General features: G+C 38.7%; 28 protein-coding genes and 2 non-coding genes across 37 annotated transcripts; 12 read left to right on the top strand and 18 right to left on the bottom strand.

Moving 5' to 3' along the window:
• The first annotated feature begins 39,647 nt into the window (after positions 1 to 39,647).
• LOC149392616 (Nucleotide-sugar transporter family protein) lies at positions 39,648 to 41,381 on the top strand. Its single transcript, XM_089618920.1, has 4 exons — positions 39,648 to 39,931; positions 40,052 to 40,236; positions 40,321 to 40,521; positions 40,602 to 41,381. The coding sequence occupies exons 1-4, from the start codon at positions 39,799 to 39,801 to the stop codon at positions 41,121 to 41,123; spliced, it is 1,041 nt and encodes a 346-aa protein (XP_089475046.1). The 5' UTR covers positions 39,648 to 39,798; the 3' UTR covers positions 41,124 to 41,381.
• A 100-nt stretch (positions 41,382 to 41,481) lies between these two features.
• On the top strand, positions 41,482 to 43,039 carry LOC149392615 (hydroxyproline-rich glycoprotein family protein). Its single transcript, XM_089618921.1, has 3 exons — positions 41,482 to 41,910; positions 41,991 to 42,687; positions 42,756 to 43,039. Exons 1-3 carry the CDS (start codon positions 41,875 to 41,877, stop codon positions 42,890 to 42,892), a joined length of 870 nt encoding a protein of 289 aa, XP_089475047.1. The 5' UTR covers positions 41,482 to 41,874; the 3' UTR covers positions 42,893 to 43,039.
• Positions 43,040 to 43,889: 850 nt separating this feature from the next.
• LOC149392614 (uncharacterized) lies at positions 43,890 to 44,975 on the bottom strand. Its single transcript, XM_089620900.1, has one exon. It carries the CDS (start codon positions 44,949 to 44,951, stop codon positions 44,415 to 44,417), a length of 537 nt encoding a protein of 178 aa, XP_089477026.1. The 5' UTR covers positions 44,952 to 44,975; the 3' UTR covers positions 43,890 to 44,414.
• A 206-nt stretch (positions 44,976 to 45,181) lies between these two features.
• On the bottom strand, positions 45,182 to 46,427 carry LOC149392613 (Chlorophyll A-B binding family protein). The gene is made up of 4 exons (XM_089620896.1): positions 46,219 to 46,427; positions 45,840 to 46,153; positions 45,551 to 45,776; positions 45,182 to 45,469 (listed from the first exon to the last, which is right to left on the bottom strand). Exons 1-4 carry the CDS (start codon positions 46,291 to 46,293, stop codon positions 45,182 to 45,184), a joined length of 903 nt encoding a protein of 300 aa, XP_089477022.1. The 5' UTR covers positions 46,294 to 46,427.
• Positions 46,428 to 47,005: 578 nt separating this feature from the next.
• LOC149392612 (3-hydroxy-3-methylglutaryl coenzyme A reductase 1-like) lies at positions 47,006 to 49,098 on the bottom strand. The gene is made up of 2 exons (XM_089620892.1): positions 47,946 to 49,098; positions 47,006 to 47,860 (listed from the first exon to the last, which is right to left on the bottom strand). Exons 1-2 carry the CDS (start codon positions 48,964 to 48,966, stop codon positions 47,262 to 47,264), a joined length of 1,620 nt encoding a protein of 539 aa, XP_089477018.1. The 5' UTR covers positions 48,967 to 49,098; the 3' UTR covers positions 47,006 to 47,261.
• Positions 49,099 to 51,174: 2,076 nt separating this feature from the next.
• LOC149392611 (protein CUP-SHAPED COTYLEDON 3-like) lies at positions 51,175 to 51,917 on the top strand. Its single transcript, XM_089620897.1, has 2 exons — positions 51,175 to 51,809; positions 51,840 to 51,917. Exons 1-2 carry the CDS (start codon positions 51,267 to 51,269, stop codon positions 51,891 to 51,893), a joined length of 597 nt encoding a protein of 198 aa, XP_089477023.1. The 5' UTR covers positions 51,175 to 51,266; the 3' UTR covers positions 51,894 to 51,917.
• Positions 51,918 to 51,976: 59 nt separating this feature from the next.
• Positions 51,977 to 52,735, bottom strand: BZIP60 (basic region/leucine zipper motif 60). 2 transcript variants are annotated; one of them, XM_089620898.1, is made up of 2 exons: positions 52,468 to 52,735; positions 51,977 to 52,412 (listed from the first exon to the last, which is right to left on the bottom strand). In XM_089620898.1, exons 1-2 carry the CDS (start codon positions 52,617 to 52,619, stop codon positions 51,995 to 51,997), a joined length of 570 nt encoding a protein of 189 aa, XP_089477024.1. In that variant the 5' UTR covers positions 52,620 to 52,735; the 3' UTR covers positions 51,977 to 51,994. The 2 variants fall into 2 exon arrangements, with proteins under 2 accessions (XP_089477024.1, XP_089477025.1); XM_089620899.1 differs by having other exon boundaries at positions 51,979 to 52,406; positions 52,468 to 52,725.
• Positions 52,736 to 54,439: 1,704 nt separating this feature from the next.
• LOC149392609 (protein PIN-LIKES 1-like) lies at positions 54,440 to 56,585 on the top strand. The gene is made up of 8 exons (XM_089620894.1): positions 54,440 to 54,811; positions 54,892 to 54,971; positions 55,056 to 55,180; positions 55,282 to 55,403; positions 55,480 to 55,614; positions 55,685 to 55,783; positions 55,851 to 55,951; positions 56,037 to 56,585. Exons 1-8 carry the CDS (start codon positions 54,677 to 54,679, stop codon positions 56,407 to 56,409), a joined length of 1,170 nt encoding a protein of 389 aa, XP_089477020.1. The 5' UTR covers positions 54,440 to 54,676; the 3' UTR covers positions 56,410 to 56,585.
• LOC149392608 (cyclin-dependent kinase B2-2-like) lies at positions 56,536 to 57,896 on the bottom strand. The gene is made up of 3 exons (XM_089620895.1): positions 57,533 to 57,896; positions 56,980 to 57,459; positions 56,536 to 56,909 (listed from the first exon to the last, which is right to left on the bottom strand). Exons 1-3 carry the CDS (start codon positions 57,739 to 57,741, stop codon positions 56,678 to 56,680), a joined length of 921 nt encoding a protein of 306 aa, XP_089477021.1. The 5' UTR covers positions 57,742 to 57,896; the 3' UTR covers positions 56,536 to 56,677.
• Positions 57,897 to 57,997: 101 nt separating this feature from the next.
• TRNAW-CCA (transfer RNA tryptophan (anticodon CCA)) lies at positions 57,998 to 58,069 on the top strand. The gene has a single exon. It is a non-coding gene; the product is annotated as a tRNA-Trp (tRNA).
• A 1,405-nt stretch (positions 58,070 to 59,474) lies between these two features.
• On the bottom strand, positions 59,475 to 60,721 carry LOC149392606 (RING-H2 finger protein ATL80-like). Its single transcript, XM_089620901.1, has one exon. The coding sequence runs from the start codon at positions 60,480 to 60,482 to the stop codon at positions 59,976 to 59,978; it is 507 nt and encodes a 168-aa protein (XP_089477027.1). The 5' UTR covers positions 60,483 to 60,721; the 3' UTR covers positions 59,475 to 59,975.
• Positions 60,722 to 62,625: 1,904 nt separating this feature from the next.
• On the bottom strand, positions 62,626 to 63,787 carry LOC149392605 (outer envelope pore protein 21B, chloroplastic-like). The gene is made up of 4 exons (XM_089619331.1): positions 63,638 to 63,787; positions 63,496 to 63,570; positions 63,148 to 63,426; positions 62,626 to 63,068 (listed from the first exon to the last, which is right to left on the bottom strand). The coding sequence occupies exons 1-4, from the start codon at positions 63,731 to 63,733 to the stop codon at positions 62,985 to 62,987; spliced, it is 534 nt and encodes a 177-aa protein (XP_089475457.1). The 5' UTR covers positions 63,734 to 63,787; the 3' UTR covers positions 62,626 to 62,984.
• Positions 63,788 to 63,828: 41 nt separating this feature from the next.
• Positions 63,829 to 66,644, top strand: LOC149392604 (Ribophorin I). Its single transcript, XM_089619325.1, has 9 exons — positions 63,829 to 64,059; positions 64,142 to 64,186; positions 64,259 to 64,978; positions 65,061 to 65,240; positions 65,313 to 65,381; positions 65,501 to 65,590; positions 65,678 to 65,836; positions 65,901 to 66,125; positions 66,217 to 66,644. Exons 1-9 carry the CDS (start codon positions 63,970 to 63,972, stop codon positions 66,406 to 66,408), a joined length of 1,770 nt encoding a protein of 589 aa, XP_089475451.1. The 5' UTR covers positions 63,829 to 63,969; the 3' UTR covers positions 66,409 to 66,644.
• Positions 66,538 to 67,732, bottom strand: LOC149392603 (FKBP-like peptidyl-prolyl cis-trans isomerase family protein). Its single transcript, XM_089619330.1, has 5 exons — positions 67,439 to 67,732; positions 67,189 to 67,346; positions 66,952 to 67,101; positions 66,791 to 66,850; positions 66,538 to 66,699 (listed from the first exon to the last, which is right to left on the bottom strand). Exons 1-5 carry the CDS (start codon positions 67,680 to 67,682, stop codon positions 66,637 to 66,639), a joined length of 675 nt encoding a protein of 224 aa, XP_089475456.1. The 5' UTR covers positions 67,683 to 67,732; the 3' UTR covers positions 66,538 to 66,636.
• Positions 67,733 to 67,807: 75 nt separating this feature from the next.
• LOC149392602 (MLO-like protein 9) lies at positions 67,808 to 70,551 on the bottom strand. Its single transcript, XM_089619328.1, has 14 exons — positions 70,373 to 70,551; positions 70,234 to 70,291; positions 69,923 to 70,161; positions 69,710 to 69,826; positions 69,570 to 69,627; positions 69,374 to 69,462; positions 69,217 to 69,291; positions 69,056 to 69,144; positions 68,930 to 68,979; positions 68,814 to 68,854; positions 68,529 to 68,738; positions 68,390 to 68,457; positions 68,261 to 68,321; positions 67,808 to 68,149 (listed from the first exon to the last, which is right to left on the bottom strand). The coding sequence occupies exons 1-14, from the start codon at positions 70,508 to 70,510 to the stop codon at positions 68,003 to 68,005; spliced, it is 1,440 nt and encodes a 479-aa protein (XP_089475454.1). The 5' UTR covers positions 70,511 to 70,551; the 3' UTR covers positions 67,808 to 68,002.
• A 205-nt stretch (positions 70,552 to 70,756) lies between these two features.
• On the bottom strand, positions 70,757 to 70,828 carry TRNAD-GUC (transfer RNA aspartic acid (anticodon GUC)). Its single transcript has one exon. It is a non-coding gene; the product is annotated as a tRNA-Asp (tRNA).
• A 172-nt stretch (positions 70,829 to 71,000) lies between these two features.
• On the bottom strand, positions 71,001 to 73,848 carry LOC149392600 (DHHC-type zinc finger family protein). The gene is made up of 10 exons (XM_089619327.1): positions 73,546 to 73,848; positions 73,369 to 73,482; positions 73,147 to 73,267; positions 72,909 to 73,075; positions 72,774 to 72,842; positions 72,595 to 72,666; positions 72,369 to 72,497; positions 72,162 to 72,242; positions 71,892 to 72,098; positions 71,001 to 71,818 (listed from the first exon to the last, which is right to left on the bottom strand). The coding sequence occupies exons 1-10, from the start codon at positions 73,588 to 73,590 to the stop codon at positions 71,207 to 71,209; spliced, it is 1,617 nt and encodes a 538-aa protein (XP_089475453.1). The 5' UTR covers positions 73,591 to 73,848; the 3' UTR covers positions 71,001 to 71,206.
• Positions 73,849 to 75,436: 1,588 nt separating this feature from the next.
• On the top strand, positions 75,437 to 76,406 carry LOC149392599 (inner membrane localized protein). Of its 2 annotated transcripts, none has more exons than XM_089619332.1 (4): positions 75,437 to 75,568; positions 75,634 to 75,818; positions 75,890 to 75,976; positions 76,062 to 76,406. In XM_089619332.1, the coding sequence occupies exons 1-4, from the start codon at positions 75,508 to 75,510 to the stop codon at positions 76,182 to 76,184; spliced, it is 456 nt and encodes a 151-aa protein (XP_089475458.1). In that variant the 5' UTR covers positions 75,437 to 75,507; the 3' UTR covers positions 76,185 to 76,406. The 2 variants fall into 2 exon arrangements, with proteins under 2 accessions (XP_089475458.1, XP_089475459.1); XM_089619333.1 differs by having other exon boundaries at positions 75,447 to 75,565; positions 75,631 to 75,818.
• Positions 76,407 to 76,766: 360 nt separating this feature from the next.
• GAPB (glyceraldehyde-3-phosphate dehydrogenase B subunit) lies at positions 76,767 to 78,963 on the top strand. Its single transcript, XM_089619329.1, has 6 exons — positions 76,767 to 77,069; positions 77,147 to 77,260; positions 77,409 to 77,570; positions 77,639 to 77,806; positions 77,878 to 78,557; positions 78,640 to 78,963. The coding sequence occupies exons 1-6, from the start codon at positions 76,971 to 76,973 to the stop codon at positions 78,773 to 78,775; spliced, it is 1,359 nt and encodes a 452-aa protein (XP_089475455.1). The 5' UTR covers positions 76,767 to 76,970; the 3' UTR covers positions 78,776 to 78,963.
• A 1,135-nt stretch (positions 78,964 to 80,098) lies between these two features.
• Positions 80,099 to 83,390, top strand: LOC149392597 (serine/threonine-protein kinase/endoribonuclease IRE1b-like). The gene is made up of 6 exons (XM_089619320.1): positions 80,099 to 80,429; positions 80,508 to 80,706; positions 80,789 to 82,035; positions 82,168 to 82,340; positions 82,440 to 82,686; positions 82,759 to 83,390. The coding sequence occupies exons 1-6, from the start codon at positions 80,284 to 80,286 to the stop codon at positions 83,207 to 83,209; spliced, it is 2,463 nt and encodes an 820-aa protein (XP_089475446.1). The 5' UTR covers positions 80,099 to 80,283; the 3' UTR covers positions 83,210 to 83,390.
• On the bottom strand, positions 83,229 to 87,089 carry GLR3.3 (glutamate receptor 3.3). 2 transcript variants are annotated; one of them, XM_089619318.1, is made up of 7 exons: positions 86,873 to 87,089; positions 86,257 to 86,608; positions 84,848 to 86,187; positions 84,484 to 84,761; positions 84,363 to 84,394; positions 83,874 to 84,280; positions 83,229 to 83,785 (listed from the first exon to the last, which is right to left on the bottom strand). In XM_089619318.1, exons 2-7 carry the CDS (start codon positions 86,543 to 86,545, stop codon positions 83,381 to 83,383), a joined length of 2,751 nt encoding a protein of 916 aa, XP_089475444.1. In that variant the 5' UTR covers positions 86,546 to 86,608; positions 86,873 to 87,089; the 3' UTR covers positions 83,229 to 83,380. The 2 variants fall into 2 exon arrangements, with proteins under 2 accessions (XP_089475444.1, XP_089475445.1); XM_089619319.1 differs by having other exon boundaries at positions 86,257 to 86,600.
• Positions 87,090 to 87,171: 82 nt separating this feature from the next.
• Positions 87,172 to 90,997, top strand: LOC149392595 (uncharacterized). Of its 4 annotated transcripts, XM_089619322.1 has the most exons (12): positions 87,172 to 87,509; positions 87,858 to 87,963; positions 88,277 to 88,574; positions 88,666 to 89,195; positions 89,263 to 89,592; positions 89,647 to 89,709; positions 89,788 to 89,880; positions 89,940 to 89,996; positions 90,064 to 90,120; positions 90,187 to 90,231; positions 90,292 to 90,546; positions 90,614 to 90,997. In XM_089619322.1, exons 2-12 carry the CDS (start codon positions 87,868 to 87,870, stop codon positions 90,851 to 90,853), a joined length of 2,064 nt encoding a protein of 687 aa, XP_089475448.1. In that variant the 5' UTR covers positions 87,172 to 87,509; positions 87,858 to 87,867; the 3' UTR covers positions 90,854 to 90,997. The 4 variants fall into 4 exon arrangements, with proteins under 4 accessions (XP_089475448.1, XP_089475449.1, XP_089475450.1 ...); XM_089619323.1 differs by having other exon boundaries at positions 88,750 to 89,195; positions 89,263 to 89,709; XM_089619324.1 differs by having other exon boundaries at positions 89,263 to 89,709; positions 90,379 to 90,546.
• Positions 90,998 to 91,592: 595 nt separating this feature from the next.
• LOC149392594 (uncharacterized) lies at positions 91,593 to 93,806 on the bottom strand. The gene is made up of 5 exons (XM_089620123.1): positions 93,770 to 93,806; positions 93,452 to 93,692; positions 93,075 to 93,367; positions 92,132 to 92,913; positions 91,593 to 92,009 (listed from the first exon to the last, which is right to left on the bottom strand). Exons 1-5 carry the CDS (start codon positions 93,804 to 93,806, stop codon positions 91,593 to 91,595), a joined length of 1,770 nt encoding a protein of 589 aa, XP_089476249.1.
• A 2,979-nt stretch (positions 93,807 to 96,785) lies between these two features.
• Positions 96,786 to 98,174, bottom strand: LOC149392593 (TLR4 regulator/MIR-interacting MSAP protein). Its single transcript, XM_089620245.1, has 9 exons — positions 97,993 to 98,174; positions 97,881 to 97,907; positions 97,740 to 97,819; positions 97,567 to 97,639; positions 97,417 to 97,471; positions 97,294 to 97,345; positions 97,192 to 97,216; positions 97,024 to 97,118; positions 96,786 to 96,941 (listed from the first exon to the last, which is right to left on the bottom strand). Exons 1-9 carry the CDS (start codon positions 98,083 to 98,085, stop codon positions 96,911 to 96,913), a joined length of 531 nt encoding a protein of 176 aa, XP_089476371.1. The 5' UTR covers positions 98,086 to 98,174; the 3' UTR covers positions 96,786 to 96,910.
• A 1,103-nt stretch (positions 98,175 to 99,277) lies between these two features.
• Positions 99,278 to 103,629, bottom strand: LOC149392592 (Calcium-binding EF hand family protein). The gene is made up of 13 exons (XM_089619290.1): positions 103,142 to 103,629; positions 102,265 to 102,892; positions 101,961 to 102,173; positions 101,767 to 101,888; positions 101,609 to 101,683; positions 101,368 to 101,439; positions 101,199 to 101,297; positions 100,807 to 100,878; positions 100,601 to 100,715; positions 100,455 to 100,523; positions 100,166 to 100,376; positions 100,004 to 100,088; positions 99,278 to 99,929 (listed from the first exon to the last, which is right to left on the bottom strand). The coding sequence occupies exons 1-13, from the start codon at positions 103,274 to 103,276 to the stop codon at positions 99,465 to 99,467; spliced, it is 2,361 nt and encodes a 786-aa protein (XP_089475416.1). The 5' UTR covers positions 103,277 to 103,629; the 3' UTR covers positions 99,278 to 99,464.
• A 4,137-nt stretch (positions 103,630 to 107,766) lies between these two features.
• Positions 107,767 to 115,417, top strand: LOC149392591 (uncharacterized). 2 transcript variants are annotated; one of them, XM_089621322.1, is made up of 27 exons: positions 107,767 to 108,187; positions 108,265 to 108,349; positions 108,442 to 108,517; positions 108,685 to 108,749; positions 108,833 to 108,877; positions 108,968 to 109,068; positions 109,151 to 109,292; positions 109,625 to 109,686; positions 109,769 to 109,839; positions 109,924 to 109,994; positions 110,322 to 110,409; positions 110,505 to 110,586; positions 110,676 to 110,771; positions 111,085 to 111,193; positions 111,407 to 111,500; positions 111,605 to 111,688; positions 111,773 to 111,929; positions 112,049 to 112,233; positions 112,403 to 112,447; positions 112,661 to 112,689; positions 112,771 to 112,940; positions 113,107 to 113,231; positions 113,327 to 113,556; positions 113,781 to 114,576; positions 114,647 to 114,718; positions 114,798 to 114,890; positions 114,998 to 115,417. In XM_089621322.1, exons 1-27 carry the CDS (start codon positions 107,830 to 107,832, stop codon positions 115,025 to 115,027), a joined length of 3,561 nt encoding a protein of 1,186 aa, XP_089477448.1. In that variant the 5' UTR covers positions 107,767 to 107,829; the 3' UTR covers positions 115,028 to 115,417. The 2 variants fall into 2 exon arrangements, with proteins under 2 accessions (XP_089477448.1, XP_089477447.1); XM_089621321.1 differs by having other exon boundaries at positions 114,798 to 115,417.
• An 84-nt stretch (positions 115,418 to 115,501) lies between these two features.
• LOC149392590 (WUSCHEL-related homeobox 8-like) lies at positions 115,502 to 116,485 on the bottom strand. The gene is made up of 2 exons (XM_089621323.1): positions 115,881 to 116,485; positions 115,502 to 115,813 (listed from the first exon to the last, which is right to left on the bottom strand). The coding sequence occupies exons 1-2, from the start codon at positions 116,331 to 116,333 to the stop codon at positions 115,730 to 115,732; spliced, it is 537 nt and encodes a 178-aa protein (XP_089477449.1). The 5' UTR covers positions 116,334 to 116,485; the 3' UTR covers positions 115,502 to 115,729.
• Positions 116,486 to 117,101: 616 nt separating this feature from the next.
• On the bottom strand, positions 117,102 to 118,929 carry LOC149392589 (HMG1/2-like protein). Its single transcript, XM_089621324.1, has 8 exons — positions 118,736 to 118,929; positions 118,614 to 118,662; positions 118,386 to 118,493; positions 118,109 to 118,166; positions 117,962 to 118,006; positions 117,782 to 117,862; positions 117,612 to 117,704; positions 117,102 to 117,524 (listed from the first exon to the last, which is right to left on the bottom strand). The coding sequence occupies exons 2-8, from the start codon at positions 118,652 to 118,654 to the stop codon at positions 117,507 to 117,509; spliced, it is 444 nt and encodes a 147-aa protein (XP_089477450.1). The 5' UTR covers positions 118,655 to 118,662; positions 118,736 to 118,929; the 3' UTR covers positions 117,102 to 117,506.
• Positions 118,930 to 123,653: 4,724 nt separating this feature from the next.
• On the top strand, positions 123,654 to 126,592 carry LOC149392588 (uncharacterized). Its single transcript, XM_089621423.1, has 9 exons — positions 123,654 to 124,098; positions 124,650 to 124,698; positions 124,798 to 124,882; positions 124,978 to 125,023; positions 125,098 to 125,196; positions 125,263 to 125,331; positions 125,408 to 125,723; positions 125,804 to 125,952; positions 126,036 to 126,592. Exons 1-9 carry the CDS (start codon positions 123,811 to 123,813, stop codon positions 126,444 to 126,446), a joined length of 1,512 nt encoding a protein of 503 aa, XP_089477549.1. The 5' UTR covers positions 123,654 to 123,810; the 3' UTR covers positions 126,447 to 126,592.
• A 682-nt stretch (positions 126,593 to 127,274) lies between these two features.
• On the bottom strand, positions 127,275 to 129,155 carry LOC149392587 (glycosyltransferase family protein (DUF23)). The gene has a single exon (XM_089620493.1). It carries the CDS (start codon positions 129,094 to 129,096, stop codon positions 127,486 to 127,488), a length of 1,611 nt encoding a protein of 536 aa, XP_089476619.1. The 5' UTR covers positions 129,097 to 129,155; the 3' UTR covers positions 127,275 to 127,485.
• Positions 129,156 to 130,537: the final 1,382 nt, after the last annotated feature.

Raw genomic sequence — 130,537 nt, 5'->3', positions numbered from 1 at the left:
TTGAAAAGATCGAAAACTATTGATACGTACACATATTTAGGAATATAAGGTAACCATCATCCTAACAAGCCATGAATCTTAAAAATCGGGCACCATTTGAAAGAGTTATGATTGTTTCAAATTTTGCACGTTTTTCGTGTACTAACCCCTTTGGCTTAGGAGAGGTTTTATGAAAATTTTGAAAAGATCGAAAACTAATGATACGCCCACATATATACGAATATAAGGTAACCATTATCCTAACAAGCCAAGAATCTTAAAAATTGAGCACCATTCGAAAGAGTTATGCTAGTTTCAAATTTCGCAAGTTTTTCGTGTACTAACCCCTTTGGCTTAGGAGAGGTTTTATGAAAATTTTGAAAATATCGAAAACTAATGATACGACCACATATTTAGGAATATAAGGTCTCCATCATCCTAACAAGCCAAGAATCTTAAAAATCGGGCACCATTTGAAAGAGTTATGCTAGTTTCGAATTTCGCAAGTTTTTCGTGTACTAACCCATTTGGCTTAGGAGAGGTTTTATGAAAATTTTGAAAAGATCGAAAACTAATGATACGCCCACATATATACGAATATAAGGTAACCATTATCCTAACAAGCCAAGAATCTTAAAAATTGGGCACCATTCGAAAGAATTATGCTAGTTTCAAATTTCCCAAGTTTTTCGTGTACTAACCCCTTTAAGTTTGAAGAGGTTTTATGAAATTTTTAAAAAGATCGAAAACTAATGATACGCCCACATATTTAGGAATATAAGGTAACCATCATCCTAACAAGCCAAGAATCTTAAAAATCGGGCACCATTTGAATGAGTTATGCTAGTTTCAAATTTCGCAAGTTTTTCGTGTACTATCTCATTTGGCTTAGGAGAGGTTTTATGAAAATTTTGAAAAGATCGAAAACTAATGATACGCCCACATATATACGAATATAAGGTAACCATTATCCTAACAAGCCAAGAATCTTAAAAATTGGGCACCATTCGAAAGAGTTATGCTAGTTTCAAATTTCCCAAGTTTTTCGTGTACTAACCCCTTTAAGTTTGAAGAGGTTTTATGAAATTTTTAAAAAGATCGAAAACTAATGATACGCCCACATATTTAGGAATATAAGGTAACCATCATCCTAACAAGCCAATAATCTTAAAAATCGGGCACCATTTGAATAAGTTATGCTAGTTTCAAATTTCGCAAGTTTTTCGTGTACTAACTCATTTGGCTTAGGAGAGGTTTTATGAAAATTTTGAAAAGATCGAAAACTAATGATACGCCCACATATATACGAATATAAGGTAACCATTATCCTAACAAGCCAAGAATCTTAAAAATTGAGCACCATTCGAAAGAGTTATGCTAGTTTCAAATTTCGCAAGTTTTTCGTGTACTAACCCCTTTGGGTTTGAAGAGGTTTTATGAAATTTTTAAAAAGATCGAAAACTAATGATACGCCCACATATTTAGGAATATAAGGTAACCATCATCCTAACAAGCCATGAATCTTAAAAATCGGGCACCATTTGAAAGAGTTATGATAGTTTCAAATTTCGCAAGTTTTTCGTGTACTTACCCCTTTGGCTTAGGAAAGGTTTTATGAAAATTTTGAAAATATCGAAAACTAATGATACGACCACATATTTAGGAATATAAGGTATCCATCATCCTAACAAGCCAAGAATCTTAAAAATTGGGCACCATTTGAAAGAGTTATGCTAGTTTCGAATTTCGCAAGTTTTTCGTGTACTAACCCCTTTGGCTTAGGAGAGGTTTTATGAAAATTTTGAAAAGATCGAAAACTAATGATACGCCCACATATATACGAATATAAGGTAACCATTATCCTAACAAGCCAAGAATCTTAAAAATTGAGCACCATTCGAAAGAGTTATGATATCTTCAAATTTCGCAAGTTTTTCGTGTACTAACCCCTTTGGGTTTGAAGAGGTTTTATGAAATTTTTAAAAAGATCGAAAACTAATGATACGCCCACATATTTCGGAATATATGGTAACCATAATCCTAACAAGCAATGAATATTAAAAATCGGGCACCATTTGAAAGAGTTTTTGTAGTTTCAAATTTCGCAAGTTTTTCGTGTACTAACCCATTTGGCTTAGGAGAGGTTTTATGAAAATTTTGAAAAGATCGAAAACTAATGATACGCCCACATATATACGAATATAAGGTAACCATTATCCTAACAAGCCAAGAATCTTAAAAATTGGGCACCATTCGAAAGAGTTATGCTAGTTTCAAATTTCTCATGTTTTTCGTGTACTAACCCCTTTAAGTTTGAAGAGGTTTTATGAAATTTTTAAAAAGATCGAAAACTAATGATACGCCCACATATTTCGGAATATAAGGTAACCATCATCCTAACAAGCCAAGAATCTTAAAAATCGGGCACGATTTGAATGAGTTATGCTAGTTTCAAATTTCGCAAGTTTTTCGTGTACGTTACCCTTTGGCTTAGGAGAGGTTTTATGAAAATTTTGAAAAGATCGAAAACTATTAATACGCCCACATATATACGAATATAAGTTAACCATTATCCTAACAAGCCAAGAATCTTAAAAATCGGGCACCATTCGAAAGAGTTATGCTAGTTTCAAATTTCGCAAGTTTTTCGTGTACTAACCCCTTTGGGTTTGAAGAGGTTTTATGAAATTTTTAAAAAGATCGAAAACTAATGATACGCCCACATATTTAGGAATATAAGGTAACCATCATCCTAACAAACCATGAATCTTAAAAATCAGGCACCATTTGAAAGAGTAATGATAGTTTCAAATTTCGCAAGTTTTTCGTGTACTAACCCCTTTGGCTTAAGAGAGGTTTTATGAAAATTTTGAAAAAATCGAAAACTAATGATACGCCCACATATTTAGGAATATAAGGTATCCATCATCCTAACAAGCCAAGAATCTTAAAAATCGCGCACCATTCGAAAGAGTTATGCTAGTTTCAAATTTCCCAAGTTTTTCGTGTATTAACCCCTTTAAGTTTGAAGAGGTTTTATGAAATTTTTAAAAAGATCGAAAACTAATGATACGCCCACATATTTAGGAATATAAGGTAACCATCATCCTAACAAGCCAAGAATCTTAAAAATCGGGCACCATTTGAATGAGTTATGCTAGTTTCAAATTTCGCAAGTTTTTCGTGTACTAACCCCTTTGGCTTAGGAGAGGTTTTATGAAAATTTTGAAAATATCGAAAACTAATGATACGCCCACATTTATACGAATATAAGGTAACCATTATCCTAACAAGCCAAGAATCTTAAAAATTGAGCACCATTCGAAAGAGTTATGCTAGTTTCAAATTTCGCAAGTTTTTCGTGTACTAACCCCTTTGGGTTTGAAGAGGTTTTATGAAATTTTTAAAAAGATCGAAAACTAATGATACGCCCACATATTTAGGAATATAAGGTAACCATCATCCTAACAAACCATGAATCTTAAAAATCAGGCACCATTTGAAAGAGTAATGATAGTTTCAAATTTCGCAAGTTTTTCGTGTACTAACCCCTTTGGCTTAAGAGAGGTTTTATGAAAATTTTGAAAAAATCGAAAACTAATGATACGCCCACATATTTAGGAATATAAGGTATCCATCATCCTAACAAGCCAAGAATCTTAAAAATCGCGCACCATTCGAAAGAGTTATGCTAGTTTCAAATTTCCCAAGTTTTTCGTGTACTAACCCCTTTAAGTTTGAAGAGGTTTTATGAAATTTTTAAAAAGATCGAAAACTAATGATACGCCCACATATTTAGGAATATAAGGTAACCATCATCCTAACAAGCCAAGAATCTTAAAAATCGGGCACCATTTGAATGAGTTATGCTAGTTTCAAATTTCGCAAGTTTTTCGTGTACTAACCCATTTGGCTTAGGAGAGGTTTTATGAAAATTTTGAAAAGATCGAAAACTAATGATACGCCCACATATATACGAATATAAGGTAACCATTATCCTAACAAGCCAAGAATCTTAAAAATTGGGCACCATTCGAAAGAGTTATGCTAGTTTCAAATTTCTCATGTTTTTCGTGTACTAACCCCTTTAAGTTTGAAGAGGTTTTATGAAATTTTTAAAAAGATCGAAAACTAATGATACGCCCACATATTTCGGAATATAAGGTAACCATCATCCTAACAAGCCAAGAATCTTAAAAATCGGGCACGATTTGAATGAGTTATGCTAGTTTCAAATTTCGCAAGTTTTTCGTGTACTAACCCCTTTGGCTTAGGAGAGGTTTTATGAAAATTTTGAAAACATCGAAAACTATTGATACGCCCACATATATACGAATATAAGTTAACCATTATCCTAACAAGCCAAGAATCTTAAAAATCGGGCACCATTCGAAAGAGTTATGCTAGTTTCAAATTTCGCAAGTTTTTCGTGTACTAACCCCTTTGGGTTTGAAGAGGTTTTATGAAATTTTTAAAAAGATCGAAAACTAATGATACGCCCACATATTTAGGAATATAAGGTAACCATCATCCTAACAAACCATGAATCTTAAAAATCAGGCACCATTTGAAAGAGTAATGATAGTTTCAAATTTCGCAAGTTTTTCGTGTACTAACCCCTTTGGCTTAAGAGAGGTTTTATGAAAATTTTGAAAAAATCGAAAACTAATGATACGCCCACATATTTAGGAATATAAGGTATCCATCATCCTAACAAGCCAAGAATCTTAAAAATCGCGCACCATTCGAAAGAGTTATGCTAGTTTCAAATTTCCCAAGTTTTTCGTGTACTAACCCCTTTAAGTTTGAAGAGGTTTTATGAAATTTTTAAAAAGATCGAAAACTAATGATACGCCCACATATTTAGGAATATAAGGTAACCATCATCCTAACAAGCCAAGAATCTTAAAAATCGGGCACCATTTGAATGAGTTATGCTAGTTTCAAATTTCGCAAGTTTTTCGTGTACTAACCCCTTTGGCTTAGGAGAGGTTTTATGAAAATTTTGAAAATATCGAAAACTAATGATACGCCCACATTTATACGAATATAAGGTAACCATTATCCTAACAAGCCAAGAATCTTAAAAATTGAGCACCATTCGAAAGAGTTATGCTAGTTTCAAATTTCGCAAGTTTTTCGTGTACTAGCCCCTTTGGGTTTGAAGAGGTTTTATGAAATTTTTAAAAAGATCGAAAACTAATGATACGCCCACATATTTAGGAATATAAGGTAACCATCATCCTAACAAACCATGAATCTTAAAAATCAGGCACCATTTGAAAGAGTAATGATAGTTTCAAATTTCGCAAGTTTTTCGTGTACTAACCCCTTTGGCTTAAGAGAGGTTTTATGAAAATTTTGAAAAAATCGAAAAACTAATGATACGCCCACATATTTAGGAATATAAGGTATCCATCATCCTAACAAGCCAAGAATCTTAAAAATCGGGCACCATTCGAAAGAGTTATGCTAGTTTCAAATTTCCCAAGTTTTTCGTGTACTAACCCCTTTAAGTTTGAAGAGGTTTTATGAAATTTTTAAAAAGATCGAAAACTAATGATACGCCCACATATTTAGGAATATAAGGTAACCATCATCCTAACAAGCCAAGAATCTTAAAAATCGGGCACCATTTGAATGAGTTATGCTAGTTTCAAATTTCGCAAGTTTTTCGTGTACTAACCCATTTGGCTTAGGAGAGGTTTTATGAAAATTTTGAAAAGATCGAAAACTAATGATACGCCCACATATATACGAATATAAGGTAACCATTATCCTAACAAGCCAAGAATCTTAAAAATTGAGCACCATTCGAAAGAGTTATGCTAGTTTCAAATTTCGCAAGTTTTTCGTGTACTAACCCCTTTGGGTTTGAAGAGGTTTTATGAAATTTTAAAAAAGATCGAAAACTAATGATACGCCCACATATTTAGGAATATAAGGTAACCATCATACTAACAAGCCATGAATCTTAAAAATCGGGCACCATTTGAAAGAGTTATGATAGTTTCAAATTTCGCAAGTTTTTCGTGTACTAACCCCTTTGGCTTAGGAGAGGTTTTATGAAAATTTTGAAAATATCGAAAACTAATGATACGACCACATATTTAGGAATATAAGGTATCCATCATCCTAACAAGCCAAGAATCTTAAAAATCGGGCACCATTTGAAAGAGTTATGCTAGTTTCGAATTTCGCAAGTTTTTCGTGTACTAACCCCTTTGGCTTAGGAGAGGTTTTATGAAAATTTTGAAAAGATCGAAAACTAATGATACGCCCACATATATACGAATATAAGGTAACCATTATCCTAACAAGCCAAGAATCTTAAAAATTGAGCACCATTCGAAAGAGTTATGATATCTCAAATTTCGCAAGTTTTTCGTGTACTAACCCCTTTGGGTTTGAAGAGGTTTTATGAAATTTTTAAAAAGATCGAAAACTAATGATACGCCCACATATTTCGGAATATATGGTAACCATAATCCTAACAAGCAATGAATATTAAAAATCGGGCACCATTTGAAAGAGTTTTTGTAGTTTCAAATTTCGCAAGTTTTTCGTGTACTAACCCATTTGGCTTAGGAGAGGTTTTATGAAAATTTTGAAAAGATCGAAAACTAATGATACGCCCACATATATACGAATATAAGGTAACCATTATCGTAACAAGCCAAGAATCTTAAAAATTGGGCACCATTCGAAAGAGTTATGCTAGTTTCAAATTTCCCATGTTTTTCGTGTACTAACCCCTTTAAGTTTGAAGAGGTTTTATGAAATTTTTAAAAAGATCGAAAACTAATGATCTGCCCACATATTTCGGAATATAAGGTAACCATCATCCTAACAAGCCAAGAATCTTAAAAATCGGGTACCATTTGAATGAGTTATGCTAGTTTCAAATTTCGCAAGTTTTTCGTGTACTAACCCCTTTGGCTTAGGAGAGGTTTTATGAAAATTTTGAAAAGATCGAAAACTATTGATACGCCCACATATATACGAATATAAGTTAACCATTATCCTAACAAGCCAAGAATCTTAAAAATCGGGCACCATTCGAAAGAGTTATGCTAGTTTCAAATTTCGCAAGTTTTTCGTGTATTAAACCCCTTTGGGTTTGAAGAGGTTTTATGAAATTTTTAAAAAGATCGAAAACTAATGATACGCCCACATATTTAGGAATATAAGGTAACCATCATCCTAACAAGACATGAATCTTAAAAATCGGGCACCATTTGAAAGAGTTATGATAGTTTCAAATTTCGCAAGTTTTTCGTGTACGGTTTTATGAAATATTGAAAAAATCGAAAACTAATGATACGCCCACATATTTAGGAATATAAGGTATCCATCATCCTAACAAGCCAAGAATCTTAAAAATCGGGCACCATTCGAAAGAGTTATGCTAGTTTCAAATTTCCCAAGTTTTTCGTGTACTAACACCTTTAAGTTTGAAGAGGTTTTATGAAATTTTTAAAAAGATCGAAAACTAATGATACGCACACATATTTAGGAATATAAGGTAACCATCATCCTAACAAGCCAAGAATCTTAAAAATCGGGCACCATTTGAATGAGTTATGCTAGTTTCAAATTTCGCAAGTTTTTCGTGTACTAACCCCTTTGGCTTAGGAGAGGTTTTATGAAAATTTTGAAAAGATGGAAAACTAATGATACGCCCACATATATACGAATATAAGGTAACCATTATCCTAACAAGCCAAGAATCTTAAAAATTGAGCACCATTCGAAAGAGTTATGCTAGTTTCAAATTTCGTAAGTTTTTCGTGTACTAACCCCTTTGGGTTTGAAGAGGTTTTATGAAATTTTTAAAAAGATCGAAAACTAATGATACGCCCACATATTTCGGAATATATGGTATCCATAATCCTAACAAGCAATGAATATTAAAAATCGGGCACCATTTGAAATAGTTTTTGTAGTTTCAAATTTCGCAAGTTTTTCGTGTACTAACCTCTTTGGCTTAGGAGAGGTTTTATGAAAATTTTGAAAAGATCGAAAACTAATGATACGCCCACATATATACGAATATAAGGTAACCATCATCCTAACAAGCCAAGAATCTTAAAAATCGGGTACCATTTGAATGAGTTATGCTAGTTTCAAATTTCGCAAGTTTTTCGTGTACTAACCCCTTTGGGTTTGAAGAGGTTTTATGAAATTTTTAAAAAGATCGAAAACTAATGATACGCCCACATATTTAGGAATATAAGGTAACCATCATACTAACAAGCCATGAATCTTAAAAATCGGGCACCATTTGAAAGAGTTATGATAGTTTCAAATTTCGCAAGTTTTTCGTGTACTAACCCCTTTGGCTTAGGAGAGGTTTTATGAAAATTTTGAAAATATCGAAAACTAATGATACGACCACATATTTAGGAATATAAGGTATCCATCATCCTAACAAGCCAAGAATCTTAAAAATCGGGCACCATTTGAAAGAGTTATGCTAGTTTCGAATTTCGCAAGTTTTTCGTGTACTAACCCCTTTGGCTTAGGAGAGGTTTTATGAAAATTTTGAAAAGATCGAAAACTAATGATACGCCCACATATATACGAATATAAGGTAACCATTATCCTAACAAGCCAAGAATCTTAAAAATTGAGCACCATTCGAAAGAGTTATGATATCTTCAAATTTCGCAAGTTTTTCGTGTACTAACCCCTTTGGGTTTGAAGAGGTTTTATGAAATTTTTAAAAATATCGAAAACTAATGATACGCCCACATATTTCGGAATATATGGTAACCATAATCCTAACAAGCAATGAATATTAAAAATCGGGCACCATTTGAAAGAGTTTTTGTAGTTTCAAATTTCGCAAATTTTCGTGTACTAACCCATTTGGCTTAGGAGAGGTTTTATGAAAATTTTGAAAAGATCGAAAACTAATGATACGCCCACATATATACGAATATAAGGTAACCATTATCCTAACAAGCCAAGAATCTTAAAAATTGGGCACCATTCGAAAGAGTTATGCTAGTTTCAAATTTCCCATGTTTTTCGTGTACTAACCCCTTTAAGTTTGAAGAGGTTTTATGAAATTTTTAAAAAGATCGAAAACTAATGATACGCCCACATATTTCGGAATATAAGGTAACCATCATCCTAACAAGCCAAGAATCTTAAAAATCGGGCACCATTTGAATGAGTTATGCTAGTTTCAAATTTCCCAAGTTTTTCGTGTACTAACCCCTTTAAGTTTGAAGAGGTTTTATGAAATTTTTAAAAAGATCGAAAACTAATGATACGCCCACATATTTCGGAATATAAGGTAACCATCATCCTAACAAGCCAAGAATCTTAAAAATCGGGCACCATTTGAATGAGTTATGCTAGTTTCAAATTTCGCAAGTTTTTCGTGTACTAACCCATTTGGCTTAGGAGAGGTTTTATGAAAATTTTGAAAAGATCGAAAACTAATGATACGCCCACATATATACGAATATTAGGTAATCATTATCCTAACAAGCCAAGAATCTTAAAAATTGGGCACCATTCGAAAGAGTTATGCTAGTTTCAAATTTCGCAAGTTTTTCGTGTACTAACCCCTTTGGCTTAGGAGAGGTTTTATGAAAATTTTTAAAAAGATCAAAAACTAATGGTACGCCCACATATTTCGGAATATATGGTAACCATAATCCTAACAAGCAATGAATATTAAAAATCGGGCACCATTTGAAATAGTTTTTGTAGTTTCAAATTTCGCAAGTTTTTCGTGTACTAACCCATTTGGCTTAGGAGAGGTTTTATGAAAATTTTGAAAAGATCGAAAACTAATGATACGCCCACATATATACGAATATAAGGTAACCATTATCCTAACAAGCCAAGAATCTTAAAAATTGAGCACCATTCGAAAGAGTTATGCTAGTTTCAAATTTCGTAAGTTTTTCGTGTACTAACCCCTTTGGGTTTGAAGAGGTTTTATGAAATTTTTAAAAAGATCAAAAACTAATGATACGCCCACATATTTCGGAATATATGGTAACCATAATCCTAACAAGCAATGAATATTAAAAATCGGGCACCATTTGAAATAGTTTTTGTAGTTTCAAATTTCGCAAGTTTTTCGTGTACTAACCCATTTGGCTTAGGAGAGGTTTTATGAAAATTTTGAAAAGATCGAAAACTAATGATACGCCCACATATATACGAATATAAGGTAACCATTATCCTAACAAGCCAAGAATCTTAAAAATTGAGCACCATTCGAAAGAGTTATGCTAGTTTCAAATTTCGCAAGTTTTTCGTGTACTAACCCCTTTGGGTTTGAAGAGGTTTTATGAAATTTTTAAAAAGATCGAAAACTAATGATACGCCCACATATTTAGGAATATAAGGTAACCATCATCCTAACAAGCCATGATTCTTAAAAATCGGGCACCATTTGAAAGAGTTATGATAGTTTCAAATTTCGCAAGTTTTTCGTGTACTAACCCCTTTGGCTTAGGAGAGGTTTTATTAAAATTTTGAAAATATCGAAAACTAATGATACGACCACATATTTAGGAATATAAGGTATCCATCATCCTAATAAGCCAAGAGTCTTAAAAATCGGGCACCATTTGAAAGAGTTATGCTAGTTTCGAATTTCGCAAGTTTTTCGTGTACTAACCCCTTTGGCTTAGGAGAGGTTTTATGAAAATTTTGAAAAGATCGAAAACTAATGATACGCCCACATATATACGAATATAAGGTAACCATTATCCTAACAAGCCAAGAATCTTAAAAATTGAGCACCATTCGAAAGAGTTATGATATCTTCAAATTTCGCAAGTTTTTCGTGTACTAACCCCTTTGGGTTTGAAGAGGTTTTATGAAATTTTTAAAAAGATCGAAAACTAATGATACGCCCACATATTTCGGAATATATGGTAACCATAATCCTAACAAGCAATGAATATTAAAAATCGGGCACCATTTGAAAGAGTTTTTGTAGTTTCAAATTTCGCAAGTTTTTCGTGTACTAACCCATTTGGCTTAGGAGAGGTTTTATGAAAATTTTGAAAAGATCGAAAACTAATGATACGCCCACATATATACGAATAAAAGGTAACCATTATCCTAACAAGCCAAGAATCTTAAAAATTGGGCACCATTAGAAAGAGTTATGCTAGTTTCAAATTTCCCATGTTTTTCGTGTACTAACCCCTTTAAGTTTGAAGAGGTTTTATGAAATTTTTAAAAAGATCGAAAACTAATGATACGCCCACATATTTCGGAATATAAGGTAACCATCATCCTAACAAGCCAAGAATCTTAAAAATCGGGCACCATTTGAATGAGTTATGCTAGTTTCAAATTTCGCAAGTTTTTCGTGTACTAACCCATTTGGCTTAGAAGAGGTTTTATGAAAATTTTGAAAAGATCGAAAACTATTGATACGCCCACATATATACGAATATAAGTTAACCATTATCCTAACAAGCCAAGAATCTTAAAAATCGGGCACCATTCGAAAGAGTTATGCTAGTTTCAAATTTCGCAAGTTTTTCGTGTACTAACCCCTTTGGGTTTGAAGAGGTTTTATGAAATTTTTAAAAAGATCGAAAACTAATGATACGCCCACATATTTAGGAATATAAGGTAACCATCATCCTAACAAACCATGAATCTTAAAAATCAGGCACCATTTGAAAGAGTAATGATAGTTTCAAATTTCGCAAGTTTTTCGTGTAGTAACCCCTTTGGCTTAAGAGAGGTTTTATGAAAATTTTGAAAAAATCGAAAACTAATGATACGCCCACATATTTAGGAATATAAGGTATCCATCATCCTAACAAGCCAAGAATCTTACAAATCGGGCACCATTCGAAAGAGTTATGCTAGTTTCAAATTTCCCAAGTTTTTCGTGTACTAACCCCTTTAAGTTTGAAGAGGTTTTATGAAATTTTTAAAAAGATCGAAAACTAATGATACGCCCACATATTTAGGAATATAAGGTAACCATCATCCTAATAAGCCAAGAATCTTAAAAATCGGGCACCATTTGAATGAGTTATGCTAGTTTCAAATTTCGCAAGTTTTTCGTGTACTAACCCATTTGGCTTAGGAGAGGTTTTATGAAAATTTTGAAAAGATTGAAAACTAATGATACGCCCACATATATACGAATATAAGGTAACCATTATCCTAACAAGCCAAGAATCTTAAAAATTGAGCACCATTCGAAAGAGTTATGCTAGTTTCAAATTTCGCAAGTTTTTCGTGTACTAACCCCTTTGTCTTTGAAGAGGTTTTATGAAATTTTTAAAAAGATCGAAAACTAATGATACGCCCACATATTTAGGAATATAAGGTAACCATCATACTAACAAGCCATGAATCTTAAAAATCGGGCACCATTTGAAAGAGTTATGCTAGTTTCGAATTTCGCAAGTTTTTCGTGTACTAACCCCTTTGGCTTAGGAGAGGTTTTATGAAAATTTTGAAAAGATCGAAAACTAATGATACGCCCACATATATACGAATATAAGGTAACCATTATCCCAACAAGCCAAGAATCTTAAAAATTGAGCACCATTCGAAAGAGTTATGATATCTTCAAATTTCGCAAGTTTTTCGTGTACTAACCCCTTTGGGTTTGAAGAGGTTTTATGAAATTTTTAAAAAGATCGAAAACTAATGATACGCCCACATATTTCGGAATATATGGTAACCATAATCCTAACAAGCAATGAATATTAAAAATCGGGCACCATTTGAAAGAGTTTTTGTAGTTTCAAATTTCGCAAGTTTTTCGTGTACTAACCCATTTGGCTTAGGAGAGGTTTTATGAAAATTTTGAAAAGATCGAAAACTAATGATACGCCCACATATATACGAATATAAGGTAACCATTATCCCAACAAGCCAAGAATCTTACAAATTGGGCACCATTCGAAAGAGTTATGCTAGTTTCAAATTTCCCATGTTTTTCGTGTACTAACCCCTTTAAGTTTGAAGAGGTTTTATGAAATTTTTAAAAAGATCGAAAACTAATGATACGTCCACATATTTCGGAATATAAGGTAACCATCATCCTAACAAGCCAAGAATCTTAAAAATCGGGCACCATTTGAATGAGTTATGCTAGTTTCAAATTTCGCAAGTTTTTCGTGTACTAACCCCTTTGGCTTAGGAGAGGTTTTATGAAAATTTTGAAAAGATCGAAAACTATTGATACGCCCACATATATACGAATATAAGTTAACCATTATCCTAACAAGCCAAGAATCTTAAAAATCGGGCACCATTCGAAAGAGTTATGCTAGTTTTAAATTACGCAAGTTTTTCGTGTACTAACCCCTTTGGGTTTGAAGAGGTTTTATGAAATTTTTAAAAAGATCGAAAACTAATGATACGCCCACATATTTAGGAATATAAGGTAACCATCATCCTAACAAACCATGAATCTTAAAAATCAGGCACCATTTGAAAGAGTAATGATAGTTTCAAATTTCGCAAGTTTTTCGTGTACTAACCCCTTTGGCTTAAGAGAGGTTTTATGAAAATTTTGAAAAAATCGAAAACTAATGATACGCCCACATATTTAGGAATATAAGGTATCCATCATCCTAATAACCCAAGAATCTTAAAAATCGGACACCATTCGAAAGAGTTATGCTAGTTTCAAATTTCGCAAGTTTTTCGTGTACTAACCCCTTTGGGTTTGAAGAGGTTTTATGAAATTTTTAAAAAGATCGAAAACTAATGATACGCCCAAATATTTAGGAATATATGGTAACCATAATCCTAACAAGCAATGAATATTAAAAATCGGGCACCATTTGAAAGAGTTTTTGTAGTTTCAAATTTCGCAAGTTTTTCGTGTACTAACCCATTTGGCTTAGGAGAGGTTTTATGAAAATTTTGAAAAGATCGAAAACTATTGATACGCCCACATATATACGAATATAAGCTAACCATTATCCTAACAAGCCAAGAATCTTAAAAATCGGGCACCATTCGAAAGAGTTATGCTAGTTTCAAATTTCGCAAGTTTTTCGTGTACTAACCACTTTGGGTTTGAAGAGGTTTTATGAAATTTTAAAAAAGATAGAAAACTAATGATACGTCCACATATTTAGGAATATAAGGGAACCATCATCCTAACAAGCCATGAATATTAAAAATCGGGCACCATTTGAAAGAGTTATGGTAGTTTCAAATTTCGCAAGATTTTCATGTACTAACCCCTTCGGCTTAGGAGAGGTTTTATGAAAATTTTGAAAAGATCGAAAACTAATAATACGTCCACATATTTAGGAATATAAGGTAATCATCATCCTAACAAGCCAAGAATCTTAAAAATCGGACACAATTTGAAAGGGTTATGGTAGTTTCAAATTTCGCAAGTTTTTCGTGTACTAACCCCTTTGGCATAAGAGGGGTTTTATGAAAATTTTGAAAAGATCGAAAACTAATGATACGCCCACATAAATACGAATATAAGGTAACCATAATCCTAACAAGCCATGAATCTTAAAAATTGGACACCATTCGAAAGAGTTATGCTAGTTTCAAATTTCGCAAGTTGTTCGTGTACTAACCCCTTTGGCTTAGGAGAGGTTTTATGAAAATTTTGAAAATATCGAAAACTAATGATACGCCCACATATTTAGGAATATAAGGTATCCATCATCCTAACAAGCCAAGAATCTTAAAAATCGGGCACCATTTGAAAGAGTTATGCTAGTTTCGAATTTCGCAAGTTTTTCGTGTACTAACCCCTTTGGCTTAGGAGAGGTTTTATGAAAATTTTGAAAATATCGAAAACTAATGATATGCCCACATATTTAGGAATATAATGTATCCATCATCCTAACAAGCCAAGAATCTTAAAAATCGGGCACCATTCGAAAGAGTTATTCTAGTTTCTAATTTCGCAAGTTTTTCAAACCCCTTTGGGTTTGAAGAGGTTTTATGAAATTTTTAAAAAGATCGAAAACTAATGATACGCCCACATATTTAGGAATATAAGGTAACCATAATCCTAACAAAACAAGAATCTTAAAAATTGGACACCATTCGAAAGAGTTATGCTAGTTTCAAATTTCGCAAGTTGTTCGTGTACTAACCCCTTTGGGTTTGAAGAGGTTTTATGAAAATTTTAAAAAGATCGAAAACTAATTATACGCCCACATATATAGGAATATAAGGTAACCATCATCCTAACAAGCCATGAATCTTAAAAATCGGACACCATTTGAAAGAGTTATGATAGTTTAAAATTTCGCAAGTTTTTCGTGTACTAACCCATTTGGCTTAGGAGAGGTTTTATGAAAATTTTGAAAATATCGAAAACTAATGATATGCCCACATATTTAGGAATATAATGTATCCATCATCCTAACAAGCCAAGAATCTTAAAAATCGGGCACCATTCGAAAGAGTTATTCTAGTTTCTAATTTCGCAAGTTTTTCAAACCCCTTTGGGTTTGAAGAGGTTTTATGAAATTTTTAAAATGATCGAAAACTAATGATACGCCCACATATTTAGGAATATAAGGTAACCATAATCCTACAAGCCATGAATATTAGAAATCGGGCCCATTTGAAAGAGTTTTTGTAGTTTCAAATTTCGTAAGTTTTTCGTGTACTAACCCCTTTGGGTTTGAAGAGGTTTTATGAAATTTTTAAAAAGATCGAAAACTAATGATACGCCCACATATTTCGGAATATATGGTAACCATAATCCTAACAAGCAATGAATATTAAAAATCGGGCACCATTTGAAAGAGTTTTTGTAGTTTCAAATTTTGCAAGTTTTTCGTGTACTAACCCATTTGGCTTAGGAGAGGTTTTATGAAAATTTTGAAAAGATCGAAAACTAATGATACGCCCACATATATACGAGTATAAGGTAACCATAATCCTAACAAAACAAGAATCTTAAAAATTGGACACCATTCGAAAGAGTTATGCTAGTTTCAAATTTCGCAAGTTGTTCGTGTACTAACCCCTTTGGGTTTGAAGAGGTTTTATGAAAATTTTAAAAAGATCGAAAACTAATTATACGCCCACATATATAGGAATATAAGGTAACCATCATCCTAACAAGCCATGAATCTTAAAAATCGGACACCATTTGAAAGAGTTATGATAGTTTAAAATTTCGCAAGTTTTTCGTGTACTAACCCATTTGGCTTAGGAGAGGTTTTATGAAAATTTTGAAAATATCGAAAACTAATGATATGCCCACATATTTAGGAATATAATGTATCCATCATCCTAACAAGCCAAGAATCTTAAAAATCGGGCACCATTCGAAAGAGTTATTCTAGTTTCTAATTTCGCAAGTTTTTCAAACCCCTTTGGGTTTGAAGAGGTTTTATGAAATTTTTAAAAAGATCGAAAACTAATGATACGCCCACATATTTAGTAATATAAGGTAACCATAATCCTACAAGCCATGAATATTAGAAATCGGGCCCATTTGAAAGAGTTTTTGTAGTTTCAAATTTCGTAAGTTTTTCGTGTACTAACCCCTTTGGGTTTGAAGAGGTTTTATGAAATTTTTAAAAAGATCGAAAACTAATGATACGCCCACATATTTCGGAATATATGGTAACCATAATCCTAACAAGCAATGAATATTAAAAATCGGGCACCATTTGAAAGAGTTTTTGTAGTTTCAAATTTTGCAAGTTTTTCGTGTACTAACCCATTTGGCTTAGGAGAGGTTTTATGAAAATTTTGAAAAGATCGAAAACTAATGATACGCCCACATATATACGAATATAAGGTAACCATTATCCTAACAAGCCAAGAATCTTAAAAATTGGGCACCATTCGAAAGAGTTATGCTAGTTTCAAATTTCCCATGTTTTTCGTGTACTAACCCCTTTAAGTTTGAAGAGGTTTTATGAAATTTTTAAAAAGATCGAAAACTAATGATACGCCCACATATTTCGGAATATAAGGTAACCATCATCCTAACAAGCCAAGAATCTTAAAAATCGGGCACCATTTGAATGAGTTATGCTAGTTTCAAATTTCGCAAGTTTTTCGTGTACTAATCCATTTGGCTTAGGAGAGGTTTTATGAAAATTTTGAAAAGATCGAAAACTATTGATACGCCCACATATATACGAATATAAGTTAACCATTATCCTAACAAGCCAAGAATCTTAAAAATCGGGCACCATTTGAAAGAGTAATGATAGTTTCAAATTTCGCAAGTTTTTCGTGTACTAACCCCTTTGGCTTAAGAGAGGTTTTATGAAAATTTTGAAAAAATCGAAAACTAATGGTACGCCAACATATTTAGGAATATAAGGTATCCATCATCCTATCAAGCCAAGAATCTTAAAAATCGGGCAAAATTCGAAATAGATATGCTAGTTTCAAATTTCCCAAGTTTTTCGTGTACTAACCCCTTTAAGTTTGAAGAGGTTTTATGAAATTTTTAAAAAGATCGAAAACTAATGATACGCCCACATATTTAGGAATATAAGGTAACCATCATCCTAACAAGCCAAGAATCTTAAAAATCGGGCACCATTTGAATAAGGTATGCTAGTTTCAAATTTCGCAAGTTTTTCGTGTACTAACCCATTTGGCTTAGGAGAGGTTTTATGAAAATTTTGAAAAGATCGAAAACTAATGATACGCCCACATATATACGAATATAAGGTAACCATTATCCTAACAAGCCAAGAATCTTAAAAATTGAGCACCATTCGAAAGAGTTATGCTAGTTTCAAATTTCGCAAGTTTTTCGTGTACGTCCCCTTTGGGTTTGAAGAGCTTTTATGAAATTTTTAAAAAGATTGAAAACTAATGATACGCCCACATATTTAGGAATATAAGGTAACCATCATCCTAACAAGCCATGAATCTTAAAAATCGGGCACCATTTGAAAGAGTTATGATAGTTTTAAATTTCGCAAGTTTTTCGTGTACTAACCCCTTTGGCTTAGGAGAGGTTTTATGAAAATTTTGAAAATATCGAAAACTAATGATACGACCACATATTTAGGAATATATGGTATCCATCATCCTAACAAGCCAAGAATCTTAAAAATCGGGCACCATTTGAAAGAGTTATGCTAGTTTCGAATTTCGCAAGTTTTTCGTATACTAACCCCTTTGGCTTAGGAGAGGTTTTATGAAAATTTTGAAAAGATCGAAAACTAATGATACGCCCACATATATACGAATATAAGGTAACCATTATCCTAACAAGCCAAGAATCTTAAAAATTGAGCACCATTCGAAAGAGTTATGATATCTTCAAATTTCGCAAGTTTTTCGTGTACTAACCCCTTTGGGTTTGAAGAGGTTTTATGAAATTTTTAAAAAGATCGAAAACTAATGATACGCCCACATATTTCGGAATATATGGTAACCATAATCCTAACAAGCAATGAATATTAAAAATCGGGCACCATTTGAAAGAGTTTTTGTAGTTTCAAATTTCGCAAGTTTTTCGTGTACTAACCCATTTGGCTTAGGAGAGGTTTTATGAAAATTTTGAAAAGATCGAAAACTAATGATACGCCCACATATATACGAATATAAGGTAACCATTATCCCAACAAGCCAAGAATCTTAAAAATTGGGCACCATTCGAAAGAGTTATGCTAGTTTCAAATTTCCCATGTTTTTCGTGTACTAACCCCTTTAAGTTTGAAGAGGTTTTATGAAATTTTTAAAAAGATCGAAAACTAATGATACGTCCACATATTTCGGAATATAAGGTAACCATCATCCTAACAAGCCAAGAATCTTAAAAATCGGGCACCATTTGAATGAGTTATGCTAGTTTCAAATTTCGCAAGTTTTTCGTGTACTAACCCCTTTGGCTTAGGAGAGGTTTTATGAAAATTTTGAAAAGATCGAAAACTATTGATACGCCCACATATATACGAATATAAGTTAACCATTCTCCTAACAAGCCAAGAATCTTAAAAATCGGGCACCATTCGAAAGAGTTATGCTAGTTTTAAATTACGCAAGTTTTTCGTGTACTAACCCATTTGGGTTTGAAGAGGTTTTATGAAATTTTTAAAAAGATCGAAAACTAATGATACGCCCACATATTTAGGAATATAAGGTAACCATCATCCTAACAAACCATGAATCTTAAAAATCAGGCACCATTTGAAAGAGTAATGATAGTTTCAAATTTCGCAAGTTTTTCGTGTACTAACCCCTTTGGCTTAAGAGAGGTTTTATGAAAATTTTGAAAAAATCGAAAACTAATGATACGCCCACATATTTAGGAATATAAGGTATCCATCATCCTAATAACCCAAGAATCTTAAAAATCGGACACCATTCGAAAGAGTTATGCTAGTTTCAAATTTCGAAAGTTTTTCGTGTACTAACCCCTTTGGGTTTGAAGAGGTTTTATGAAATTTTTAAAAAGATCGAAAACTAATGATACGCCCAAATATTTAGGAATATATGGTAACCATAATCCTAACAAGCAATGAATATTAAAAATCGGGCACCATTTGAAAGAGTTTTTGTAGTTTCAAATTTCGCAAGTTTTTCGTGTACTAACCCATTTGGCTTAGGAGAGGTTTTATGAAAATTTTGAAAAGATCGAAAACTATTGATACGCCCACATATATACGAATATAAGCTAACCATTATCCTAACAAGCCAAGAATCTTAAAAATCGGGCACCATTCGAAAGAGTTATGCTAGTTTCAAATTTCGCAAGTTTTTCGTGTACTAACCACTTTGGGTTTGAAGAGGTTTTATGAAATTTTAAAAAAGATAGAAAACTAATGATACGTCCACATATTTAGGAATATAAGGGAACCATCATCCTAACAAGCCATGAATATTAAAAATCGGGCACCATTTGAAAGAGTTATGGTAGTTTCAAATTTCGCAAGATTTTCATGTACTAACCCCTTCGGCTTAGGAGAGGTTTTATGAAAATTTTGAAAAGATCGAAAACTAATGATACGTCCACATATTTAGGAATATAAGGTAATCATCATCCTAACAAGCCAAGAATCTTAAAAATCGGACACAATTTGAAAGGGTTATGGTAGTTTCAAATTTCGCAAGTTTTTCGTGTACTAACCCCTTTGGCATAAGAGGGGTTTTATGAAAATTTTGAAAAGATCGAAAACTAATGATACGCCCACATAAATACGAATATAAGGTAACCATAATCCTAACAAGCCATGAATCTTAAAAATTGGACACCATTCGAAAGAGTTATGCTAGTTTCAAATTTCGCAAGTTGTTCGTGTACTAACCCCTTTGGCTTAGGAGAGGTTTTATGAAAATTTTGAAAATATCGAAAACTAATGATACGCCCACATATTTAGGAATATAAGGTATCCATCATCCTAACAAGCCAAGAATCTTAAAAATCGGGCACCATTTGAAAGAGTTATGCTAGTTTCGAATTTCGCAAGTTTTTCGTGTACTAACCCCTTTGGCTTAGGAGAGGTTTTATGAAAATTTTGAAAAGATCGAAAACTATTGATACGCCCACATATATACGAATATAAGTTAACCATTATCCTAACAAGCCAAGAATCTTAAAAATTGAGCACCATTCGAAAGAGTTATGATATCTTCAAATTTCGCAAGTTTTTCGTGTACTAACCCCTTTGGGTTTGAAGAGGTTTTATGAAATTTTTAAAAAGATCGAAAACTAATGATACGACCACATATTTAGGAATATAAGGTAACCATCATCCTAACAAGCAATGAATATTAAAAATCGGGCACCATTTGAAAGAGTTTTTGTAGTTTCAAATTTCGCAAGTTTTTCGTGTACTAACCCATTTGGCTTAGGAGAGGTTTTATGAAAATTTTGAAAAGATCGAAAACTAATGATACGCCCACATATATACGAATATAAGGTAACCATTATCCCAACAAGCCAAGAATCTTAAAAATTGGGCACCATTCGAAAGAGTTATGCTAGTTTCAAATTTCCCATGTTTTTCGTGTACTAACCCCTTTAAGTTTGAAGAGGTTTTATGAAATTTTTAAAAAGATCGAAAACTAATGATACGTCCACATATTTCGGAATATAAGGTAACCATCATCCTAACAAGCCAAGAATCTTAAAAATCGGGCACCATTTGAATGAGTTATGCTAGTTTCAAATTTCGCAAGTTTTTCGTGTACTAACCCCTTTGGCTTAGGAGAGGTTTTATGAAAATTTTGAAAAGATCGAAAACTATTGATACGCCCACATATATACGAATATAAGTTAACCATTATCCTAACAAGCCAAGAATCTTAAAAATCGGGCACCATTCGAAAGAGTTATGCTAGTTTTAAATTACGCAAGTTTTTCGTGTACTAACCCCTTTGGGTTTGAAGAGGTTTTATGAAATTTTTAAAAAGATCGAAAACTAATGATACGCCCACATATTTAGGAATATAAGGTAACCATCATCCTAACAAACCATGAATCTTAAAAATCAGGCACCATTTGAAAGAGTAATGATAGTTTCAAATTTCGCAAGTTTTTCGTGTACTAACCCCTTTGGCTTAAGAGAGGTTTTATGAAAATTTTGAAAAAATCGAAAACTAATGATACGCCCACATATTTAGGAATATAAGGTATCCATCATCCTAATAACCCAAGAATCTTAAAAATCGGACACCATTCGAAAGAGTTATGCTAGTTTCAAATTTCGCAAGTTTTTCGTGTACTAACCCCTTTGGGTTTGAAGAGGTTTTATGAAATTTTTAAAAAGATCGAAAACTAATGATACGCCCAAATATTTAGGAATATATGGTAACCATAATCCTAACAAGCAATGAATATTAAAAATCGGGCACCATTTGAAAGAGTTTTTGTAGTTTCAAATTTCGCAAGTTTTTCGTGTACTAACCCATTTGGCTTAGGAGAGGTTTTATGAAAATTTTGAAAAGATCGAAAACTATTGATACGCCCACATATATACGAATATAAGCTAACCATTATCCTAACAAGCCAAGAATCTTAAAAATCGGGCACCATTCGAAAGAGTTATGCTAGTTTCAAATTTCGCAAGTTTTTCGTGTACTAACCACTTTGGGTTTGAAGAGGTTTTATGAAATTTTAAAAAAGATAGAAAACTAATGATACGTCCACATATTTAGGAATATAAGGGAACCATCATCCTAACAAGCCATGAATATTAAAAATCGGGCACCATTTGAAAGAGTTATGGTAGTTTCAAATTTCGCAAGATTTTCATGTACTAACCCCTTCGGCTTAGGAGAGGTTTTATGAAAATTTTGAAAAGATCGAAAACTAATGATACGTCCACATATTTAGGAATATAAGGTAATCATCATCCTAACAAGCCAAGAATCTTAAAAATCGGACATAATTTGAAAGGGTTATGGTAGTTTCAAATTTCGCAAGTTTTTCGTGTACTAACCCCTTTGGCATAAGAGGGGTTTTATGAAAATTTTGAAAAGATCGAAAACTAATGATACGCCCACATAAATACGAATATAAGGTAACCATAATCCTAACAAGCCATGAATCTTAAAAATTGGACACCATTCGAAAGAGTTATGCTAGTTTCAAATTTCGCAAGTTGTTCGTGTACTAACCCCTTTGGCTTAGGAGAGGTTTTATGAAAATTTTGAAAATATCGAAAACTAATGATACGCCCACATATTTAGGAATATAAGGTATCCATCATCCTAACAAGCCAAGAATCTTAAAAATCGGGCACCATTTGAAAGAGTTATGCTAGTTTCGAATTTCGCAAGTTTTTCGTGTACTAACCCCTTTGGCTTAGGAGAGGTTTTATGAAAATTTTGAAAAGATCGAAAACTATTGATACGCCCACATATATACGAATATAAGTTAACCATTATCCTAACAAGCCAAGAATCTTAAAAATTGAGCACCATTCGAAAGAGTTATGATATCTTCAAATTTCGCAAGTTTTTCGTGTACTAACCCCTTTGGGTTTGAAGAGGTTTTATGAAATTTTTAAAAAGATCGAAAACTAATGATACGACCACATATTTAGGAATATAAGGTAACCATCATCCTAACAAGCAATGAATATTAAAAATCGGGCACCATTTGAAAGAGTTTTTGTAGTTTCAAATTTCGCAAGTTTTTCGTGTACTAACCCATTTGGCTTAGGAGAGGTTTTATGAAAATTTTGAAAAGATCGAAAACTAATGATACGCCCACATATATACGAATATAAGGTAACCATTATCCCAACAAGCCAAGAATCTTAAAAATTGGGCACCATTCGAAAGAGTTATGCTAGTTTCAAATTTCCCATGTTTTTCGTGTACTAACCCCTTTAAGTTTGAAGAGGTTTTATGAAATTTTTAAAAAGATCGAAAACTAATGATACGTCCACATATTTCGGAATATAAGGTAACCATCATCCTAACAAGCCAAGAATCTTAAAAATCGGGCACCATTTGAATGAGTTATGCTAGTTTCAAATTTCGCAAGTTTTTCGTGTACTAACCCCTTTGGCTTAGGAGAGGTTTTATGAAAATTTTGAAAAGATCGAAAACTATTGATACGCCCACATATATACGAATATAAGTTAACCATTATCCTAACAAGCCAAGAATCTTAAAAATCGGGCACCATTCGAAAGAGTTATGCTAGTTTTAAATTACGCAAGTTTTTCGTGTACTAACCCATTTGGGTTTGAAGAGGTTTTATGAAATTTTTAAAAAGATCGAAAACTAATGATACGCCCACATATTTAGGAATATAAGGTAACCATCATCCTAACAAACCATGAATCTTAAAAATCAGGCACCATTTGAAAGAGTAATGATAGTTTCAAATTTCGCAAGTTTTTCGTGTACTAACCCCTTTGGCTTAAGAGAGGTTTTATGAAAATTTTGAAAAAATCGAAAACTAATGATACGCCCACATATTTAGGAATATAAGGTATCCATCATCCTAATAACCCAAGAATCTTAAAAATCGGACACCATTCGAAAGAGTTATGCTAGTTTCAAATTTCGCAAGTTTTTCGTGTACTAACTCCTTTGGGTTTGAAGAGGTTTTATGAAATTTTTAAAAAGATCGAAAACTAATGATACGCCCACATATTTCGGAATATATGGTAACCATAATCCTAACAAGCAATGAATATTAAAAATCGGGCACCATTTGAAAGAGTTTTTGTAGTTTCAAATTTCGCAAGTTTTTCGTGTACTAACCCATTTGGCTTAGGAGAGGTTTTATGAAAATTTTGAAAAGATCGAAAACTATTGATACGCCCACATATATACGAATATAAGCTAACCATTATCCTAACAAGCCAAGAATCTTAAAAATCGGGCACCATTCGAAAGAGTTATGCTAGTTTCAAATTTCGCAAGTTTTTCGTGTACTAACCACTTTGGGTTTGAAGAGGTTTTATGAAATTTTAAAAAAGATAGTAAACTAATGATACGTCCACATATTTAGGAATATAAGGGAACCATCATCCTAACAAGCCATGAATATTAAAAATCGGGCACCATTTGAAAGAGTTATGGTAGTTTCAAATTTCGCAAGATTTTCATGTACTAACCCCTTCGGCTTAGGAGAGGTTTTATGAAAATTTTGAAAAGATCGAAAACTAATGATACGTCCACATATTTAGGAATATAAGGTAATCATCATCCTAACAAGCCAAGAATCTTAAAAATCGGACACAATTTGAAAGGGTTATGGTAGTTTCAAATTTCGCAAGTTTTTCGTGTACTAACCCCTTTGGCATAAGAGGGGTTTTATGAAAATTTTGAAAAGATCGAAAACTAATGATACGCCCACATAAATACGAATATAAGGTAACCATAATCCTAACAAAACAAGAATCTTAAAAATTGGACACCATTCGAAAGAGTTATGCTAGTTTCAAATTTCGCAAGTTGTTCGTGTACTAACCCCTTTGGGTTTGAAGAGGTTTTATGAAAATTTTAAAAAGATCGAAAACTAATTATACGCCCACATATATAGGAATATAAGGTAACCATCATCCTAACAAGCCATGAATCTTAAAAATCGGACACCATTTGAAAGAGTTATGATAGTTTCAAATTTCGCAAGTTTTTCGTGTACTAACCCATTTGGCTTAGGAGAGGTTTTATGAAAATTTTGAAAAGATCGAAAACTATTGATACGCCCACATATATACGAATATAAGTTAACCATTATCCTAACAAGCCAAGAATCTTAAAAATCGGGGACCATTCGAAAGAGTTATGCTAGTTTCAAATTTCGCAAGTTTTTCGTGTACTAACCCCTTTGGGTTTGAAGAGGTTTTATGAAATTTTTAAAAAGATCGAAAACTAATGATACGCCCACATATTTAGGAATATAAGGTAACCATCATCCTAACAAACCATGAATCTTAAAAATCAGGCACCATTTGAAAGAGTAATGATAGTTTCAAATTTCGCAAGTTTTTCGTGTACTAACCCCTTTGGCTTAAGAGAGGTTTTATGAAAATTTTGAAAAAATCGAAAACTAATGGTACGCCCACATATTTAGGAATATAAGGTATCCATCATCCTATCAAGCCAAGAATCTTAAAAATCGGGCACCATTCGAAAGAGATATGCTAGTTTCAAATTTCCCAAGTTTTTCGTGTACTAACCCCTTTAAGTTTGAAGAGGTTTTATGAAATTTTTAAAAAGATCGAAAACTAATGATACGCCCACATATTTAGGAATATAAGGTAACCATCATCCTAACAAGCCAAGAATCTTAAAAATCGGACACCATTTGAATAAGTTATGCTAGTTTCAAATTTCGCAAGTTTTTTGTGTACTAACCCATTTGGCTTAGGAGAGGTTTTATTAAAATTTTGAAAAGATCGAAAACTAATGATACGCCCACATATATACGAATATAAGGTAACCATTATCCTAACAAGCCAAGAATCTTAAAAATTGAGCACCATTCGAAAGAGTTATGCTAGTTTCAAATTTCGCAAGTTTTTCGTGTACGTCCCCTTTGGGTTTGAAGAGCTTTTATGAAATTTTTAAAAAGATCGAAAACTAATGATACGCCCACATATTTAGGAATATAAGGTAACCATCATCCTAACAAGCCATGAATCTTAAAAATCGGGCACCATTTGATAGAGTTATGATAGTTTTAAATTTCGCAAGTTTTTCGTGTACTAACCCCTTTGGCTTAGGAGAGGTTTTATGAAAATTTTGAAAATATCGAAAACTAATGATACGACCACATATTTGGGAATATATGGTATCCATCATCCTAACAAGCCAAGAATCTTAAAAATCGGGCACCATTTGAAAGAGTTATGCTAGTTTCGAATTTCGCAAGTTTTTCGTGTACTAACCCATTTGGCTTAGGAGAGGTTTTATGAAAATTTTGAAAAGATCGAAAACTAATGATACGCCCACATATATACGAATATAAGGTAACCATTATCCTAACAAGCCAAGAATCTTAAAAATTGAGCACCATTCGAAAGAGTTATGATATATTCAAATTTTGCAAGTTTTTCGTGTACTAACCCCTTTGGGTTTGAAGAGGTTTTATGAAATTTTTAAAAAGATCGAAAACTAATGATACGCCCACATATTTAGGAATATATGGTAACCATAATCCTAACAAGCAATGAATATTAAAAATCGGGCACCATTTGAAAGAGTTTTTGTAGTTTCAAATTTCGCAAGTTTTTCGTGTACTAACCCATTTGGCTTAGGAGAGGTTTTATGAAAATTTTGAAAAGATCGAAAACTAATGATACGCCCACATATATACGAATATAAGGTAACCATTATCCAAACAAGCCAAGAATCTTAAAAATTGGGCACCATTCGAAAGAGTTATGCTAGTTTCAAATTTCCCATGTTTTTCGTGTACTAACCCCTTTAAGTTTGAAGAGGTTTTATGAAATTTTTAAAAAGATCGAAAACTAATGATACGTCCACATATTTCGGAATATAAGGTAACCATCATCCTAACAAGCCAAGAATCTTAAAAATCGGGCACCATTTGAATGAGTTATGCTAGTTTCAAATTTCGCAAGTTTTTCGTGTACTAACCCCTTTGGCTTAGGAGAGGTTTTATGAAAATTTTGAAAAGATCGAAAACTATTGATACGCCCACATATATACGAATATAAGTTAACCATTATCCTAACAAGCCAAGAATCTTAAAATTCGGGCACCATTCGAAAGAGTTATGCTAGTTTTAAATTACGCAAGTTTTTCGTGTACTAACCCCTTTGGGTTTGAAGAGGTTTTATGAAATTTTTAAAAAGATCGAAAACTAATGATACGCCCACATATTTAGGAATATAAGGTAACCATCATCCTAACAAACCATGAATCTTAAAAATCAGGCACCATTTGAAAGAGTAATGATAGTTTCAAATTTCGCAAGTTTTTCGTGTACTAACCCCTTTGGCTTAAGAGAGGTTTTATGAAAATTTTTAAAAAATCGAAAACTAATGATACGCCCACATATTTAGGAATATAAGGTATCCATCATCCTAATAACCCAAGAATCTTAAAAATCGGACACCATTCGAAAGAGTTATGCTAGTTTCAAATTTCGCAAGTTTTTCGTGTACTAACCCCTTTGGGTTTGAAGAGGTTTTATGAAATTTTTAAAAAGATCGAAAACTAATGATACGCCCAAATATTTAGGAATATATGGTAACCATAATCCTAACAAGCAATGAATATTAAAAATCGGGCACCATTTGAAAGAGTTTTTGTAGTTTCAAATTTCGCAAGTTTTTCGTGTACTAACCCATTTGGCTTAGGAGAGGTTTTATGAAAATTTTGAAAAGATCGAAAACTATTGATACGCCCACATATATACGAATATAAGCTAACCATTATCCTAACAAGCCAAGAATCTTAAAAATCGGGCACCATTCGAAAGAGTTATGCTAGTTTCAAATTTCGCAAGTTTTTCGTGTACTAACCACTTTGGGTTTGAAGAGGTTTTATGAAATTTTAAAAAAGATAGAAAACTAATGATACGTCCACATATTTAGGAATATAAGGGAACCATCATCCTAACAAGCCATGAATATTAAAAATCGGGCACCATTTGAAAGAGTTATGGTAGTTTCAAATTTCGCAAGATTTTCATGTACTAACCCCTTCGGCTTAGGAGAGGTTTTATGAAAATTTTGAAAAGATCGAAAACTAATGATACGTCCACATATTTAGGAATATAAGGTAATCATCATCCTAACAAGCCAAGAATCTTAAAAATCGGACACAATTTGAAAGGGTTATGGTAGTTTCAAATTTCGCAAGTTTTTCGTGTACTAACCCCTTTGGCATAAGAGGGGTTTTATGAAAATTTTGAAAAGATCGAAAACTAATGATACGCCCACATATATACGAATATAAGGTAACCATAATCCTAACAAAACAAGAATCTTAAAAATTGGACACCATTCGAAAGAGTTATGCTAGTTTCAAATTTCGCAAGTTGTTCGTGTACTAACCCCTTTGGGTTTGAAGAGGTTTTATGAAAATTTTAAAAAGATCGAAAACTAATTATACGCCCACATATATAGGAATATAAGGTAACCATCATCCTAACAAGCCATGAATCTTAAAAATCGGACACCATTTGAAAGAGTTATGATAGTTTCAAATTTCGCAAGTTTTTCGTGTACTAACCCATTTGGCTTAGGAGAGGTTTTATGAAAATTTTGAAAAGATCGAAAACTATTGATACGCCCACATATATACGAATATAAGTTAACCATTATCCTAACAAGCCAAGAATCTTAAAAATCGGGGACCATTCGAAAGAGTTATGCTAGTTTCAAATTTCGCAAGTTTTTCGTGTACTAACCCCTTTGGGTTTGAAGAGGTTTTATGAAATTTTTAAAAAGATCGAAAACTAATGATACGCCCACATATTTAGGAATATAAGGTAACCATCATCCTAACAAACCATGAATCTTAAAAATCAGGCACCATTTGAAAGAGTAATGATAGTTTCAAATTTCGCAAGTTTTTCGTGTACTAACCCCTTTGGCTTAAGAGAGGTTTTATGAAAATTTTGAAAAAATCGAAAACTAATGGTACGCCCACATATTTAGGAATATAAGGTATCCATCATCCTATCAAGCCAAGAATCTTAAAAATCGGGCACCATTCGAAAGAGATATGCTAGTTTCAAATTTCCCAAGTTTTTCGTGTACTAACCCCTTTAAGTTTGAAGAGGTTTTATGAAATTTTTAAAAAGATCGAAAACTAATGATACGCCCACATATTTAGGAATATAAGGTAACCATCATCCTAACAAGCCAAGAATCTTAAAAATCGGGCACCATTTGAATAAGTTATGCTAGTTTCAAATTTCGCAAGTTTTTTGTGTACTAACCCATTTGGCTTAGGAGAGGTTTTATGAAAATTTTGAAAAGATCGAAAACTAATGATACGCCCACATATATACGAATATAAGGTAACCATTATCCTAACAAGCCAAGAATCTTAAAAATTGAGCACCATTCGAAAGAGTTATGCTAGTTTCAAATTTCGCAAGTTTTTCGTGTACGTCCCCTTTGGGTTTGAAGAGCTTTTATGAAATTTTTAAAAAGATCGAAAACTAATGATACGCCCACATATTTAGGAATATAAGGTAACCATCATCCTAACAAGCCATGAATCTTAAAAATCGGGCACCATTTGAAAGAGTTATGATAGTTTTAAATTTCGCAAGTTTTTCGTGTACTAACCCCTTTGGCTTAGGAGAGGTTTTATGAAAATTTTGAAAATATCGAAAACTAATGATACGACCACATATTTAAGAATATATGGTATCCATCATCCTAACAAGCCAAGAATCTTAAAAATCGGGCACCATTTGAAAGAGTTATGCTAGTTTCGAATTTCGCAAGTTTTTCGTGTACTAACCCCTTTGGCTTAGGAGAGGTTTTATGAAAATTTTGAAAAGATCGAAAACTAATGATACGCCCACATATATACGAATATAAGGTAACCATTATCCTAACAAGCCAAGAATCTTAAAAATTGAGCACCATTCGAAAGAGTTATGATATCTTCAAATTTCGCAAGTTTTTCGTGTACTAACCCCTTTGGGTTTGAAGAGGTTTTATGAAATTTTTAAAAAGATCGAAAACTAATGATACGCCCACATATTTCGGAATATATGGTAACCATAATCCTAACAAGCAATGAATATTAAAAATCGGGCACCATTTGAAAGAGTTTTTGTAGTTTCAAATTTCGCAAGTTTTTCGTGTACTAACCCATTTGGCTTAGGAGAGGTTTTATGAAAATTTTGAAAAGATCGAAAACTAATGATACGCCCACATATATACGAATATAAGGTAACCATTATCCCAACAAGCCAAGAATCTTAAAAATTGGGCACCATTCGAAAGAGTTATGCTAGTTTCAAATTTCCCATGTTTTTCGTGTACTAACCCCTTTAAGTTTGAAGAGGTTTTATGAAATTTTTAAAAAGATCGAAAACTAATGATAAGTCCACATATTTCGGAATATAAGGTAACCATCATCCTAACAAGCCAAGAATCTTAAAAATCGGGCACCATTTGAATGAGTTATGCTAGTTTCAAATTTCGCAAGTTTTTCGTGTACTAACCCCTTTGGCTTAGGAGAGGTTTTATGAAAATTTTGAAAAGATCGAAAACTATTGATACGCCCACATATATACGAATATAAGTTAACCATTATCCTAACAAGCCAAGAATCTTAAAAATCGGGCACCATTCGAAAGAGTTATGCTAGTTTTAAATTACGCAAGTTTTTCGTGTACTAACCCCTTTGGGTTTGAAGAGGTTTTATGAAATTTTTAAAAAGATCGAAAACTAATGATACGCCCACATATTTAGGAATATAAGGTAACCATCATCCTAACAAACCATGAATCTTAAAAATCAGGCACCATTTGAAAGAGTAATGATAGTTTCAAATTTCGCAAGTTTTTCGTGTACTAACCCCTTTGGCTTAAGAGAGGTTTTATGAAAATTTTGAAAAAATCGAAAACTAATGATACGCCCACATATTTAGGAATATAAGGTATCCATCATCCTAATAACCCAAGAATCTTAAAAATCGGACACCATTCGAAAGAGTTATGCTAGTTTCAAATTTCGCAAGTTTTTCGTGTACTAACAACCCCTTTGGGTTTGAAGAGGTTTTATGAAATTTTTAAAAAGATCGAAAACTAATGATACGCCCAAATATTTAGGAATATATGGTAACCATAATCCTAACAAGCAATGAATATTAAAAATCGGGCACCATTTGAAAGAGTTTTTGTAGTTTCAAATTTCGCAAGTTTTTCGTGTACTAACCCATTTGGCTTAGGAGAGGTTTTATGAAAATTTTGAAAAGATCGAAAACTATTGATACGCCCACATATATACGAATATAAGCTAACCATTATCCTAACAAGCCAAGAATCTTAAAAATCGGGCACCATTCGAAAGAGTTATGCTAGTTTCAAATTTCGCAAGTTTTTCGTGTACTAACCACTTTGGGTTTGAAGAGGTTTTATGAAATTTTAAAAAAGATAGAAAACTAATGATACGTCCACATATTTAGGAATATAAGGGAACCATCATCCTAACAAGCCATGAATATTAAAAATCGGGCACCATTTGAAAGAGTTATGGTAGTTTCAAATTTCGCAAGATTTTCATGTACTAACCCCTTCGGCTTAGGAGAGGTTTTATGAAAATTTTGAAAAGATCGAAAACTAATGATACGTCCACATATTTAGGAATATAAGGTAATCATCATCCTAACAAGCCAAGAATCTTAAAAATCGGACACAATTTGAAAGGGTTATGGTAGTTTCAAATTTCGCAAGTTTTTCGTGTACTAACCCCTTTGGCATAAGAGGGGTTTTATGAAAATTTTGAAAAGATCGAAAACTAATGATACGCCCACATATATACGAATATAAGGTAACCATAATCCTAACAAAACAAGAATCTTAAAAATTGGACACCATTCGAAAGAGTTATGCTAGTTTCAAATTTCGCAAGTTGTTCGTGTACTAACCCCTTTGGGTTTGAAGAGGTTTTATGAAAATTTTAAAAAGATCGAAAACTAATTATACGCCCACATATATAGGAATATAAGGTAACCATCATCCTAACAAGCCATGAATCTTAAAAATCGGACACCATTTGAAAGAGTTATGATAGTTTCAAATTTCGCAAGTTTTTCGTGTACTAACCCATTTGGCTTAGGAGAGGTTTTATGAAAATTTTGAAAATATCGAAAACTAATGATATGCCCACATATTTAGGAATATAATGTATCCATCATCCTAACAAGCCAAGAATCTTAAAAATCGGGCACCATTCGAAAGAGTTATTCTAGTTTCTAATTTCGCAAGTTTTTCAAACCCCTTTGGGTTTGAAGAGGTTTTATGAAATTTTTAAAAAGATCGAAAACTAATGATACGCCCACATATTTAGGAATATAAGGTAACCATAATCCTACAAGCCATGAATATTAGGAATCGGGCCCATTTGAAAGAGTTTTTGTAGTTTCAAATTTCGTAAGCTTTTCGTGTACTAACTCCTTTGGCTTAGGAGAGGTTTTATGAAAATTTTGAAAAGGTCGAAAACTAATGATACGCCCACATATATACGAATATAAGGTAACCATTATCCAAACAAGCCAAGAATCTTAAAAATCGGGCACCATTGGAAAGAGTTATGCTAGTTTCAAATTTCGCAAGTTTTTCGTGTACTAACTCCTTTGGGTTTGAAGAGGTTTTATGAAATTTTTAAAAAGATCGAAAACTAATGATACGCCCACATATTTAGGAATATAAGGTAACCATCATCCTAACAAGCCATGAATCTTAAAAATCGGGCACCATTTGAAAGAGTTATGATAGTTTCAAATTTCGCAAGTTTTGCGTGTACTAACCCCCTTTGGTTTGGTAGAGGTTTTATGAAAATTTTGAAAATATCGAAACCTAATGATACGCCCACATATTTAGGAATATAAGGTATCCATCATCCTAACAAGCCAAGAATCTTAAAAATCGGGCACCATTCGAAAGAGTTATGCTAGTTTCAAATTTCCCAAGTTTTTCGTGTACTAACCCCTTTGGGTTTGAAGAGGTTTTATGAAAATTTTGAAAAGATCGAAAACTAATGATACGCCCACATATATACGAATATAAGGTAACCATTATCCTAACAAGCCAAGAATCTAAAAAATCGGGCACCATTCGAAAGAGTTATGCTAGTTTCAAATTTCGCAAGTTTTTCGTGTACTAACCCCTTTGGGTTTGAAGAGGTTTTATGAAATTTTTAAAAAGATCAAAAACTAATGATACGCCCACATATTTAGGAATATAAGGTAACCATCATCCTAACAAGCCATGAATCTAAAAAATCGGGCACCATTCGAAAGAGTTATGCTAGTTTCAAATTTCGCAAGTTTTTCGTGTACTATCCCCTTTGGGTTTGAAGAGGTTTTATGAAATTTTTAAAAAGATCAAAAACTAATGATACGCCCACATATTTAGGAATATATGGTAACCATAATCCTAACAAGCAATGAATATTAAAAATCGGGCACCATTCGAAAGAGTTATGCTAGTTTCAAATTTCGCAAGTTTTTCGTGTACTAACCCCTTTGGGTTTGAAGAGGTTTTATGAAATTTTAAAAAAGTTAGAAAACTAATGATACGCCCACATATTTAGGAATATAAGGTAACAATCATCCTAACAAGCCATGAATCTTAAAAATCGTGCACCATTTGAAAGAGTTATGATAGTTTCAAATTTCGCAAGTTTTTCGTGTACTAACCCCTTTGGCTTAAGAGAGGTTTTATGAAAATTTTGAAAAAATCGAAAACTAATGATACGCCCACATATTTAGGAATATAAGGTATCCATCATCCTAATAACCCAAAAATCTTAAAAATCGGGCACCATTCGAAAGAGTTATGCTAGTTTCAAATTTCGCAAGTTTTTCGTGTACTAACCCCTTTGGGTTTGAAGAGGTTTTATGAAATTTTTAAAAAGATCGAAAACTAATGATACGCCCACATATTTAGGAATATATGGTAACCATAATCCGAACAAGCAATGAATATTAAAAATCGGGCACCATTTGAAAGAGTTTTTGTTGTTTCAAATTTTGCAAGTTTTTCGTGTACTAACCCCTTTGGCTTAGGAGAGGTTTTATGAAAATTTTGAAAAGATCGAAAACTATTGATACGCCCACATATATACGAATATAAGCTAACCATTATCCTAACAAGCCAAGAATCTTAACAATCGGGCACCATTCGAAAGAGTTATGCTAGTTTCAAATTTCGCAAGTTTTTCGTGTACTAACCCCTTTGGGTTTGAAGAGGTTTTATGAAATTTTTAAAAAGATCAAAAACTAATGATACGCCCACATATGTAGGAATATAAGATAACCATAATCCTAACAAGCCATGAATATTAAAAATCGGGCACCATTTGAAAGAGTTTTTGTAGTTTCAAATTTCGCAAGTTTCTCGTGTACTAACCCCTTTGGCTTAGGAGAGGTTTTATGAAAATTTTGAAAATATCGAAAACTAATTATACGACCACATATTTAGGAATATAAGGTATCCATCATCCTAACAAGCCGATAATCTTAAAAATCGGGCACAATTTGAAAGAGTTATGCTAGTTTCGAATTTCGCAAGTTTTTCGTGTACTAACCCCTTTGGCTTAGAAGAGGTTTTATGAAAATTTTGAAAAGATCGAAAACTAATGATACGCCCACATATATACGAATATAAGGTAACCATAATCCTAACAAGCCAAGAATCTTAAAAATCGGGCACCATTCGAAAGAGTTATGCTAGTTTCAAATTTCGCAAGTTTTTCGTATACTAACACCTTTGGCTTAGGAGAGGTTTTATGAAAATTTTGAAAAGATCGAAAACTAATGATACGCCTACATATATACGAATATAAGGTAACCATTATCCTAACAAGCCAAGAATCTTAAAAATCAGGCAACATTCGAAAGAGTTATGCTAGTTTCAAATTTCGCAAGTTTTTCGTGTACTAACCCCTTTGGGTTTGAAGAGGTTTTATGAAATTTTTAAAAAGATCGCAAACTAATGATACGCCCACATATTTAGGAATATAAGGTATCCATCATCCTAACAAGCCAAGAATCTTAAAAATCGAGCACCATTTGAAAGAGTTTTTGTATTTTCAAATTTCGCAAGTTTTTCGTGTACTAACCCCTTTGGCTTAGGAGAGGTTTTATTAAAATTTTGAAAAGATCGAAAACTAATGATACGCCTACATATATACGAATATAAGGTAACCATAATCCTAACAAGCCAAGAATCTTAAAAATCGGGCACCATTCGAAAGAGTTATGCTAGTTTCAAATTTCGCAAGTTTTTCGTGTACTAACCCCTTTGGCTTAGGAGAGGTTTTATGAAAATTTTGAAAATATCGAAAACTAATGATACGCCCACAAATTAAAGAATATAAGGTATCCATCATCCTAATAAGCCAAGAATCTTAAAAATCGGGCACCATTCGAAAGAGTTATGCTAGTTTCAAATTTCCCAAGTTTTTCGTGTACTAACCCCTTTGGGTTTGAAGAGGTTTTATGAAATTTTTAAAAAGATCGCAAACTAATGATACGCCCACATATTTAGGAATATAAGGTATCCATCATCCTAACAAGCCAAGAATCTTAAAAATCGAGCACCATTCGAAAGAGTTATGCTAGTTTCAAATTTCGCATGTTTTTCGTGTACTAACCCATTTGGCTTAGGAGAGGTTTTATGAAAATTTTGAAAAGATCGAAAACTAATGATACGCCCACATATATACGATTATAAGGTAACCATTATCCTAACAAGCCAAGAATCTTAAAAATCGGGCACCATTCGAAAGAGTTATGCTAGTTTTAAATTTCGCAAGTTTTTCGTGTACTAACCCCTTTGGGTTTGAAGAGGTTTTATGAAATTTTTAAAAAGATCGAAAACTAATGATACGCCCACATATTTAGGAATATAAGGTAACCATAATCCTAACAAGCCATGAATATTAGAAATCGTGCACCATTTGAAAGAGTTATGCTAGTTTCAAATTTCGCAAGTTTTTCGTGTACTAACCCCTTTGGCTTAGGAGAGGTTTTATGAAAATTTTGAAAATATAAAAAACTAATGATACGCCCACATATTTAGGAATATAAGGTATCCATCATCCTAACAAGCCAAGACTCTTAAAAATCGGGCACCATTCGAAAGAGTTATGCTAGTTTCAAATTTCGCAAGTTTTTTGTGTACTAACCCCTTTGGGTTTGAAGAGGTTTTATGAAAATTTTGAAAAGATCGAAAACTAATGATACGCCCACATATATACGATTATAAGGTAACCATTATCCTAACAAGCCAAGAATCTTAAAAGTCGGGCACCATTCTAAAGAGTTATGCTAGTTTCAAATTTCACAAGTTTTTCGTGTACTAACCCCTTTGGGTTTGAAGAGGTTTTATGAAATTTTTAAAAAGATCGAAAACTAATGATACGCCCACATATTTAGGAATATAAGGTAACCATCATCCTAACAAGCCATGAATCTTAAAAATCGGGCACCATTTGAAAGAGTTATGATAGTTTCAAATTTCGCAAGTTTTTCGTGTACTAACCCCTTTGGCTTAGGAGAGGTTTTATGAAAATTTTGAAAATATCGAAAACTAATGATACGAAAAACCCAAAGGGGTTAGTACACGAAAAACTTGCGAAATTTGAAACTACCATAACTCTTTCGAATGGTGCCCGATTTTTAAGATTCTTGGTTTGTTAGGATTATGGTTACCTTATACTCGTATATATGTGGACGTATCATTAGTTTTCGATCTTTTCAAAATTTTCATAAAACCTCTCCTAAGCCAAAGGGGTTATTACACGAAAAACTTGCGAAATTTGAAACTACAATAACTCTTTCAAATGGTGCCCGATTTTTAAGATTCTTGGCTTGGTAGGATGATGGTTACCTTATATTCCTAAATATGTGGGCGAATCATTAGTTTTCGATCTTTTCAAAATTTTCATAAAACCTCTCCTAAGACAAAGGGGTTAGTACACGAAAAACTTACGAAATTTGAAACTATTATAACTCTTTCAAATGGTCCCCGATTTTTAAGATTCATGGCTTGTTAGGATGATGGTTACCTTATTTTCCTAAATATTTGGGTGTATCATTAGTTTTCGATCTTTTTAAAAATTTTATTAAACCTCTTCAAACCCAAAGGGGTTAGTACACGAAAAACTTGCGAAATTTGAAACTACCATAACTATTTCGAATGGTGCCCGATTTTTAAGATTCTTGGCTTGTTAGGATTATGGTTACCTTATACTCGTATATATCTGGGCGTATCATTAGTTTTCGATCTTTTCAAAATTTTCATAAAACCTCTCCTAAGCCTAAGGGGTTAGTACACGAAAAACTTGCGAAATTTGAAACTACCATAACTCTTTCAAATTGTACCCGATTTTTAAGATTCTTGGCTTGTTAGGATGAAGGTTAATTTATATTCCTATATATGTTGGCGTATCATTAGTTTTCAATCTTTTCAAAATTTCATAAAACCACTTCAGACCCAAAGGGGTTAGTACACGAAAAACTTGCAAAATTTGAAACTAGTATAACTCTTTAATATAGGGCGATCTTTTAGATTCTTGTCTTTTTACATTGATGGTTATCATATTTTAGAGAATAAATATGCATATAATTAGTTTTCGATACCTGTAAAAATTTTATAAACTCTCTTCAAAGGCAAAGGGGTTAGTACACGAAAAACTTGCAAAATTTGAAACTACGATAACTGTTTTATATGCTGTGAGATTTTTAAGATTCTTGTGTTTTTTGGATGATGATCACCATATTTTACAAAATAAGTTGGCGTATCATTATTTTTCGATCGTCATAAAAATATAATAAATCATCTTCAAAGCTAGAGGGGTTAGTACACGAAAAACTTACGAACTTTGAAACTACCATAACTCTTTCATATGGTGTGAGATTTTGAAGATTCTTATCTTTTTGGATCATTGTTATCATATTTTTTAGAATAAGTAGGTGTATCATTATTTTCTTATTCCTATAAAAATTTCATAAATCCTCTTCAAATTCAAAGGGTTTAGTACACGAAAAACTTGCAAAATTTGAAACTACCATAACTCTTTCATATGGTGCGAGATTTTAGATTCTTGTCTTTTTTACATTGATGGTTATCATATTTTAGAGAATAAATATGCATATAATTAGCTTTCGATACCTATAAAAATTTCATAAACTCTCTTCATAGGCAAAGGGGTTAGTACACGAAAAACTTGCAAAATTTGAAACTACCATAACAATTTCATATTATGTTAGATAAGATTCTTGTTTTTTTTTTTTTGGATGATGATCACCATATTTTAGAGAATAAGTAGGCGTATCATTATTTTTCGATCGTTATAAAAATTTAATAAATCATCTTCAAAGCCAGAGGTGTTAGTACACGAAAAACTTGCGAACTTTGAAACTACCATAACTCTTTCATATGGTGTGAGATTTTGAAGATTATTATCTTTTTTGGATCATTGTTATCATATTTTCGAGAATAAGCAGGGGTATCATTAGTTTTCAATACCTATAAAAATTTCATAACATCTCTTCAAAGCCAAAAGGGTTAGTATACGAAAAACTTGCACTACCATAACTCTTTTATATGGTGTGCGATTTTGAAGATTCTTGTCTTTTATAGATGATGGTTACCATATTTCGAGAATAATAGACGTATCAATAGTTCTCGATCCCTATAAAAATTTCATGAATTCTCTTCAAAGCCAAAGGGGACAGTATACAAAAAACATGTAAAATTTGAAACTACCATAACTTATTCATATGATGCGAGATATTGAAAATTCTTGTCTGTTTTAGATTATGGTTACCATATTTTTGATAAACTAGTGTCGAGAAAGTTCGTTCTATAAGCACCGTAAGGTGGAAAGAATCGTACAAAAATTATTTACGATTAACGAGCTGCGATCAATTGAAAATTCATTATTTTCTCAAAGATATTAGCTTTGAACCGTAATTGATTGTTGGAAAATTATATTTTTTTTCAAATAAGTTGGCCTTTTCAAGGTCAACCCGGCCTATCCCCTTGTCCAGGTGGTCTAAACAAGTCAATCACCCCGCCTAGATGGTTCAGGCTAGTGGACCGCCTCATCCATGCCACCTCAAAGGTTATTGAAGTTTCAAATATTGACTTCTAATTTGAACATTAATTTTGCCTAACTTGTAGCCTTTGGGGGTTGGCGTAAGAATAATGTGCTTCTACTTATTTGACTTTTTTTTCTTACTAATTATAGTTTTATTTTTTAGTCACCGTTAATTTAAAATAAGGGTAAAATTATTTGAAATTAAAAAAAAATTGTATAATTAATTCTTCAAAAATTCATCCGTGTAAATATTGTCCCTAGAGGCATCTCTCAGCACCGTTTATAGATGGTAAGATTTTGATTTTGTGGTAAGAAGTTGATATAATATTTGTTCCGACAATTTAGGTTGTAAACGGGAAAGAAAGAAGGGTAATATTTGAAGATTATGGGCCGTAAATAAAGGGAAAAAGGGTATGAATGAAGTGAGTTTTACGGTGGGGCCCGAAAAGTAAGGGGTAGGCATCTCACGCGCTCGGCCCATCCCCCCACCCTTCCTTGATGGATCTCGTCCCCCTTCCCATTTCTTCTTTTTTTTTCAATATTTCAATTTCTAAGTGAGAGAAGAGCCAGAAAGAGAGGAGAGAGACAGAGAGAAGGGCGAGAGACAGAGCTCGGTTGGATCCGATCCGATTCGAATTGATCCGATCCGATGGAAGCGGAGGGCGAGAAGAAATCGAGCGTGTCCAATGTGGGAGCGTGGGGGATGAACGTCGTCAGCTCCGTCGGCATAATCATGGCCAACAAGCAGCTCATGTCTGCCTCCGGATATGCATTCTCTTTCGGTACGTATGTTTATATGTGTGTGTGTGTGAGTGTATATATATATATATCGAGAAAGAGAGATTGAGAGAGATCGAGGTCGGGATTAGATCTGAATTGTGTGTGTGACTGAGTGAATTCAGCGACCACGTTGACTGGATTCCACTTCGCGGTGACGGCTCTGGTGGGCGCGGTGTCGAATGCCACGGGGTACTCGGCGTCCAAGCACGTGCCACTGTGGGAGCTCCTCTGGTTCTCCCTTGTCGCCAACGCCTCCATCACCGGCATGAACTTCAGCCTCATGCTCAACTCCGTCGGCTTCTACCAAGTAACTCTACAGTCTCCTATCTCCTATGCATATATGTATATGTGTGTGTGTTGTTGTTGTGACTGATGACCAGCTGTCCCTCAGATCTCGAAGCTGAGCATGATTCCGGTGGTGTGCGTTATGGAGTGGATTCTGAACGGCAAGAACTACTCGAGGGAAGTGAAAACTGCGGTGGTGGTGGTGGTGATCGGAGTGGGCGTGTGCACGGTGACGGATGTGAACGTGAACGCCAAGGGCTTCATATGCGCCTGCGTGGCGGTGCTCTCCACGTCGCTGCAGCAGATTGTGAGTCTCCCTTTGAATTATAATGATGATATGAGTTGATGAGAATACAATTAATAATGATGATGTGGTTGTGTCGTTAGACGATCGGATCGCTGCAGAAGAAGTACTCGATCGGGTCGTTTGAGCTGCTGAGCAAGACGGCGCCGATCCAGGCGGTGTCGCTGCTGGTGTTTGGGCCGTTTGTGGACTACTACCTGGGGGGGAAGCTGGTGACGAGCTACAAGATGAGCTCGGGGGCGGCGGTGCTCATTATGGTGTCGTGCTCGCTGGCGGTGTTCTGCAACGTGAGCCAGTATCTGTGCATAGGGCGGTTCTCGGCGGTCTCCTTCCAGGTGCTGGGGCACATGAAGACGGTGTGCGTCCTCACCCTCGGCTGGCTCCTCTTCGACTCCGAGATGACCTTCAAGAACATCATGGGCATGCTGCTGGCGGTCCTGGGCATGGTCATCTACAGCTGGGCCGTGGAGGTGGACAAGGCCCGCTCCAACAAGCCCAACTCCAAGCACAGCCTCACCGAAGACGAGATCCGCCTTCTCAAGGACACCAACGCCGCCGACGCCCCCTCCTCTCCCCGCCTCCAACTCGCCGACGCCAAAGTATAAGTATAATACACACTTGTATCATTATTTATTCGTTCTTCTTGTAAGGGAATCCACACACAAAAAACACCAACTTAATGCCATTACTCACTCTCTCTCGCTCTCTCTATTTATTGTTCATCATGTACCGGTCCTCCTCCTCGTTGTTTGATTAATCAATGTCCCATTCATAATAACTAGACTCTGTTGTGAAAACGCCGCTCAACAAGTAACAACGCACCAACGCTCTCTTCTTGTGTTTGTGTTGGGGGTGGGGAATAAGGGAGTATCAATAATTGGTGATCCTACGTTATAATGGCCCACAATTGGGCTTGGGCCCATCTCCCAATCCTTGCTTTGCTTTGCTTCTTTTAATGACAAAGCGTCCCACTTTAATGGCATGGGAATTCATCTTTCGATTATTAAATTTTTTCTTCTTCTTTTTGGAACAGATTTAGCACGTCTCTTCTTTGTTGAAAGGCAAGAGTAGGCGGTGAATGAGTTGAGTCCAGTGTTGTCTGTTTGTGATGCATGTACACACACAATGATACTCGTACATAAAATAAAAAGATAACAAAAAAATATAATATATATAAAGAGTGATACGGAAAGAAGAAAAAAGAGTGCGAGTAATAGTGAAAGAGAGGTTACTACTAATATTAATAGAGATAAAGGGAGTGGAAGAGAGAAGAGTTGAGTAGGAGTTAGTGAGCGGCAGAAGAAGAAGAAGCAAGAGAAGGAAAAGGCGAATGGTTGAATCGGATCGTATTCTGTGATGGGGTCAGAGCAGAACAGGTTTCCAGAAGAGCGGGTAAGTACAGATCTGATATTGGGAGTATTAGGGTTTGTGGGTTGTTTGTTAGATCTGAGTGTGATCCCATGGAAATGCAGCGGAAGCGCTGGGCCGGCTGCTTGTGGTGCTTCGGGGGCCACAAGGCCGGCGCCGGGAAGCGCATTGTGCCGTCCACGCGCCTCCCAGCGGACGCGGGCGGCGCCGTCGCTCCGCAGCCCCAAGCGGCGCAGGCGTCCCTGCTGGCCCCGCCGTCGTCCCCGGCGTCCTTCACCAACTCGGCGCTGCCGTCGGCGGCCCCGTCGCCGGCGTGCTTCCCGTCCCCTGGCGGGCCGTCGTCGACGCAGTATGCGACGGGGCCGTACGCCCACGAGACGCAGCTGGTGTCGCCGCCAGTGTTCTCGACGTTCACGACGGAGCCGTCGACGGCCCCGCTGACCCCGCCCCCGGAGCTGGCGCACCTGACGACGCCGTCGTCGCCGGACGTGCCGTTTGCGCGGTTCCTGTCGTCGGACTGCACGTCCAACTTCTTCTGCCCGGCCACGTTTGCGCAGTTCTACCTGGAGAACCCCCAGGCCGGCGGCAGGCTGAGCGTGTCCAAGGAGTCGGACGTGTACTCGGCCCAGCCGCCGCCGCGCATCTCCAAGCAGGATCCGGAGGAGATCGAGGCGTACCGTGCCTCGTTCGGATTCAGCGCCGACGAGATCGTGACCACCGCCCACTTCGTGGAGATCTCCCCGGAGGACTCCTCCTCCTCCTTCACTCTGCTCAAGCCCCTCAAGACAGCAGTGGCGCCAGGTACGTGATCTCTTCTGTCTACTTCACTTCACTTCCGAGCAGTTAGTGATGATTGTTGTTTTGCTCAGATGAGAAGCGGTATTTGAGCGACGAAGAGGACATCTTTGCGAAGATGGGATCATCAAACAGCCGCAAGTACCACGTCTCCACCTCGGACGCAGAAGTGGATTACAGACGAGGGAGAAGCTTGAGGCACACCAAATGAGCATCTCCCTCTAACCTTCCCCTCTAACCACATCTCCCTCCTATAAATTCATGATTCATTCATTTCCTGCTCTCTCTCTCTCTCTCTCCTTCCCTTGTTTTTGTTTGTACAAACTCTATATATATATGATGATGATGATGATGATGATGATGATTTGGTGCTGATTCCCGTCCTACTCTAATTCCACTAACCAGTGCGATTTCAACATCAATTATGATTTCGGACAACTATAAATTATACTGATTGCAACACTTAAAATTGGAAATAAGTGGAGTGAATTGAAATAGTCAAAACAAAAAACGCGTTTCATTGGACTTGGACGTAAGAGGACTCCGTGGGTTTGACTAAATGATATACCGCAATGAAGATAAACAATAAAATAAAATCAAAGCTATTCATTCAGAGAGAGAGAGAGAGGAGCGCAACATAGATGAGTGGTATGAATAAGATGTTAAAATAGGTATGTTGTTGAATCAATTTTGGAAATTGTTGGAAATATTTCGTGGATCATAGTCTTTTGTTGTTGACAACATGTATTCAGACTGGTTGTTCTTGAATATGGTCATGTATTGAAATTGGTTGTTCTTGAATATGTCCATGTTTTGCAGGCCACACAAGCATTAGTTATATTTGAAATGTTTTAAGAACAACTCATGTCTTTTGCTATTATATTTGTTATGTGTCTTTTTTGTGAAGGGTTGTAATCATTAATGACCATGGTATGAGTCTTTTTGGTGAAGAGTTGTAATTAGTAATGATCACGTTATGTGTTTATATTTTGAAGAGGGTCGTAATCAATTATGAACCTTTTTTATGGGTCTCTTTTGATGAACACTGATCATGTTATGGGTCTTTTTTCTTTTTCATTTTTTGAAGGGTTGTAATCAATTATGAACTTTTTATTGGTCTCTTTTGGTGAACACTTAGAATATGAATGAATATAGTCCAATTGAGTAAAATTATATGTTCATTTTCAGTGTATGATACGCAAATGATATACCAAAACTCATAGCCAAACTGCATAACATTACATTAAGCAACAATCTCAAAATGCATAGCAAAAAACAGAGACAAACTGCAGTACAAGAACTTGACAATTTAAACCACGATTACAGCAATAATAACAACCAGAAATACACTTAATGACAGCGTCGACACTCCATTTTTTTCAGTTTAACTCCGCCCACAAGGTCTTGTCAACGGATTGTACTCCACAATTGCAAAACTCCTGACCACTTGTCGAGCCTCGCGACGAATTTTAACGGGGTAAATGTAGAGAACGATGGCGCTAAACACTATTTTGGGTATTTTTACCGTCGAAAAAAACAGAGGTATTAAAATGTATCGAATAAAAAATTGGGTACTTACGCCAATAACCCATATAAAAGCATATATCACTTTCCGTTCCGTCAATTATATTAAGATTGAATCGTTAGGCAATTGGCCGGCTTGATTTAGTTGACCGTAGCACAAACATGAATGAAGAAAAAAAAAATATGTACATATGTAAAACAAAAAATGATCAGGTTTCGTAGATGGTGGAGAGACGGAGGCGGAAGGAGCGAACGGCCATCTTTGCTCGTCTGGAGGCGGCCCTCTGCAGCTTTGTGACGGAGGAAGAGCGGAGCAGCCTACTGCGTTTACTATTAACGGTGACGTGGCAGTCGTAGTCCAAGGGGTGTTTGAAGTCGTCGTCGGAAGGGGATATGCGGGAATTCTTCGTTGTGCTGGTGTTGTGGAGGGCGGCGGCGGCGGTGAGTGTGAGGGCGGCCATTTCTGGGGCGGAGAGAGGGCGTTGGAGCTTGGATGGGTGGAGGGCGAAGTAGATGTGGCCGCCTTGAAGGTGGTCCCCGGCTCGCAGTGTCGGGATCGGTTGGTCCAAGTACAAGTCGTCGGAGTTGCATATGAAGCACTCTCCGGCCGCCACGACTTCCTCCGCCGTCACCCCCGCTCTGTACTCCCGCAGCTCTCCGTCTACCCCTATCACCTTCACTCGATACCCCCGTGACGATGCAGACGATGACGGCTTGGTTACGCAGAAGTGAAAGCAGGACTTCATTTCGAAATGAATATATTATTAGGTTTGTTGTACCGGTATGAACATGATAGATATATATAGAACTGGGAGGAGTGAGAGAGACGGAAGCGCGTAAGTGCGTATGCATGTGCGTAAGATTGCCAATGTTGACCAGGCCACGCGTATGTGCCTCATCGCATCACCCACACAGGTTGACTTGATACATTAATTACACAATAAATAAGTTTGACTTTTGTGTATAATAATGTTGGTCAAGGATGGAGAAGGTAATAGAGGAGGTTGTTGTGGAAGGGGTCGGAGAGATGGTCGAGCAGGTTTTGAAGGGGGCCTTTGGAGGTGAAGGCGGCCTGAGCGGAGAAGCCGAGCCAGGCGAGCATGGCGAGGCGCCCGTTCTTGATCTCCTTGACTTTGAGGTCCTCGGAGGACAGCCCCAGGGGGTCGAACAGGGGGCCCCCCGGGTAGTTGATGTCTCCCGGCAGATAGATTCCAAGCGGCTCCAAGGCTTCGATGCCGCAGTAGCGAGCGTACTCAGGCCCCACCTATAGATACCATCATCATCAGTAGAGAGAGAGAGAGAGAGAGAGAGAGTGAGAGTGAGAGTGCAAGTGCAAGTGTCAAACCATGAGCAGCGCCTGGCAGATGGCAATGACGGCCACTCCTTGGCTGCCGGCCAAGTGGAGGCCGGGGACGCCCAAATAGTCCAAAGTGTCGCCCTTGAGCTTGGAGTAGCCCACTCGCCACCACACCGCCTCCCCAAAGTGGACCCCACCCCACATCTGCAGCGCCTCCGGGATCACCGCCCCCATCGCCCCCAGCATGGCCCACCGGCAGTGAAGTATCTCAAAGCTAACCACATAATCAGGCAATATATATGCACAACACAAGAAACAAGTCTTCTTCTATGCTTACTTGTAATAGGCTTGCAGCGCCTGGGGGTCCTCTGCCAGCCCCGCCACGTCGAACCCGTAATCACCCGCCACCTCCCCCCTCAGATACGCCGGATACTCGTACGGGATGGGGCCCAGCCACCGAGGCCGCTCCGCCCCGTACCACAAGCTCTCATCCCTCGCCTGTCTGCGCACCTCCGCCAACGTCGCAGCCTTGTCCAACTCCAACTTCTTCCGCCGCTCCAGCCCCCTCTGCAGCCACTCCCCGATCCGGCTGTTTGCGATGCCCTTCACCGCCGCAAACGGGATCGCCGACACCACAAACACTCCTGCCACCTGCATCACAACAACGCCACTCTATATCTACATGTATCATTGCCAACCAAACCACTAGTAATTACCTCTTCCCACGACGCTCTGCAACTCCGGCGACACCAACAACAACCAGCTCTCCCTCCCACGCACGCACCACTCATTTCTTATCTCTCTTTTCCTTATTTATCTTTTCAAACAGAACAAATATTGTTCACGATATTTTTTTTGCTTCCTTTCAATTAAAGCATCTTTCATTTATGGGTATTTTAGTCTTCTACATTCAATAAAGCACCACCAAACGGCTTGGACAAGGTGGTTCTTAGCTTTTCAAGCTGATTTTTTTGTTTCTTGCTCTGAACTTTTCAATGTGATTGAAGTTGGTGATGATCTACCTCTTCTTCATCGTCCAGGGTCGCCATCCGAAACTAACTCAGCTCACAAGGAATCACAGACAAGTTGACTCTATAAGGAGTGTCATTCCTCGGGCAATGCGTGACAAAGTCGAAACAAAGCCGCTACATCTGATCTAAGTCATCTAACTCATGACTTACTATTTCTCTATTTGGAAAAAAAATATAAGTTGCTTGCATATTTTTATGACCACATACAGTTACACTGATCAATGTGGAAGATAAGATTGACCACATACAGTTGAACTCTTGAGAAAATAAGATTTGTAAGATTACATATAGTTACGGTCGCCTTTGTCAACCTTCCATTGCCGATATGATCCAACGGTTTACAAGCTATGAATTCTCTCTGCTGGAACTGCCACACCCTTATCATTTCATTTATTCATTTGTACATCCACATCCACACTCAGCAAAGTCATGGATTCAGTGGTCAGAAAATCTTAATTGAATAAACAACAAATTCGGCTACACAAAAGTATTTAACAATAACAAGTTCTTCATATACAACGAGCGGAAAGGAGAGAATAATTTTTTTTTTTTTTTTTTTTAAGTTTGTAAGGTTCGCTAAGGTCATACATATGTGTACAAACAAAGTGACACTTAACTCAACCAACCAACCACAAAGAGAGACATAGTGAAGAGAAGAGATGGAAATAATAAAAGGTAAAAACATGAAGAATAGGAGGAGCACACAAGAATTTGGGCAGAGAGATGAGTTAGGAGGAAGATGATGCCATAGCAGCGACATCTTTGGTGGATCGGTTGTACTTCATGTGACTCTTGACGAGCTGGCCAGCTGCGATGGCTGACATCAAAGAGAGCTCGCCGGCGAGCACAGAGCCGGCTACGATGGTGGCGAGCAGCCTGGCGTTGAACCCCGGGGAGTCTTTGTTGGACCCCTTGACCCCCAGCAGGTTGAGGCAGGCTGCCTGAGACGGCAGCTGAGTGCCCCCGCCAACAGTCCCAACCTCGATGGAGGGCATTGTGACGGAGACGTGAAGGTCTCTGCCTGCGTTCACGGGCTCCATCATGGTGATGCAGTGGGAGCTCTCGATGTTCTGCGCGGGGTCTTGGCCGGTGGCTATGAAGATGGCCGAGACGATGTTGCTGGCGTGGGCGTTGTAGCCTCCCAGGGCCCCCGCAATGGCGGACCCGGCGAGGTTCTTGAGCATGTTGAGCTCGACCAGCGCACCCACGCTCGTCTTCAGCACATTCCGCACCACGTGCTCCTTGATCACGGCCTCGCACACCACCGACTTCCCGCGCCCTTCGATCCAGTTGACCGCGGCCGGCTTCTTGTCGGAGCAGAAGTTGCCTAGACATGAGCACGTACTAGTTAGACAAGACATTGTTGGAATTCGCATTCGCAACTTTCATTGCAGGCATTCGTGTTGGTTTACCGGATATGCCGATGACGTCCATGTCGGGGAAATCGGCCTGAAGGAAATCGAGAACGTTCTGAACCCCTTTGGAGACCATGTTCATGCCCATGGCGTCGCCGGTGGTGCAGCTGAAGCGGGTGTAGAGGTTCTTGCCGGCCAGGGAGCAGTGGACGGCCTGGAGGCGGGCGAAGCGGCTGGAGCGGTTGAAGACGAGGGAGAGGGTGTCCAGGTTGGCGGGGTCCTCGAGGAAGAACTTGAGGTCGGCGGCGCGCTTGGCGGAGGGGAAGCGCACGACGGGGGCGCGGGTCATGGCGTCGCGCAGGAGCACGGAGGTGGCGCCGCCGGAGAGGAGCACCGCCTTGCAGCCGCGGTTGGTGCTGGCCACCAGGCACCCCTCCGTGGTGGCCATGGGCACCATGAACTCGAAGCCGTCCAGCACCAGCGGCCCCGCAATCCCCACCGGGATCTGCACGTACCCCACCGGCATCTCGCAGCACTGCCCCAGGATCGTCCTGTAGTCGAACCCTTCCACCGGCAGCCCCCCCAGCGACCGCCCCGTCGTCCTCTGCACCGCCTCTCGCCGGATCGCCGCCGCCCGCCCGCAGTCTCCCACCCGCGCCTCCAGCGAGTACGACGCCACGCTCCCCTCCACCACCGCCTTCACGATCTCCTCGTCGTCGCCGGACAGGACATCCACCACCGCCGCCTCCTCCTCCAGCTCCCACACGTCGCCGGACGACCGGGAGATGAACGACTGCACGAAGTCGATGCCGAAGAAGCCCAGGAGGTAGATGAAGGAGGCGATCAGCGCCACGATGCCGGAGATCTCCGCCAGGTTCAGCACGTGCAGCGGCGTCGACGTCCTGATCTTGTCGCGCCACCGGTGGAGCAGGTAGTACGCCACCGAGAAGAACAGCGTGAAGAACACCGCGTTCGTCAGATACAGCGGCAGCGGCAGCGCGTCCGACGCCTTCGACTGCTCTTCCGCCACCGCCGTCGTCTTCTGAGGAGGCCTCGGCGGCCGCCGCCGTACGTCCATTGCTCGATTATTATACACACACAAAGAGAGAGAGAGAGAATGAAGAGGAAGGAGGACTCGAGAAGGTCACAGCACTTTCCCTCTCTCTGCCCTCTACTAATCAATTTTCATTTTAAATTCTATTAGGAGGAAGGAAAGGAATACTAATCTGCTCGCACGTGTGTCGGCACGTGCCATCTCTGCTTTGAATTAATATCCATTAGAAAAAAGAAAGGAAGCAGGTGGAATCCATCTGGTTGGTTGGATCCACTCCGAGTCGGACAAATGAAAGACAAACAAAAATATATATGAGATTTAAATACAATCACAATCATGTTCAATTTCCAGGCTCCTCTCAACTAAAAACAAAAAAGGGGGCCACGTTGTCACTAACTTCAAACTGCTTTTTCTTTTCATTATTCATTATTGTTGGGACGCCTTTTGTGGAAACAAATTTCCAGCGCATAGCAAAACCAAGCATTTATTATTACGAAGCAATTAATCTTTGTCATTCAAACTTCAGCATCAACACACCAGCTACAACTTTAGATTGCATTCGATTCAAATTGGATTTCTCTTCTTTCTATTCGGATTATGAGACGCTCTCAAGTTTGATAAGTTTTAACAAATCTTAATGACTTGGCCGTTTCCTATCCAATATATCTCCGAACATGTGTTTGTCAAACCTAAATAAATAATTATGGACATCAAAATAAAAAAGACCAAAGCTTTCGATTTCGATACTGAATTATTCGCTACCGGAATTCTCATTCCGGTTGCTAAGCGGTATGGAAATTCATGTTTCTATCAAGGATCAGATGTTCTGGGTAGCGACCGGAAGGTTATACTTGCGGTCCTTCCAATTGGGTTAAAAACTTTATTTTATTTATCAAAAAAGAAATTCACAGCCGGTTGATATCCAACTATCGAATATCCAACGGTTGAGAACAATAGATTCCGTTAGACAACGGTAAAATTTGTAAATAAAGAATCTTTTTCTTTCGACCTCTCAACTTATTTCTCTTATTAATTAGTACCCTTACTTATTTCACATATTTTTCTCACAGCCTCAATATAATATTCTCACAAAGTTTTACGAAATTTTTTCAATTAATTATTCTTCATTATCCCACTTTGACATTCTAATCCCTACTTTAAAAACTTAACGAACGGGTTCACAGCCTTGAAGACCTGAATAAGATCGATCCGAGGTGATATGCGATTTGGCGAAGAGAAGACTCAGTGCCAAACACTCTTTTGACGTTGACATAGCACGGAGTACTGCCATAGCTTCACCACCAAAGGTGACCGACGCCGCACTTTTATCGCAATCACTGCTAAGTCTCCGTCTCCCATCATATCATCACACAAAAACGATCATACTTGGGTTCACGTGACTGAAATGATAACTAATTTGAAAAGGAATTAACTAAAACATAACATGTTATTTCTTCTCATATGTCTTTATCACTCTATTTTGATTGCCTGCATACAACCCTACCCGACACATTTGTACATACTGAAAAAAAAATGTATAAAGAGAACAATGCTCAGATCTATTACTCTTGAAAAAAGAAAAACAGATATTTTTGTTTGCAAGAGATGAAGAAACGGAAACTCGGGTAGTGAAAATGTACATTTTGGTGGCTGATTGCAGCAGCAAGGGAGAGCATCACAACTCAAAGCAAAGTTTCCAATGGAGCTCTACGTTATGTTCGGGTATTAATGGATATCCAAATGAAACATAAAGATAAGAGCGGCAAAATTAAAGATGGGCTATGCGAATGCACGTGTGCACTCATGGCATTAACAGTAAAAATCATACATATATATTACTTTTTGTAAGCTGAATAACATACATAGCATCTGATAATCAGTGACGACGACGACGATGATGATGAAATAGGCAGAGGAGGGCGGCGGTGGCATGCCCCACCAGCCGTAAATCGGCATCTGTTATTATTGTTTGTGAGCAGGGCCATGCTACTAGTACAGTAGTAGCATTATCACATTTCACGCAAACAAAAACAAAATAGTAATAAAGGGATTCCATTATATAATATATTATTGCACCACTCACAGCCACTCATTCACTATTATTTTTCTAGTGTTTGGAAAATGGCAGAGGTAGGCACAGAGGTAGGGGTGATGCACGTGCAAGTAGATTGCAGCGTTGAGTTGAATATAATCGACGAAACGATGGCATAGGATCAGAGGTACCGTACGAGTAGGCGACTAGTGTTATTGTACTAGTCGACTATGGAAACACCCGCACGCATACTCTCTCTGCTGGCATTGAATGCAGGTGTATATAATATAAAATGGATGGAGGATATATGTGGAGAGTGGAGACACAGAGTGTTGTGATGGTGGTGAATGGGCATGGGCTTCCCCCGGGGTTCCGGTTCCACCCGACGGACGAGGAGCTGATAACATACTACTTGGCACCCAGGGCGTGCAACATGCGGGTGAGCGGCGGCGTGGAGATGGCGGAGGTGGACCTTAAGCGGTGCGAGCCGTGGGAGGTGGGCGCCATGGTGGGGGAGGAGGACAGCAGGGAGTGGTACTTGTTGAGCCTGCGCGACCGCAAGTACCCCACGGGGCTGCGCACCAACCGCGCCACCCAAGGCGGCTACTGGAAGGTCACCGGCAAGGACAGGCACGTCCTCGACTCCCACACCAAGGCTGTCATAGGCTTCAAGAAGACCCTGGTGTTCTACCACGGCCGCGCACCCAGGGGCCTCAAGACCAACTGGGCCATGCACGAGTACCGCCTCCACCTCCACTCAGACTGGGTGCTCTGCCGCATCTACCTCAAACCCTCTCCTACTTCTACTCCTCCACCCCATGACATGGACATGGACATGGACATGGACATGGACATGGACATGGACTTGGACATCATCTCCGCCCTTTGGCCCACTACTACTACTACTATCACTATCTAGATATGTCACTCTTTCATTATGTATTCCACTATATCATCGTGTTCATGTTCATGTTTCGTATATATTGAATTCAATGGCATTACCAAACTGCATTTCTCCTTTTACTCACTAGTAGTAGTAATAGTATTGAATTTGAATTTGGGGCGCGAGGCCTTACAAGTCCTCTTGCGGTACAGAGAGAAAGAAGAGTCAAATTCAAAGACAGGGCGGGGGAGGGGGAGGGGGAGTGGGGTTCTTGTCCTTGCGGTTGCGCTTCCGCTTCCGGTGATTGGTGGGGAGAGGGAGAGGGAGAGGAGGGCCAGACACCAAAGCAGGGAACCCAACAGCAGGGATTCCAAAAAGAGCACAGCAGACTCCTGCCTCAGGTACTGGTTCTCCGCGCAGCAGCACTGCAGAAGGCGGCTCAGCCTCCGGCACTCCGCCTCCAACAGCCGACTCTTCATCTCCAGCTCCTTCACGTACGCCTTCTTCCTCTCCCGCGACCGCACCGCCGCCTCCCTGTTCCGCATCTGCCTGCAACTACGTACTTATATTCATTCATTCATTCATTCTCACACTATTAATTTCACAATACCTTGGTTGCTTTTTCGGCTCTTTCTCCTCCGCCGCCATCACATCCGACACGAACTTGTCGCAGAACTCCGTCGATGACTCGCCCATCAATTCCTCCCCGTCGTCCTTCATCAACTCCTCCTCGATCTCCATGAACACCTTCCCCCACTCCATCTCCACCTCCAATTTTTTTTTTTTTTAATAAAACAACAGAACAGATCACAGGGAGGACGAACAAAGCAAACTGGATCTCTCTTTATTTATGGGAAACAAACACAAACACCCTTCCCTTCGTCGCCAAGGAAAACCAAGCGACACGTAGGATGTGCCAATGCCGTCACTCGCCTAATAGGAGTATGCCGCGTGGACTACAAAATTATTGAATAACAGATTAATGGGCCTGACTTATTATGCCTTCATCAAAAAGAGCCCAGCCCATCACTACAGAAATCCAAGATAATCCCTTATTAGCATTTCTAAACTCGTTTTTCACAATCAACAAAAATGATACTGGCCAAATCTATTAGTCAAATTTGGAGAGATAATATTTTGTGTACTTTTTACCCTCTTGTTTTATTTTCTTTTCTTTTTCTCGTCTCTTTATTCTCTCTTCTCTCCCTATGAACAATAATTACCTGCTTGCTTAGGCTCTCGCTCTCGACCTCACCATCAAGGTCTATTTTCTTTAAGTTTTTCGTGAAGTGAAAATGAAAATGCTTTTTGGTTGCTTGTGACTGTTTTGATTGGGATACGGATTCTTTTACGTGGATGTGAATTTGTGTCTGGATTTTGGTTCTGTAATTATTATTATTTCGTATGGATTGTTGTGCATATTAATTTTTGTGGATAAGAGTAAGAGACTGATAATTTTACCTTCGTTGTCAAACCATTTGCTATAATCATGGATTGGTTGAAGCAATACCAATAGCATCGCATACTCATAGATCGAGAGCGATGCTTGATTGTTTTTACAAATTGAATTTTGATACAAAAGTTTGATGTCTCTTTTAATGACAAAAGTTTGCTTAAATGAATGTTTTGAAAAATGGCTTGAAAAGAGTGGGTTCCGAGCTAATGGAGTCTGAAATTAAATCTCTCATGGACGCGGCCGATATCGACAACAGCGGAACAGTATAGACTATGGAGAATTCTTAGCCGCTACACTGCACATGAACAAACTGGAGAGATAAGAGAACTTGGTGGCGGCTTTTTTGTATTTCGACAAAGACAGAACACATATAGACTACGGAGGCTTTATTATTTTGTATTTCATAGTGGTGCTATATTTATGGATATTTGAAGAAGTCATGCAGGGTGTTATAATTATTGTTGACCATGTCCCTTGATAAAACAAAGGATTCATAAGTGCAGTGAAGAGGGAAAAAATTCACTATAATGATCAAAGGTACGATGACTCGAGTTTGCAGACTCCTTCTCAAACAGTCATCTCCTCCAATCTTTGATGAACCGCAATCTGAGCTCCCCTCAGATCCGAGACTCCCTCTCACTTTCACCGAACGTATCTCCATAAAAATCGAAAATAAAAATATTTTGTTTTTAGTTTTTATATCAATTAATGTAAGGAATTCATACTTTTGATTAATTTTGACATATTATATTTTGATCCGAAAAGAATGTGGAGGAGATCATGATTTATATGAATAATCCCAAATAGAAAAAGACTACTGGTTTAATGATAACGATAAAAGAGCGTTTGAAAATGTACGAGTTACGTGCGTAATATAGGATTCTCATTCTGTATCTGCCAATGAAGATATCATGCACGTCATATCATATGTGATATGTCGTGTAGATTCAACTTTCGTTCTTTAATCCTCCCAATCCCATACCATCAATTGCCGATATTGATGCGATACGGTTACTAGTTGATGACGTGTCGCTGAGAATTAGACCCTAAATAGTCAAAGGCGAAATTGGAATTGGCTACCACGCGGTTAGGGCCGTTATGCATCAAGATATGAACTCATTTTTAATTTAATCGTATCCTGTATTGAAAACCCCGATTAGCAACTCGCTCTACTATAAATAAACACAACGATTTAGTTTAATAAAACCCTCTTGCTGAAGATAATCATTTTTTATGTCTATATAACATGAGAGTATTGCTATAAAATAATATTGGTGACGTGCTAAAAAAAAAGCATTGGAAAATGAGGGGACTAGAGATATATAGGGAAGGGAAATAGCTGGAGTTGGTTAGAGAAGGAAGAATGGAGATTGTGGAGCTGTTTTTGACGGCGTCAATTCCGGTGGTGAAAGTGCTGCTGGTGACCGGAGTTGGGTCGTATTTGGCTTTGGATCACATCAACGTGTTGGGAGAGGATGCCAGAAAGCATGTCAACACCGTAAGTCCTCTCAGCTTCTGATATCATTCATTCAATGCTTCAGTAATAATTCAATGGTGTTTTTGGGTGAACGTACGTAGCTTGTGTTCTACGTGCTGAATCCAGCTCTGGTGGCCTCAAACCTCGCCAGCACCATCACATACCAGAGCATGCTCAAGCTGTGAGTCTTCCTATTTCATCTCTGTATATCTTCTTCTTTTTCAAAACAAGTACACATATAACATTGGTAATATTATTGTAAAAGGTGGTTCATGCCCATCAACGTACTCATAACATTCATAGTCGGATCGGCGCTCGGGTGGATTCTGATCCGAATAACAAGACCGCCTCCCCGCCTCCGAGGACTCATCTTGGGTTGCTCTGCTGCGGGTACCCATCACTTTCAACCTTGTTTTCATTTACATTGAGCATTTGATGAAACTGAGAGATAGAGAGTAATGAATGAATGGTACTCTTCTATTGATGATCAGGGAATCTGGGAAACCTGCCATTCATCATTGTACCCGCATTGTGTAAAGAAAATGGCAGCCCCTTTGGAGACCCTGATGTGTGCTACACTCACGGCATGGCTTATGTTTCCCTTTCCATGGCTGTAAGTGTCTTGTCTTTCTTATAAATTATCGACTGTGTTGTTCACTTCACTTCACCCTTTGGTTTCACTTGCTCAGATTGGAGCCATATATTTGTGGTCCTACGTTTATAACATAGTGAGAGTATCTTCGGAGGCGGCCGCGGCAGATTCAGACGACACTACAAAACCCCTTCTTTCTTCTGACCCATTTCAACTGCCTCTCAAACTCGAGGTACATATATTCCATACTTGGTTGTAGCAGTCTCCATCGTATCAAGGACTGAGATGTTGAGTTTGCGCAGGATGAGAGTGGAGAAGCACAGGGATTAAAGCAAAAGTTGGGAATGGTATTTAGAAAGCTTAATGTCAAGGCAATATTAGCCCCTTCGACTATGGGAGCGGTATTTACGCAACACTCATGACTCTCTCAACTATCTACCGTGTCATAGCTCACGTATTTCTTAACAGGTTGCGGGGTTTGTAATTGGAGTGGTTCCTCTGCTCCGCAGGTCTCTCATAGGGAGTGGTGCTCCGCTCCGAGTGATTCAAGATGCCGCCACGCTAATTGGGTATTCAACTTCTCCTTCAGCAACATTGGAATTTGGATACATGTATTTACGTTATAGCTTCTTTGTGTGTGTGTGTGTGGTGCAGAGATGGAGCTATACCAGCTCTCACGCTAATCGTAGGAGGAAATCTGCTTAAAGGTCTGAGAGGGTCATCGGGGATTCAGAAGTCGGTGATAATGGGGATAATAATAGCGCGGTACGTGGTGCTGCCGGTGGTGGGGATAACGGTGGTGAAGGGGGCGGTGTATTTGGGGTTTGTGAGCTCCTCGGATGCCTTGTACCAGTTTGTCCTTCTGCTCCAGTTTGCTCTCCCCCCTGCCATGAACATCGGCGTCATCACCCAGCTCTTTGGCGCCGGCGAGTCCGAGTGCTCCATCATCATGCTCTGGACTTACTCTCTCGCCTCTCTCTCCCTCACCTTTTGGTCCACTCTCTTCATGTGGCTTCTTTCCAACTAGTCTTAATTTCATCAAGTGAAATTCACTTTACAAATGCAAATCATCAGTTATCTTTTTATACAGATGTTACACAAAACGCAATTGGTCAATTTTTGTCCTCACTATTTGAGAGTTGAGAGTTGAGAGTTGTAAGCAAGAAAGTGACAACTAATAATAGTATAAGATGTTACTGAGAAGGCAACTGTTTCTCCACACTATTACAATGCAGAGTAGGGATGGTCCATAGTAAAAGCATATGATGTTACTTAAAAGAGCAGAAGAAGAAGCATCAAAGAGCATCCTTGCTGAGGCCGTCGAAGTAGGGATGGTCCATGGCCTTCTTGGCGGAGATGCGCTTGGCGGGCTCGTAGTGCAGCATCTGGGCGAGGAGGTGGAGGCCGTGGGGGTCGAGGGTGGGGACCACCGTGGAGAGGCTCTTGGGGCTCCACTGGGGGTACTCGTGCCAGTTCACGAGCTTGCTCACGCCCGGCCACATGTCTTCGTTGGGGGTGCCAAGAAGCCTGATGGAAGATGGAAGATGAGAGATGAGAGAGAGAGTGAAAATGAAGATGAGAAGGATGGATGAGGGACCTGAAGATGTGGAGGAGCTGCTGGAGCTCGGAGTCGCCGGGGAAGAGGGGCTGGTTGGTGAGGAGCTCGACGAAGATGCAGGCGACGGACCAGATGTCGACGCCGGTGGAGTAGTGGGTGGCGCCGAGGAGGACCTCGGGGGCGCGGTACCAAAGGGTGAGGATCTCGTGGGTGTACTTCTTGAGGGGGAGGGTGAAGGCGCGGGCGAGGCCGAGGTCGGCGATCTTGAGGACCATCGACTCCTTGTCCATCAGCAGGTTGTGGGGCTTGAGGTCGCGGTGCAGGATGCCGTGGCCGTGGCAGAACGCCACCCCTTTGCACAGCTGGAACATCAGCATCTTCACCGTCTCCCCCGGGATGGCCGCCCCCCTCCCCCGGAACGTCCGAATGTACTTCTTCAGATCCGTCTCCATGTACTCGAACACCAGGTACAGCACCGTCTTCCCTTCCTTGTTCAACCCTTGCTTCACCTCCAGCAACCTATCAATTCCATTCAATTCCCCTAAGATCAATTCAATTCAATTCCCCAAACATCACTATCCTACACACTTACCTCACTACGTGTGGGTCCCTCGACAGCATTCTCAGGATCGACACCTCCCGGAGAGTCGTCGGAGGCACGCCTTCCTCGTCCTCGTGCAGCCGCGTCTTCTTCAGGGCCACGATCTTCCCCGTCGCCTTCTCGCGCGCTCTGTACACCTTCCCGTACGTCCCTTCTCCCACTTTCTCCAACTTCTCGTATGCCTCCATCGCCGACGCCATCGATTTCGATTTCAACTTCAAGATCCCTCTCTCTCTCTCTCTCTGCTCTTTTGTAGTCCTTGCTATGAATCCCTAACGGCACTTACTACACTCCCTCTCTCTTTTCGCTTTTTTTGAATTTTGAATTTCAAGGAGCCTCTCTTCTTCCTTCCCCTTTTTTTTCTATTTGGGCTTTACACGGGGGCCCCCCTTCTTCTAAACCTAGGAACTCATATCATTGATAGTTATTTGTAACTCTGACACAAAACTCACAAGTGGATCCGTGGCGCAATGGTAGCGCGTCTGACTCCAGATCAGAAGGTTGCGTGTTCGATTCACGTCGGGTTCAGTTTTTATGTGTGTTTTTTTATGTTTTTATATTACAAAGTCAAAAGGCCCAGCCCAAAGCCCACTATTGTGGATAAGGTTGGGGGAGAAATGGGCGGTGCCTTGAGCAGCAGAGCTAATTAATACGCATTTAATTTGGTGCCAAAAATGGGAAAATTTAAGTTGACACACAACTTATAATTCAAGTTTCAGATACTATTATACTGATAATATTCCCCGAGAACAATGCACCCCCATTTCTATTTCTATTACACTCGTAAATTGTAGATCTCAAACCAAAGAAAGCCCACAACTCAAGGAATATATTGCAAGCTTAATATACTCTTCTTTACGACGAAAAGGTTTGTGCTTTGAACACTGAATTGAATTCATCGCAATTACAAGCAAACACTTGTCCATCTCCTGCATTGGTGCGTCACTCAGTATCTATTTTATTGGACGGTCGCAATTGAAAGGGAATGCATGTTTGTTTTGGTTAACCACTGATAACTATTATTATAATTCCATCGTAAATCTGTGTTAGGTCAATTGCAATTGTTTTTTAGTTTTGACTTTTGGTTCCATTATCTTACGATATCTTGTTTCTTTTTTGTCCTAGTGCGCTTACCCAACTCTCATGCCTCCATTCCTTCATTCACATCACACCAAGAATCACCTTTGTCAAATTCAATCAAACTAATTACCATTATTATTTATCTGCTAATGGCATGGCAAACAAAAGGCATTCGTCTGTCCATCGCTACGTACCCAATTTCTAATTTAGTATTAGTACTGTTACCAGACGCATTGCCATCCTTAATAATCCTATAATGTAACCAAGTTAATGACAAATGTTTTCCTTTCCTTTTTTTTAGTTTGAATTAATTAATGAGGTATATAACAAAGTAAATATATGGCTCTTCCTTTCGACACTTTTTTCAGTGCAGTGCAGATTACCTTTTTGTATCTCTCCGCGCTTGTAGTTGCAATTGTTTATAACAAAATGTTTCCATTGATGATGAATTTCAAGATTAAATATATATATGTTATTTAATCAGGCACTTGGGACTAAAGTGGACATGTAAATCTTAATTTGATGTATAAAGAAATACGTGGAGACGTGTGCCTTAGAGATAAGCGGAAAGACGACACACTTGTTTATCATCTGTGTTCACATAACATTCTTTTCTTTTTCCACTTAATCCCCAATGTATACATGATTTCCATTACTTGTTTGTAATTGGTTTATATTGTTACCTTGAAAAAGAAGAAAACAGCCTTCCAATCCTTTTTCTTTTTTTCCGTCAAACTCAATGGCCCGCTTTGATTAAAGACATACCCAAACCAATCTCAATCTCACACACACCGATTGAGCGTAAAGCAAGAAAGATCTTGTAAAGATCTCTCTACATGTGAAAAAGAGAAAGAAATTCAAACGTATCACTCGAGGCCAGAGCTATTTCCGTATTACACGAAAAATATGCCAAGAATATAATCAAAAGTTGCACATGATTGTACATTTGTGGCTTAACGCAACTGTGTCTTTGTGGACTTCGTACGATTGGCCTCGGACACTCTTATTTTCTTTGGCATATATCAACTTTAATTTAATTCCTACATCAATCATACTTTTGGTTATTTTACGAATAATTCTCCGGATTATTAGTATTAACCTCAAATCTCCAGAGAAAATGAATCCATGTGTTGGTTTAACGCATTTGAGGAGAAGCCATAATTAAATCACACTTGTTTGTATGGAAACTCTGAAGCAGAAAAAGGAAAGAGAGAGAAACCCTAGAAACTTGATGATAATGTTTTGGCGATTAAACATAATTAATAATATATACAGCTTAGCAGATACATAGAGGAAGATAAGTGTCCCTAATTAGATTTAGATTGATTAATAAAAAAATATATATATAATGGAGCTAGGGCAGGAAGGTGTTGACTCCGTCCTTGACTTGGGTGTCGGGGAAGCCACCGCACTTGTGACAGCGGGCGACCACCAGAATCTGGCGGCAGGAAGGGCACGAGGAGTGCGACCCCAGCCACGTGTCGATGCAGGACACGTGGAAGGCGTGGCCGCACTGAGGGAGCTCCCGGATCTGGTCTCCGTCGGCGAAATCCGCCAGGCAGATCGCACAGTCGGAGAACTTCCGGGCCAAATCGGCGGAGTAGGTCAGCTTCGGGAGGGACCGCAGGATCTTCTTCTTCAGGCCTTTGTTCGGCGGCGGGGGAGGAGTGGCGGCGCCACCGGAGAGGCGCCGGAGCCAGGCGCATCGGGCGACGGCGACGAGGCCGAGCACGCAGATGAGAGCGCAGAGGAGCGCGGCCAAGATCACCACGAAGTCCGAGTCCACGTTCAGCCCCGGCGGCGGAGGCGGCGGAGACGAGTTCACACCACCGCCTAACAGAAATCTGGAGGGACGATTCATGTGATATAATATAAGAGAGAACTGAAAGAGAGAGAGAGAGAAAGAGAGAAAGAGAGTGTTTGTTTCTTTGCTTTATCTCTCCTCTTCAACTGCGTGACTATTGTTTTTATGGCTGCCTTTCCCACACTTTTTTTCCTTTTCATATTAAAATATAATTCTTCGCCCAAACAAATTAAATATTATTTTCGTTGGTTTAGATTTGTAGTGGAACGGGGATGGGTCCCGGTGTCTTCTCCCTCCCCCCCCCCCCCCCCCGTTTTCCAGAACTTGGAAATGGTTTTTGCAACACCCCCCCGCCGTTTTCCACAACTTGGAAATGGTTTTTGCACAAGTAGTACTATATTATATATCGTAAATTAGTCATTAATATATATTCAGCTAAAATAGATATATTTAGTGAAGCTTCGTCGAAATGAACAATTATTTTCATAATTTTATAAATATCTTGTGGTATCATTGTACTTTTCGGTTCATAACAGTTAAAATTTTCAATTTTATTTTTACAAAATAATCAAAAGTTAACACTGCAAATTTTTTTTCTTTTTTACTGCCTATTAACAAGCACATGATACTTGTATTTTTTTTTTTAATTTTGAACATTTAACTAATTTTAAACGAGTTTTGATTATTTATGAGAAATTCTTACTGAGTACTATCATTTCATAACATTTTCATGGATAAATGTTTGTGTATATTTCTTTGTGTGTATGTGTGTGTGCATAATCCAAGTGTATGTTTGTTTATTTTATCGTATTATTGCACAAAAAATTGTGTAAAATATTAGCATAAATAGTGAATAAATTGTGTCCTTTATGTCAACGAATCATGTCGATAATTATGTCAACAAATGATGTCGATATTTGACATATATGTCAACAAATTGTGTCGATTGTTGACATTTTTGTCAATAGATTATGTCAACAAATCAATAAATTTTCCAGTGTTATCAATTATTGACATATATATGTCAACAAATCGTCAAATAAACTCATATTAAAAAAATAAAAAAAAAATAAAAAAAAAAAAAAAGAGAGAGACTCGAAGAAAAAAAATTAGGGAAAAAAAGTAAAGAAAAAAAAGAAGAGGGTAAAAGTGGATAAACAAATATTTTCTCTCCTCTTTTTATTATTATTTTTGTCCAAATTATAGTTTTGGTGAAAAATGGAAAAAATGTAATGAGATAACAGTACTTGTGACAATTTTTTTTATTATTTATTAGTTTTAATTACTATTTAACTAAAAGACAAAAGAAAATGAAGCTAGCCGGGGAACATACTAAGTAGATGATAAGTACAACACAAGGATAGCATATCAAAATAGATAAAGCATTTGTTAGTAAAAAAGATAAAGCGTTTTGACTGTTTGAAAATATCAGGTTTCATTTTAAAATCAATTAATAATGAGAGAAATAATTTATGACATTTAAAACTCTTATTAGTCTCGCAACATTAATCAAAAGTTAGATTTGGAATGTGTGATTTTTTAGCAATCAATTATAAATAAATTTATGATTAAGATGTTTCGAAAAGTAAAGGATAATCACTCCAATATTAAAACTAGGTGACAATATATAATTTATTAAAGTGTATATATAAGATCAAAGATTTTGTGATAATAAAATATATATCTTTTTAAATAATGAAAAAGGAAAGAGAAAAGATGGATAGAAAGCAGAAAAAGAAAATAGCACATGAGCACGTGTGTCCACTACCGACTCCACTCGCTAACATTTTTCAATAAAATTGGTGAAGTAAAAAAACTAATTTTAGAGTGAATTATACTCTTCTATTTTTGTTTGTATATATAGAAAAAATTATCGATTAATAAGTGATTTACAAACAAAGGAATGAAACATAGAGGTGGGTAGATGAGAAAATGTAAGAGTTGGGAGGCACGTCTTCTTTCCCAATTATTTCCGGATGTCCAAGAAAGTAGCGATTTCATATGAAAGCCTTGTGAAATACATATGAACACTGATTTGTATGAAAGCGTATAAGACAATTTGGAACTAAATAGTGGATGAGTACTAAAGAATGAAAATAATAGAATGATATAAGCGAAGTATATCAATCAAGATAGATTAATACTAACTGACGCAGCTGAGTGTAGACGACAACCACGTGATTCAATTAAAATGATAAAAGAAAGTTACAACGAGAATAAAATATATAATTTCAATATTTGAAATAGCGAGTAGTTATCAGGAAGCTGGATAGAGTTGCTCCCACTTTGGCTACAAATAGATATTGCTTTCTCACATATCCATTCTAAACCTTTTGGATTATCCTAAAAAGTGCATCATAAACTAAACTTATGAATCAAAAGTGCATATCATCATTATCTGTTAGCCTTGGCGATAAGCACTTCGTAATAAAAATATCTAGTTTGAAATTGAAATTGAAATTGAATTTAATGGTGTTTTTTAGAGTAGATAGGAACAGGATAGGGAAGAAAAAAAGTATTGAGGAAGAATAATGGTAAATATGGAAAGCGGAGATAAGGTCAGAGGTCGAATCTGAGGTTCCACTTGCCATTACCATCGGCATTGAGTGTCCAATTGTTCTCCCTGAGCTGAATGTAGGGGACCTGAAACACAGACATGAAACAGATATTGAGGAAGAAGAAGAAAGATAAGAAAGAAATGGAGTTAGTAATAGTGGTATACCTGGTGAAAGAGGTGATAGCCAATCTTGATGCGAAGGTCTTGGTCGTTCTGGAAGTTGAGGATGGACCACGAGACGTGGGCGGCGCCTTTGGCGGTGGTGTTTCTGCGGCTGTAGTTGAGATTCAAGTCCTTATGGTCCACCTTGGTCTCGCACCCACCCTTGACCGTGAACGCCACGCCGCCGTCGTTTGTGACCGGGAACGACTTCTTCGCCCGCGCCACGTAACGCACCTTCTCTCTCTTGTCGTACTCGACTCCCACTCCCAAGCTCGCCGACGCCTATCATGATTCATAATTCATTATTCATTATTCATATATCGAGACTCAGAATCAGAGCATATGACTTACATTTGGATAGAAGTGCCTTATGAGTGCGCTCAAGTAGGTCGCCCCTCCCACCCGAGTGTCCAGCTCCCCATGAACCTGTCAGTTCCCCCAAATTCACGACATATCCACAGACACAGAGAGAAAGAAAATAGAGATTATTTACTTGCAGATGGGTTTTGTACGAGTCCAGATACAGCCTCTGCTTCGCATGAATCCTCAGCGCTTTCGAATCTCCGCTGTATCGAAGTGAAGTCTCCATCCTCCGCCTCTTCTACTTCAATCTTCCCCCCCTCTTTCCTTTATTAAATACCTAAAACCCCCACCCTCCCCTCCCCTCTTTACGTACGACATGTCGTCTCTTACTAACTAATAAACGACGCGCTTACTTTTCCTTTTCATTTCTCTCTCCTCTCCTCTCCTCTCCTCTCCTCTCCCCGTCGAAACAAGTAACTAACAACACACAGAAGAAACCTTCTCATCACAAGAAGAAGAAGAATGGGTGGTGGTAGTGTGAGGTTGGTTGTGTTAGCCATTCTGGTGGGAGCTGTGGTTTCCGATCTGGTCATATTGAAGCTGGATCGCCGAGTACGTCTCTTCTTTCTTCAGATCTGCTCTCGTGTTTACACTATCTTTTTTTGTTGAACTCAACTCTTCCTGGTTGCCGCAGGTGGATCTGACGTCACAAACAGTCCGCATCACTTCGTCGCTCAAGGTTCTTGTATTCTTCTTTTTATTATGATTATATGATTGGGAAAGCGTGAGTCATGGATGGTGGGCGTTACAGGTGGAAAACCGAGGAAGCGAGCCGGTTGGGGAGGTGTTGGTGGCATTCCCTGAGAGGCAGGGAGTGAAGTTGGCGTATCTGTCGGCCAAGGGATCGAAAGCGGTGAAGCAGGTGAAGGAGGAAGGGGTGGCGTTGTATGCGGTGTCTCTGGCGAAGGCGGTGGGGAAGGGGGAGGCGGCGTCACTGGAGGTGGTGGCGGTGCTGACGCACGCGCTGCGGCCCTTCCCGCAGACGAGGACGCAGAGGGAGCGGCAGCTGGTGGTGTTCGAGGACAGCGCCTACGCCAGCAGCCCCTACGTGGTGGCCCAGCAGTCCCTGACCCTCACACTGCCCCCCGACGCCACCATCGAGACATACACGAAGCTGGACCGCAGCACCGTCCGCGGCTCCGACATCAAGTACGGGCCGTACCAGGACGTGCCCCCCTACAGCGACTCCCCCGTGGCCGTCCACTTTGAGAGCAAGCGAGCTTCTTCCCCTGTGGCAAAGCAGCTGCTGAGGGAGGTCGAGGTCTCCCACTGGGGCAACGTTCAGGTCACCGAGCATTATGATCTCAACTACGCAGGGCCCCTCCTCACGGGCGAGTTTTCCAGGCTGGACTATCACGCATCCGCGCTCAACCAGCTGGTTGCAACGCTGCCGCCCCGAGCCCGTTCCGTTTATTACAGGGACGCCATCGGCAACATTTCCACCTCTCACTTATCCGCCCACTCCAAAAAGGTACTTTCCATCTCCATCTCCATCTCCATCTCCATTCCATTCATCCCTGCCTGCTCTCTGAAACTCTTTCCTCCCTTTGAAGACGGAACTGGAAATCCAGCCTCGCTATCCCATGTTTGGTGGTTGGAATACTTGCTTCACCATTGGCTACAGCTTGCCGCTTCATGACTTCTTGTTTCAGTCCCAGGACGGCAACCGCTTCCTCAACTTCACTTTTGGTTCCCCCATGAACGACATCGTCATTGACACTCTCGTCCTCAAGGTAACATTCCTTGCTTCCCAACATCTCTCTTTGCTCTTCGATTCTAAACTAACATTTCTGAAACTCTCACAGGTCGTTTTACCAGAGGGATCTACCGATATCTCTGTGTCTACACCCTTTCCCGTCAAACAGTTGCAAGAGGTTCCTCTTATATTTATGTCTATTCTTATCTCGTGTACTCCATTCAGACATATAATCAAGGTGGTAATAAATAAAGCGGCACCATTTATTATGCGTGTGTCTGTGGTTTTCTTCCGCAGACAAAAGTTTCCCACTTGGACGTGGGTGGTAGACCCGTAGTTGTGCTGGAAAAGAAGAATGTTGTTTCTGATCATAATCAGTATTTCCAGGTATCGAGAAATAAATACATACATACTAATGAAGCAAAGCAATGCAATTGGATGTTTTAAATTATAAGAATTATCTTGCTTTTGCAGGTCTACTACAAGTTCAAGAGCGTTGACATGCTAAGGGAGCCATTGATGTTGATATCCGGGTTTTTCTTCTTGTTTGTGGCGTGCATTGTGTACATGCACGCAGACATGTCGATATCAAAGTCATCCGCTTCTTATTTGGCAAAACTGCAGTGGGATGAAGTGAGTGTTTATTGCGGCAACGGAATACAAATAAGTGGAATTGAATGGTATGTTGTTGGTGTAGGTGCTAGCAACGGTGCAAGAGGTGGAGAGCGTGATGAGTCGATGCTTAGCGATTCACGACAGACTCGAAGCGTCGCTGCGTGATGTGTCGAGGACCGGTGACCTCCAAGCCTGCAAAGCAGCTCGAAAAGCAGCTGATGCTTCCTTGAAAGAGCTCACAAAAGAGCTCAAGCCTTTGCTCTCATTCCTGCAGTCTTCGCCCCAAGCCACCCATATATATCCCAAGGTTGGTTTGTGTAGCGGTGATATTCACTTTCCGTTTTATCAATGGTTTCATTCAAGTCAACTAAAGGGGCTATTGGTTTTCGAGTAAATAGGTTGAGGAGCTAGTTGCGAAAGAGAGAGAGTTGCAGGAGAGATTGATGAGCAAACACGCCACCGTGGTGGACTGCTACGAGAAGAAACATGCCGGCAAAGAAATCGAGAACCGGGTTGCCCTCCACCAGAACAAGATCAACGCCTTGAAGCTCGAGGTCGATGATCTGCTTGACTTCATTCATGAGATATAAGCCATTAGTGCGTCTTGAAAACCTTAAAACTACTCTACTTTAGATCACAGAAGAGCAGGTCTATGTTAGATGAGCAGTGTTCGAGAACTAATTAATGTTGACTCGTTTTTGGCTGACCAAATATTGTCGTAGCAGGCAAAATTAAATTGCTTTTTTATTATATGATGATTCAAAAATGAGATTCTGTTTTTTCATGAGATAATAATATGTAGTAAGCCCTTTGGAAGGTCACTTGATTTCTTGGGGGATCACTTTAAGAAGCTCTATATTGAGTTGAAAAGTGGCGCCGGGCTGCAAAAAAAGCAATAAAAGTGAAGAACGCAGAAAAGAGAAAAGAGAAAAGAGAAAAGAAAGGATGAGAGTGTGGTTGTGGGGGGCTAACCGGGATCTCATTGCTGCCCTTTTGGCCGTATCCAAGCTCCGGAGGAACGATCACAGTGCGCTGCAAATTGCAATGCAGTGGAGATGTTTAGTTATATTATATTATACTGTAGAGGAGAAGATGAAATGAGATTTTAGAGAGAGAGAGAGAGAAGTAAGAACCTTTCCTCCGACTCTCATGCCTTCTGTTATGGAATACAAAGCCGGCGGGGGTTTAGGAGCAGCCTGTGCGGAGAAGAGACCGTTTGGGTTATCCACAAAATCACGCTTTCGTTCTTTTCCGGGAGGATCTCCAACTTTGAAGTCGTAAGGCTGTGAATGATTGAATGTTATTAATATTAAGTAAAGGATATGAAGAAAGAACGAAAGAAAGAAAGAAAGAAAGAAAGAAGGGAATGCCTGAGCAATAGCACGGTTGCCAGCGAGGAGTTTGGACTCTCTGCTGGAGACGGCGGTGATGCCACGATACAGACAGTCGAAGTGCACTTCCACCGCCGATCCCTTCTCCGCCACTGCGCCTTTCCCCTCTACCACGTCATAGTACTTGAGCCCAGTTGCTGTGCTCATTTCAATATTTCAATTCAATTAACTGTTTTGTTTTCGAACGTTGAATCAGAAAGAAAGTAATAGCTAGTTGCGACTGACTGACGGGCAGTGAGATAATCTTGGATGGGAATGATGGCTCTGTTGCGTCTCTCTCTCGCATTCGCATCCGAATTCGATACGAGAGCTGAGAATGCCAGTGAAGATATGAGAATGGCGCTCCTTCTTGACGTTGATGTTGATACCACTTTCAGTTTCTCAACTTCAGAACCACACTTTTGCTGCTGCTGATGCAAACTCCTTATCATTATTATTGAAGACCAAGCAGAAGAAGAAGAAGAAGCAGCCATTGATGCATCTGATTGGATGCCCTTCCCAATTCACTTCTTATCCATTCACTTTCTTCTTTTTCCTTATCTTTATTCCCCTTTGTGGGGTCCATGAATTAAATTTAATAATTAAATATACATCTTTCTTCCTACAACCATACATCCATTATATAAAAATACATATGCAGTTAATACAACGGCACAACCTTAAGCCTTTGTGTCAATTCACAATCACACTAATGTTTTTGAGTTTTAATTACTTGCACCCCAACCTGAGAGAGAGAGAGAGAGAGAGAGAGAGAGAGATGGTATATATGATCTGTACAAAAAGAGTTGGTGAATTAGAGAAGATCAGGCGGTGTTCCAGTTCCGCCGAGAGTGGTTGTGGCAGTCTTGTCGTCCTTCTTCTTAACCGCGTTTTGATGCCACTTCTTGAGCGCCTTTGACGTCTGTTCGTCGAATATCGACCTCTTCATGGTCGATCCCATCTGCACAACGCAGGGTTTCATTTCAAACAATCAGAGGTATTTATATAAAGAAGAAGAAGAAGAAGAAGAAGAAGAAGAAGAAGACAATGAATTAAGTGCGAGTGCGCGTACCTGAGTGACGAGAGCGTACAAGGGAAGCGTGATGTAACTGCACACAAACTGCACTACAAACCTGCCCACGCCCAACGCACCATCAACCAAAGTCCCGTGCTCAAAGATATAAACATGAAAACGACTTACCCGAGTGCAACTCTCAAGATTATGAGGTTAAAATCATCATGGAAGCACGAACGCAGCCCAAACTCATACTGCACGCAAGGTTTGAGTGAGGCATGATTTAATGTATTGAAACAAAAGAAGTGAAAGTGAGATGAGTTACCCAAATCCAAAAGAAGTAAGTGATCTCGAATGCGTTCTGAAAGAGGACAAAGTGGATGAGGTGGAGGATGAGTTGCGGCCAGCTGAACCAGAAGTGGGTGTCCGTGACTTGGACCAGCGGAATGCCCTGCACCACCGCGTGCCGCTCTTGGATCTCCACCGCCATCTGCGTTATGATTCCCTGCAGCTTTGTCCCCACTCCCAGCGTCACCTTTACACAAAGACGTTATTATACCCCTCAGCCCATCCCGTTAAATTTATGTTATGTACCAAAACACCTTCTTACAAGCAGAGGCAGTATGGAGAGCCAGAACATTGCGTGCCACCCTGAAAATGCCACTCTCACCAAATGAAACAACCATTACCAGACCTGAGTTTGAAACACCCAAATGAAAGACTTACCGTGCACGTTCAGCAGCAAAAACGAGACCATCGACGCCCACAGCACCGGCCTGCCCTATCACTTTGCTTCTTTACTTCACAATTCGCGCACTTAATACAAACTCAAGTTAACAAAAAGAAGCTTACGTGATTCCCACCACCACCTTGAAGTCATCTTCTAACGACCTCAGAATGTACTTCTGAAAGTCAAACTTGCTTCCCGGGGCCAAGTGAACCTTCAATTCAACACAACAACTAGTCACTTAGTTTCATCACATCAATTCAGTTTCTTCTTGCAACAAACTCACCGTCACAAATCCATGGCGCATCGTCAGATAATCAGCCTTGCGAACAGACCTAAAGAATTGCCGGAAAAAACATACCTGCAACAACTCAACTTTCAACAACAAAATACAACATAAAACCTCACACCTCCTGCCTTGTTACGTCAACAATAAATCTTACGCAGTAAAAGGTGACCGGTGTCTTGGTCCAGAACCTCGTGTGATCTTTTACAAAGGATGTTTCGTGAGTGAGCCTGAACTTTGTAGGATCTGTATAGTGGAAGGAAGATCAACGATGACTCATACAACACAACTCCAAATAATATCAGCTAAATTGAAGAAACTTCTCTAGGGGGGGAAGAAAAAAAAGCAGTCACCGTTCATGGATTCTTGATGGTGAGCTGTCTCTCGCTCCCACTCCTTCCATCCACGAATCTAGAGCAAAGGAAGAGAAGATATTGTGCATAAAAATCGGAGTGAAGATGAATATGGAGTGTGAAAGTTAAAAAGAGCAGACCTTTAATCTGCCGAGAGTCATGGTAATGGCACTGTATATGACATGAAAGACTGCTAAAAAGAAAATGAAGATGTGCAACTGATGTAACGCGTTTAGAGAGATTAGCGGAACATGACCCTGAACCACGCAAAAAGGAAACCATGGATCAACCAAAGAAAATATGATCTTAATTATTAATTAGAATGAGACAGTGATGTGATGTGATGCACCGACAGGTTTGCACTCGGCGGCTGCGCCACCGCCTGCCAAAAATCTGCGCACGCTCCACAAAAGCTTGCGATGGTGCGCTTGTTCGTGTTCACCTTCGACTTCAGGCTGGTCGTGGCCGCGGTCCAGAGCGTGCAAAGGGCACGGCAACATCGTTCCCGCAATCTTTGTGGGAATGCAGATCTTTACAATATAGTTTTGCCCAAATGTCATAATCAGAGATATGAATCCCAGAACCATAAGCTCTGCATTGCCACCACAAATTTCAATTCATCACTCACGTATGTATTCATATATTAGAGAGAGAATATACGGACCCCCTTTGACTTTCTCAAGAGCCTCGAACAAAGCTTTCCTCTTTTTGCCTTGGAAATACTGGAATGAAGAAAGACACACACAAGTTATTTGTGATCAGGGACGGGAATGCAATGAAGGACAAAAAAAGGGAGCGCTTACCTGTCCGATCATGTGAAGAACTTTCTCGAGAATGATGGAAATGATGATAATGACGGCACAAACAGAGGCCACGGCCCAAGTTGGGGTCTGATCCAGCTCTCTCGCCTCCATTCTTCTTCCGATCAACACACTTTCCATTCATCATCACTTTTCTTGTTTTAATTATTTTCCTATTTTTAGCTCCCACCCCCTAAACTCTCTCTCCCACCCCTGCTTTCTGTTTATTAGCGTACCACCAAAGTAACTGTGACAAAAACATTATTTTCCTATTTTTAGCTCCCACTCCTACTTTCTATAAATTTCCACCATTCCCTTGTGTTTATAAGCGTACCAGACCATAGTGTAATATCTATAACTGAAGTATTTATATATAAAAATAATATACGCCGTTGCCGGGGATCGAACCCGGGTCACCCGCGTGACAGGCGGGAATACTTACCACTATACTACAACGACTCAGATGCAAGGTTCTCGTCATTACTTATACCTGTTCCTTAAGTATTAACGAAAATTTGACATTTTCATCTCTAGTATCAATCTGGATTATAGCTTACATTCTTCAATAGAGCTCCAAGCTACATAAAACTAAACGCCCTACAGATTATGGTAACTGTTGGTTTGACTCGCATAACAAATCAGCCCAATATTGGCATTATGTGCATAGGAGCCTTGTTACTGGTACGTATATTTGCCAAACAAAGCAAAAGGGAAATTGTTGGAAGAAAGGCTAAATATTGAATACATGGGCTTGTGGACGAAAAATCTAAGCTCCTCGAAGAGAAAACAGAAGTTGGAACAAAATTTCCAAGTTAGGGAAGTGTAGAGAAATTAGGATCAGGGCATTCTGGAAAGAAACTGATTTGGGTGTTGGTGGTCGCTCTCGGTGGGGACAAACACCGGAAGCTGTCCCCCGCGGCCCACTCTTGTGCCGGTGTTCACGATGGGCCCGCCGAAGAATATGGATTGCCCCCCGGTGTACTGCAGCGATGCTGACGTGGACACAAAGCGTCCGGCCTCTGGGTCCCATGCGACCGTGGCTCTCCCGTTTTCAGCACTTGTTGTAGGTGTGCGCCTCTCGGGTTGGTATATCGGGTTCGTTGAAACCCTCTGGTCCGTCATGGCGGGGCTGCTGATGCTGACGCTGCTGTCGTCGCGGCTGGCTCGGCTGGGCGGGTACATCGAACTGCGCATCTGCTGATCCGGACTGCTTCTCCCACTGAGGCTGCTGCTCGACAGGTAGTCGCCGCCTTGGGGCTGAGAGGCGAGAGGGCGCAGCACCGAGGACGACGCCCTCGCCTTTGCAGCCGCTTTGATGGCCTCGTTCGAGTCCAGCTTTGCAAGCTTCCAAGCGCTGATGCGTGGCACGCCGCGCTGCTTCCCCGCCCTCGCGTCCGGGTCCACCGTCGAGGGTAGCCGCCCCGGCTCCAGATGTGGGATTATCTCATCCTACACACACATACCATCAGAAGACAAGATATACATACATATATCTATAACACAGTAACTATAGCACTACCACCTGATGGTCCATAAAGATCCTTGGTGGGGTACACCACGCCCCCTTATACTGCAAACTCATTCCTAGCGAGCTTCTTCCGCTTACGGCCGTCATAGCTGAACCCGTCGGTGAAGATGGCAAACTCTGATTTTCTCCTCCATCTACAGACGGTCCAGGCGCTTCACTCTGGGCTCTCATAGCAATCACATACTCGTATGTCGTTATGCCCTGTGAATGGATCACGTCACAGTCAGATTCACGGAAACAGTGAAAGGAGGAGAAGAGCTACACCTTTTGAATCAATATAACGTGGAAGAAGAACAACTCGCCCAGCGGCACGATGGCCAAAAGGGAAATAACAGTACACATGCCCTGTCAAGACAACAACAAGAGATCACTATCAACAAGTGAACCAACTTGGAAAATCAAATAAAAAACAATTTGAATCACAAAAGCGCAAATTAAGGTTACGAAACATTGCAATAGGCAACAACCTACCACAACAATAGCAAAAGGAATCTGGGAGAATCCGACTCCAAGTTTTTCAGCTATCAGCTGATTCATGCCCTTTTTATCAACAAAGCAGCGGACAAAAACAGCAATACCGACCCCACATTCGACAGCAAGCTGATAAAAGTAGACAAAAAAATACATAGTGAGTGGGCACCCGAATTTAAATTACAGCACAAATTTTAACTAAAGAAAGGTGGAGCCAGAAGGTTACCCAGCCAAGGCTAGCTGCCATGAGGCATACAAATGTGATGTAGTTTTTCCTTCCGACACAGTTATTCAACCACTGCACAGAAAACAAACATTCTTACCACAAACATCTTGTTTTCAGAAGATCAATTCATTGGAATCTGTAGAGTGTTGACATCAAAAAAAGAATATGTGAGGCCAAACCCGACAGTGGTGATCAAACCCATCAACACATTTATCGCAACTTCTGCAATGTTTGCTGAATTTCCGCACCTGCAGAGTAATAGAAGCGTTAGCGATTGAAGAGTGAGCGGAACGGATAAATCAATGAAAGGGAACCTCAGCATTGCAGAGGGTGCAGAAGAGAGCGTCCTCTCCAGATTGTTGTTGGAGAAGCTCGTCCTTTCGGCAGTCTTGTATGATGAAACATCCACAAAAGAAGCCTCCAAGTTTCCCACAAAACGATGAATCGTTGTTGTTAACGTCCGCCGCTTTGGATGTGTCACCTGCACAGACAATGTCAATCGCTAATATAGAAACTGTTTCCATTTAGCCAAGCTCAGCAATAGAGACTAACCGGGCACATCGAGTTCGTGGTGTGATCTATAAGCAGAGGCATTGTCAGCTTCCAGTAGGATTCCAGGATCGGCGGGATCAATGGCGGTGCAGCGAACATACAGAGTGAAAACAGCGAGGGCCTGCCATAACATTCCTCCAGAGAGTGAGATCAGATCATCTTTACAGAGTACAGACAGACATTGATGCCGAGAGAGAGAGAGAGAGAGAGAGGGGTTACTACCAAGACGGAATAGACGGCGATGGCAACATACTCCAAGGCATTGTTACCGAGAAAGGGAGCGAAGAAGGCATAATATGCGACGGCGAGCAGAAAGAAGACGGTAATAGCCACCACCTGAGCAAGAGACCAATTTAGTTTAGTCATTGCGAACCGAAGCGAGTGAGGAATAGAACAGACCTGGAAAGTGTGAGCTGGGAGCTCCCATCCGTGTCGCCGAGCCATGACCACCGACTCTCTCTCTCTCTCTCTAAGCGCACTCCATTGCAATACAAGGACAATCCTCTGTCAAATCCCAGTGCGAGTCTGAGTCCGAGTCCAGCCTAGGGTTTCGGTTTCCCAATCTGCCTGCCCTTCCTTTTCAATTCAAAATGGAAGTCGACTAAACGACACTCTCTCGGTTTGTTACACACACCAAACTCCAATCCAGTACTGCTCTTTTTTTCTTTTCTTTTTTAATACTGATAATAAAATCCAGATTAAATGTTTTTGTGTTGAAAATATCAAAGACTACGGTATAGTATACCATTATTTTGTACGACATAAAACGCCTACTTTTTTTCTACATAAAACGCCTACTTAGAGTTAGAGGATCAAATAAATGCGCTTATAGTTGCATATAAGACGGCAGCACAACCGATTTATCAAACAACAAAAATATATCACAATCATTTACTTCTTTCATATCTAACTAAAAAATCCACAGAATACTAATAAACAAATAAGAATTTTCATGGTGGAAAATGATTTTTCTATACCAGAGTGCAAAATTTGATTAATTGGTTGAACCAGTATATGATGTATTATAATTTTATTTTATAAAATTAATATTTATTAGTTATCATTTAATAATAATAATATTTGATTTAATTAATTAGTTTATTCATTCAATATTTATTTTTTATATCCATCTCCCACATCTCTTGAACAATGATATGCTATACTATACTGATGGCGACATCCGTTTTGAAGCAATTATTCAAATGCAATGGTTCAATAGCCACCATCTTTTAAAAAAAGCCAAAATTTTATTTTATTAGGAAAATAGTTCATCAGACCTGCAGTATATTAATTAACTAAAAAGTAAATTTAGTTAATTAAAGAGTAAATTAAATTTAGTTTTTAGTTAATTCATTTATTACGGACCTGGTGGATTATTTTTTCAATAAAATGAAACTTTAACTATGATTTTAAAATAAGTTAAGGGATTCACTAGTTACAACAAATTCTTCAATTATTTGCGGTTAATAATGTCAAATTAGTTTATGTTTTCCTAAAAAATATCAAACAAAAATATATATGATTTTTATATCGGGTATTTATCTTTGTGGTTTTGATGCAAAGGTTTTTTTCACACGATTATCCAATCATGGTAATGCAAACATAATATATAATTTTTGTCAATAATTTATACTTATTTACTAGTTCAAACGAACTCAACTTATTTGTTAATAGTAATGCAAACAGAATATATACATTATTGTCAATAATTTATACTTATTTACCAGTTCAAATGAACTCATATTATTTCCTATTATTTCAATTACATTCACAAACCACAAATTCCTCTGTTTTCTTCGTTCAAATTCCTTTAGTTTTTTTTTTTTTTTTTTTTGTTATTTTGGTAGTATGAGAAAGGCAAAATAAGGACCAATTTTTTTGTGTTTTTGTTTTCAAAATAATGGAGGTAGCATGAGAGTTGTTTCTTTATTTACTGAATAATTAATACACTCTTCTTCCTATTCCAGTGCCTACGATTTTTTTTTTTTTTTTTTTTTTTTTTTTTTGTAGTCAAACAATCACGAAGGAGATATTACTGCGAAGGAAAGAGAGAGAAATTTGTTCGAGTGTTAGTTGTTTGTTCTAGAAAATCGGAGTACATTTACATTTGTCATCACTCATCACGAAACCTCAAAAATAGAACTTATAAAATCCAAAAAATATATTGTTATAATCATGATATATGCCATTTCGTTTTTTTTTTAATAATAAAATTACTAATATAAAGTGGGCTAATATCCCGGGCCAGTAAAAAACAAAAGAGGCCCAAGATGTTGAATAGAAAGGGAGTGATGAATAAAAAAGGGGGGGGAGGTTGAAGAGAAGCATAGATAATATCGAACAATCCGCAACTGAATCACAATGGCTGCTGCGATTTCCAACTCTCTGGTGCTCACCAAGAAGCCCTTCTCTTCTCCACCTGGTAACTCTTCTTCTTCTTCCTTTCCATGCCTTTTCACGTCTGAGCTTCGATTCAATTGCCACCAGGATTTGGTGCGGAGCGATCCATCCCTGCCACGTTGCGCTTCCAGCAGAACAAGGCTCGTCCCTCCGTCGCCGTCCGAGCTGCCTACGACGACAGGTCCGGCAGCAACAGCGCCAGCATCTTCGTCGGCGGCTTTGTTTTGGGAGGGATTATCGTCGGCACGCTCGGCTGTGTATACGCACCTCAGGTCTGCATCTATTTTGGCTGTATATGCATCGGTTAAAAATAGATAATTGGATTAACGATTGTTGCTCTCAGATCAGCAAAGCACTTACTGGAACCGAGCGAAAGGATCTGATGAGGAAACTCCCTAAGTTCATCTACGACGAGGAGAAAGCTTTGGAGGTATCACCATCCCTTTTTTATTTTTCTACTCAATTCTCTCTCATTCTCTTCTAAATTCTGCCTCTGAACTCTGATTATTGTTCAGAAAACGAGGAAAGTCTTGGCAGACAAGATTGCACAGCTCAACTCTGCCATAGATGACGTTTCGTCTCAGCTCCGATCCGAGGATTCTGCCGCCACCGTCGATGAAGTAGAGGCCTCTGTTTGATAGAAAATTAAAAGGTTGCGATTAAATAATTGATGCTTCAGTGTTCTTAGTGTGTTTTTGCAGTTCCTAGATTCGATCATATATCCTTTCGTTATATCTGGAAACTCAATCTGAAACTTACATGTGATCGAATGTGGTTGAGAGTCATATATATCTGCTTTCCTGAATGCCATTTCATTTCATTGCCAAGCAATCAAAGTAAAGCATGTTGGTTTTGTTGAATGATGAATCGAAGGCAGCAAAGGATAGATATCACACCCCTCTTTTCTTTACTCTTACCTTATTAACACCTTAACAGAAGCAAAAAGTACGACACACTAAAAAGTTCAAATATTATGTTCTCATATTCGGTAAAATAGCAGAGATATTTATCTTATCTAAACCAATTTTCACCACACCAGATATTATAAAATAAAAAAAAAATAAAAAAACCTCCAGTTTGGATGGGCAGTGAAGCTTTGTCGCTCAATTTGGTGATATGACACGTCCGTATTTGCACCATTTAAAGCACAGTAGCGTTCGTTTAGTGTCATTTGGCCCTTGTGAAGAGAGACTTTTAGAAGGGTATTTCAGGAAACCAAAAAAATGGGTGAATGATCTGCGCTTCATAATATTAGTCTCATTCCGTGACCTTATCTTATATATATCTTATTGTTTGATACTCACCACACACTCGTCTAAACTCACTGCCACCATTAAACTGGCATGGAAATAAATAAGAATGGGAAAGACTGTGCGAATAAGTATAAAACTGAATTGAGCTACATCAGCTAGCTCTGCACACCCATGGCTTCCCACGCAGCTCTTGCTTCTTCAAGGATCCCAACCACCACAAGGCTTCCTTCCAAGCCTTCCCACTCCTTCTCGGCCCAATGCTTCTCTAAGGTGCTCACTCATACTTTCTTGTTTACTTTTTAATCCGTTTAAGTGTTTGGTTTTCAAAATGTTATTGGCCTATGCAGAGGCTACAAGTTGCTGAGTTTTCAGGGCTAAGATCAAGCTCATGCGTGACCTTTGCCAGCAACGGCAGAGAGGCCTCTTTCTCTGATGTTATGGCTGCTCAGCTCTCTCCCATCGTATGTCTTGCACACTACTTATGACTTAACTTATTTGACAAGTTACGTCTGATCATAGATTCTCCTGAGATATGTTTGTCTAGGAACATGAGAAACATAGCTAGATCTGTGATTAGGATCAAAATGATTAGTTTGGAGCGTGTATCAGGTTGGCGGATCCGGCGCTGTGAGGGGAGAGACAGTGGCGAAGTTGAAGGTTGCGATCAACGGATTTGGGCGCATCGGACGCAACTTCCTGCGGTGCTGGCACGGCCGCAAAGACTCTCCCCTTGATGTCATCGTTGTGAACGACAGTGGCGGTGTCAAGAATGTAACATCCCATTCCACACCCTCACCGCTTATCAACCAACCAACCCCCTTCTAATAATCTCTGCGCAGGCTTCCCACTTGCTCAAATACGACTCCATGCTCGGCACCTTCAAAGCTGATGTGAAGATCGTGGACGACAAGACCATCAGTGTGGACGGCAAGCTCATCAAGGTTGTGTCCAGCAGAGACCCGCTGAAGCTCCCATGGGCTGAGCTTGGCATCGACATTGTCATCGAGGTAGGCTGTTTGCCGGATCTGAATCCACCCAGTGTCAGTGTCAGTGTTGAAAAGCCGAGTGGGTTTGACAGGGAACGGGAGTGTTTGTGGACGGGCCCGGAGCAGGGAAGCACATCCAGGCGGGGGCGAAGAAAGTGATCATCACGGCTCCGGCGAAAGGGGCCGACATTCCGACGTACGTGATCGGGGTGAACGAGAGTGAGTACGAGCACGAGGTGGCCAACATAATGAGCAATGCTTCGTGCACGACGAACTGCCTGGCGCCGTTTGCAAAGGTGCTGGATGAGGAGTTTGGGATAGTGAAGGGGACGATGACGACGACGCACTCCTACACGGGGGACCAGAGGCTGCTGGACGCGTCGCACCGGGACCTGAGGCGGGCGCGGGCGGCGGCGCTGAACATCGTGCCGACGAGCACGGGGGCGGCCAAGGCGGTCTCCCTGGTGCTGCCGCAGCTCAAGGGGAAGCTGAACGGGATCGCGCTGCGGGTGCCGACGCCCAACGTGTCGGTGGTGGACCTCGTCATCAACGTGGCCTGCAAGGGCCTGTCCGCGGAGGACGTCAACGCCGCCTTCCGCAAGGCCGCCGCGGGGCCCCTCAAGGGCATCCTGGCCGTGTGCGACATCCCCCTCGTCTCCTGCGACTTCCGCTCCTCCGACGTCTCCACCACCATCGACTCCTCCCTCACCATGGTCATGGGCGACGACATGGTCAAGGTCGTCGCCTGGTACGACAACGAGTGGGGATACAGGTCAAACACTTTCTCTCTCTCTCTCTCCAACACTCTCTCTCTCTTCTCTTACTTACCATACTTGCTTCTTTGTTCGCTGCAGCCAAAGGGTGGTCGACCTGGCACACTTGGTGGCCGACAAGTGGCCGGGCGTCGCCACCGAAGGAAGCGGAGACCCCTTGGAAGACTTCTGCAAAACAAACCCTGCAGACGAGGAGTGCAAAGTGTACGAGGCCTAGAAACACACTTCCATTCCATTCCATGAGCCTTGTTTCTGTTTTGTTTCATCTCCCACCACACACACCCTATATTATCGTTCCCCAATAATTCATCTCACTGAATGATACTATCATTTATTTGTGATCCAGTCATCTGGAACAACCGCTTTTCTTTCGCTCTTCCAATTCTACCTCCATAATCTCATTCATAGTCATGCTTCTTTTTACTATTCTACGCTTGCTATCTTTCTTTAAAATGTTTGGGAAGGATAACACTTTCTGCTCCCATCATCAACAATGCTTATATTGCCACCATCACTGAAATATCCAACTCAGCCACACGTGGATTTTAAGTCAGAAAAAATATAATGTTTGGATTGAATTGATCACAATAAATGCAGATATAATTATTAAAAACCATTAACCTCTTAGGTTGATATCAAACAGACTTCTAAGACTGTTTGTGGCATCATCAACATCAATTCTGAATTTTTTTTATCATACTTCGCATCAATTAATAATCAATATGTTGATTCTGAATTTTTTATCATACATTGCATCAATTAATAATCAATAATAATTGTTAATAGGTTTTTTAGTTGGAATTTGTTTTAAATTGCACAGTTAATAATCGGTAATAACTGTTAATATGTTTATTGGTTTATGACTTTTTGGTTTTGTATTCAAAACTGCCAAATAAATAGTTATTAATAATTGCCAATTAATTTATTGGTTTATGATTTTCTGATTTTTAGTTATCTTCGTATTCGCATTCTTCAAATTTATTTCGGATTTGTGTTTCTGAGTTTTGTCGAAGGAGAGACGGAATGCTAATGCGGTATTTTTAAAATATATTTTTATGAGGATCACATTTTTAGGAGTAAGTTTATTGTTTTGCGAAAAATCATTACAAACAATATATGAAAATAAATAAAAGAAATTGGGGGGCGATACATGAAGGTATTAACGTAAAAGGATAACTGTTTATAAATTCTATAGCTAATTAACTAAAAGTTTCAATACGTTTGCCACATTGAAATTGCAAGATTTCAATATGGCTAATTTGTTAGATTACTATTTATTTACTTTTATAAAACCATTTTATACTAAAAAAATACATACGCTCCAAAATACAATATTCCATTCTTAATACACAAAACAAAAACCAAAACCAAAAACTCGTTAATTTTTTTAATATATACAATTTTTCTAATAAATGAATTTCAAGATCATTTTCTTTTCTAAAATTATTTTTACGGAAAGAATGGTAGTTTTTTTTTTAAGACGGAAAGAATGATAGTCGTATATGATAGGTTGACATTTTGATAAAAGGACCACAAGTTGATATATTTAATAAATGTGAGATATGGGCAGCCTTAATCCCGTGGAAAGTTATAATGTTATAGATCCTATTCCGTAAAAGTTTTTCCCTATTTTCTAGAAACGGCCATTAATGGATGTAAATTGATGAACATCCTTCTTCCTTTTCCTCCTCTGGTTCTGTTCAAAGCAAACCCTAGAAATTGGGAATGAGACCCGGAGTCGTATTGCTTGTTGTGCTGAAGATAGCTTTGTCGTCGCTGACGGGATGTTTTTCACGATCGGAGATTTCGGACACGTGGCTGTCGCACCCTGGCGGGCAGGGTTTGAGCTCCTCTCTGTTGCCGCCGATTCTGTGAGTAGAAAATCGAATCTGTTTTGGTTGCAGCGCTGTGGCTTATTAATGTTGGTTGAGTTTTGTTGGAGATGACAGGAAGAAGGATGTAGCTGTGATGGTGGACGTGGATGGGAAGTTCTATTTGGTGGACACCAAGTCCAGAAAGATCGTGTGGTCGTGGTCCTCAGGCCTCCCCATCTACTCCTCCTTCCAGAACGCCTCTGCCACCGACGCCTTTATCGACTGCGCTGACGATTGGCAGCTCTATTTCTACCGCAACCACACACGCCTCATGGTGCGTCCTTGTCTTCATTTCTTCTGTCTGTGGAATGAATGAATGGATTCATTACTCTCTGTCTGTGGATTGGGTGTTGTAGAAAGTGCCGGTGAGCGCAGAGGAGTACGTGAGATCCACTCCCACGATATCGAGGGACGGAAGTGTGACGCTGGGGTCGAGAAAGAGCACCGTATTTGTGGTGGACGCCGCCTCGGGGAACCTGATCCGCACATACAAGCTGCCGGACGCTCCCGCCTCGGGCACGGCTGACATCATCAGCGCAAACCCCGTTGCGGTGATGGAGGCGGAGCAGCTGCTTTACATCAAACGGACGGACTATGCGCTGCACCATCACTCCCCCACCGACGCTCAGCCTTTGTGGAGCGTCTCCTTTGCCGAATTCGACGCTTCCTTCGAGTTCCCCGGTTTCGAAATAAATGAGAAGCGGATGAAGCCCGTCGTGCTGCGAATTCGTGATCGCAGTCTGATGGACTCTCTTTCCGTGTTTGACAATACCGTCCATGGGCTCCCCGGAGGCAAGCCCCTCCCTTTGCCCTCTGCTCACAACGGCCTCGTCCCCTGGCCCTTTGCTGCTGCACCGCCTGCTCTGTCTCCTCACCATTCGTCCGAAATGATTTTCTTGACCCTGCTATTTGGAATCATTGCAAGGTATCCTTTGCAATATTCTATTCCAGCTCTTCTCTTTCTTTTGTCTCTCGTCGCTATCATATTCTACCGCTACTTGGTGTTTCGCAAACATAAGAACCTAGAAAAGGGTGCCGACCAACTTAGAGCGCAAGCTAAGATTCCCAAAAAGAAGAAAAACCGCAAGTTAGGGAATAAGAAAAATAATTCAATTGATCTGAACAACGCATCTGAAGACCTTCCATTGGTTAACACTGCGAATGCTCATGTAGAGATTGGAAAGCTGGTGGTCTCAAGGAAAGAGATTGCTAAAGGAAGCAACGGTACTGTGGTCGTTGAGGGAATCCACGGCGGTCGTCCCGTGGCTGTAAAGCGGCTTGTGCGGACTCATCACGATGTGGCCTATAAAGAGATTGAGCATCTCATTGCCTCTGATAAACATCCCAATGTGGTTCGCTTTTATGGGGTCGAGAAGGATGATAACTTTGTGTATATTGCCTTGGAGCGTTGTACTTGCAACTTAAATGATTTGATTTATATATACTCTGAATCTTTTCAATGTCAAGAGGCCACCAACGATCTAGATCCTCAATTGTTAGATGAGTACACTCTTCGGCTGCGTGAGATCAAAGAAAACAACAAGGATGTCAATTTGTGGAAGCCTAATGGATACCCTACTCCTCAACTGTTGAAATTGATGAGGTTGGTTAAATGCTCTTCTCTAGCCTTTATTATTATTATTATTTGTTCTCCCTTAAATAGTTATCAATTCTTTTTTTTAATTGAATTGATGATAGCAGCAAATAGTTGAAAGGGCATGGACTAATTTTGCAGGGATGTGGTATCTGGGATTGAGCATTTGCATGAACTTGGAATTATACATCGAGACCTGAAACCTCAAAACGTGTTGATAAACAAAGACAAGTTTTTAAGTGCAACACTTTCAGATATGGGTATCAGTAAGCGTCTTCCGGCGGATATGTCTTCCATAACGATGCATGCTACGGGTACGCTTCTTGAATATTTCTTAGACGGATACTTGTTAATACTAGATTTTGCTAAGCATTAGAGATAATATATACTAATAATACACATACGTTTGATAGGTTACGGGAGTTCAGGATGGCAAGCACCTGAACAACTTCAGCGTCAACGGCAAACACTGGCGGTTGATTTGTTTAGTTTGGGATGTGTTCTCTTCTTCTGTGTGACTGGGGGTAAGCACCCTTTTGGCGACTCCATTGAACGCGACTTCAACATTGTCAATGATCGCAAAGACCTTTTCTTAGTCGATAACATGCCCGAGGCTATGGATCTTTTTACTCGTCTTTTGGACCCCGATCCCAACATGAGGTATGTGACCTGATCATATATATCTGCCATCTTTATACTTGTTCATTGTTGATGACGATGTGGTATTCGTAGGCCTAAAGCCAAGGAGGTGTTGCATCATCCATTCTTTTGGAGCCCAGAGACAAGGTTGTCGTTTCTTCGGGAAGTCAGCGATCGGGTTGAAACGGAAGACAGAGAGGAGGAGTCGGAGCTGCTGGATGCACTGGAGAACACAGCGGCAGTGGTGTTGAACGGGAAATGGGATGAGAAACTGGAATGGGCGTTCATCAACAACATCGGGCGTTACAGGCGCTACAAATATGACAGCATTCGAGATCTTCTTCGAGTCATTCGAAACAAGTCGAATCACTACGAAGATCTTCCTCACGACGTCAAGGAACTGTTGGGACCTGTTCCCGAGGGGTTTGAAGCTTATTTCTCAGCTCGCTTCCCAAGGCTACTCATCGAGGTCTACAAGGTTATAACCATGTACTGTGGAGAAGACCCGCGCTTCCTCAAGTTCACAACTACGACTATCATCTAATTGCTGTAACATGTGTATCTGAATTGTGGAATAACTATATATTTTTTTTAAATACGGAGTCAATGTAAAATTTAGGTACACTTGAGGAGAAAGTGTTAATGCCAGTACGTGGCAGGCAAAACAATAATGTCCTTTGATATGGACATAGAATATAATACAAGTGGAAGCCGATTAAGCAGTAGAGAGTGTTTGGATTTGGGATTGTGAATGTGAGTCGGATAGTTTCCTTCTCTTGCTGGCGGACTGGTCTTGCTTCTCGTCGATGAGGGAGAGGAAGCGGCGCAGCCTGGCGGAGGGGGAGGGGTCGGGGGAGAGGGCGTCGTGGCGGCGCTCGTATTGGCGCAGGATCTGAAAGAGGTATACGAGAAGGGCGAGGAAGCAGGCGGCCCCGCAGATGAGGAACAGGCCCCAGAAGCTCTTGAGGTGCAGCTGGTCCGACTCCAGCTCCGCCCCGTCCAGGCTGCACCCGCTCCTCATCAGCCACTTGTCGTGGATGCGCTGCAGATCCCCGTTCTCCGACAGCTGCAGTATCGCCGTCGACATGTCGATCGCCAGCGGCGAGTCCCGCGGGAACGCCTGCACACCCATTCACATCACATCACATCACATTACATCACACCACACTTTGGACCTCATATTTGATATTCGATGCCACTTTGCTTACAAATCCCCATCCGCTCTTGGTGAACTCCTGCCCCACCACTCTGAACTGGCACTGCGTCGACAGGAAAAGCTCGATGTAAGCACGCTCGTCCACCACAGCCGCCACGCCTCCCTTCTCCGGCCCGTCCTTGAGCGCTTTTGCGTACGCCTCCGGCGATCCCAGCGGCACCAGCCTCGACTTTGGTATCCCGATCTCCTCTATCATGTAGTGCTCCGCAAACGATCCGATTTGGTACCCGATCGGATAATCCCCGTTCTTCAAGCTTTCTATCCCCTTGATCGGGGATGACAGTTGCTGAACTGTCAGAATCGATGTCAAGCTCGCCGTGTAACTTGAGTTGATTATCAACACCACAAACAGCCATATGATGAGCACAAATCGCCCCAGTGTACTCACTGTGTTCTCTCCTGCAAAACGTCGACGCTTAAAATGTCAACATGCCTATTATCACCCTCTCAGAAATACTACTAGTTTGCACCCGACACTTACTGTGAGCAAAAAACATGGTCGACAGGCTGAACCTGCAAGCTCCAACGACAAGGGTATTCTTAGTCTCTCTTGATTTGAGTTATGTGGCATACTAGGATAAAGAGAGAAAAGAAAGACACACCAGAGAATGGTTATAAGCTGCCTTTTCGGGGGACCCCTGAACTCATCGTTGATGCGATGCTCCAAAATCCAGACAACAATCCCAACACAGAGGAATGATAGCCCAGTGACTGTCCACATCAGCCCGTTGAATGGGCGTAGAAAAGCCCAAGCACCGGTGTTGAGCTTCTTAAAAGGTGCCACAACCACAAGCCCCGAAGCAGCATATGGCTGCGTGAAATCCACGATCCTGGTCCTGTTTGTCACGATCGCAATGTCCCCAACCGCAGCATCAAGCTCCTGTCAATCATTCCCTTTATTTATATGTATTGAATCTCCGATCATTTCTCATTTCATTATTACAGAAAATAATAAGAATAACTTACGCCGGTTGTGATCATGCGCACAAACTCGTTGTAGTTTGGATTCTCGCGGCCGTCCCCGATGGACACAAACTTGTAGGGCACCGCATACGGAAGCAAGTTCACGGCTGCCACAAACACGTCGATGCAGAAACCCTTGAACGTGTCGCTTCCTCGCATTTTAGACACAAACTCTTTGTAGCTCACCCGATTCGGCACTCCGACCTTCAACTGCTTCCCATTGTTTGGAAACACCCAACCGCGAGGCTTTGTGGACGTGTCCCCCGGCCATATGACGCTGAACAGCTTCTGGTTTGCGCTCGACAGGTTGGCCGGGCGGTCATACAGCGTCTCCGGAGGGACTGTGGACAGCCCCGAGTAGTTGCTCCAATAGCCGATGCGGCGGAACCCGGATCCGATGACGTTGATGACGTCGAACGAGGGAAGAACGAGAGACCTGTCTGAGGTGAACCTGACGGGGCCGCTCAAACCTTGGAAATTGGACTGCAAGATGTGGGCGAGGAGGAGGTGGCCGTCGTCGAAGATGCTCATGGCATTGAGGTGGAGGCTCCCGCCCTCCGCCGCCTTTATGTTGGAGTCGTTGGAGAAGGAGACGACGCCGCCCTTGTCCAGAAACACGTCCATCGCCCGAGCCACCGCCCAAACCGAGTCGTATGCATAGAGCCCGTAAGAGTTCAGCCCCGGAGAGCCACCCCTCAGCTTGCTCCACCTTGACGCGAAAGCCTTCTTCCGATCCGAATCGGGAGTGTGTTGGCGCAGACCAATAACTCCCTGCAGCGACTCCATCTTCTCCGGCGGAAGAGGAAACGCCGAATCCAAAACGGACGCAAGCCAGTCCGTGGCTATCCATACAAACCCGTTGCCCATCATCCCAAGATACTTTGCCACCGAGAAGATCACGAATCCCGAATCCGGATTCACGTGAAGGACGATGACCCGAGACTCCATGAGAGCAACCTTGACGAGGAGATCCAGGATCTCGCTCCGAGTGGCAGCCCCGGGGGGGATGGGCAGTTTGTAGGAGATTTTGGCACGCTTCTGGGCCAGCTGATCCGCCAAAGACGAGACTCCGTTGCGGCCGTAGTCATCGTCCACGTAGATGGCAATCACCTCCTTCCAGTCGTAGTGGCTCACTATCTCGGACACGGCGCTCATCTGATACAGATCGCTCTGGACCATCCTCACAAAGTAGGGGAACTGGAGCGAAGAGAGAGTCGGGTCGGTGGCAGCGAACGAGAGCAGAGGAGTCTTGAGCTCGTTTGCGACGTGGGAAATCACGTGTGCAACTACAGACGATTGCGGCCCTATGATGGCCACCGTATCTTTCTCCATGAGCTGCAAAGCTGCACATAAATTCGCTGTCAAGAAGGAGTGAAACAGAGAGGCGGGTAGTTAAGGTAAGGTTGTAGTACCTTCGACCATTCCAAGAAAGCCGCTGCAGTTTGAGTTCTGCATCTGCACGGCGAGCCGAGTCCCGCGAAGAACGGTGGGGTCCGAGTTCACGTCTTTGACGGCCTCCTCCATCGCAATCTTGGCAACTCGGCCGATGGTGGAATCGAAGGTGAAGATGGCTCCGATGCTGACCGAAGCCGGTCTGGCTCTCGAACACGCATTCCAAGGCTGGCCCAACAAGAACAAGAGCAACACAACCACCCACACAGATTTCATCTTCAACTTCCAATTATATTCAAGGGCTCGCATGCCAAAAGTCTTCCAAATGTATTCTCAGCCGCAACACCCAAAGGCATGGTAAGGCCTATTATACTAAGACAGAAATTAAAGCAGCAAATATCATAATCGGGATTGAGATGTCGGGAATGCGTCAATCATTTGTTTGACTTGGGAACGACGAGGCCGTTTATTAAAAGCCTTCACATGATTGGAATTCTTTCAAGTTCATTTATTTATGATGTTTCAAACATTTCAAGCAACTATTAAAAAATAGACAGCTCAGATTGTCCAGAAATATCTTGTATTCATGATATGACAACAAGTGAATAATAAAAATTAATACGAACACGAACTCACCTGGGGCTGGGTTGGGGTGTGAAGAAAGAAATCGAGCAGAGCAAATCAAGGCCTGCCTTTTCCCTTTTCTTTTAAATACACCAAATCCATCACCAAAGTTTGCAATCACAGAACTCAAAGAATCTGAAATTCACGTGGACGGAATTCCGTTTCGGAAACAGTACACTTAGCTTTTGGACATATATTCCAACTAACATATCTTGCTTTTTCAAAGACAATTTAAGACATCTTTTAAACGAAGAATATATAGTTAAATAGCCTTCTACAATTATACAATAGTGGATTTGGCCAACCTTCTGTTAATTTTGGGTTAATGGCCAACCCAATTAATTAACACTTAATAAAGTACCAAAATACCCTGTAAACCGTTCCCGCGCATACGTCCTCCGAATTAATAAATTGCCGCTATATTGAGTGTGATAACTTCTGCGGTTATCGAGACCATCATTACACTTACAATTAATACCAAATATACACGATATCTTCGTTCAGTACAAACGAAAACAGTAACAAGAAATCCCCAAATTAAAACCCAAAGATACGAGACCTCTGAATCAACAAAGCCGAACCTTCTTCCTCACCGAAACTAAAGATTTACATTAGAGACGTTCGAATCATCGAATCGACGGCGAGTAAGGTAATATCCAACCTATTCTTTAAATTTTTGCTATTTCGAACCAAACCCTAACTGTTATCGGACTCCAATGACCGATTAATGAAATGAACTGTGATCCCAGAACTATGATAACATAAAAAGTTAAATAATTTAACGGTGTGAATCTAAATCAAAATTGTGTATTAGTATAAAGCTTGCATGTTATCAAATTAATAAAATCCCGACATATAGAATATATCTTTATATTTTAATTTTGTTAGGAATTAGTTTGAAAAATCTGAAATGTAAAATTGGGCAAAGTAGACAGTTTAAATTCTACATACAAATTTACAGGTAAGGTTTTGATGGTTAATCATGTTTGATGAACAGATTTACGAAAATGACGAAAAAATCTCCAGCAAAGACGAAGCCAAACGCGGCTGAGAAAGATGAAAAAGAAATGAAGTCCTCACGTCGTAAATTAAAGGAACCAAAGGTACGTTCTAACTGTGGTGCTTTACATTGCTGTTTGTCTTTAACGCTGCGCCTATGTACAGTTGAACTAATTAATTAACAAGAGATGTTAGTTAATGATTATCTGTAAATATGTTGTTAATTTAGAACATAGTTTTGTAAATTTGTGTAAATATTTTGTTAGGAAATAGATAACAACATATGTAATAAGAAATGTTAATGCAGGTGAATATCTGAATCCATTACCAGTATCTGCTAATAGTCTGGAATAATAGTTATGCACTAGATATTAATAAGATTAAAATATAACACTAACGAATTTAATTGCTTTGTAGATTGGAGAACAGATCATTAAACGAAAAAATTGGGACTTAAAACAACGTATAATAGTCCACTCGTCCTTCAATGTCATTAACAACTTGATGTCGGTACTCAACACTGAGCATCAACGAGATTTATTCAATCAAGGGCCATTTTCTCATTTTCAACATCTTAAAGGAGATGTGTACCCAAAGAAACTAGCCCATTTACTTGTGCTAAGTCAGGTGGAATCTGGGAAAGATGACGAGCTACATTTTAACATAGGAGGAAATAAATTGGTATTCAATGTCTACGACTTCGAAATAATTTCAGGTTTGCTTCTATTTCAATCCTATTAATTTGTATCAAAATAAATATAAATTGTAATACAGTTATTAACATATTTAATGTAACCAATTTACAGGACTAAATTGTGATAACGTACCACGTATGCACAATCAGCTTCAGTCAGACAATCCTCTAAAAGATGAATATTTCAAAGTGGCAGGAACCCAACGAGCACCTTACCTACTTGGAATACTACAAAGCAAATTTGGTGGCAGCGACGAGGAAAAGGTGGCACTTGTCAATTTGGCAATCTTGGAAACCATGATACTGCCTCGTGATCGACAAGCAAAAATTCCAGATGACCATTTAAAAATGGCCATCAACTCTGACTTGTTCAAAACATATCCGTGGGGAACACTTAGCTACAACGCTTTGTGCAGATCCTTAAAGAGATCTAAGAATTATGCTGCGGAAAGAACTGGTTTCAATATCGATGGGTTCTTACATCCGTTAATAGCATGGGCGTATGAAGTCATCCCAGATTTCGAGTTCTATGGATACACATCGAAAACAAACGGGTTATGCATACCACGAATACTAAAATGGAATTTTAACTTCAGCCCAGAATATGAGGAACTCCAGAAGAATATAATCAACAATGACCAGGTAAATAACTACTTGTATAAAAGTGTAAATAGGAATTGATATCGTAAATAACTGTTTATTGTTCTAGGTTCGTATTCTGCCACTAGACGCTACAGAGGAAGAAATATCAGAAGGCTATGAAGAGCGCGTAGAAGCTGTCTGTCCAGAAACACAACCTAATCCAGTTGACAAAGGCAAAGGCATTGCAAGCAGTTCAACACACTATCAATCTGAAATGCCAAGCCATTCACCAGATGACCTGGAACTTAAATTAGATGATGCTCTCCAATCAATTGAAATCCTGAAGCGTCGAGTGGACGAGGCTCATAACAAATACGACACACTGCTGGAGGTATTCCAGGCGTACATCCAGAAGGACAATAACAAAGCAACAGATAAGCCTGAGCAACAGAGAAAGGTAATGTATGTTAATAGGCTGGAAATAGATTATCACCTAACAATCCATTTACAGGTATCAACAGGTTCAACACCAGCTGACCAAACGGGACACCATCATTCTAATGAAAACACACATGTAAGCATTTGCAGGCTCAAGTTCTTATAAAATATATATCTTGTAATTTTGTTAATAATTTGACCACATGATTAATAGGAAAGATCACCAATCCCTGATATAACAACACCTGAAGATATAACACACCAAGTTAAAGAGACAACCCCTGTGCAAGTCCCAAAAAAAAAAGAGGTATACATATAACAGAATTATATATTACATTACAATGTTACATAAACATCCATTTACAGGTTCAGGTAGAACATATGGCAGCGAGGCCACATACCCAAGTAACCCAAACAAACATGGTAAAATGTAATTAACTGCAAAGTTCATTAACACCAGAAACTAATAGAATGTGTGGTTTATATGCAGATGCTAAGAAGAAAGTCAGGAAACGTGGAAACAACTAGCTCAGATTCAATTTCCATGGTACATTCCAATAAATTGAATTAACAATATGGAAAACATCCCGTATCTCACATTTATTCTTCGCAGGATATTTCACCACTACTTGGAGATAGAGCAGCTCATTACAGTCCAGTAAGTGTTGAAATGTAATTAACAAAGGATAACATGTAAACTAACATTAACTTATCACAGGACGACATGCAGAAGCTGCAAGCTGATTGGGTATTTACCGTTAATGATGTGTTGAGTAGTTTACCTAACAACTGCGAATTTGAACAGCATTCACAGGTTGTTCAAGAGAAGGATCCTCAGCCTAACGCTGTCCCTGGTCGCGTCTACAAACGCTTGAGAAAAAACGGCCAACCAGTAATCAGACCTGCAGTAAAGAGCGAAATGCCTAGCCAATCATTCCCCAATCAGCCAAAATTTGTGCCTAACCAGTCTAAGGTATATAAGTAACAATAATTGTACTTTTTTGATGAAATGCAATTGCTAAATTTCAGAAATTTCACAGGAATCCATTGCTCAACCTCAATCCAAAAAGACTTCACCAAAAGTCCAACTACAACAACAAATACCTACAAGACCAAAAAGAACATGTAGGAAATCAGTCTTTACAACATCTCCATACATCATTGAGACCAAAAAGAAGAGGAACGCAGACGAGAAATCAGTTGAAGACAACAGTGATCCCATCGCAGAAGATACCAATGATGATCCCCCTAGTCAACCATCATTTGACCTAGGAGTATAGTTTATTAACTGTTTAAATATCATAGCAAATGCACTAAAAGTATTTTGAGATGTATTTTGTGTGCTTCAGCACTGTAATCAACTTGAAACAGCTTATGGTTAAAGATTGCATTTTTTGTTAATGTTGACACCAAGTTACCATATACTCCTGTCATATCACGTTTCAACATAGAACTGTTAAGTAAATAGGATGTTATATGTAATAGGCGCTTAACAAGCCATAACAATGACATTAAAAGTAGTTCTAATTTCACAGTTATAATGACTTAATAAATATTTACGAATTAAGATTGTCAGTAAGTTAATTGATAAGCATATTGAAGCTTATGGTTAATGACAACTTTAGTGTTATGTTTAACCAATTTATCATATATTCATCATCTCACGTATCAACAAAGAACTGTAAAGTAAATAGGATGTAAGTATTATAAACTGGAAGTTTACGAAGCATAACATCGAATTTGAAAAAATTCTAATTTAACAGTTATATGGACAAAATATATTGTTTACGATTTACAAAGTCATAACGTTAATTGATAACAATTTACAGCCATTATAATATGTTGCTGACCCAAGTACTCGTGGTCTGAATATAACAATTCCATGATTAAAAAGAACTAAACATCAATTACAGACTGAAATGTAAAAAAAAAACCTACACACCCTTATTTCTAGCTAGTGTATTTACTTGCACAACGTTCAAATATACACATAATCCAAAGATAATACAAATACATACACTAAATATGGCAACCCCTTTTGTTATGACCAATCTGCCCACATTTGCCGCAACGATGCTTAAATGGATGAACTCTTTCATGCTTCGAGCGATACCTCTTCTCTTTCGGACGCCCAGCTTGACGTTTTTGTATAGGAGGCTTGATAATTGGAGCATCAACAGGAATCTCCCAGTCACCTTCATGAGAAATTGGAAACACATCTTTCTCATACGTCGCTGCAAAATATTCTTGGGTATAGTAACTTGGAACAAAATCAATGGGTCGTAAATTTTTACGATATAAGGAAGCACACGCATGAGAGCACGGAAAATCTTCAAGTTGCCAATAACAACATGTGCAGGTCTTCAGATAAACATTTACAACACGCCGTATAGCCCCGTCAACAACTTCAAACTCATTGTCGTTAATGGCATTAACCTGTAATATGTAGTGTAAATGGGTTGTTAATTAATTGTGACTCAAGAATATACTAAATATAGGACTGTAAATGGCTTGTTAATAATATTTAATTTACATAAACAGATTGTGTGCATACTTACATTCATTGATCTGGCAGCTTCAAGCGATTCATATAGCATCCTGAAACCTTCACTAGTCAGACCTGACTGCATCTTTGGAATTAACTCCCTCTTCTTGTTAATCCAATTCTGTATTAAACTTCTATAACTCAAGACAAGACAAGCAACCGGCCAACCTCTAGCTTCTCTTAGAACAGCATTCAAACACTCGGATATGTTTGTGGTCATGACATTAAACCTTCTTCCGGGGAATTTACTCCGAGCCCACAACTGAGGATTGGCTTTGAGAAGATATTTTTTTATTTTTATTTTGTTGTTAGAGAGAATATTGAGCCAATATTCAAACTCTCTAACAGTATATGCTTTAGCACATCTATAAAAAAGAGGCTGGATATAAGTTTTCCCATACTTTGCCTTCACATTACCCCAAAGATGCTGCATGCATATAGCAAAATTGGCTTCCGGAAACACCGTGTTAACAGCCTTCTGAATTGACTTGTGCCTATCCGATACAAACACCATATCTTTTCTAACACCATACACAACTCGAAGGTGATTCATAAACCAAAGCCAAGATATGTCATTTTCAGAATCCACTATACTAAAAGCTAACGGAAATAAATGATTGTCACCATCTTGAGCCGTTGCTAATAGCAAAGTACCATAAGATTTTCCTTTCAAAAAAGTGCCATCCACCGATATAACAGGACGACAATATTGAAACCCATGAATCGAGGCGCCAAATGCAAGGAAAAATGACTTAAAAGTACCATCATATTCAGTATCAGTAACAGTATATGACCCTGAAATACCAATTTGATTCATTAATAACAGTATATAATAAGTAACTAATGCATATGATAATTACTCGAAGTTAATGAACTGTAAATGACAGGTACATTAACAATTACTGATAAGTAATAAACATTTGAAATTAATTAACAAGAGCTTACAGAGTATCTACCTGGGTTTTTCTCCCTGATCATTCCACCAACAAGAGGTAAATGACTGTATGACTCTTCAAAATCACCGCGAAGATCCCTCAAAGACTCTTTACGACCCTTCCATGCTCTATAATATGTAACCTCCACATTAAATCTCGACCTCATTATTTCTGCAACACCAGATGGCGTAATCTGATTTGCCAATGGACCCCTAAAATCATCTTTAACACACTTGCTAATAAGTACAGCAGAAGCATGTTTATTCTTGTGAATAATAGACTGACCATAGCACGTATGTTCTTTAACAAATAACCTGATAACCCACAGTCCAGAATTCTTGCAAAACGACGCATTCAACTTCCAAGAACACGTATCTTTCGCACATCCAATACAATACCGAGTTTTACTTGATCTAAACACCTTGAATTCAAAATTTCTGCGAATAGCGATCATTCCAATAGCCGTCTGAAGAACTTCTTTGCTTCTAAATACATTATTAACATCGATTTCAAAATTCATTGGAAAATTCTTCAAATCAGGATCATCGTACAATACTATCTCTGGAGAAGTCAATTCTTCACTACGACTAGCCAACAACTCTGTCATAGATTGATGGCATTGTTGCTCGAATAAATTAACTGAAACAAGAAAAATAAATACAGCATAAACACTACAGTAAACGCAAAAAAAAAAATTAGTCAAGATAAATGTTTACCAGACTGCAGAAACGAAGATGAAGATCCCCCGTCCATGCTTATCCTCGAATATTGAAAAAAGAAATAAACTGGCGTCGTTTGTCTGTTTAAGGCAACTTTGTTTTCTAAAAATTTAAAAATAAATGAGCGGTCACATGACTGCAATATTTTCGCTCTTTAAACACCAAATAAAGTCTGTAAATGCTAAACATGTACTTCGCGCAGGAAATCCACATCCACCAGAATATTAAAAATACTCAATAACTTCTCGCAAGATTTTCTCAACCCAAATCCAAATATTTCGGGGAGGAATAACTGCTACACGATTCAGTTAACCAAATTTAAAAAAATAAGCAACTTAATTTCGGGAAATAATAACTGCTGCACAATTCAGTTTCATTTTTAAAATTTAAAAAACTTCCGCCATTGCTGTTGAAATAATAAATAAGGGCAAAACAGTAACACAAAAACAGTTATGTCTTGCCACGTGGGCGCAATGGCCATTTACAAACAATTAACTAAACCATGGCTAAAACACAATAGCCCACGTTGGACAGGCTTATCTGGCCAATTTAAAGAAAGAAAACACAAAATTTTGGTGTCGTTTTGTGCATCCAGTATAGGACAAAAGTGGCAGTGTCGCTATGTCTCAGTTGTCATTATTACCTTCAGAAATGCATATTATGGATGAATTTAAAAAAAAAAAAACACACATTTCTCTGAACGTAACATTATTTGATTTAGTTAAGAGTTAAGACCAAATAAGATGGAGATGGTCAAAAGAGATGTCTCTATGCATGGGCATACGCCAAGAAAAGAATAAAGTAATAATAGCTTTGATAGCAAAAAAAAGATATCTGAAAAAATTGCATATCACCAATTTGATCTCTCATTTATTATTCCATTCTTTTGCGTAATTTCCCGATTTTATTTTATGAACGAATGCCCACACCCATATTTGCTTTACTCATACATTTCCGCTTCCGTCAATTTTTTTTTTTAATATACATTTCCGCCTTGTATTTCACAAAATTATTATTTTTGAAAATGAGACGTTGATGATACTCCGCGAATATCAATCCATCCATCAGAGTGCTGCTGCACCATTAAATGTTCTCTGGACCACGTCTAACATATGGCTACTTTAGGTCCCATTTGGTTAGGCCCCGTTTGGTTAAGTTTTTCATTCATGTTTTCTGTTTTCTGATTCTAAATTCTAGAAAACAGTTTTAGAAAAACTGTTTGGTTATAAATTCAGAAAACAGATTTAGAATCATGTTTCTGTTTTCTTTGAAATTTGTTTAGAAAACAGAAAACAATGAAAAGTTGTTTTCTATTTTATCTCTATACAATTGAATGGAAAACATAACCAAACAACATTTAAAATATTCCGAAATGTAATTCTAAATCTGTTTTTTAAATTTAAAAATTAGAATCAGAAAACAGAATTTAAAAACAGAAAACGAGTTTAGAAAACTAAACCAAACGGCCCCTTAAGTTTTCCATTCCTGTTTTCTGTTTTCTGATTCTAAATTCTAGAAAACAGTTTTAGAAAAACTGTTTGGTTATAAATTCAGAAAACAGATTTAGAATCATGTTTCTGTTTTCTTTGAAATTTGTTTAGAAAACAGAAAACAATGAAAAATTGTTTTCTATTTTATCTCTATACAATTGAATGAAAAACATAACCAAACAACATTTAAAATATTCCGAAACGTAATTCTAAATCTGTTTTTTAAATTTAAAAATTAGAATTAGAAAACAGAATTTAAAAACAGAAAACGAGTTTAGAAAACTAAACCAAACGGCCCCTTAGTTATTTGTTTTCATTTGTTCCATGATTTGTAAAAATATTATTGTAATTTGCAAACCATAGTCTTCATACCAGATGGAGGGAAAAACAAAATATATATTGCAATTTGTATGCACATAGAGAAAGGGCAAAACACGTTTGGAAACTGTAAGAAGGTGCACTTGAAAATTGATATCAACTGTCTGTTTTGGCGTCTCTTTCATAATCATAAGATTCATAACATGGTCAATTAATTTTGTAGTGCTTGCTTGCTTGAAGTCTGAACGCAAAGCTGTCATGTCATGTTAGTTGGCATAAATTAATAATCCAATTAATAAATCAAGGATAGGAGAAAGAGATAAACAAAAGCAGCAACTCTCCAAAACGTGTATGGGGCCATTTTTTAAACTTTACTTTATCTGATTATCTCTCCGAGATTTTTTTTAAGATAAGTATTAGGGATTATTTCTAAAATATTACCTACTCAATATTTTAAGATCAAATATTAATAAGTCAAAATTAATCAAAAAATATGACTTCTATGTGTAAATACAAAAATAATCTTAATAAAATATTTTTTTATATTTAATTTTGTTATTTACTTAATGTCACCAAAAAAAAATTAGAAATCAATTTTCGTTTGATACGCGAAGTTTAAAAAAATGAAAATTTTGAAAATTCGAGAAAAAAAATTAAAAAAAAATGGTTTGAAAATTCGTTTGAAAATTTATTGACATATTGTTTTTTTTTACATGAATGTCAATAAATCTTCAAACGATTCTGAAAAATTATTTGAAGATTTATTGATATCGTTGTCAATAAATTTTATGCATGTCAATAAATCTTCAACAGATCAAATTCTTTGAAAATTTATTGACATCCAGAAAATTTAATGACGTCGATGTCAATAAATCTTCAAAAAATTTCCTATCGTTTGAAAATTTATTAAGTTAATAAATTTATATATAATATAATGTGTTGCCGTATCTGAAGAATGGAGATTGCTGGGCTGGACTTACAGACAAAAATGTTTGGGCCACCATTGGCAACACACCCAAAGTAATTTCATTCCTTAAAACTACTCAGCGCATAGAATCGATCCAACGAAAGTATAACATGAACGAAGATACAAACAGACACGGTCGTGTTTATTTTGTGTGTTGTTTTAATAGGTGACGAATCAATGCATTTTAGATTACGTGAAGTAAGCTGCATATAGATATAGATATAGATATGGTTGAGAATTAAGGTAAGTAACCGCTGTTTCAAAAAAAAAAAAAAAAAGATATAGAAATGGTTCGTCATACTCTCTCAGTTTGGGTTGGAAGTACAAGAGTAAAGAAGATCAAAACTTGGGATTTCACATTCTTCACAGTTCTCCATCTGACTCCTCATCCTGACTGTAAAGCAAAACACACACAGTTATCTTTGATTGTGTTCTGAGAATGAGATGATGCCACACAAACATCTTATCTATCCTACCTTGCTTTGGCAGTGCAGTGTTTACTCAGATCTTGGCATAAAGCCTTGCTTACACCACCTTCCTTGATCATCCCTTTCTTTATCAATTCTGCAAACTACACGGACAACCAAGAACAGACCATTTTATGAAATGCCATCAGATATATTTTTAGACACGAGATCGATCACCTCATCTTCCGTTTCCTCGAGCAACCTGTTCCATTAATACACAACACCACTTAGGCTCATCGTCTCTTCTTGTCATTAACAGGTCTAATTTCAAATTCTCACCTTCCGCAATAACTTGATATGCCTTTTGAGTAAGCTCGGGCTTCTTGTTTATCTATACACAAACGTTAAGAACTATAAAAAAAAACACCAAAACCAAACAAACAAAGCATGGGAAACGCATACTTGTGAGGTTTTCCCAGCTATCCACTTTGATCCATTCTAGTTTGGCCGAGCCCACCTGGAGATACAAAAAATGGACTTATGAATCTACTTGTACCACAAACCAGTGACTGACCATGCAAATTACAGATCAAAAGAAACCGGGCAGTGTACCTTCTGCAGAGTATAATCCTGCATCTTTTCGCAAAGTCCGTCAAGAAGCTCAACAACTCTCAGCTCACTCACTCTGGTAATCGATATATAACACGCTCTCTTAAATTGTCCAGGCATTTGATTTGATATTCCGATTAAAAACAAAAATAAAAAGTTTCGACGAAAATATACACCTGTAGTCGATGACCTTTCCTTTTCTTTGACCTTTAGAATCCAAACGGTGTCTCATATCCAAATGATTTCTCGGTTTTTCCTGGGAAAGCAAAGCATCAAGTTTCTAGTCACCAAATGAAATTAAAATCGTGCGATCTTACATTGGAAAGCCCTCTCTCAAGCTCCTCCTGCAATGGAATATTCAAAATTAGGTCATTTCAAAGTATTATTCAACATTACGATCACGATCCAGAGAATTTTTAGGGAATTTACAGCGACGGCGTGACAAGCAGCGCATTTGTCGTCCAATGCATACGCGACAGAGAAAATGGAGAGAATCAAGACAAGCACCAGCGCCGATGCCATTTCTTCTTCTTCTTTGTCGATGTCGTTTTGATTTCAGTTGAAGTACTTCTTCTTCCGCGGTTTGTCTGTTTTGAACAAGGCTTATTTACCTTTTTTTTTTCTTTTTTTTTACTAAAACTTATATAATTTAACTAACAAAATATTATTTACATTTTCATTTTTTCGATTTTTCCTTCTGAGATACACACTTGTTACTCTTTTATCTGAACTGAGACACTTATTATTCTTAATGTTTATATATACACCTTAATTATTCAAATGTGTTAAATTGTAACAAATTTCAATATATGTAAACAATCACAATAAATATAAACGTCTAAATTGACTTCATTCTACAAACAATGGAAAATTTACAGCAATAGTATCATTGTTTATCACTTATCAAAAATCAAGCAATATTCAAATATTAACACATTTAATATCAAATGTGTCACGATATCAATCAGTTCGTGATCGATTTAGTACTAGACGTGCCAATATTTGAATTTTGATAATTGTCAAACAAATGCTATTATTGCTCTCAATTTTCCCAAAATAAAATAATAAAAAAATTATAGTAAAAGGGAAAACCCATATAAAATATGAGAAAATCTTGTATTTTTAGAATTCGAAAATTAACCGGTACTATTAGAATTTTTAAAAATCTTGTATTGATGCCATTTTCTATATCTATGAGGAGAGAAATGACTCAAAACTCGTGGACCAAACCAACTTGATTCTAGAGAAATTGACTATCATTTGATGTATTTTTCTCATTTTTCATCAAAATAATAATTTGGACAAAAATATTAGTAAACAAATGAGAGATAATATTTTTTTTATCCATTTACTCTCTTTTTTTTTTATTCTTTAATTTTTTTTCTATTTTTTTTTCTCTCTTGAGTCTAGCAAAAAATGTTTTTTTTTTTTGTAAAATAAAGTCATTCCATTTTCTTCTGACTTCTGAGGTCTCTTTGGGTTTTTGAGCTTAGGATCGATGATGATTGAGGGAGAGATAACAGATATTAGAAAATAAAAGGTTAAGGACAAAATAGTATTTGAACACATGGTCCAAATGTTGACGTCGGAATCTTCACATCAAAACAGTAACGAAAGTTCGAACAAAGACCGATTTGAATTTGTATTGGATATATAACTAGTGTTGAGATGTTGGAATAAAACTAGCGGCATAATGCAAGAGCTAAAGATGTAATTAAGATGTAAATGTGAGATGTTATTTGATAAAAATCCATATTGTAAAGCGGGAAACAATATATAGTTTGAGAAAGACGGCGATACAAACAAGAATGAGATGAGAGTGTTCCACACTATACAAACACACAATAATACGATATGGTACCGTGAAATGAAATGATCAAAATAGGGGAATCTGAGGGAGCCTAAAATGCATTCCAACTATCAGAACCTTTTTTGGGAGACGAGACCTTGAATGGATCGGAGTCGTCAAATCCAAAGTCCTTAGAGCTGTTGATGGAGTCGAACCTCGTGAGCCTCTCGGGGGCGGCGCTGTGCCCGAAATCTCTGGAGCTGCTGTCAAACCTGGTGCCGAAGTCCGTGGAGCTGCTGATGGAATCGAACCTCGAGAAAGGGCCCGCGGTGGTGCTGCTCATCGAGTCAAACCTCGTGAGTGTCTCCGGCTGGGCCGCGGAAAACCCGCCCGAGAAATTGTCAAAGTAGTGATCCCCCGCGTCGCTGTACCGCGACAGAGGCGTACTCGGCACCGAGTCGTCAAAGTTGAAGGCCCCCTTTCTCCCGAACGCGCTGCTGCTTCCGTTTGGAGACCCCGTTCTCACCGAAAAACTATCAGACCCAAACATATCTCTGTGCTTTTCGAATTCCACATCCTGAAAATTGAAATGAGCTAACATCGTCATCAACGTCCTATATCTGCACCGACAGTTGGCTAGTAAATGCTCACGTTGGTTTTCTGATCACCAAATCCCCACACGGAGTCCACGTCGTCATTGTTGTCAAAAGCACTCCAAGTCGAGTCGTCAAAGCTTCTGAACGAGGATGTGAGCATGATCATCGAAATTTAATGACAGAAAGAAAGAAAGAAAGAGAATCAACTAGGACTTGCCTATGCATTTCTGCATCTGCATCAGAAGAGTCTTTACGGTGATGGCCATCTCCAGAGGATCCTCCAACTGGACTTTCATTGGCATAGTCATGTTCGGTAGGAGCAAACACGGAGTCGGTGTCAAAAGCCCCATCCGGGGAAGCTATTTCCTTTTGAACCGAAGGTGCTGGAGACACATTCTTCACATCGACTATGAGGTCGTTCAGAAATCCTGAAACCCGATTGCACGAACTTGAATATCGACAAGAAAGAAAGAAAGAAAGAAAGAATGCTGGGCTGGGAAACAAACCTTCGTCTTCAAACTTGTCCCAATCTTCATCCCAAACAGCGGCTCCCTCTTGAATGCCAGGTTCCCACCCTTGAAAACAATCACGTACTGCCAAGTCAACATACACCATAGCAATATATTTCTCCACATAACAATGGACTAAATACCATTTGGAAGCTCAATTACTGCACTTGACTTGACATCCAATCCATGTTTCTTGCAGCGCTCATTTAGAGCCTTCACAAGTTCCTCTAGATCATATTGTATACGATCAGCACGGACCTATGAATAAAATCATCGTTGATTCAGTAAGAGACAAACTTATCGGATATATATATATATATAAAATGGCTGACAATCGGTTAGAACCAACCTGAAGGATACCATCCACACTACCTCCTTGTTCCATTCTTATAATTGCTTGATTCAGCTCCGTTTTCCTCTCCTGTTAGTGAACCAACAAGAACTTCTTGAGGCCACAAAATTAACTGAAAAATCATTTTATTCGAGGATACTCTACAAGGTTCTAATGCAATTCAGAAGCCAAACAATAATATCCCGTGTAAGTCTAAGCAATGTGTCTAGTCTTTTAACATGGTAACAAGTTAATATTCATACTCTTTGTGGTCCCCCCGAAACTAAGTTTACAAATATGAGAAGAACTCTTATATACAAAATGAAGAAGGGAAGGTAGAAAAATACAAAAGCAGGAAAGCAGAGCTGAGAACTCGTCACGATTCACTACTACAGGTTGTGTGATAGTACCTGAATATCGCGGAATGTAGCCTCTTCGATGGTCAGCTTCGATGCTATTTCAGCCACTTGCTTGTACCGCTCCTCATATTTCTTCCCAAGAGATTCGGCCTACCACATATCAGTAAAATAGATCAGACACTCAGATACGCTAAATAGGCGTAGGAATGTCTTATTGTACCTCGCGTTTATCTGCCAATGCCCTTTCTGTGATCTCATTCAACTTATTATCACATCTGCTTTTATACAAAACCTGTCAACGAGAAAACATACGCCGCGGGGACTTGATATTTAACCACATGAGACGTAATGTTTTGTGTACAAAGAATAAGGCAAAATTGCTAAGACAGAAATACCTCCAACGTCAGATAATTAGTATTTCAGGCATGATGCAATGAGTATAAGAAGAGAAAGCTACTTACAAGTTCTTGCATTTTGGTACGGTATAGCTCGAGCTTTTCCTTGGAATCCATTATCAAACTCTTTGTGTCTTCGACCTGCAGATTACACAGATATATCACGTGGGAAAGCAATCTGTGTAACACGAGTGAGTGGGCGTAGAAAAGAGCAAAGGAAATGCCTTTTGGGCGGAGACAGCTGGCCGTTGGCCATTCTGAGGCCGCTGGTCCAGAAACGAGTCCTCCAACGCACCCGGCCGCTGCTTCGAGTTAGGTGCAGCTCCCCTTGGCTGCTGTCCGAAACCTAAACACACAAACAACAACGGCCAGTCAATGGAAGCTCACATAGATAGAAGTGAGCCAAAACAGTCCTAACCAGCTCCAGGGCTCGCACTCCCGTAGTTGACTTTGGGTTGACTTGTCATCGACATCAGTGTCTCGTCAAACAGAAGGCTGTTCGGAAGCGAGCTTGGAAGAGGGCGGCCTTCCCTAAACCGCTCCATCAAATAAAGAGCGAAGCAAAACTCCCTCAGTGAAAGCATGCTGTCATTATCTTGGTCAGATAAGTCCCACACCTGCTTTAAGATCTCTGAGAACAAACACGTAACAGATACACATTAGAGATAGTTACAAGGACGAGTACCGACAGAATGAAAAAAACAAAAAAAAAAACAAATTACCTCTGGGCAACCTCCAACTCAGAAAGAGATTACGAGCCTCTTCACCGGTGATGCGGCCGTCTCTGTCGGCGTCCACTTCCATGAACACTTTGGTGTACTTTTGAACATCAGAGGGTTTCATTTTGGGCCACGGAAGCGCAGTGGTCCCAGCGCCAACTGATGCTGCAAGAAGAGTAGAACTCGGGGTGGGAGCCTGCTGGTTCAGATTCACAGATGCTTTGGGCTGCAACATATTCACTGGGGTGTTGGTCCCACGCGCAGAAAACAAGTCGTTTCCGAAACCGTTTCCTGAGACCACCAACGGCTTTGAGGGCTGCGGGGCTTGGCTCGCCGTGGGCATGGGCTGAGGTGGTCGACTGGGATTGGGCTGCGCACTCACCGTGGGCATAGGCTGAGGCGGTCGACTGGGAACGTAAACATTGGTGTTAGGGCCTGTGGGTCCCAAGTTTTGAGGAACGATGATTTGCGGTGCGGGGATCTTCGAAGCAGCAGGACCGTAGAGTGCGGCTTTGACGATCTCAGGAGTGAGATCGCGCTTACTCTGAGCCACCGTCACGAGTCGAAGAGCGTTATAGAACTCAGGCCGCCCAAGGAACCCACTCTTGCTCTGATCAGCGTGCATCCATATCTGTACCACACAATCACCATTCATCACCTACTTCTTTCCTATCATCGTCATCGTCGTTTTAATCCACCCACATTTAGCAATTCAAATCAATTTCATAAATTAAATCGACAAAAACCGTAAGAACGCTTCATTATAGCGATAGGCTCAGCCGTCTCGCTCCCAGATCTGATCTGGACAGCAGTTCAAGACAGGGACGATTCTTTGGATCAAATCTTTGACACAAAACAACGAAAAAGAAAACGGATGAACCTGAGCAAGAACTGGCTTTGGCAAACCAGAAGCCTGAAAGAAAGCCACAGCTTCGGCTCCACTGATCCTCCCATCGCCGTCTAAGTCCGCTTTCCTGAAGAAAGCTTCGAATTGCTCCATGTTCGGACCCGCCATGATCGACCCGCTCGCCAATGACTTATCGGATCGATCCCTAACTCCCACAATCAAAGGTTCGACCGAAATTGAGCGAACCGTTAGATAACTCGACGACGACTTACTCTGTCGACACGTGGGATCGGGGAATTGATCGGAAACAACTACAGATTATAGGTTTTAGATTGAAAATGAACACTCTTCTCATTCATTTCACTCAAAAGAAAATGGAATTATTCAAAGCCAACTCCATAAATAAATCTAATGAGTACAATTTACCTTAAACTTTGGTGACTGTTTTTCTATTTGGGTAATTAATAAAGTTGTTTTAGCCACTCTAACTTGCTTATTCTTGTACTCTGTAATAGAATATTTTATATATGGCCAACTCATCGTTTTTTTTTCCTCGATCTAATATATATATGTTCTTTTAAATTTTTGTTTCAAAGCTTATGATGTTCTGCATTTTTAATTTTAGGATCGTAATGCATATTAACAATTGTTTACAATTATTATGATATGTAGGTTAATATGATAATAGTCATTAATAGCGTTTACGAATAAAAAATACTTAATGAAGCTGAAAAAGCGTTGAAAGAAATCAGAACGATTTAATCAAAATTTAAAGAAAAATCAACTCATTGAATCAATAAAAAATATGTATAATTTTATTCCGTGTTCGAATTGCAACTCTAAATCTTTGATTCTCTGTTCGAATATGTGATTTCGATTACTATCAACTGTCGATTTTACCCCATTTGTCTATTTTCGAATTAATAAAGATAATTAATGTTTACAAATAAATATTATAGTCAACGTCAACGAAAAAGTTAATAAAAACAATATTCATGGTATTATTCTCTATTTCAGGGTATAATTTCGTCAATTTAATTAAATAGAATGTATAAACTCAACATTTTTTAATACCAAAAGTTAAACTCGATATTTTACTAAAACATAATATATGTCATTTTTCCCTATTAAAAAAACAAATACATTTTTCACTCAATAGTCTTAATGATGATGTGCTGTTGTAAAACGTTAAAATATATTATACCATTGTGTCTATAATGTTGGTGGCTTTTTTGCTTAATAAAAAAATGATGAAAATACTCTCAATAGAGAACCCTTCATTTATTTTCCATATGAACAAATTATTTGCTTTTGCGAGGAACTATCCTCAATACTAATATATAATATGAATGATATTAAAAATATATATTTTACCTCAATAAATCTAATAAACAAATATTTTGAATAGTTGCTCAAGATGCGCTATATTAGGTTTGGATGGCTTGAATACGATGCAATGCCTTTTTCAAGTGAGGAATTTATTCCAAGCACCCCAATTTTAGGTGGTCGTGTTCTTCGATATCCAATGATTTGTAGGAGTCTCTGATAGCCTCTCTCGATGCAACATTATTTACCTTTTATAATCGCTTATACATATCTCACCTTTTTTAGCAGTGGATTTGAGCATAAAAATTGACCGTATGAAACACGGAAAAATAGGATAAGTTGGTCTCGTCTCTGCGGAAAATAGGACTCCCGTAACCCTACAAACTGATACCGAGAAATCTCGAAATCATTTTTCACATTAACGAGAATTCCCAATGTCAAATTATACAAAATCGGGTGTTCTGTAATTTATTTTCTTTTAGATTTAGATTAACTACTCCAATTTAATAGTAATTTACATAAGTAAAAAAAAAAAAAATACAAGTTAAAAAAACGCTAAAATGGGACTAACCGGGATCAAAGTTTCGTTCCCCTTCTCGGATAGTACCAGGACAAAAATCTCAATACCAATTTTTAGAATATATATATATATATATATATATATATATATATATATATTTATTTTATCATATAGTATCAATTTTACCGGAAATATGATAAATTACACTGTTGCCCCCTCAACTATGACATTGATAACGTTTCACCCCCTCAATTCTGAAATCATACATGACAGACATTGAAATCATACAATGCAACAATTTCACCCCCCTCCCCCCCCCCCCCCTTCTGTTAATTATTTACAGATTCGAAACGTTTAATGTTTACGTGGAATAATATTTAATGATGAAATTGTAAAATAAATTAAAAACCATTTTTTAAATTGGAATAATCACCTCTCTCTCTCTCTCTCTCTCTATATATATATATATATATATATATATATATATATATATAAACTCTGAACTAAAATATGGGTGCAATATTGCAATTTCCAATCTACAGCAATATATACGTGAGGTGATTAAAAATACATATTAAACATTAAAAGGAGTTTAATATGTTTTATTCTAAATAAGTGGTGGTAAAGGTCTTATGTTTTTTGCTTTTTTTTAACTGTTGTCGAGCCTTTAACAAAACACCACCAAGATCAATATGTGTGGTTGTTCAATTGCAAAGACGATGTGGATTTGAAAATTTTCCCATTACCATAACAATAAACCACCATGGATTTCCTTGAAATATTTATGACTAATTATCAAAAATCAGATCTACGATAAAAAAACACAACGAAGAAAAACAAATTTATCTCTAAAAATCAAAACCCCCAATCAAACCACAACGTACCAAACAAAAACCCATGTTTTATTTCCAAATGATAAAACAAACCCGAATGCATTGTCACCAAGCCCAGATTATCTCAACCTCAAAAATTTAAGTGCGAAGCTGCTGAAGTGGGGCTTGAAGGAGAGAGAGAGAGAGAGAGAGAGAGAGAGAGAGAGAGAGAGAGAGAGAGAGAGAGTTGTTGAAGATGAGAGAGAAGTGGGCTTTGAAAACGAGAGGGGAGCGATCGGGAGAACGGAAGAATCCGAGTCCCGATTTCATAAAGAGGGAGATAAGATATTGGGTTTGGCCTACCCGTTTTAGAGGTGAAAGCGTAAGAGAGGCCTGTAAAGATGTTTGAGGACGAGTGCTCAGAGGAGGAAGAGTGATTTTAATTTCTTTAAATTGTAATTTCTAAATATAATAAAAACCAAGGATCGAAATACCGTTACCGTTACCGTTCCGAGCCTTCGAATTTACTGGTAACCGTCCGTACCGTAAAGGAATACCGGGGGAAACGAGAAAAAAAAGGAAACCGGTACCGTTGAACTTACCGTTACCGTAGAGGAATACCGTCAAATACCGGTATTTACCGAGGGGAATTCAGAAAAGAAATATACAAAAAAAATATACAAAGTACGTAGGATAAAACAAGTCACAAAATTTCTTCATAAATCAATAAACAAGTTCATCAGAACCTTAATCATCACTAACTAATCACAAAATTATCAAATAATTCGGATTAAATCCAAAAAAATTACAAACATCAACACAAAATTTCTAAAATTAAAAACAAGTCACAAATTTATTCATAAATCAATAAACAAGTTCATCATAACCTTAATCATCACTAACTAATCACAAAATTATCAAATAATTCGGATTAAATCCAAAAAAATTACAAACATCAACACAAAATTTCTAAAATTAAAAACAAGTCACAAAATATCTTCATAAATCAATAAACCACTTCATCATAACCTTAATCATCACTAAATAATAAAAAAATTACCAAATAATTCGGATTAATTACAAAAAATTAGAATCATGAACACAAACCTTAAATCAACACTACATTTAAGTTCACAACTATCAATTTATACTTAATCTTCAAAAATTATCAAGAAATTTCAAGTTTTAAACTCAAAATCATCAAAAAATAAAATTTGGCCGGGAAGTGGACCGGGAAACGGGTTACCGGCGGGATCTGGGAAGATTTGGCCTTCGTCGCGTCGGGAAATGGGCGGGACGGCGGGATCCGGTCGGAAACCGGTCGGAAAGCTGGCAAAAATGGTCTGGGTCGCGACGGGTTTCCCGGAACCACCGGAAAGTTCCGGTTTTGGTGGTTCCGGTGCCGGGGAGCTCCAAAAAGGGGGAACCGGACCGGTTCCCGTCCGGTTCCCCCGGTTTTTAAATCCTTGATAAAAACAATGAAGAAAAAAGTGAAAATACCATTTTAACCTTAATTTTGTAACACCGTCACCATATTATTGACTAAAAGGGGTGAATTTATTGCATTGTATGATTTCAAGATCTATCATGCACGATTTCAGAATTCACGGGGTGAAACGTTATCAACGTCATAGTTGAGGGGGCAACAATGTAATTTACACCCGAAAATAAGATTCAAAAGGGTAAAGTCCTAAAGAATTAACATGTAATTCGAGGACTCCGATGGTCCGATCCCCCAAGAGTCGGCCCTATCATTTATTGTTCCTTTACCTTACACAATATAGACTCTCTTCTCTCTAGTGGGATCTTCTCAACCGGTGTCGAATAACCCAACAAAAATATTATAAGAAACTCATTGCTAAAAGAAAATATGTGGTGTATTAAAAGTAAATTATGTTTAAAATTAATAGAAAGTGCATAATATGCTAAAAAAAAAAACAAAACAAAAATTTATTAGGGCAATTGAGATGGGCTACATAGGCCTAGTCAATTTTCCCGCCCAAAACTAAGTTCTCAATTGGTTTCCCTCCGGAGAAGAGACGGAACGCCGAAGAGAGAAGAAGATGGTGAGTGGAACTACTCAGACCTCCAACTGTAAGCCTAAGACGAAGAATGTATTCCACATCGGAGGCGTACAGGTGGAATTTCCGTACAAGCCGTACGGGACACAGCTGGCGTTCATGGGGCGAGTGATCTCCACGCTCGATCGGCGCTGCCACGCGCTCCTGGAGTCTCCCACCGGAACCGGCAAATCCTTGTCCCTGCTCTGCTCGACGCTCGCCTGGCAACGCAGCTTCGCCGCCAAAATGGACCGCCCAGACCCGAAGGCCATGACCGACCCGCTCGATCATGGCGGCGGCTTCGTCCCCGACCAAGAAGACGACATCGAAGACCACTCGCCTTCTTCTCTCCAAACCAACCGTGAGTCCTTTAACCTTCAACCATTGGCTGATTGTTCAGGTTTTAATTTTTTTTTTTTTTTTTTTTTATAATCAAAGGCACAGTAGCGCCAGAATCTGGCAACACTGCAGAAACAAAGACAAGTCAAAAGAAGAAAAAGCCCCCAACCATTTATTACGCATCGTAAGTAGGGTGGTGTTTGTTTTTCATATACATACAATGCCACTATTGGGTTTTGCTGTAAAAGGAATCTCTTGTTGTGTTGTCTTCTTAAGGAGGACACATTCGCAGATTTCCCAGGTGGTCCGCGAATACCGGAAAACTAATTATCGAGTCCCAATGGCAGTTTTGGTACGCTCCTCGTCTTCTTGCTCCTTTCAAACTCTTACAAAGCACAGCTGATTATAAAATGCTGAAATGCATTGTGTAATTTCTCTAGGAGAGACTGTGATATATTGTTCAAAACATGAGAGATTAGATTTTAATGGTTTGGTGTACGTGTCTCCTTTATGTTGCAGGCCTCAAAAAAGCATTACTGTACTAATCCAGATGTACGTGGAAAACCTAATGTCGATGAACAATGGTACTCTCATTTTAATCTCAAAGATTGACCTTGAGTTTCCTTTTCAAGTACTAGTGTCTTAAAATTGTCATTTAAATTGCCAGCAAGGTGCTTTTGAGTAAAAAAAACCCGCAATGCCGTGAATTCAAGTGAGTTATTATGCTTCTTTTCCCATGATTCTAATTCTTGACGCATTAGTAACTTGACGTGGAAGTGACCATTTTTTTTGTTGCAAGTAGAAATCACAGCGCGGTGAAGTTCCATCCATCCCTTCAGAGAGGAGGTTGCCATGAAGTTCATGACATTGAAGATCTCGTTAAAGTTGGAGAAGCTGTGCAGGGTTTGCATCGTTTTGAGCACACAAATGAACATCTTCTACTTTGCCCTTTCTATTAAATGTTCCAATTTCTCTTCTCTTATAGGCTGTTCCTATTACGCGGCGCGTTCCATGGCGAGGGATGCGAATTTGGTTTTCTGCCCGTACAATTACATTGTGAATCCAGTTATAAGAGGTGCAATGGAAGTAGATATCAAAGACGCAATAGTTGTTTTAGACGAGGCTCAGTATGTTACACCCCTTCATCTGTATATACTGTTGTGTTCTATTATTGTTGTTTTTTTTGTCAAAAGTTCTTTATTCCCAACTTAACAAAGTGAGATTACGGAATTTTGTGAACTTCAGTAGCTTAGAGCAAATTCAGGATTTTAAACGTGCTAAGAAAACACTAACTTGAATTTAATGGAGTTGTAAATTGTGCTTTATAGCAAATTGAAATTTTAGGGTAAATTGACATTCTACTATGGCTTATTTCCTTCCTATAATATGCAAGTTAAGTTATGTGTAACATAATGTCAAAGTTCTTGCCCAAATAAACCGCCTTGTTTATATGTTGCAGCAATATGGAAGATATTGCTCGTGATGCCGGTAGTGTGGATCTTGACGAAGAAACTTTGTTTCGTAAGTCACAAACACATCTTTACTATTTCCATTGGCTGAATTGGCTGTTGTAACATATTTTTTTTATATACTTGTTAAAAAGAATTGGACAAAGAATTGGAGTTGCTCTGTGAAGTAGAAGATATATACCCACCATTGTATGAAATGACACAGGTGCGCTCTCATGCACTTTACGCACAGTTTTCTGGTGCAATATTCATTCTACTGTTACTAATAACTGCTGCATGAAATAAACAGGGCATCATAAGTTGGATTGACCGCCGGAAAAGTATGCTAGTAAAGCGCGACTTTCAACTTTATGTATCTTGGTAATTAGATCCACCTGAATAGTTTTTCTGTTAAATTTTCCTTCGTGCTTGATTTCTATTGAATGCCTTATTCTTATAGCTGTTAACAAGATTCGGCTTGTTCTTTTTAAGCATCATTATAACAATTTTGTGACCATTATTCTGCTGCAAAGTTTATTTTTAAAATATAAATGACTTTTAACTATTTTTATTTGGATCAAGGGCTCATTTTGTATTATTCATTACAACCCTCCAAGTTTCTATTTTACTTATTTTGAAATGGCTAACGATTGCACTTTTTGTTGCTCATATCTATTTTTGGTGCTCTATTGCCGCTATATTCCATAGCTGGACTGGTGATAAGGCTTTGAGAGAGCTGGAAGAAGCAAGTATCTTTCAAAATTCATTTCAAGTTTTGCTTGGCTGTGCCATAAAGGTATGTCTAAGTAACATGCCCATCCAAGTTTTACTTTCTCCATGCTCAATTATAAGGTAATTCTTTTTTTTTTTTTTTTTTTTTTTTTTGTTCAGGCAGTTCAAGCTGCTTCAAATTTAGAGGAAGAGATGGAAAATGTGCCACATATAACTGGCATGGCCGTGAAGACATTAGAAGGTAATCCTAGAATATTCTAACATAGCGTGCTAATTGTCCTTATTATTCCCTGCTAATGCATTGAGACTATAATTTCATATAATTTGCAGGACTTTTCGCTGCTCTGACTTATTTTTTCTCAAGAGATGGGTCTCATATATCCGATTATCAGCTTGCTTTACAAAAACATATGATAAAAGATGCTGGTAAGTAGTAAAAAGAGCAATGTTTGTCTTAATACTATAGTGATTGTCGAATATTTGCAATAGTATCTTTTGTTTTATGTATTGCTGATATTTTAGTCATGCTCAAGCATGTGAACTCTTTCCCAGTATCTAAGAACCTCGGATTAAATTGTTCGTACGGGGCTAATTTCATTCTCTATAAATTTATATGAACGATAAATTGGATTACGGATGGTGTTTTTATTTTCTTCCAAAATAGTCAACCAATGTATGAAGGTTGTTGTGATATTTTTATTATATCCAAACTAAAACATGCATTGATGATTTTTGATAGGGAGAGCTACAGATGAATGGACACATACGCTTAGTTTATGGTGCTTGAATCCTGCTGTGGTGTTTAAAGACATTGCTGAGCTATCTTTATCCGTCATTTTGACTTCAGGGTAAAGTGACTTCTTATCCATTTTAATTTGTTTTTCCCTCGTTCGTTCCTCGAGCTTTGTGTGCTAGCATGTTGCACCATTATTACTGAATGTTTCTGCCACATAGTAAAGATGAAGTGCTAATGTAATATACAATTCTTCCTTGTAGTTTTGCTCTTTTATTCTTTCTATTTTATTTTTAAAAATAATTCCCTTTTTTGTTGTTGCAATTAGGACATTGTCTCCGATGGATTCTTTTTCATCTGAACTTGGTGTTCAATTCGGAACGAGTCTCGAGGCTCCGCATGTTATTGATGTTAATTCTCAGGTAGAATGCAACGGTTTGTTTGTTTCCCTTTTTGGTTTTTATATCTTTTAATTGGTTGCATAGGTATGTTGATTGATTCCAATGTCGTAATCCACCCCCTTCAGGTTTGGCCTGCTATAATATCTACCGGTCAGAACAATTTACCACTGAATGCAAGTTATAGAACAGCACATGAATATGATTTCCAGGTATCAGTGGAACTTAAACCATTTTCTAAAAAGCAGGCTCACTTGATCTTATTTTTCAATATTAATTTGTTAATTATCTTCAAGGATTCATTGGGAAAGTCCTTGGAAGATATTTTTAGGATTGTGCCAGGTGGCTGCCTAGTGTTTTTCCCGAGCTATAAGCTTATGGAAAAACTAAGCAAGCGATGGTGTGAAACAGGCCAATGGTCTCAATTAAATTCAGTCAAGCCCCTTTTTGTGGGTAAGATTTCTCTTTGATTCTTGCCTTATAGCCTTTTTCTTGAGTTTGAGTTTAATTGACTTTGCAACTGTGTATGGTCTTACTTATTTGAGTGGTCGTTTAAAAATTGGCTTACGTAGAGCCAAGAGGAGGAAACCCAAATGATTTTGAGTCTGTGTTGAGCGGTTATTATGATGCTATTCACGGCGTTAGTAAACCTGTTCCCGGGAGAAGAAAAAGAACAAAAAAATTAGAGAACTCCTATCACTTTGCAACTAACAGCACTTCAGAAGGAGCTGCTCTTTTAGCTGTGTGCCGAGGAAAGGTGTTTCCATATCCTCTTTTAAATTTCAGTAATAGTGTCCATTTGAATGTCAAAAATAAAAGGGACATTGCATTCTATTAAATTTCATTTGCAAGTTAACACAGCTCAAACGTCAGGTCAGTAAGGAGACATGGTTTACACTCTCTCAGTTGCTCTTGTATTGATTCAGGTTTCAGAAGGGATTGATTTCTCTGACAACCATGCACGCGCAGTTGTATCCTTTGTTTCGGTGCATTTTATTTTATTTTCCACTTATCTTCCATGAATTTGGGTAGGTCTCTATGCTAAACATACCTGTAGTTTGGTGCATAAAGCTGGTTTTTTTTTCGTGTTTCCGAGCTATTTAATTAAATACTTAGTTATATAATTAGAACGTGGATGTTCAATAATGCGATCCTTGACCAAGTTTCTCAATAAATTATCATAGATAATTGTTGGCATACCATTCCCGAACGTGTAAGCTTTTTCATTTCTTGTCTTTTACCTAAACTAGGAATTCATGCACGCTATTCCTGCTAATTGTTTTAAATTTCTCAGACATGATATTCAAGTTGATCTAAAAAAGAAATACAACGATACTTATAAATCATCGAAAAGCCTACTAAGTGGGAGCGAGTGGTATTGTTACCAAGCATTCAGAGCTCTGAATCAAGCTGCAGGACGTTGTATTCGCCACGAGTCTGATTATGGCGCCATAATATTTTTAGGTCAGTTTTTAACTCTTAACTTATAATTTATGAACTCTGAGTTGATTTTTGAATTTCAGGTTTCTCTAGATATTCCAAATACAGAATGACTAATTTAATTTCTATTATGTCTATGTTGCTGGTGAAAATATACGGATGTGCTTTGGTGTGCGTTGTGGTCGAGTAGATGAACGTTATCGAGAAGCAAGGAATAGAGCATATTTGTCCAAATGGCTTAGGAACTCTGTTAGGAAGTATGACAGTTTTGACTTGTCATTACAAGCATTACAATCATTTTTCAGCAATGTCAAGGTCCTTATTTCACCCACTCTCAAAGCTTAAATATGGTTTTCACTTTTTGCTCTTATCTGATGGGTGAAGAATTATTTTTGACAAAATAATTTCAGGAACGAGTGAACAAGAATATGGCCGATTCCTTGGAAAATTCTGTTAGTAACAATGACAATGTGCCTTGTAGCAGTCAAAGTAAAGGGTATTTGGAAAAGCAGGATAATGAGCAGCTTCGACAAAAACAGCCTTCTTTGGCCCAATGCATTAACTCTTTTACAAACAAGTCCCAAGCTGATCAAAAAATAAAAGAAGATGCCTACCTTTGCAGTTCTCAGGATGGTACGAGGTAAAAAAAATATAATATCCTCAACTCAGTATTATTTTAAGCTAGTTGACGACCAAATCAAACTCTGCTTCTGTGTTATGAGCTCAAATTTGTTTAGCTTTGGAGGTTTTATATTCAGGGGCAGGGCCATACAAATGTTCGTAGGCTTGCAATAAATTATGCTTTGTTTTTAATTTTCGGGTTCGGGATTCTTAAACGGCTAATTATAGGAAGCCGACTTGCAGGTATGACAAAGCTTTACCCTTTGAAGATCCGGAAGTATCGATTGTGAATGAGACACCATTCATAGAAGGAAGTGTTACAACAGGAAGTCCAGTTTCGTACTCTTCAGATGTCTCGAATCGCTTCTCATCAAATCCGTATTTCACTTGCAATAAAAGCTCCGGAAAGTTCCAGTCCGTGGATGAAGCCACGCCTCCAAAGGACGCTGCTCTGAAAACAAGTATCTCAACCCTTGAAATGGAATCGTCTCTCGGCATGAGCGTCGACTCATGCTGTCAGAAGCGGAGAAAGTCCGTTTCGTCTCCTGTGACGTGCCTCAACAAAGAACCAGATGTTTCAGGGACCCCATTGCCCTACGGAGACGTAAGTCGAAAGATTGATTTTGATGCGAAGCCAAACTTTGCAAGTGTTCCAACGAAGCTCGATTCGGGTGTTTCTGCAATGAGCAAGAGGCTGCATATTTGTTGCCGACTCTGCAAAACTCCTTTAGGGCTTTCGAAAAACGAGCAGTTTGTGATGTGTGATTCGATATGTTCATCAAAATCCCATTTGGAATCTCTCCGGAATAGGATCTTAAAAGGTCACCAGATGGGTGCGTCGGAAGGAATTTGTGTGCTCGTAACAGAGATGACGTCGATTGAAGAGCAAATATGGAAGACAAAGGTGGAAGATGGTGTTTGGTGTGAGAAAGACGGGTGCGTTTACAACACGGTTATGTGCCCCTTCTGCCCGCACCATCACCTCCTCGGAGTAAACATCGTCGCAACCGATGCATCAAATGCTCATCTCCTTAACAAGGCACGTGATGTTGCTCTTATATTTACGTGATGTATATCTGCAATCTTACATTCACTTATTTGTCCACCAGATCATGTTATATGAGGATCAACTGAAAATCATAAATCCTGAAGCATCCAATTCAGAGCCTAAAAAGGAGGAGGTATGTCATATTTGGTCTTCCTTAGAGTTGGTGGGAATGGAATGGTTTGGTTTGAGTGACAAGGAATGGCATTTTGTAGGATGTGAGTAGGAATGCAGCAAACTGCTTTGATAGATTTGCATACAAGCCGCAACACAATTCAAGTGGAGGTTGGATTACCACAAAATCAAAGGTAACCAAATCAATGAGAATTTTTTTATGTCATGATGTCAGTGTGATCTGTGCTTTTGCTGCTGCTGCTCTCTTTATCTCTCTATTTTTTCTTCTGGGTTGGTGCAGTTGAGACTCCCAAAGAGAGGTCGGCCCTAGAATTTGTGTCCATAATCTCTCTTACACATGTTTGTTTTATTCATATGCTATTTTGCACATTAATACTGATTCTGAATATGATGGTTGGCCACAATCCCAATAAAAGGCCACTCTATTTCATCACTTGTTCCTGCCTATTGTAACTTTTAACTAAGAATAATTCTCTAACTGCCACGTTATCAATATGATGAGCCGAGAGAGTTCATGAGTCAATGTGAGAGTAGCTGCCGCCAGCATGGAGGCCTCGACCAGGGGTGTCATGCTATCAACCTGACGAGCCGCGCAAACATGACGCGGTCTCGGGAGAGAGAGACTAAGAATTGAGAAATTGAGGGAGTTCTAAAGAGCACGTAGGACAATGGTATATTTGTAAATAGGGTGCTTGCTTCCACGCACGTAGAAATATATAATTTATTCCTAGAAATGATCTATGTAATTCTAAGAATAAATGGAATTCCTAATAGCCAATCCATGTTTTGATCTAATCGTTTTCTTCAATTGAATAGGTAATAGAGGAATATAGAGTCAGGAGTAGTTAAAACCGAATGATAAATTTGTGTAGGGTAGCTTTATGCACAAACAAACAACTACTTGGCAAGTATATATCGAAAAGCAATAAATCATAGAGAGAGAGCAGAGTGATATGAAGAGAAAGAGGAGAGAGAGTTGTAAGATGTGCTAAAAAAGATGGTGATATTGAGGCTAGGAGTCAAATGAGGGAGGCCAGGCTGGGAAGGGGAGGTGGAGCTCGTAGTCACTTTCGATCTCCGACCAACTCACGAAATCCTGCAAACAGACACATACCCATAAAGTTATGGCTGTATGTATTTAATTTAATTAATTTTGTAGTGACCTGAGGAGGAAGAGAAGGAGGTGGTGGGTTGGGGGGCTTTCGCTTGGAACGGGCACGCCTGTTCTGGAACCAGTTGTAGACGTTGGTCTCCGATATTTGGCCGTGCTGCGACAGCTCTGCCCTTATTTGCTTGATCTTCTGCTTCGTCGGAGTCCCGTTTCCCTGCTCGTATATCCGCTCAAGCATCCCCAGCTGCTGCGCTGTCGGAGACCACCGCTGCCTCCCAGGACTTATTCCAATTCCGCCGCCGAGAAAGTGGTGGTGCTGTTGCTGCGCCGCCATGGAGCTGTGCATGCTCGCAAGCTGGTCCGAGATTATGGCATACGCTGAGATCTGATGCCTCAGCACCTCCAACTGCTCTTCGCTCATCACTCTCGTCGTTCCTTCATTCCTCTCCATCTTCACAACAATCAACAAACCACTCCAAACGAAAGAAAGAGTCTTGTACCACATTCAACGTCGCCAATCACGCCAACTTCCCTTTTTTATATTTGTTTTTATGCCGCCCACTTAACTCTTTCTCCAAATAATCTATTACTTTTTCTAGTCAACTTCCTTCTTAAATTGCTAGATTCTTTCCAATAACAATATTAACTGCTTTCCAAATCAGCAATTGCCATAAAATTCTTCTATACGATAGTCTGACCAAAAATAAACTACTTTCTACCAACTTCGATTTTTACAACGGTAACAAAAAGGGAGCAGGGAAGATAGAAATATGGATTAGAATGTATTCGCTGAATTTGTAACCTTGGCGTGCATACATGACATTACTTGCGCACATATAATCTAGTTAAGATATAAAGCTCATTAATTTTGTCGTTACACCGATAGTCGGGTCAAATTACGCCAAGCTGGTCCCCCAGCACCAATAATGTCAAGATAACAATCTAGAGGCTTCAGCACTTTACGAGCTTTACCATTTAAAATTTAGATCAGCAAACAGTCCAAGTAAAACTATTTAGACGCTGAGAAAAGAATGCATCAAGTACATACAACTTTTGTTACATCACGTACACCATTATCCACGTTGTCGAGATTTGCCCTAGAGTACTAAATGAATGTTTAAAGGATAGAGAAAAATCAAATTGAAAATTCAGCTAAAAGTCGGTATCTCAATTATTTCCGTTTCATAGAATTTAGGAAATTTACATCATATTCATTATTATGCACACATTTGGAAAAATGTAAACCAAATCAAAAATAAAAACCTGACAAAAGTGGCATTAACAATTTTTTTGGATATCAGTTGAGCGGTGCGATCCATACAAAACAAAGAGTAGAGTAATCTAAATTCAACATAAATAAAAGCCGATTAACAGAACGTGGTAAAAGATGATGAGATAGTGAACGAGTTACTATGAAAGAAGACAGTTGCTCTACAAAAGACAGGAATCAGCTAGCTAGTCATCATTAGACTTGACAAAGTACAAGTCTCCCTTTCTGTAGCTATAAAATTTCAAAAGCCCAAAATCAGGTGGACCAAAAAGGGAGAGCAACGCAGTAGAATTATATTACTTCCGGGGGAAACAAAACAATAATAAAGAGGGATCAACAATTAACAGTCAAACCAAAGCAATGACATAGTTTGACAGCCCTACGTGACCACTACACTATCGCCACGGCCTACTCGTCATCATCGTCCTGCAAATACGTGGTAAATCAGAATGAACACAACGAGCCAAACACCAATATCAGCAAATTGAATTCAAAGAAACATCGGAAACAAACCTCGTCGCTGCCATCCTCGTCTGCTTCTTCTTCGTCGTTCACCTCTGACGACTTGTCTGATCCATCTTCATCAGCTGCGTTCACACCTTCAGCCTGGTCCATGAACACTATTAGATAGATACACAACAAACACACAAACCTCAAAACTACTATTCAGAACGAACTATCACCTGTCGTTTGTTGTAAGCAACCATTTCCTTCTCATAATCAGCCTTTCTTTTTTCTGCCTTGGCAACATATGGAGCCTTGTCCTGTTTAATTTATTTATTAAAATTTTGATTAAGTTTTCAACCAACAAATCATAGTGCAAACCAAAGCGACTTTTGTAGGTTCTATGCTTAAGCACATACTGATTCAGACATGGTTTTCCATTTAGCTCCAGCAGCTTTGCCAACCTAATACAGACATATGACAGATGAAGAAGAAATAATCATTTCACCATCGACTTTATTTCATTCCAAAAAAATTAAACAGTGCCAAGAGGAATATTTACTTACAGCTGACACTGCTTTGTTGTTAGGATTTTCCTTGTTGAATTGCTTCCTGAATTCCTCCCTGAAACGAGTCGGCGAAATTTAATTGCTGATGTATTCAATTGCAGATCATTTGTTCAAGAGCTACAAGGGAAAAAGTCCAGTAACCTAGTAGACAACAATTTCTCTTGTATTTACAAGCCATGAGAGCAAATACGAAACATTTTCGCTTCCTAGGACGCTCTTTACTATGTTTGATATATCACATGAAGATTTCCTTGCGTATATTTTAAAATCTTACATGAAGACAAAAAAGGCACTGGAAGGCCTTTTAGGCTTGTTAGGATCTTTCGCAGCCTTCTTACTCTTCCTCGCAGCAGGTTTCGTCTGCTTCTTATTCACAGCTAGCCTGAAATCACAATCGAAAATATACACTGTATTATCAGATCTGATACGGCTTTATGGACACGAAAACAGATTTGAATCAGGAATCGAAAAACTCTATTTCATTTCGAAGAAGAAAACGCACTTGGCATCGGCCTTCTTCGATGTCGATTTTCCTCCTTTCATGGCGAAATCTGAAATTTTAAAACGTATTAGAGTTTAATCACAGCGAAAATTGATCGAAAATTGAAAATAGTGCGAGAGTACCTGCTTGGTAAGTGAGCTAGGGTTAGGGTTTGAAGGAAAATGAGATAGGAATTGGAGAGAGCGAATTATACGGAGTGTGAAGGGAGTTAGAGGGACTGTAGAAAGGGAGAGAGATATTATTGAGATCTTTTCCTATATTTTTTTCCCTGGAAATTGAAATTCAATTGCGAACGAAATGAAAATTTTGGGGTTTTAGGCGGGATTTTAAATTTTATGCCACGTCATCGATCCGAGAGGTGTCTCTCTATTGGTTAATTCTGCGCCTTGCATTAACGCTTTTCGTTCTTCATTCTCTTGTGTTTTCCTTTGTGCTTGTTCTTGTATTGTATTTCTCTAATTTTGTGTTGCATTATTATTCTTTTTAGAGTGTTTTTTTCCCTTTCTTTTTCTTTTGACATTTGGACGTGGAAACACCTTATAAAATATAAAAATCTTTAGGAAAAAAAAACACCTTGTGAAATTGTTGAGGGAAAATAGTATACGAATTAGTATACTTTTAAACACTTTTTTTTAGCAGTGATATTAAAAATTAGAATTATTTTTTTGTATCGTCCATAAAATGCTCTTTTTGGTAGATGTTGGAATGAAAAGTTATGCCACTTTATTATGCCTTTCTTTTATATACTAAAAGTAAAACAACAACAAAGCATTTATATCATTGTTCTCAATTCTCTCAACTTATAGAGTACCCTTAATTACTATCATTTCCAAATTTCTCGACTAACAATTAATACATATAGCCTTAGCCTTTTTGTAACACTAAATTATTTGTACGCGATATTTCTATCAATATGAATATGATGAGCATTGAGCTATTTTAATTTCCTTACCCGTAATAAATCTTTTATTTCTAACGTATTCGTTCTCTTACGTTCATATTTCTAAATCGATGAACGTGATTATATAAAGATTACGAAATTAAATTGAGTCCTTGTACTGAATTATGAATTTGAGGTATAACATTACTTAGTAGTATAAATCATATTTTTCGTGATTTGTGTGGATATTCTATTCGGGATATATAAAAACTTGATAACCTTAGATATTATCAATGATGCTTTTTTCTTTAAAGAAGAAAAATGATGGATATCTGTGAGAATAATAGTCTTTAATTTGAAGCTTAGTTAGCGTGAGTGTGTATGTGTGAAGTGTAGATGTGTTGTGACTTGTGAGTAGAAAAGAAGAGTGAATAGAATTGGGCCCGAAAAAGAGGTGAGCCCAAGAGTGAGGGCTTTTCCTCCAACGGACTCTTTGTTTCTCTGTTGTGATACTCTGCACCACCACCAGCTGGTACACAACTAATCTCTTTTTTTCATTTTCATTTTTATCAACTCTTTAAAACAAGGGATGCATTATGAATGTGTATGTAATGAACCAAGTGCGGAGCATACATGCCTATCACCACCACTAGAAATGTGGTTGATATCGAATGCAAACTAAATTAAGATTTGACTCATTATTTATTATTGCATTTTGTTTCTCCACCCACATCTCTAGGTTGTTTGGCAATGCCCATTCCAATGGATTTTTTCCATTTTGATGCTTCTTTTCTCCTTTTTTTTTTTTCTTTTTCAGAAACATCTTTCAATTTAAAATAGAAAGATTTCATTCCACGTCATTATTATAAGGGTGAATTTTCGAGTTCAAGCTCGTCCCACGTCTCAAGGTATTTCTCTGTCTCCTAATATTTGTTGTAAATCTAATTTTCTCATTATACTGTCAATAAAAAAATAATATAAAGGTAATTATAATGCTCCTTTTTTGTTTTGTCTACCCGAACACTTCTCTATTATTAACAGAATGGAATGTTAGAACCATTAAGCTCCGTTTGGAACCCGAAAAATAGGTGGGAAATGAAAATGGAAATCCCTCATATTTTATTTAGGTTGTTTGGATTGAAAAAAATATGGTGGAAAAAAATATGATGGAAAATGCGAGGGAAAGTGTATAACTAAAATGAGGATTTCATTTTCCTTCGAAAATCAAATGGAAAATGAGAATCTCTCCAGATTTGTCTATGAGGGGATCACATTTGTGTGTCTCGTCCAGTGACGTAGCCAGAAAAGCTCAAATTTGTATATTTTCACATTTGTATATTTGAAAAAAAAATATTTAGAGGGGCTAATTAAAAAACAAAATTCATGGTAAAAATGATATTTTTTTTTAAATGAGTCAAACGTGTAAATTTTTAGGGTAAAAAATGTAAAACTTTTTTAAAAAAATGGGAAAAAATGGTAAATAAAAAATATTTGAAGGGCTAATTAAAAAAATTCATGGTAAAAATGAATTTTTTTTAAAAAAATGGGTCAAAAGCATAAATTTTTTAGGGTAAAAATGTAAAACTTTTTAAAAATGGGCAAAAGATGTAAATAAAAAAAAATTAGGGGGGCTAATTAAAAAAAATTCATGGTAAAAATGAATTTTTTTTTAAATGGATCAAAAGCGTAAATTTTTAAGGGTAAAAAATGTAAAACTTTTCCAAAATGGGCAAAAAATGTAAATAAAAAAATTTGAGGTGGGTTGGAGCCCACACTGGACCTGAGTTAGCTTCGTCCCTGGTCTCATCGTTACTTTCCCGTCAATTTTCTCTCATATTTTCCATGACTTTCAAACACAATTAGAATTTTGACTTTTTTTATTATTTTCTTTCACATTTTCATTTTCTCTATTATTTTCAGTTTCTCTCTTATTTTCTAGGTTCCAAACGGAGCCTTAAGGATATAAATTTCTGCTAGAGCGGAACGAATATTTTCATTCGAGGATCGGAAATTGTCGCATAAGAAACCAATCTTCATCAACTATTAATGCCCCACCCATTTTAGCATTTAAAATTTAGTTTGTGCAATACGTTAATAGATTTACAATGGAAATCTTGAAAGCATGATATATATCATGGGATAAATGACTACTTATCTCAAAATTTTGATATCTTGGCTAAAATACAATTGACAAATTTCAAGTAACTTTGTTAGTTATAATTTTGAAAATTATTTTGTTGAGTTTAGATTAAGAGATGTGTTATTTATAAGGAAAATTATTTGAGGGTTGTAAATTTCTTCATTTTTGTTTACTTCAATCTCCAATGTTGCAAAATAGCTATTTTTTTTTTGGATGGTTGGATCTTCGATGTTTGAAAATTTAATGGTACATTTCCCCACCTTTTGATATGCCAATAAATTAATATGATATTATTGTTCTAAAGCGGCGAAACTAAAAAAAAAGAGAAAAACGAGAAACGTGATTGGTAAACCTGGCTTGGCGGGAGGTACCGCGTCTCCCGCTCCCGCCAAGCCCGGACTCCCGTTACCGGGACTAACGGGAGTCCCGTCCCGTTAATGAACGGGACGGTAACGGGAGTCCCGCCTAACGGGATTCGGACCCCGTTAGGCGTAAAAAAAAAATATTAAAAAAAAAATTAATGAAGTTAAATAATTAAATAAAAGGATGTAATTGAAAAGATTTTAAATAAAGTGGGTAGAAATGAAGATTTAAATGAATTTAAATAATTATATACAATGACTTAATTTGAAAATATTTTGAAGTAAATGGGTAGAAAAAAATAATAAAGAACAATGTGAAATTAAAAATGGACATCCTAAAAAACATTACTGACCCCTAAAAAGGTGTGACGGCGAGGAAAAAAAGCACCCATTTCCTCGTTAATTAATTGAAAATTTATCCCGGACAAGGGCCGGGATATCCCTTAGTTATACAAGTTAGTCTAACCATTTATGTTTACATTTGCGAAATCAACTTCAAAATCGTCAAGAATATCGAAGCACATGAATGTTTATTGTGCTCGATTTCTATGTTGAATCCAATCCTTACCGCACGTCAATGCTTCGACCATCTCCGGTTTCAAGTTACATCTTCTATCGTCGATGATGCGGCCCGCGCTACTAAAAGAAAAAAGAAATACAAAGCTGACTGTCTCAAAATAAATATATCTTCGTATATATATTAATTTTTCTATATCAAACTCACGGAAACTATCAAATTCAAAGAATTTTTTCTTAATCGTAAATTATGATTGTACGAGATGATCCAATGACACTATTGTTATGAGAACACCACGTACTAATTAAATTAGTAATTGAAAATAACTAATTCGATAAATTATTATGCATTAATTTAGTAGTTGTTCCCTGTGCGAATTTTCGATGACAATAAAACGATATGATTCAAATGTTATTTATCGTGAAGTCAATTGATATTGATTAGATTGGTCTACATATTTGTTGTTTTATAGATGACAATACAATTATATGATTCAAATGTTGTTGCTATTGTGAAGTAAATTGGTATACTATTGTCTATATATTATCATACATGAATTAATGTTGATGTGAATATACTTTATTTTCAACGTCAACCATATCGAAATTGGTCGAAAACTATCAATTGTTATACGACAATATAAATATCAATATATGACGTAACAACTCTTTTTATTCCATCATATTTTCTAATTTAAATTTATGGTTCATTTATAGTTATAATTTTATATATTTTTCCTTTTATAGTTAAAAATTGAAATCACTTTGAGTCGTAATCATTTTTATTGGGTCATATTCGTGATGGTTGTAATCGTGTTTCGTGTTAACTATTTAATAATCGTGTTAATTAGATTTTAATCGTGTTACGTAATCGTATCGTTTTGACTCATTCTCTCATTTAATCGTGTCAGCGTGTTCGATACAATTAAAAACCGACAATTCATTAAGATTCAAATATATTTTAAATCGTATTGTAACTATTTCATGTTTCGTGTGTGGACCAAATTGTCATCCCTAGAGACACGACAAGAGAAATAAAGTATCAAACGTACCTTATATATAAAAAATAAAACTTTAAGGACTAAATGCGAAATAAGAAACTGAAATATAATAGAACTGAAGGGCAAAAGCGATTCATCTCCTCGGTCTTTGATATGCCAAGTTGCCAACAAATTAATATGATATTATTATTGTTCAAAAGCGGTAAAACTAAAAAAAGAGAAAGCTGATTGGCTCAGAAAACAAAAAGAAAAAAGAAATTCCAAGGGCAGGAAGAAGAAGAAGAAGAAGAAGAGTGAGATGACGATAATGGCGAAGAAGAAGAAGAAAAAGGGCCGTCCTTCTCTCTTGGATCTACAGAAACGCTCGATCAAGAAACAGAATCAACAAAAGTTGCTTTTACAGAGACAAGACCCCAAATTTTCAAACCCTAGAGGACGAAAACGAGAGTCGGTCGCCGGAGACGAGGAAGACGAGAGGAGGAAGAAGAAGCACAAACTCCTACTCGGATTCAATTCGGGTTCGGATCCTAATCTTACCACATTGTCATTCGACGACGATCCCGATGTTTTACTCAATCATGATGCGGTGATTATCATTTCTGAAGACTCATTCGATTTCTTGTTCGATTCTTTTTTTTTTTCTTTTTCTTTTTCAAAATTCGAAAAACGCCAAAACGTTTTTTAGAATTTTAGGTTTAAGATCTCAACGTTAGATTTGGGGAATGTTTTGGGATTTCGCGCACAGAGAGAGAAGAATAAGAGAAGACAGTTTGGAGTTGGACATGTGTTTGACTCAGTTGCGTTTTTTTGGACAATTGGTATTTATATATCGATCTGCGGTTGGGTTTTTCGGTTTTTATATTCTTTCTAATTTAATTTTTTAAAATATTCGTATTGTCTTTTATTAATAATCAGGAACCCAATTAGGTTTTGGCGCAGCTTGAAAAGCTTTAATTTGTCTTTTCTATAAATTTATTATGTATAATATATATTTATATATTTTCTCAACTGTACTTGCCTCTCTGCTTCTTTGTTTGTGGGTTTTACTGGTGCTGTAGTTGGTATTATACCCCAACAAGGACAGGATATGGGTAAAATTAAATTTGCCACCATTGATGTTGGAGTTATTTTGTGCAGAGCAAAAAGGTGGTGAAAGGGACAGTCAGAAGTGTTGGAGTTGGAGATGGTAATGGTTATGTTATACATACTTATACAAGTATTTATTCAAGTCTCTGACTCTGAGGTTCAATGCTGGGAAATAATTTCCAATTATTTGTGTGGATAGGTTTGCAGGTCGAGTCGGGTCCCACTTCCACGACGCCTTTGCCAGACAAAAAGTTGTTGGTGTTCATCCTTGACAGGCTTCAAAAGTATTCTTCTTTCTTTCCTTTCCTTTTCTCGTTTTTTTCAACTGCCTTTTTATTCTTCCCTTTGAATTTTATTTCTTTATTTTTTTTTTATGTAGAAAGGACACTTATGGGGTTTTCTCCGAGCCCGTGGACCCTGACCAGGTTTATATTCTTTTTTTAATAATGATGCTATATCTATACTTGGAAGAGCTGAGTGTATGTACGACGTTTTCCAGATTCCCGATTATCATGAGATTATCGCAAACCCGATGGACTTTGGAACCGTGAGGAAGAAGCTCGATTGCGGCGCTTACGTTTATTTGGAACAGTTCGAGGTTTGTTGCTCTTGTTATATTGATCGGTCTAGTTTTGTTCATGTCTGATGTCGAGGAGATGAGCAGAAGGACGTTCTGCTGATATGTTCAAATGGGATGGAATACAACTCCGAAGACACGATCTACTTCCGACAGGTTTCGTCCTTCATCCTTATCCTTTCCTTCCTTTGTGCTTGCTTTGGGCATAGATTTGATTGTGGTTTCTGTTCAGGCGAGGTCTATTCAGGAGCTTGCGAAAAAGGACTTTGAGAATCTGAGGGAAGAAAGCGAGGACGACGACGACGATGACGGAGAAGAAGAGGAAGAGGAAGAACCTCGGAAAGTGGCCAGAAGAGGAAGGCCTCCCGGGAAGAAGACCAAAACCGAACCTTGTCCTTCTTCTCATGAAACCGTAACTCCGTCCAATAACAATGGCTACAACTTGAGAAAAGTACCGACGCCCAACAGGTTTCGCCTCTCCGAGACCGTCTCCTTCGCCCCCGAAACATGTCCCACTTGGGTTTCCGAATGGGAGAACGAGTTTCCAAGTAAGACGAGACAAACGTCAATTTCCATATTTTATTCCTTTGCTTCTCTATAGTAATTCAGTTGCGGTTGGTTTTTTCAGGTTCAGTAGTGAAGAATGTGCTGAGGTATGGAAGTAAGCGGTTTTGTGTAGATGAGAACAAACGAGACACGTATTTGAATTCGTGGGTTTCTAGAGACCAACCATCTGCATTGGCTCTCCTTGATGCACAGCAGAAGCGTTTGGTGGAGGTATTTCTTTCTTTCTCTCTTTCTTTCTTTCTTTCTCTCTTTCTTGATAGTGAATGTCACTGATTATGATGGAGAATAAATAGGTAGGCGATCCGTATGTGGGGCATAGTTATGCAAGAAGCCTGGCTCAGTTCTCAGCGGGTCTTGGACCTGTTGTTCGCAACTTTGCTTCCATGAAAATCAAAAGAATCTTGTCCGCTGGATCGTCTTCGATTATTGAGCCGAGAGATTTGTGCTACGCTTCACATGGTGCCGGTGCCTCTAACTCCGTTATCAGAGGATCGCAGAACCAAGTGGTTCCGTACTGGGGTCAACCTCAATCGGAAGAAGTCGAGGCATCCTTTGGCAAAAGAGAAGCTTTTCAAATAGGAAATGAAACCCATGGGTTTTTAGGCGAAACATCGATGTCGAATTCACAAATGTTTGATGCAGATGTCGGGTTTCAGCTCCCAACTTCGGCTGATTTAGCTTTGCAGCTAAGAATGGGATGGTAGTCTTCTTCTTACATTTTTCATTTTTCCTTATTATGGTGTACAAAAAAGAAATCAAAGGGTTGTTACATTTCCAGAAATGAGTTTGTATAGATTTTGTCCAAAAATGAAATTTCAATAGAAAGAGCACCTTTTTTTCAGTGTTTTTGTGGGCTGGATGAGCTCTTATTATCACTATCCTTTTTTTTTAAATCATTTATCTTTAATTTATTATTGAAAGTGAGAGGGATCAATTGGACCAGACTTGAATATGCAATTCCTAAATTTTCCACAAAAGAGTTTTTGGGTTGAGTTTTAGTTTTTGAGAAAACCGTATCCTGGAACTGACTTGTGGAAAGGAAGGCGAAGTTAAAAAGATGACAAGAAAAATTCGTTGACAGAAATAAAATCACGTACTGACTAACACTGTGCAGGAATCTACACGATACTCGTCGTAGTAGGCCTTATTTTCCTTGCATAAATGATAATGCTTTCACATATTGTTTTCTTTTCTTTCTTTTTTTTTATTTTTTGTTTTTCTTCATGTTAATTATATCCTTTAATTGACGAGAAAGTAAAGCGAGTACCACATAAAGTTCAAATCTTCCCTTTCCACTTTACAAAGCTTCCAACGCTACAATATGTAAATTATATGCTTTAATTGACGAGAAAGTAAAGTGAGTACCACTGTTTTTTTAATATCAAATTCTTATTCACTCGGTTGGTACGTGGGAAATAAAGGTACAGTACTTTCAAACTTGAGTTATCAAAGAATCTCCATCTATTTGCAAATCTTCAGGAAACAAGAGAAAGAAAAAGAACGATGATGGTTTCATTGCATTAGCCTTCACTATTAATTTGTTACGTTAAAATAGTACATGTCTATATAATATGTCATCAATAACTATAAGTTCATTTTAATGTGGTCGGAGTAGGATAGAGACCGAAAATAATTCAATAAAAATTCCACTACCTAGTTTCAAATTCAATCCCAACTCCCAGGTATAAAAATGTATAACGTCATAAAGAATGAAAATAAATGATGAAACAAAAAATTGGTAAGCTATCTCTGCCAAGGCATTTTATAGCCGTGGGCGTGTGGTGTGGGAGTGGCGAACCAGGTACGAGTGATGATCTTCAATCTGTGGTCTGTGACCTCACAGAACTTGGTGTCCCAACCGAGGGGCTCGATGGGGTGGGAGCCCAGGCCCGGGGTTCGGTCATTGGAGGCCATGTTGGAGCGGCGTGTCCAGTCGACCACATAGGCGGACACTCTGCGGCGGAACTTGTTGCGAAACTCGGGCCACGCTTGGTACTTGTAGTGGTTCACCACCAGCGCGCCCCTCCACGCGGTCTGCGTGCGGTAGCCGCGCCGCAGCCCGAAATGGTGGACCGCGTTCACCACCGACTCGTCCACCGCCTCCAACAGCACTATGGACTTGTGCCTCTGCTCCGCCCCTCTCCGACACGTGTACCCTTGCGTCACTCCTCCCACGGGGTGGGCCCGCTGACCCGACGGCCCGAACTCGTTGCACCGTATCGACACCTGCCCGGTCCCATCCCTCGGCATCGGCAGCAGCGCCTTGAGCATCCCTGGCGAGGGGCGCGACGAGTTGGCCCACCGCGGAGAGAACACGAACTCGTCCACGTCGACGTACATCATCCACTCGCACCACTCCTTAGCGTACACCGCCGCGTGGGAGAACCCGCCCTCCTGAGTCTTGGGCCACACCCAATACAGCGTCGTCACGTCGAACCCCTCCTCCCTCAGCTCCGAAACGACGTCTCCCAGATTGTCGTCGCTGTCGTTGTCGTACAGAATGAACCTGTCCACGCCGATTGCCGAGTGGTACGTAACCCACTCTCGCAGGAACTTCGCCGCGTTGTACACCATCGTCGCCGCGCACAATAGCTTCTTCGGCCTCCTCTGATCTAAAATGCGCCGGGGAACGTACCGCGCCACCGAAGGAACCACCAGATCGCCCTCCGACTTTATCTCCACGGACACTCGAATCGATTCATCCGACGATCCGAACGGCGTCAAATCCGGAGCCGCGCACCTGAACACCTCCTGCGACGAGGTCGTCACGGCGGTCCTAACGGCGGCGTCGGAGTGAAAGAAAACGCAGGCGAAATCCTCGGGGGGGCGATTGGCGCCCTGGCGGTGGTTGAGGCCTTTGACGAACAAAACGACGTCGTTTTCGGTTGTGAAGGAGCCGTAGACGAGGAATGTCCATCGGTAGAGCTCCGGCGTGGTGCGGCGATGAAAGGAAGGAGCGGTGGCGGCGGTGAGGAGGAGCGGCATGAGGAAGGGCCTGAGGCGGCGGACGCTGTTCGGCATGGAGCACTTGAACGCCGAGGCGTTGCCGGACGGAAGAACGCCGGAGAACGTGGCCGGTGACGTGGCGTTGTTCTGGAAGAGGCAGAAGTGAGGGTGGCGGCGGTGGTGGTGAGAGATGAGGAGGACGGTCCAATCGGGGAGGAGAACGGAGAGGGGATGAGGAGAGAGGTGGAGTTCCGGCAAGGATGTGACGCGGCGAGTGTGGGTGGGGAGAAGCGGCATTGAAGGAAGGTCTCGCCGGTGGGGCCGAGGCAGCCGGAGAGTAAAGAATGCGAACAGACCCACCACGGCGAAGGTCAGTAGAAGCTTCAGGCGGAGGCGCCGCCGCAGCATGGTCGGGTGGTGGAGAGAGAGAATATGAAATTTGGGAGTTGATACGAGACTTGGGTTGGAGAGTGAATATAGGGAAAAGCCTTGTTTTATTAACCCACCATTCTCATTTCCTTTTAAAACATCCTCGTACACAAATACAATACAAGGATTGTTCTCTTTGCTTCGTACTAATTAAACCGACACTTTCCTTATTCTTACTCTCTTTATTTCCCTTCTTCGTCTTTTACTTATTTTTTATATATATTTCCTACGAGGATACATCTTTTACAGCAAGGATTCATAGTTGAAAAACATTGAATAAAAGAAGTTTCCTAATTCTTCTCACCGTCATGCCTTCAACTCGAAATATATATATATATATATATATATATATATATATATATATATATATATATATATGGGTTTGTAAAATATTACATATGACTGATTTTGTACCACCTCAAATGCTAATACTATTTTTAGTGTAATGTTTTACATTAGATGTGATATAATTTTTACATCAAATTCGAATTTTACTTGGATAATACTACATTATATTTTACACCAAATAAAATATTTGAATAATATGTTTTTTTAATTAATTGATTTAATGTAAGTCTCATAATTATATGCCTAGTGTGAAATATAAACACTTTAAATGTTTTTTTTATTAACTTATTATATTATCATAATGCTTAAACATGTGATGTAATGTTTACATAAAATGTGTTACATCAAATTTAGAGTAATACTATTAATTTGATTTAAAAATTATAGTGAATATAAAGTTTTTGTGTTACCATTGAAGCTCTATTTATTTGCTATCATTGGAGATTGTCTAGTGAATAAATGAGTAGAGGTGGTGACGAAGAGTATCAGCGAAAGGAGTACATAAGGCAGCAAGACCATTCATGTGATGGGGTTCATTGTTAGGAACAACATTGACACCGATGAAATAAAATATAAAGAAGAAAAATCCGATGTTTGTGTAGGTACATACCTGAAAATAACTTAAAAATTGATCATGAAAAAAAAAATGGTTGGGACGATGATATTATGAGTTCGACGAAGAAACATTAACAGAGATACCGCAAATAATTTGAGATTCAAACGCAATCACCAGCCTGTATTCATATAATTGCACACTATAAATTAGGAGCGAATCAATTGATTAATATTGATGGGAAAAAAAAAAATCAAATCACGATTTGGAATAACCGCTTGCCTACGAGTGAAAAAAAAAACCACGTCATCGCTATGACTATAAATCTAAGAGATTTTAAACGTTAGCTAATTACCAAACGTTATGTTTGTTGCGGCTTACCGAACGTTAATACCATAATCGTGTAATCATTGCTTGGTTCAAGCCTACCTAAGTGAGTATAAGTGAATAGTGATTGTTTTGTGTCTTTCATGGATGATAATCGTCACTACAAAAAATACCGGTCAATAGGAAAATATA

Source organism: Urtica dioica, chromosome 7, assembly GCF_054948205.1.
Source record: "Urtica dioica subsp. dioica isolate 48M chromosome 7, U.dioica_male_clone48M_v1_H2, whole genome shotgun sequence".
In the NCBI taxonomy this organism is placed as follows: domain Eukaryota; kingdom Viridiplantae; phylum Streptophyta; class Magnoliopsida; order Rosales; family Urticaceae; genus Urtica; species Urtica dioica.
The sequence above is the reverse complement of the archived record's forward strand: the minus strand, read 5'-3'. Positions and strand labels throughout refer to the sequence as shown.

What these genes read in the sequence shown, in the direction of transcription:
- LOC149392616 (XM_089618920.1), top strand. Translation starts at nt 39,799, where the DNA reads ATGGAAGCGGAGGGCGAGAAGAAATCGAGCGTGTCCAATGTGGGAGCG. An exon ending in ACTCCGTCGGCTTCTACCAA is followed by an intron (nt 40,237 to 40,320) that starts GTAACTCTACAG and finishes GCTGTCCCTCAG; the next exon opens with ATCTCGAAGCTGAGCATGAT. An exon ending in CCACGTCGCTGCAGCAGATT is followed by an intron (nt 40,522 to 40,601) that starts GTGAGTCTCCCT and finishes TTGTGTCGTTAG; the next exon opens with ACGATCGGATCGCTGCAGAA.
- LOC149392615 (XM_089618921.1), top strand. Translation starts at nt 41,875, where the DNA reads ATGGGGTCAGAGCAGAACAGGTTTCCAGAAGAGCGG. An exon ending in ACAGGTTTCCAGAAGAGCGG is followed by an intron (nt 41,911 to 41,990) that starts GTAAGTACAGAT and finishes ATGGAAATGCAG; the next exon opens with CGGAAGCGCTGGGCCGGCTG. An exon ending in CAAGACAGCAGTGGCGCCAG is followed by an intron (nt 42,688 to 42,755) that starts GTACGTGATCTC and finishes TGTTTTGCTCAG; the next exon opens with ATGAGAAGCGGTATTTGAGC.
- LOC149392614 (XM_089620900.1), bottom strand. Translation starts at nt 44,951, where the DNA reads ATGAAGTCCTGCTTTCACTTCTGCGTAACCAAGCCGTCATCGTCTGCA.
- LOC149392613 (XM_089620896.1), bottom strand. Translation starts at nt 46,293, where the DNA reads ATGAGTGGTGCGTGCGTGGGAGGGAGAGCTGGTTGTTGTTGGTGTCGC. An exon ending in GCGCTGCAAGCCTATTACAA is followed by an intron (nt 45,777 to 45,839) that starts GTAAGCATAGAA and finishes TTATGTGGTTAG; the next exon opens with CTTTGAGATACTTCACTGCC. An exon ending in TCTGCCAGGCGCTGCTCATG is followed by an intron (nt 45,470 to 45,550) that starts GTTTGACACTTG and finishes TGGTATCTATAG; the next exon opens with GTGGGGCCTGAGTACGCTCG.
- LOC149392612 (XM_089620892.1), bottom strand. Translation starts at nt 48,966, where the DNA reads ATGGACGTACGGCGGCGGCCGCCGAGGCCTCCTCAGAAGACGACGGCG. An exon ending in GGACGTCATCGGCATATCCG is followed by an intron (nt 47,861 to 47,945) that starts GTAAACCAACAC and finishes GCTCATGTCTAG; the next exon opens with GCAACTTCTGCTCCGACAAG.
- LOC149392611 (XM_089620897.1), top strand. Translation starts at nt 51,267, where the DNA reads ATGGATGGAGGATATATGTGGAGAGTGGAGACACAGAGTGTTGTGATG. An exon ending in CCCATGACATGGACATGGAC is followed by an intron (nt 51,810 to 51,839) that starts ATGGACATGGAC and finishes ATGGACATGGAC; the next exon opens with TTGGACATCATCTCCGCCCT.
- BZIP60 (XM_089620898.1), bottom strand. Translation starts at nt 52,619, where the DNA reads ATGGAGTGGGGGAAGGTGTTCATGGAGATCGAGGAGGAGTTGATGAAG. An exon ending in GAGCCGAAAAAGCAACCAAG is followed by an intron (nt 52,413 to 52,467) that starts GTATTGTGAAAT and finishes ATAAGTACGTAG; the next exon opens with TTGCAGGCAGATGCGGAACA.
- LOC149392609 (XM_089620894.1), top strand. Translation starts at nt 54,677, where the DNA reads ATGGAGATTGTGGAGCTGTTTTTGACGGCGTCAATTCCGGTGGTGAAA. An exon ending in AACTGCCTCTCAAACTCGAG is followed by an intron (nt 55,615 to 55,684) that starts GTACATATATTC and finishes GAGTTTGCGCAG; the next exon opens with GATGAGAGTGGAGAAGCACA. An exon ending in GATGCCGCCACGCTAATTGG is followed by an intron (nt 55,952 to 56,036) that starts GTATTCAACTTC and finishes TGTGTGGTGCAG; the next exon opens with AGATGGAGCTATACCAGCTC.
- LOC149392608 (XM_089620895.1), bottom strand. Translation starts at nt 57,741, where the DNA reads ATGGCGTCGGCGATGGAGGCATACGAGAAGTTGGAGAAAGTGGGAGAA. An exon ending in AGGGACCCACACGTAGTGAG is followed by an intron (nt 57,460 to 57,532) that starts GTAAGTGTGTAG and finishes TGGAATTGATAG; the next exon opens with GTTGCTGGAGGTGAAGCAAG. An exon ending in CAGCTCCTCCACATCTTCAG is followed by an intron (nt 56,910 to 56,979) that starts GTCCCTCATCCA and finishes ATCTTCCATCAG; the next exon opens with GCTTCTTGGCACCCCCAACG.
- LOC149392606 (XM_089620901.1), bottom strand. Translation starts at nt 60,482, where the DNA reads ATGAATCGTCCCTCCAGATTTCTGTTAGGCGGTGGTGTGAACTCGTCT.
- LOC149392605 (XM_089619331.1), bottom strand. Translation starts at nt 63,733, where the DNA reads ATGGAGACTTCACTTCGATACAGCGGAGATTCGAAAGCGCTGAGGATT. An exon ending in CGTACAAAACCCATCTGCAA is followed by an intron (nt 63,571 to 63,637) that starts GTAAATAATCTC and finishes GGGAACTGACAG; the next exon opens with GTTCATGGGGAGCTGGACAC. An exon ending in TAAGGCACTTCTATCCAAAT is followed by an intron (nt 63,427 to 63,495) that starts GTAAGTCATATG and finishes GAATCATGATAG; the next exon opens with GCGTCGGCGAGCTTGGGAGT.
- LOC149392604 (XM_089619325.1), top strand. Translation starts at nt 63,970, where the DNA reads ATGGGTGGTGGTAGTGTGAGGTTGGTTGTGTTAGCCATTCTGGTGGGA. An exon ending in TATTGAAGCTGGATCGCCGA is followed by an intron (nt 64,060 to 64,141) that starts GTACGTCTCTTC and finishes TGGTTGCCGCAG; the next exon opens with GTGGATCTGACGTCACAAAC. An exon ending in TTGACACTCTCGTCCTCAAG is followed by an intron (nt 65,241 to 65,312) that starts GTAACATTCCTT and finishes AAACTCTCACAG; the next exon opens with GTCGTTTTACCAGAGGGATC.
- LOC149392603 (XM_089619330.1), bottom strand. Translation starts at nt 67,682, where the DNA reads ATGGCTGCTTCTTCTTCTTCTTCTGCTTGGTCTTCAATAATAATGATA. An exon ending in CCAAGATTATCTCACTGCCC is followed by an intron (nt 67,347 to 67,438) that starts GTCAGTCAGTCG and finishes AAATGAGCACAG; the next exon opens with CAACTGGGCTCAAGTACTAT. An exon ending in GCAACCGTGCTATTGCTCAG is followed by an intron (nt 67,102 to 67,188) that starts GCATTCCCTTCT and finishes AATCATTCACAG; the next exon opens with CCTTACGACTTCAAAGTTGG.
- LOC149392602 (XM_089619328.1), bottom strand. Translation starts at nt 70,510, where the DNA reads ATGGAAAGTGTGTTGATCGGAAGAAGAATGGAGGCGAGAGAGCTGGAT. An exon ending in TCTTGAGAAAGTCAAAGGGG is followed by an intron (nt 70,162 to 70,233) that starts GTCCGTATATTC and finishes GTGGCAATGCAG; the next exon opens with AGCTTATGGTTCTGGGATTC. An exon ending in ATCTTGAGAGTTGCACTCGG is followed by an intron (nt 68,322 to 68,389) that starts GTAAGTCGTTTT and finishes GGGCGTGGGCAG; the next exon opens with GTTTGTAGTGCAGTTTGTGT.
- LOC149392600 (XM_089619327.1), bottom strand. Translation starts at nt 73,590, where the DNA reads ATGGCTCGGCGACACGGATGGGAGCTCCCAGCTCACACTTTCCAG. An exon ending in GGTTTGATCACCACTGTCGG is followed by an intron (nt 72,667 to 72,773) that starts GTTTGGCCTCAC and finishes TTTTCTGTGCAG; the next exon opens with TGGTTGAATAACTGTGTCGG. An exon ending in ACGTTATATTGATTCAAAAG is followed by an intron (nt 72,099 to 72,161) that starts GTGTAGCTCTTC and finishes ATCCATTCACAG; the next exon opens with GGCATAACGACATACGAGTA.
- LOC149392599 (XM_089619332.1), top strand. Translation starts at nt 75,508, where the DNA reads ATGGCTGCTGCGATTTCCAACTCTCTGGTGCTCACCAAGAAGCCCTTC. An exon ending in GCCCTTCTCTTCTCCACCTG is followed by an intron (nt 75,569 to 75,633) that starts GTAACTCTTCTT and finishes AATTGCCACCAG; the next exon opens with GATTTGGTGCGGAGCGATCC. An exon ending in ACGAGGAGAAAGCTTTGGAG is followed by an intron (nt 75,977 to 76,061) that starts GTATCACCATCC and finishes ATTATTGTTCAG; the next exon opens with AAAACGAGGAAAGTCTTGGC.
- GAPB (XM_089619329.1), top strand. Translation starts at nt 76,971, where the DNA reads ATGGCTTCCCACGCAGCTCTTGCTTCTTCAAGGATCCCAACCACCACA. An exon ending in CTGCTCAGCTCTCTCCCATC is followed by an intron (nt 77,261 to 77,408) that starts GTATGTCTTGCA and finishes AGCGTGTATCAG; the next exon opens with GTTGGCGGATCCGGCGCTGT. An exon ending in GACAACGAGTGGGGATACAG is followed by an intron (nt 78,558 to 78,639) that starts GTCAAACACTTT and finishes TGTTCGCTGCAG; the next exon opens with CCAAAGGGTGGTCGACCTGG.
- LOC149392597 (XM_089619320.1), top strand. Translation starts at nt 80,284, where the DNA reads ATGAGACCCGGAGTCGTATTGCTTGTTGTGCTGAAGATAGCTTTGTCG. An exon ending in TCTCTGTTGCCGCCGATTCT is followed by an intron (nt 80,430 to 80,507) that starts GTGAGTAGAAAA and finishes TGGAGATGACAG; the next exon opens with GAAGAAGGATGTAGCTGTGA. An exon ending in GCAACCACACACGCCTCATG is followed by an intron (nt 80,707 to 80,788) that starts GTGCGTCCTTGT and finishes TGGGTGTTGTAG; the next exon opens with AAAGTGCCGGTGAGCGCAGA.
- GLR3.3 (XM_089619318.1), bottom strand. Translation starts at nt 86,545, where the DNA reads ATGCGAGCCCTTGAATATAATTGGAAGTTGAAGATGAAATCTGTGTGG. An exon ending in GACCATGTTTTTTGCTCACA is followed by an intron (nt 84,281 to 84,362) that starts GTAAGTGTCGGG and finishes GACGTTTTGCAG; the next exon opens with GAGAGAACACAGTGAGTACA. An exon ending in CCAAGAGCGGATGGGGATTT is followed by an intron (nt 83,786 to 83,873) that starts GTAAGCAAAGTG and finishes ATGGGTGTGCAG; the next exon opens with GCGTTCCCGCGGGACTCGCC.
- LOC149392595 (XM_089619321.1), top strand. Translation starts at nt 87,868, where the DNA reads ATGACGAAAAAATCTCCAGCAAAGACGAAGCCAAACGCGGCTGAGAAA. An exon ending in GTAAATTAAAGGAACCAAAG is followed by an intron (nt 87,964 to 88,276) that starts GTACGTTCTAAC and finishes ATTGCTTTGTAG; the next exon opens with ATTGGAGAACAGATCATTAA. An exon ending in ATTCTAATGAAAACACACAT is followed by an intron (nt 89,710 to 89,787) that starts GTAAGCATTTGC and finishes CATGATTAATAG; the next exon opens with GAAAGATCACCAATCCCTGA.
- LOC149392594 (XM_089620123.1), bottom strand. Translation starts at nt 93,806, where the DNA reads ATGGACGGGGGATCTTCATCTTCGTTTCTGCAGTCTG. An exon ending in ATCTTCGTTTCTGCAGTCTG is followed by an intron (nt 93,693 to 93,769) that starts GTAAACATTTAT and finishes TTCTTGTTTCAG; the next exon opens with TTAATTTATTCGAGCAACAA. An exon ending in GATCAGGGAGAAAAACCCAG is followed by an intron (nt 92,914 to 93,074) that starts GTAGATACTCTG and finishes TTGGTATTTCAG; the next exon opens with GGTCATATACTGTTACTGAT.
- LOC149392593 (XM_089620245.1), bottom strand. Translation starts at nt 98,085, where the DNA reads ATGGCATCGGCGCTGGTGCTTGTCTTGATTCTCTCCATTTTCTCTGTC. An exon ending in GGAAAGGTCATCGACTACAG is followed by an intron (nt 97,640 to 97,739) that starts GTGTATATTTTC and finishes ATCGATTACCAG; the next exon opens with AGTGAGTGAGCTGAGAGTTG. An exon ending in TCGAGGAAACGGAAGATGAG is followed by an intron (nt 97,119 to 97,191) that starts GTGATCGATCTC and finishes TTGTCCGTGTAG; the next exon opens with TTTGCAGAATTGATAAAGAA.
- LOC149392592 (XM_089619290.1), bottom strand. Translation starts at nt 103,276, where the DNA reads ATGGCGGGTCCGAACATGGAGCAATTCGAAGCTTTCTTCAGGAAAGCG. An exon ending in GTACCAAAATGCAAGAACTT is followed by an intron (nt 101,440 to 101,608) that starts GTAAGTAGCTTT and finishes TCTCGTTGACAG; the next exon opens with GTTTTGTATAAAAGCAGATG. An exon ending in TTGGTGATCAGAAAACCAAC is followed by an intron (nt 99,930 to 100,003) that starts GTGAGCATTTAC and finishes TTCAATTTTCAG; the next exon opens with GATGTGGAATTCGAAAAGCA.
- LOC149392591 (XM_089621321.1), top strand. Translation starts at nt 107,830, where the DNA reads ATGGTGAGTGGAACTACTCAGACCTCCAACTGTAAGCCTAAGACGAAG. An exon ending in AGTTGGAGAAGCTGTGCAGG is followed by an intron (nt 109,069 to 109,150) that starts GTTTGCATCGTT and finishes CTTCTCTTATAG; the next exon opens with GCTGTTCCTATTACGCGGCG. An exon ending in GGCATACCATTCCCGAACGT is followed by an intron (nt 112,690 to 112,770) that starts GTAAGCTTTTTC and finishes TAAATTTCTCAG; the next exon opens with ACATGATATTCAAGTTGATC.
- LOC149392590 (XM_089621323.1), bottom strand. Translation starts at nt 116,333, where the DNA reads ATGTGGTACAAGACTCTTTCTTTCGTTTGGAGTGGTTTGTTGATTGTT. An exon ending in CTCCTTCTCTTCCTCCTCAG is followed by an intron (nt 115,814 to 115,880) that starts GTCACTACAAAA and finishes GTCTGTTTGCAG; the next exon opens with GATTTCGTGAGTTGGTCGGA.
- LOC149392589 (XM_089621324.1), bottom strand. Translation starts at nt 118,654, where the DNA reads ATGAAAGGAGGAAAATCGACATCGAAGAAGGCCGATGCCAA. An exon ending in AGTGCCTTTTTTGTCTTCAT is followed by an intron (nt 118,167 to 118,385) that starts GTAAGATTTTAA and finishes GACTCGTTTCAG; the next exon opens with GGAGGAATTCAGGAAGCAAT. An exon ending in GGAAAACCATGTCTGAATCA is followed by an intron (nt 117,863 to 117,961) that starts GTATGTGCTTAA and finishes TAAATTAAACAG; the next exon opens with GACAAGGCTCCATATGTTGC.
- LOC149392588 (XM_089621423.1), top strand. Translation starts at nt 123,811, where the DNA reads ATGACGATAATGGCGAAGAAGAAGAAGAAAAAGGGCCGTCCTTCTCTC. An exon ending in ATCCTTGACAGGCTTCAAAA is followed by an intron (nt 124,883 to 124,977) that starts GTATTCTTCTTT and finishes TTTTTTATGTAG; the next exon opens with AAAGGACACTTATGGGGTTT. An exon ending in AGCAGAAGCGTTTGGTGGAG is followed by an intron (nt 125,953 to 126,035) that starts GTATTTCTTTCT and finishes GAGAATAAATAG; the next exon opens with GTAGGCGATCCGTATGTGGG.
- LOC149392587 (XM_089620493.1), bottom strand. Translation starts at nt 129,096, where the DNA reads ATGCTGCGGCGGCGCCTCCGCCTGAAGCTTCTACTGACCTTCGCCGTG.